Here is a 144179-nt window from a genome sequence, read left to right on the forward strand (position 1 = left end):
TGTGAAACCCCAAATATACCAAAGAGGACAATAAATAAAGAGTATGCAGAGAAAACGTTACTGTTATCTTCTGGTCACCATCCCAAAGATGATAAAAATTGGATGTCCGCAAATACTGATTTACTCCATCACAAAATAAAAGTTATATCTCTAGGAAGATTCAAATGAAAGGATATCAACTATCTATTCACCTTTCATTTGATTTCATCTGCATAGTGGCTAAATCATATTTGGTCAATAAGCTTGCATCCATCTGGAATCCATCTAAGCAGCCATAGTCCATTAATTTGTCTATCTATACTTCATCCCATCAATCAATATGTGCTGCTTTTGTATTGTCTACCTCTCGCTTTTTTGTGGAAGTATAAGTAGAAATGTATGTGTATGTGTGTGGCGTGCGCTAAGAGTGCCACAGTTTCTGGGTGTGTCTACCTTTTTTGTTGGTTGGTGTGTATCATTGCCGGTACTTGTGTGTGTGCTTGAGTGTCTGTAAATCTGGTGGCGTATCTGTGTCTTTTAATGCACGTACAATGGTGTGTGGGCAGGAGGGTGTTTGTGGGTCCCTGAATGTGTGTACGGCGGCCTGTGGGCAGGTGTGTTTATGGGTCTGAGGGGCGTCTACCTGTAATTTACTGATCTACGTTCGCCACGGTAGGTGTATTGTTCTTTGTATACATGGATGTCCATTTTATGTTGCTTTGCCTTCATTTGTGCTTGCCTGAGTCAAGTTGTGCATCTATTATGAAAAAGACCTATTGGCTTTGCTAGTTATTGTTTTCTGAGTTTCAACGTTCTTCCTGCTGATACAAAGCAAATTCTGTTTTTTTACTGGAAGCTTGTAAATATATCACCCTGCTACTATAAAGTTGCCGCAAACCGATACTGACACATAAGGGTGACCTACACGTGTGTTCGTTTTAAAATGACAAACGATTGCGAGAGATGTTTAGTTACAACTAAGATCCAAGAATACAAGATATCACTCCCTCTGGAGACGGTTAACTCCAGAAAGAGAGAATAATGTTCCTCTTACATGCAAACACATGAATGGTAGTTTCAAACATCCCTTTTGTATGTCACGTTAACATATTTATTCTGCTTTCACCCACCAGCCTCAGACTTTCACAACACTCGTTGCTGTTCTCAAAGAGGGATTGTGTTCCGTTTAATACTACAGAAACGCGAGCCACACTTTGCCTTGAGAAACAACCATTTGCTTCAAGAGTTCACTACCCCTTTTGTGTCTTCACTGGCAAGGACGACGCCTCGGTCACGTGCTAGATTTCGCTGGCATATCTGCACAAGATTGATGCAGCCCATTTCGGAAATCCACACAGTAAGAGAATGTTAAACAAAATACAAAAACGAGGTTTGCCTTACATTATTTCGATAGGGGCCTTTGCTGTACGGTGCGGCGTGCATAGAGTTTTGAAGTAGAAAAAAATCAGACATCACCTCATTTAAAACGTTTGCTTTCACCGCAGGGCAACTTCAAGCCGCTTTTGGAAAGGAAAACAGAAGGTGTGCCCTCAATAGTATCGTGTTTAGTGTACTGGAGAAGATTATTTTAATTACAGAAATACATTTCATTTGTTACACGCACCTCTGATCTCAAGATGACCCTCACTTCAGCTGCATTCTGGCTAGTGCAGCACTTTGGCAATTAATGGGGAATTTACATCTAGCAACCCTAATGACCTTTTGGAATTAAGACACAAGACATCAGTTCTTTTGTTAGGATTCTTTTAATTGGGAAATTGCTCGCAGTTCTCTCCAAAGCTCATTAATTATTTACACAGCTGAAATCTTGACACATAGCAGACAGACTGCTTCGCATTCTTTTGTTTGATTTACTTAAATGTAATTGTCTGAGCTAAAATAGAATTAATCGGATTAGATTTGCTATATAGATACTTGTGAATTTGCTGGAATGCAGTATATAATAAACGTTTAAATTAAAGACAGAGCATCTAACAATGAAGAAAACGCGATAGATGGACCACGAGCGAAAACATTTCATGAAATACTGGAGGCCAGTATAATTATAATTTGAATTCGCGTCGCCACAATGGTGGAAACTCCAATTCGCCAATTTCACACATATTCCACTTTATCCAGAAGAATTATATGGGTTTCGGAACACTTTTGAGGAAGATATAAATGGACTGAAAAATCAGGGCAGATTCTACTGGCTAACTAAGAACATCAGCGAAACCAATGACACAACCAGGCACCTTAACCAGTTCCAACGCGCAACAGGAATAAAGTCTGCTTTTGGATTCACCACAAAGCACGTCTAACTGGTAAAGTAGAATTTCCATGAAGGTATGATACACAAGGCAGGTTTAATAATCAGAAACCATTTAAAAAAGAAGTCCCACGTGTTCTTTTTATAATAAGGCGTGAGTAGAGTTGGGGATTACTATCCGATTTCAACAAACTTGGAATGGTTTTGGTGCCATACTTTTATTAAGATCAAACATCCGAGTACACAAATAAAATGTTGATTATATAAGTGTATCTAAATATAGTCGGCTCATCACAAATAATATAAATACGTGCTGAATAATATTATTACATTCTTTCACCATCAAGTGAGCTTTTACTGTTCTACATCCTTAACAGCTGAAACTGCATAGAAGAATATAGGCTTATGCCTTACATGATCAGAGTTCTTTCACAAAGCAGTCTCAAGTATCTCGTCAGGATAGAGAAGGTATCCTGTAAATATGCTGTCATCCTCACTGCTAACATACAACCCATTCCAGTCCCTGGCAACCTCCATCCAAACCTGGTCACCAGCGTTAAGTTTTAGAATTATCATGGACGAGGCCTGGTCTATCTCCTGACCATAGAGGGTTTCGCGGTTCTTAACTTGCTTTTTACTCTCTGCTACGATACTAATCCGGGCAGGTCTTCCTCGTACTGTCACATGAAAGGCGAAAACATAGACACCTGGGATGGTGCAGTTAAACTTTCCTGAAGATGGATTGTAGTCCTCCTGTTCATTGTATAAGATCTTATCAAATTTTACAGGGCTATTCGGTGGTGGGAAAGGTTTTGACAAACCTACGCTAAATGCAGACCTTGCTGACTTGGAACTGTCCCCCTTGGAGCCCTTTGCCCCCCTAGCACCTTTCTTTCCCAGTGCTCCTCGAATGCCCTTGGTGCCCATGCTCCCCTTTGGTCCTGGAGGCCCCATAAGGCCAACAGGTCCTATATCTCCCTTCTCACCTTTCATACCAGCATCACCCTTTTCTCCACGCTCTCCATCTACACCACTGAGCCCATTATCACCAGTGTCTCCTTTGAATCCTTTTTCTCCCCTTAGCCCAATTGGTCCTATGTCTCCTTGTTCCCCTTTCTCTCCTATTTCTCCAGCATTTCCCTTATCTCCAAAGTCTCCTTTCTCTCCTGTGTCTCCCTTTTCACCATCTAATCCAGTGAAACCTTGGTCCCCTTTGTCTCCTTTTTCACCTTTAGTGCCATTTTCACAGGTATCACCTTTTGCTCCCTTCTGTCCTTTTAATCCCAGAAGTCCAACGTTTCCTTTATCTCCTTTTGCACCAGGCTCCCCTGCAAAAATAGAGAAACTGTTAAGAGAAAGAATAAACATAAACATCATGAATAATAACACTGTTTGGACTGTATTACGTATGTATGGAGTAAACAGTCCTCCTTTGTCCTACATCTAACTTTTAGTAAAACTGATAACAGTGCTCTCCAGATCAATGACTTAGTCAGGAGTGAAAAGAATAATAACCCGATTTAGACCTTGAGGGACAGGTTACTCAGGGTCTGAATTAAAGTCTGGTGGGTGGCTTACTATGTCATAAACGTGCTGGATATCCCATCCGCTGTATTACGATTCAATTTGTTCCTATTGATATCATAATACGGGAAATGGGAAATCTGTCATGAGTAACTCGTCTGCCAAACACTAAATCAGGGCCTAAGTCACAAATGTGATGGATATACCCAGTGCCTTATTACAAGTGTGCTAAGATGAAGAGACGAGTAACCCATCCACTAAACTTTAAGTTAGGCCCTTTGCTTGTAAACAGTATCACATGGCTTTTAGAGCCTTGATGTGAAAAGTCAAATGCAGTATTGAAATGAATATGTGAACTTTAAAATGGAAACCACAACTCAGTAAATGGTAAACTTTTACAATTGGTGACATAAATAACAGGTTTTTGTTGAAACATTTCTATATGACCTTGTGGCTCAAGCCAGTCTTTACTTTGCAAAATAAATAAGTATGGTGCCCAACATTTTTATTAGGGGGTCGTTTTACAGTTCTAACACTATGGCCCTCATTCTGACCCTGGCGGTTTGAAACCGCCAGGGCAGAGGGCCGCGGAAGCACCGCCAGCAGGCTGGCGGTGTTTCATGGGCCATTCTGACCGCGGTGGTAAAGCCGTGGTCAGAAAAGGGCAACCGGCGGTTTCCCGCCAGTTTACCCCTGGCCCAGGGAATCCACCAGCGCCGCCATGGGGATTCCGACCCCCTTCCCGCCATCCTGTTCCTGGCGGTTTTTACCGCCAAGAACAGGATGGCGGGAACGGGTGTCGTGGGGCCCCTGGGGGCCCCTGCACTGCCCATGCCAAAGGCATGGGCAGTGCAGGGGCCCCCTAACAGGGCCCCATAAAGATTTTCAGTGTCTGCTTAACAGACACTGAAAATCGCGACGGGTGCCACTGCACCCGTCGCACCCCTACAACTCCGCCGGCTCCATTCGGAGCTGGCTTCATTGTTGAGGGGGGTTTCCCGCTGGGCCGGCGGGCGGCCTTCTGGCGGTCGCCCGCCGGCCCAGCGGGAAAGCCAGAATGGCCGCCGCGGTCTATTGACCGCAGTGCGGTCATTCGGCGGTTCCCTCCAGGTGGGCGGCTCCCGCCGCCCGCCGGGGTCAGAATGACCCCCTATATTAGGCTGTTAATATCCATATACTGTGACCAAAGAGGTACATTGTGTGCATGACTACAGGACACTTACTACAGTCAGCCAAAATCAAAGTACCATTTCGGTCACAATATAGGGATGTTCCTATGAATGTGAGAGAGTGTAGTTTAAATATTACATACATTAGATGTGAAACGCTTATATTTAACAATGCTGCAATAATAATCGTGAAATATTATTCGCTTGGAATGTATTCTAAACATACTTATAAGTGTGAAGTTGTTATTATACACATATATTAATGTTGTTTATAAGAAATAATTGCTTGCATTATGGTTAATTGAATATGTTAACACCTACGAAGATTTCACTTATATTAAAACTCATAAGCCTTAAGTTAGCGTGAGTCGAAGAATTAGCTGTGTAGCTCTCATATTAAAGCATATTTTTCTGTTTCTCCAGTGTGCTGACTCGCAAAAGGCCATGACCCAGCATGTGTTCTTTTCTTTGTTTTATGTTACAAGTGAGGATTCTTTCTCACTCGCATGCTATCTGTTTTAGTATAAGTTTTGTACGTTTTTGCAACAATACTCGAAACATTCAAGGACAATCGACCATGGAAAAGAGAACTATTGACCCGAAAAACGTGCCAGAAAATGAAGTAACCCTGGATGTGCCACCTATGAAAAAACTTCAATTATGAAGACCAATCAAAGTGTTATGAATTATCATGGGGTGACAAGTGCATTACTTAATGTATAATTTGATAGGTTAAAGATAGTGGGGTAAAGCAACTATCCAATAGAATTTTGGGGGAAGGTATTACGAAAAAGGGATAAAAACTCATGACACAGGAGACTCAGAAGAACTTGGTAGGGAATGATTTTAATTGCATCCAGAAACTCTGTCACTCTGTTTGGTGACTTGAGACTTAATAAAACCATCCTCACCCTTAGTTTGCCCCATTACACTTTTCCTCCTTATGAGGGAAGTGCCCCTGCCCTTAGACGAGATAGACTGATGGTGATCTAACTGATGTCCTGAAGACGAAGACTGATTCCTGTATGCTGACTCATTCCGAGGAGGGTAATTATGACAATTGCTATTGTAATTTGTCTATTTGCTTTTCCTTTCTAGGTACCAACTGCTGTATTTTTGGATAAAGACCCTAGTTAGATGTTTTCCAAATTAGTGTTCTAAATTGTTTTGCATGAACTCCAACATGCTGATGCTAATTAGTGGTTAGATTAGATATTCACCTTGACTGACAAACGGACATGACTGACGTTGTGCTATGCTGAACTGGGACTTATATGATGTTCTATGCATTCTGATCTGTGTATCTCCTATATTAGTGTTTTCATGTTTATGATCTTTGCATTGTTGAAATCTTATCACAGTTGTCATATCGTGACTATGCTCTTTTGCTTCTTGGTTTTGAGATTAATACATTTGCTATTAGATTGTAATCAATAGGGAATACAATTCACAAAACTTCAATAAAGGTGTGGTTATTCATAACTGAAAGGTCATGGTTGCGCCGACAGTTTAACCAATGTCTAAAGTGAAATATATTGTGGTGATATATGTTGATAATATCATTGATATATTGCTTGACATATTGATCAGTTACCTCGTCTTATGGTGTCTCACCACTGGGTCAAAAGATTCATCGGCCTAAAACAAGTCCTAATGTGTATAAATTGACATAGAGGGACGCGTTATCAAATGTTTTGTGTTTAATCCATTCTGTTTCATAGTATTTTTAGCTACTAAGCTGAAGATTTTTCTTCTGCCACAAGGAGGAGCAATGCTCTCATAATGGAATCAAATATATTCCAGTACTTAATTCTTATGAAACTTAAAAATCTGCACTGTTCCTTGTGGGACAAATATTAATTGTCCTAGTGCTGTAGCCTTCTGTCTGTGTATCTCAAATTAAGTACTGGCATGTACAAAACCAAATTATTTGTCTAAAAAAAGTAATACGCGTAAGTTAAAGGGCCTAATTATGCGTACAGCAGTTCTGGGACCACCGTACCCATGGTGGCGGTCCGACCGCCACTTACTTTTCAGTCTGACTATCAGACTATGAAGTTGTCAGTCAGACTGCCACAAGACTACCACAACTGCCAGGATCACAGATCCCACGGTTACGACGGTGCCGAAAGCCGTGGTTAATCACGGCAGTGCTGATGTCAGCACTGCCATGCAGTTCATGATTTTCCTTTCCACTGACATTTTCACGGTGGGGACACTGTCATGAAAAGGTTGTTAGAAAGGCATAGAAGGGGCAACAGGAGGGCCCTGCACTGCTTATGCCCATGCCTATGTCTTGGGCAGTGCAGTGGCCCTCCTGTCAGCACAGTCAGAATGCACACTGCCTGCCAAGAAAGCAGTGCATATTCTGACTGTGCTAGTGACGTGTACAGTGAGGTGGCATTGGTCTCAAGTGTCCCTTGGAGCTGAAGCCAATGCCACTGCAATGTCTGCACTGTCCAACTCAGCAGAAACATCATAATACAGCAGTCGGGAGGCCGTCACCTTTGCAGCGCACTCCCAACTGCCATATTGGTAGTCCGACAGTCGGACCGGCTAAATCATAATTGGCACCAAACACTATGGGTCAGATTCAAAAACTTCATTTTATATATATATGTTTTACACGAGTGCTGCTTACTTAATGCAATTCACAAACCTACAGGTGTAAATTTCCCACTTCACCGCTCCTGTTTATTTCTATTGGAGATCCTTGCATACATAAGGTTTCTACTTGGGGCCTCATTACAAGTTCACAGTCAAAGTTTGACCCCTGTGGAAGCCCATGTTTGCACAGGGATCAGAATCACGAGTTGTGTGATAATTATCACACCCTTGTAGTTTTTCTCCTCACAAATTCCAGTAGATCAAACCTGCCAAAATGTATCAGGCAAAAAATGGGCAGTATTGTGAGGAACGTGCAGAATTTTGGGCGGTAAGCACCAAAATCAACATGTCATTCCCTAAAAAATTTTAATCAGGTCATAATTACCGCACCCAATACTTTCCAACTCTGCAGGATCGATAAATATCACAGTATTCACAGCCCGCTTGTAAACAGGGCCTTACCAGTAATTGTGGCAGGGGCTGAGGGAATGGTGGTAAAATGAAGCATATTTTCTAATAAATAGGAGGAATTTAGGGATGGGTATGCAGGGCTTAGGGAGGGGTAAAGAGGCAATTAGATGGGAGCATGCTAGTCCAATCACTGCTCAATAAAGTGTAAGACCATCACTTTTCACAAACTGCACTCCTAAAATTACTACTGCCTTAATGTGTCAAAACAAAAGTAAATTTGCTTCAGCCCAGCATTGGAGTATTTCTAGTCCCACACAAACCAACTTACATAGAAAATAACTAAGACAGGGACATAATATAAAACTCCATAAAAACTAATGTTAAAATAATTAAATTACTTTCACTTTTATACTATGTGCAGATATAAGGTACGGATACCTTTAAACTGTGTTCCCACCATGCACAGTGTTTTCATCAATTATGTTATTTCAGATGTTGCAATGATGTTATCAATGATGTCATAGAACATGCCTTGAGTGATGTAATATATGAGATCAGTAGCAGTGCATGGCAAGGGTGTGAGCTATAGTTCTTCAGTTCGTGAGGTATAGTTATTTGAGATAACTATAACTGCTGAATTTTTATGGCTTTCTTAATGTAAAAGTGTATATTTAAACTGACATTTCACCTAACTATAATGTCCCTTTAACATTTGTTTTTACAATGAATTTATAAGATTATTTTGTATACCTAACTGTAACTATCACTTTAAGCGTTTGTTTTAAGTGAACTTATAGTATACCAAATTACTTTCAATGTATAAAAAGCAAGTCTATTGTTTTTATAATTAAACATTTAAATAAAGTGTATATAATAAAAACTAATTAAACATGGATCATGGATCTCTGCAAGCTGACCTTTCCATGGGGCCACACAGCCAACATCAGTACCTTTTGCTAAAAAAAAAAAGGAAATACTATAGTGTACAGGTGACCTTGTGGCACACCCACATCAATTTTTACATTTGGGGCTATACGTGGAGCCCCAGGGCCCCCAGGGCCTCGCCGGCTCACTGCAAATGGCTTCATTCTATGGGACAGTATAAGAGCAGGAAACTTTTTTTTTCTTTTTCTTTTGGGTGCCACAGTGCCCAACCAGGGCACCCCACAACATATCCAAAGTTGGTGACTGCTAGGAGAGCCCCGAGGCCCAATGTGGGTGCAGAGGGAGCTGGCATTACTCCCACCTGGCGGGAGCGGCTTTTCTTTCTGCTCCCGCAAGGTTGGAGCAATTCTGTGTTTCCCTGCACAAAACGTGGGCAGTGAGAAACTGTTGTAGTTGGAGCACAAGAAGACTTACCTACCCTCTTTGCCATGAAATGGATGGTGTCCCAGTGGATGGGGTCCCCAGGACAACTTCCCTGAGATAGCCCAGGGGATGGAGTAACCTGGGGCATATAATGGCTTGGGTAGAGATGCATGTCCTACTCCACATTATTAAAATACCGGCCTGAGGGTGGGGTGCCCGGGGCCTGAATTACACCTCATCAAGCAATGGGGGACAGGGTATCTCTACTCCTTCTGCTTTATTTTTTCTGTTTACTTTGATCTAGGACAGAGAACAGGTTCCCCAAATCCTGAATTGGCTGCCTTCACACCTTGGTTGTTGTGGTGGCAGCCAAACAGTTCTTAAGATCTACAGGCTTTGTAGATCCTCAGCAGTATAAAATACACAGCATTTTTCAGCCTTCTTTTCTTAAAAACTACTGGAGATATTTACACCAAATTGCAAAATCTAGTTTGATTCAGGAATGAATGGGAAAAATGTGCTTATTGGCTCCACTAGATGTATCACTCCAAAACTTTCCAGGAAGGAGCTGAGGTGGAGGAGACTTATCTATGGAAAGTTTCACGAAGGTTCATCAAACAGTATCAAAGTTATAAGCAAACAAAAAATGTTTTTCCTATGGAAATGTGGCCCTGTGTAGTGAGATGGTATCAATGACTTGTTTAGATGCATGCCTTGTCCATACTTGGAAAAGTAATAGGACAAGTATGTACTTTTTATGTCTAATTTACTAAATGTGAACCAGGCATGTTTAGATGTGATATACCATGTGAAGACTCAAGTCAGTTCTGCAAGGCCAGTAGAACTGAGGGGACTACAGAAGCCAGATATTACAGTAAGTTCACTAAACTGTCACATACATCTATTTTAGCCTTTGACTTTTAGGGAGCAGTGAGGTCAAACAGTCATGGACTATTCTTGGAGCCTGGTCAGAGGAGAAGCACTAAGAACCAACAAGCACTAGTATCATTTGCAGTAAATAAAATATCCACACAGTCTTTTTGTAAAATGCGTAAGACTTTTTAGACATTTAATTGCAATTATTATTACTTCTAGCAAGGTTCTGCAGAACCTCAATATCATGAACTTATGCTTATGGAAATCTATGCACATTGGTCATGGAGACACAAACTTGCAACAGGGCATTAAAAAAGTGCATCATCTAGTTTCAAAATGAATATAAGGCTGTTGTAGCGGTCATGGGATGACAGAGTCCATTTAAGCTGGGCTGTCTGCGTAGGGACCAGTTGTGCCTGGTGGTAATCTTTTATTTACTTTGCTCATGAACAGAAGAGACTGCATTGCAATGCTCAGTTTTGAGAGTCACAGGCACATTCACAGGCTCATGTGAGTGGGTTTGCAACAATCTCAGGAAGCAGGTGGGATGTCAGAACAGATAGATGTAAGGCAATACCACAGTAAACTGAACAGAAAGGTGTGGCATGCACAGGCTATATTGTGAACGTTGTGAACATCAAAGGGGTAATTGCTTGTGATGGCAGGCTACATTCCTTTGCTAGTAATTCACGTCATTATTTGATCTCCTCACAGAGCTGACACCTCACTCTCACTTTATGTCACAATGTTACGTGGCCTGGGTAGCAGTCTCAGACCCCTGCTCTTGATTGTCCCTGGCAAACAAATCTCCTCACTGCAGTGAATTCGATAGATCATGGGTCTCCAGTGGATAGCTCAGCAGCTGTCCGTGTCTCATCATCTAGGAATAGGTAGTTCTTGCACGTGGAACCCAGCCTAATGCATAATACAGTGGATTTGAAGCCTAGCCATTCTGCCTTCTGCACTGTGCAGGAGTCAGCACAGCTACGTTGTAATCCCAAAGACTCATGCTCACATACACTTACAGTATGATTTACACAACAAAGTCTGCAGTGTCGCTAATCATCATGTAGTAAAACCCATGCTGAAGCACTGTCAGTCACATTCTGTGTAAGCTCTGGACTGGGAAGGAAGAGCAGAGTACCTCTATTGTTCAAGATTTGAAGTTGAGGTGTACGAATTTAAAAATAATCTGATGACCATGTCTGAAATGGTAACTACTCTAATGATTATTATTATTAGCACAAGATGATTTCTTTTGATCAAAAGTATCTCTCATTATAGAAGAAGTTGGAGACCCCTCGGATAGATGAATCCAGCCTCTGAACTCAATAAAGCAAGTTCGCCATTTTTCAAGCAGTCTACTGCCTCTTTTGAGGTTTCAGCAGCAAAGTCTTTTTCTCAGTCCTAGATTCTGTTCCCCATTCCTTCAGGGGAGGCAAAATGCCAGTGCCTCTGGTATTGACCTTTCTCTGTACAGGTATAATGAGCACCTGTAAATGAAAATGCAAACTTTAAATGAGCTGGGGAGCTGCCTTAAATTCAGAAACTACTCTCTTTTGTCACTAACTAACCACTCAGATATGAAGTTCTCTCGAGACACTTGATGGGAACCGACTTCAGGCCAGGCTAGACAACTACAGTTCCCCTCATCATGTTATGGCTTAAAGGCATATGCACCAGGAGTATCAATCAAAGTCCAGTAACCGCTAGTTATATCAGTTGTATCATTGCCTGGTTATGCGGACAATAGTTACCCATTATAAATAGAGTGCCCCTTTGGGTGTACCCAGTGTTCTCTCATCCTCATGATATAGACCACTGGGGTACACCCAAAGAGCACCTGTCAGTGAACTTGTGGCCTGCAACAATATACTTATTTCCAAAGATTAAGAAAAAAAGAGCAGGATTGGGCATGGTTCCAGTGCCAGGAATATCTCACTAAAAATGTAGTATGCACACACTTACATTCTCCATGCTTATTTAGTATTGTACTTCATATATGGACTTCTATGTGTATTGTCCATCCTTAAAATACACACACCGACACACACATACAGACACAAATAGAAAGTCTTAACCTCATTGTTAGACCTTACAGCTTTAGTGTGGTCTTCCTCCAATGTTTGACCTGCCTCCCTCCATTTTTCTGTTCTTGTTTTTGCTGGTTTTAGGACTCTGCACACTTTACCACTGCTGATCAGTGCTAAAGTGCTTGTACTCCCCCCTAAACATCGTAACATTGGCGCCTCCCCAATTGGCATATTTAATTTACCTAGAAGTTCCTTGTAAAGTGCACTATATGTACCTAGGGCCTCTAAATTCAATGCTATTAGTGGGCCTGCCACCCTCATAAGTAGCCTCATACCCATGTCTCAGGCCTGCCACTGCAGGGCCTGTGTGCGGTTTCACTGCCACTTCAACTTGGCATTTAAACCTACATGCCAAGACACAACTTCCCCTTTTATTACACATAATGCACCCCTAATGTAGGCCCTAGGTTGACCATAGGGTAGGGTGCTATATACGTAAAAAAGCAGGACATGTACTTGTATGTTATCAATGTCCTGGTAGTGAAAAACTCCCAAATTAATTTTTCACTATTGTGAAGGCTATTCCTTTCTTAGGCCAGCATTGAAAATTCCCTTCTATACTTTTGAGTGGTAATTTCTGATCTGAAAGGAGTGGCATTGTAATGTTTTGTATGGTTGGAATGGGTGTGAGAAATCCTGCTTACTGGTGAAGTTGGATTTAACAATGCTATTCAGAAATGCCACTTTTAGAAAGTAGGTATTTCTTTGCCCTTAATGCTCTCTGCGCCTTATAGCCTATCTCCAATCCATGTCTGGTCTGTGCTGGTTGACAGCTCCCCTTGTGAATCACACTTAGACAGCCATATGCACACAACATTCAGCTGCATCTGCATTCATCTACATAATTATGGGTCTTCCTGGGATGGAAGGGTAGAGGGGCTCTCACTTACACTTCAAAGGCTAGTGACGTGGCCACACAAAAAGTACTGATAACTCCCCACAGATCTCCTGGCAGCCAGGACTGGGCTGAAAGGGGTACTGGTGCACTTCAAAACTACTTTTGGAAGTCTCCTCCACTTCAAAGGCACATTTGAGTAAATATACTGGGTCTGTGACCCCCTATGATCAGACACTTTTGGACCTACAACTGGACTCTGACAGAAGGACTGCAGTGCTGCCCAAAGGACTCAACTGGACTGCTTTTCTGGAAGGACTGCTCTTCTGTTTGTTGCCCTGCAGAATTCAATGTCATCCTTCCTTCGTAATGGGCATCTAGCCAAACCAGCCAAATCATGACAACGCCATAGACTTACCAATAAAAAAAACGAACGAGAGCGAGAGCTTTGGGTCCTGGCACAGGAAGTGGTGAGGTAGGCTATACTCTTCACATGGCCAAAATTAGTGGATCACATTTACTGACAAATTCAATGTGATCTCGTCCACTCCCAGAAATGTATAGAACTAGTAGAAAAGGTTTGATGATCTCAAGAAGCAAGTACCTCACCTTATGGCAAAACATGACTGCAAGTCACTTGCCAATAATGTTCAATTTGCCCCTGAAGTGCACCTGAGACCTGAGGGGAAGCATCATTATCAACCCCATTAATCTGGAGGGTCTTTTTGGTGGTCTGGAAGTAGTAGGGAAGAGTTACCCTGATAAGTAGCTCTCACCATTCAACAACTGTGTGATATTAGTACAGTGTGAAAATAGCTTTGACATATAATCGTTTGCCCACAGCAAATGAAAATAATTTACCATGTTTCCGTTATTGTCACAGGCTATGTCCATGTAATATGGAGTGCATACATTTTGGCATTGGGCAGAACCTCCATGACGAAAAAAGTAAACTGTACCTGTCACAAAATTACTGTGGCTCTTATTCAAGCCCAAGAAACAGGCACTTATCTTGTAGCGGGAAGGAGCTTATAAGAGGGGTGTCTGGTGCCAGACAGAGTGCAGGTTTTGAATTTTAGGATTAACTGTATTTATTCTAATTGTTAATACTCATACACCAGCCTACATCCCTAGGCCGATGGGGACCCCTGATTGTTATGGAGCGGCATTATAAACAGCATTGTGCAGAAATGAGTGCCCCATCACAATTGCTCAAGCTTATTAGATATGGTATGGTGATAAAACAGAACAAAGAAACATACCCAACCGCCACCCATTTCCCCTACCCTCCGCCATCATGCGCTCTATTAAATGACGCAAATCCACCCAATCCTATTGTTAGATCACTATACATGCCAGCCCTACACTCAACCATGAGAACTCCTATGTGTCACTGGTGTGATGATACCAAGACTCATAGATATTTGGGGCATGTAACCTCCATGAATTCTGTTGACAACGTGCTCAGGCAGGCGTGGGCGTTCCAAAGTGACTCAAAGCTGTTGCCTCTACCAGCCAGCCCCAAAGAGATCTTTTCCAACCCTAGCTTGTCTCAGGCTCGGTATAACCAGATTCTGCAAGAGGATATATTCCTCTTGCCTCAGAGACCCCGAATAGCTTGTTTAGCTGCACCGACCGGAAGAGAACTCTCAAGACATCTGTATGATTCCAGGAGATAGGTAAGTCGGTCTGCAGCCCCCAGGATAATGTATAGTGGGAATCTTAATAATAGGATCACGTACATTTTTAAAATTTCATCCACAACTTCTTTCCCATATCTCTGGCTTTGGGGCAGTGCCATAGTAAATGAAGAAGGGACCCAGAATTCAGCCTATGTGTCAATAGTCACACTCTTCAGAGTGTTTCCTCACTGATGCCCTAAAGACCGTTGGCCATTTCTCTCCATTTTTTCTTTGTATTCATCTTCCCAATTTCTGCCTCACACTTTAACTCACCCCTGCCCCCGTCCTGAAAGGTTCGGAATTCAGAGCTTTATACGTTTCAGAGATTAGTCATCTGTCTTCCATCTTAATGAAGATCCACCTTTCAAAGGGAGTCATGGGTCTAGAACCCAAGGTCTTGTGTCTCTATGCGTCATCCAATGCCACTCTTGCGAGAAGGGCTGTCATTCAGTTTCCTGGAAACAGTCATTCCATCGGACTTGATCAAACAATCTAATGCCTTGGAGGTCAAACAGATCACCCACTGACTTGCAGCTAGCCTTTTGACGCTCTGAAAACCGAATATAATGCAAGTCAAGTAAAGTCTGGATTCCCTTTGATAGGAGTGTCGGGAAATAGTTACAAGGAAAGTCCCTTCCTAAGCATAACCGTGTCCCACTAGGTTACATTTAGCGTTCTGCCCCTCGGATAAGTGGATATAACCTAAGCTTGGGGTAAAGAAAAAATTCCTTATGATAGTAGTGAGAGGGGATGGGTTCCATGAGTGGCCCTTCCAAAGTTTAACCGTCTCCCAAGAGATTAGTGCAGTGTAAGTGATAGGGGAAGAATAAAGTTCCCATGCGCCTAATCGTTCAGGCAACCAGGGGATGTTTAAATGTGATCACCAGTGATTATTTGCTCTACAAAACACAAGGCTTTCTCTGTGGCTGCCCTCCCCATTCTACTATATATTTGAGATCGACTACAAGTCGTAATGTGTTACATGTGAGACTACCAGGCCTCCCTCGGAAATAGGGTACATCCATTGTACTCTTGGGGATCCTAGCTCTTTTGCCTGCCCAGCTTTTAACTTTTATTTTGCACTGGAGGCCTTCCAAAGTATGGCACATGTTAATTCCAAAGTACATGATATATTTTTCAGGCCAGGCCATGGAGTGTTTGTCTGTGTCCTCTATATGTGCTTGGGTGAGAGAGATACTTTCAAAAGCTCTGCCTTTCAGAGATTACTTTTAAATCCAGCTGCCTGGCCAGATTTAGACAGTTTCTCTAAATGGGCAGAAACAAGATAACTGAATCAGGTAACATTAATAAAACATTGTCTGCATATAATCAGATTTTATGTTCCTGTTTGCCAAGGATTACCCCTTTGATTCCTTGTTTTGCCTTAATCACATTTATCAGTGGTTCCATATATAGAGCAAACAGATGAGGGGCGGGGTCAGATGGCAGCCCTCTCTTGTCCCCCTCCCGGTTCTGAAATGGGTCCAGGGCTCTCCCCCTGACCATTACTCTTACTGGATTTGATAAGTGCTGGCTAACCTTGCCATCTAACTGGTCCAAACACATATTCTTTGAGGACCTTCCATAAAAACGGCTAATGTACCCTGACAAACCTTTTTTCAGTGTCAACAGCCAAGAATAGTGCATAGGTGTGAAATATGCCTTCTTTGTCTATTAGATGTGGGGTCTGCTTATTTGTCGGATGTGATCCTGCCTGTAATGAATCCTGCTTCATCCCATGATATGTGGAAATAATTAGCCAGAATCCCAGAAAATACTGGGGTTAAAGTGAAGATTCCCTACAATAGGAGTTAGAGGGGTGGGTACAAAGAATGCATTTTCCTAAGCATGACCATGTCCCAAGAGGTTAGTGTGTGTGAGTGATAGGGGAAGATTTAAGTCCCCATGGGCGGAATCATTTAAGCAACCACAAGATATTTTAATGTGGTCATCCCTGATTATTTGATCTATAAAAAAACATTATTTCTCCGTGACTTCCTCCCCAATTCATTATATACCTGAAGAAGACTGCGTGGTACTAAAGTGTTATATGTGGGATTCCTTGCCCTCCCTCAGAAGTGGGATACATAAATTATACTGTTGTAAATCCGAGCTCTTTTGCACCCCAGCTAAAATTATTTATTATGCTCTGGAGGTCTATTAGTCCCCTGGCTGGTGGTTGCAATGGAAGAGGTTGTGCCTCGTAAGTTTGACACTTTTACTGCAGTGATGTTACCAAGCAACAACAGGCCTCTGTTATGCCACCTTTGGAGCTGAGCTCAATGAGTGTTCTGTATACCCATGTAATTTGAAAGGGCCATGTCTTCCAAGGAAGGTTAAACGTTAATTCTCAAGTATATAATAAATTCCTGAGCTCAGGCCAGGGGGTGTTGTTCCCATCTTCTCTCCATGTTCTTGGCAGGGAGGGATACATTCAAAAGGTGCAACTTCTAAAGAATAATTTTAAATCTTGCTGCCTGACTAAATTTAGTTAGCTTCTCTAAAAAGGACAGAAGAGAATGAACTGGATCATTTAATGTTAATAAATCTTTGTCTGCATATAGGCAGATTTTATGTTCCTCCTTGGCTATGATTACTCCTTTGATGTCTTTTTTGCCTTAATCGTGTTGTCCAACACTTCCATATAAAAAGCAAAGAGAAGGGTGGCAGAAGCTCTCCCGCTGACCATATCTCTTATTGGGTTTGGATAAATGCTGACTGTCCATGCTCTGTACATTGTCCAAACCAATATTCTTTGAGGATCTTCCATTAAAATGGAAAAATGGGCAATGCACCCTCCAAAAAAAAATTCAGCATTGACAGCCGACATGGGGTATCTGCCTACTTTGTCAATTAGATGTAGGGTGCACTTTAAGTTATCAGCTGTGGTCCTGTATGAGATGAAGTCTTCTAGTTTAGGGTTGATTAATCCCTGCATATGTGGAGCCAAACAATTTGCCAGAATCCCAGAAAAGATTTTTGCCTCAATATTCAGCATAGAGAAAGGCCAGAATGAGGAACACAAAGATGGGGATTTACCTGGTTTGGGAATGGTTACAATGGAGGCTAATCATATAGAATCTGTAATAGTGAAGACGTTCCAAACAAGTTATAGAGGCGCGTGAGTATCAGGGCCACTATGTTAAAGAATGTGTTGTAAAAAAGGTTCATAAAGCCGATAGAGCTTTTGCATTTTTATATTTGTAAATACCGAAATAAACTCTGCTGTGTCTAAAAATCGCTTTAAGACTTCACTTTGGGATTGTGGTATATGCTTAAATGTGGAGCCTGTAACATAGTCCAACATAGCAGCTCCACATCTACCCAACTCTGCTGCATAAAATGTTTTATGGAAATCACAGAACTTATTATTCATTTCAGAATCCTTGGTATATAGGATTGCTGCACTGCGTACTAACTCTTAATTTGGGAGCAAGGAGTTTCCTGGCCAGCGGCGTAGCCAAGATGACGACAGGAGCAGTTGCATAACCACAAGCTCTATTAGACGCCACATTTATCCTGCTTCAGGCAGCTGATTCTGCATCCCACTACCCTGCCAGTGGAGAAGCCTTTATCAGCAACCCACTGCGGTCAGCATGGGGGAGGCAATTCTGCCACAGCACAGTTGCTGCGATGCATGGGGCAGCCCCAGCAATGAGAGAGTGTGCTGCATTGGGCCACCCTGCAGAGAGGTGACCCAGTTGCTGGGGACCTTTGTGCCCAACAGTAAGCAGTTAAGGAGGGTGCAAACGTGCAAGACGTCACACTCCACCATCTGCTGGGACCCTGAGGCTTGCAATCTCTTTTTGAAAACGTGAGACATGGGGGAGCCCTTAGTAGGCGTAATGGAGCACCTGGCTGACTACCATGTATTGATGCTCGCTTCCTCTGGCCTGCAGTTAGGATCAACACGTGCTTCATAAGCTCTGCCCACCAGCACCACCGGAAAAATAACTCTGCAATATAATCCTGGGCATAAGATGGACTCCACACTCAGGTGCTGTCCTGCTTTCATTCCCTGCACAATTTATTATTGAGGAGCGAGGACTTCACCTTTACCCCCTTTTTGTCTGCACTTCCCTCCACAAACTGGGATGCAACTCACTGTAAGACACTTGCTTCTCTACCTAGTGCACCCCCCTCTTCTGATTCTTCCATGTTTTGAGCTGCCTACTGGTGGGATGTACCTCTGGAGTATTGGCTTGAAGGAAAGGCTGTTCCTGTGCACATTGTGTGGTGCTCATGGGTCTACCTCTTCCCACCCCTCCTGTATGATATCGCACAACAGAACAAAGTTGGTACATTCATATGCAGTGAACACAAAGTGGAGACAACTGGATTCTAGATCTCTCTCTGGTCATCGAGGAACTGAAAGGAAAGTAGCAAACATTTTGACTACCTGAGTGCTCCTGGCACTGTACTTGCCACAATGGTGTGCCCTAAGATCCCCAAACTGGGAGACACCCAGCAGTATCCTATTAGACCCGAGAAGGTGACACCCACGATAGAGCTGACTTCCAACTCAGAATTTGTGATACAAGATACCAATGCTAAATTTGCCAAACTGCTGGCAGCTGTACAACGCCTACAGGTGACATTGGAAACAAAATTGAATACTCTAATCATAGATGTGGGGCACATGCGTGAGGAGCACAACAAGCTAAAGGCCAAGTTTCAGCCCAGGAGATGACCCTAGCCAAGATGCAACCTGTGGTCACTGACACACAATCAATGTTGAAGGCATTGCAATAAGACGTGGACATCTTGAAACGGAGAGCCGAAGACGCAGAGGGGAGATCTCGGCAAAACAACATATGGGTAGTGGGGCTCCCCGAAAAAGATTGATGGCCCGAGTATGGACCTTTACCTGGAACAATGGTTGACACAAACAGTACTGGGGGGAAAGAAATCTACCTTTTTCTCCATTGAGCAAGCTCACTGAGTATCTTCCCAACCACTGAAACCTGGTGTGCCTCCTCACCCTTTTGTAGCATGACTCTTTAATTACTGGGGCAGTAATAATATACTCCAGATCGCTCATTTGAAAGGTCCCTGGTAGGTCGAGATCCAGTCAATTAAATTTTTTTCCAGACTACACCAGAGATGTGCAAAAGAGATTTGCCTCCTGCTACACAGTGAAATCTAGACTTTGGCAAATGGGCATCAAGTATGCATTGTTATTCCCTGCCAAGCTTCCAAGCTGGCTGGCGATTAAGCACATTTATTTCAAACTGCTGATGAAGCTTGGAGTTGGTTGAAGTCCAAAGAAGAACATCCTCCAGGAGACTGGTATGGCACAGAGAGAGACAGGATGCTAACGAGGACCCGACACAGACTGAATCACAAGACCTTCTCTCACTCCTCCAGAGATCAAGCTGCACAGGAACGAGCACAAGTGGTAGCTGCTGTGGCTTGGGGAGATCCAGAAATGGCTACAGACAAGAGGAGATAGGCTTGACCCTCTAAGACACTGGGACACATATCTATGCAAACTTGAAGTGGACGCACCTTATTAACCCCATTGAATGCATGTCATTTCTTCCCACTAATCTTTGTGTAATTGCACATTTTCCCTAAACCATCAACGTAGGTGCTCACTCTAATAGTTAGCTCAGGTACACTGGAAGGGGGATCTCTCTGAGGACATCAACTCATGGATACATTCCAATAAGTGCCACTAGAATCCCTTACCTTGGAGTTGCCCTGCCCTACTGACATGACAAAACTGGGAACTCCATCACAGCAACACACATACGGGGGTAGGAGGGGTTGTTTGTGAGTTTGATTGTTTTGGCATTTTCCTTCTGTGTCTTTTGATGTATTGCTTTCTTTATTGCTGATTCCAACTGCATTCTACTGGTGATACACATATTGAGCAGGCCTCCAAAGTATGTATAATTGGGGATGCATTTCTTAATGTAACTGTATCATGCATACCTGCTTATTGGATTATCACCAGACTAGTGAATCCGTATTTATCTGGTAGGAGAAGATGCAGAGTGGAGGAAAGATCCTTGCTTACAGTTATTGAGGGACCGCATACTTTCAGTTGATTGTGTGCAATGTGCTTTCCTTACCATACCAGGCTAAATACCCACTATAGATGACTGCCATTACTGTGTGAATTGTACTATGCTTTTTACAAAATGCAAGAAAGAGATATTACAAAATTCGGGATTTGCTGGCCTTATGTCCTCTGCAATATGCAGATTTTAATTTGGAAAGCTGTGTGCTCTCTCTCGTCACCCTGAGATCATGTTTCACAGTGTGAAGTACATGATATAGGTGACAGCTGTTATTGTAGCCCCCTCCAGCCTCCTCCCATCTTAATTTAAGGTGGCAGGAGGGGGGTAAAGTAAGAGCTCACTCCAGTGCTGGGTATTTTACACTGCTAATTATTCCTGAGGCAGGGAGAGGGAAAGGGATGTGGTCCAGGAAAACAAGTATGATGGGGAAATTGAGTGCAGAGCAACAGGTACTGTGGTGAACAGGAGAATGAGTGGCATAGTGGAAGGAGTTGCAGGAAAAGAATTGCCACAACAGCAATCAGAAAAAAAGCAGGTACTGGGAAACAGGCAGGAGGAAGAGTAACAGGGATAAGGGGACAGAAAAAACAGGTCCTCAGGTTGAGGAGCAAGATGATGACTGGCATTCCATGGAGGAGAAGGGAGTAGGAAACCAGGTGCCACTGGGAGTTGAAAAGTGATGCTATGTAGAAGGGTATAGGAGGGCAAATGGCACAGAGGAAGGGTAGTAGAAAAAGAGTTGACACATGAGATGGGTGTTAGAAATTGGGTTTTTGGTTGGCAGTCAGGTTACCCTCTGTCCAAGCAAGAACCCTCACTCTAGTCAGGGTAAGTCACACACAATCCAAATTATCCTGTGCCCACCCTCTGGTTGCTTGGCACGAGCAGTCAGGCTTAACTTAGAAAGCAATGTGTAAAGCGTTTGTGCAATAAATCATACAATAACACAATATAGCACCACAAAAATACACCTCACAGTGTTTAAAAAATATATAATATTTATCTGGGTATTTGCAGGTCAAAACGATCAAAGTTGCAATATGAATTTGTAAAGATATCACAAAAAAGTGATATGAAGGGGGTGATTCTAACTTCGGCGGGCGGTGGAGGCCGCCCGCCAAAGTTCCCCCACCAAAATACCGCTCCGTGGTCGAAAGACCGCTGAGGGTATTTTGGGATTTGCCCTGGGCTGGCGGGCGGCCGCCAAAAGGCCGCCCGCCAGCCCAGGGCAAATCAACCTTCCCACGAGGACGCCGGCTCAGAATTGAGCCGGCGTAGTGGGAAGGTGCGACGGGTGCAGTGGCACCCGTCGCGTATTTCAGTGTCTGCATAGCGGACACTGAAATACTTTGTGGGGCCCTCTTACGGGGGCCCCGCGGCACCCCCTACCGCCATCCTGTTCCTGGCGGGAGACCCGCCAGGAACAGGATGGCGGTAGGGGGTGTTAGAATCCCCATGGCGGTGGAGCGCGCTCCGCCGCCATGGAGAATTCTGCAGGGCAGCGGGAAACCGGCGGGAGACCGCCGGTTTCCCGCATCTGACCGCGGCCGAACCGCCGCGGTCAGAATGCCCTGCGGGGCACCGCCGGTCTGTCGGCGGTGCTCCCGCCGACCCTGGCCCAGGCGGTCTCTGACCGCCGGGGTCAGAATGACCCCCGAAGTGTCTTAAGTCTTTAAAAAGTAAACAAAGTCTCTTTCAAGCACAAAGTACCTGGTTTGGAGTGGAAAATCTCCGCAGAGGGCCGCAGAAGAGGAATCGCATGGAAAAATGGTGTGTGTGTTGGTTACGCCTCTTCACACACGGACTTGCGTCATTATTTTTCACGCAGGGGGATGTGTGTTGTTCTACGGGAGTAAAAATGGTGTGTGCGTCGGTTTCGCCACTTCACACATGGACTTGCGTCATTATTTTTCACACGGGGAAGACATTCGTAGTTTTCCGGCACGCGGACCGTCTCCTTCTATGGATCGTGGGATTACCAGATGTCCCAGGGTCTGTGTGTGGATTCCTCGGCTTGTTATCCGGCTGCACGTTGTACCGGGAGGCTGTGCGTGGAATTTTCTTTCTCACGGCAGGCGTCCCGTCGATTTCCTCTCTGGAAGTCGGGCGGCGTTGTCCATGCAAGGCCATGCGTCGAAGTTTCGGTCGCACTGCAGGCGTCGCGTCGAGCGGTGTCTTTCTGGATCAGCGTGTGGTGAATTTTTCACCGCGGAGTAAGCTGTGCGTCTAAATTTTCGGTGCACAAGGAGTCCAGTTGAAAAAGAGAAGTCTTTTTGGTCCTGAGACTTCAGGGAACAGGAGGCAAGCTCTGTCTAAGCCCTTGGAGAGCACTTTTGCAGCCAGACAAGAGTTCAGCAAGGCAGCAGGCCAACAGCAAGGCAACAGTCCTTTGTAGAAAGCAGTCAGGTGAGTCCTTTAGGCAGCCAGGCAGTTGTTCTCGGCAGGATGCAGGTTCTGGTTCTGGTTTCTTCTCCAGCAAGTGTCTGAGGTGGTAGGGCAGAGGCCCTGTTTTATACTAAATTGTGCCTCTGAAGTGGGGGTGACTTCAAAGAGTGGCTAAGAAGTGCACCAGGTCCCCTTTCAGTTCAATCCTGTCTGCCAGGGTCCCAGTAGGGAGTGTGGCAGTCCTTTGTGTGAGGGCAGGCCCTCCACCCTCCCAGCCCAGGAAGACCCATTCAAAATGCAGATGTATGCAAGTGAGGCTGAGTACCCTGTGTTTGGGGTGTGTCTGAGTGAATGCACAAGGAGCTGTCAACTAAACCTAGCCAGACGTGGATTGTAAGGCACAGAAAGATTTAAGTGCAAAGAAATGTTCTTTCTAAAAGTGGCATTTCTAGAATAGTAATATTAAATCCAACTTCACCAGTCAGCAGGATTTTGTATTACCATTCTGGCCATACTGAATATGACCTTCCTGCTCCTTTCAGATCAGCAGCTGCCACTTCAACAATGTATGAGGGCAGCCCCAATGTTAGCCTATAAAGGGAGCAGGCCTCACAGTAGTGTAAAAACGAATTTAGGAGTTTTACACTACCAGGACATTTAAACTACACAGGTACATGTCCTGCCTTTTACCCATGCTCTAGGGGTTACCTTGGGCACACATTAGGGGTGACTTATATGTAGAAAAAGGGGAGTTTTAGGCTTGGCAAGTACTTTTAAATGCCAAGTCGAAGTGGCAGTGAAACTGCACACACAGGCCTTGCAATGGCAGGTCTGAGACAAGGTGAAGAGGCTACTTAAGTGGGTGGCACAACCAGTGCTGCAGGCCCACTAGTAGCATTTAATCTACAGGCCCTAGGCACATATGGTGCACTCTACTAGGGTCTTACAAGTAAATCAAATAGCCAATCATGGATAAAGCAATCAACAGTACAGTTTACACAGAGAGCATATGCACTTTAGCACTGGTTAGCAGTGGTAAAGTGCCCAGAGTTCAAAAGCCAACAACAACAGGTCAGAAAAAATAGAAGGAAGGAGGCAAAAAGTTTGAGGATGACCCTGTCAAAAAGCCAGGTCCAACAAGGGGGCATAAGAATGGTTGCCATAGGAGGCTATGACGCTCACAGAATAGGTCTCCAGCAGTCTTATCCTCCTGCCGCTAACCATGCATTGAGCTTCCTAGAGATGTTCTCCACATCCCCAGGATGCATTATCACAGTGGAAGCAACAGAAAGAAAATACCTCTTTCCTGCACACCCATCTATTTTTGGCCCTGTGCCAGCACACTTCAATAAAAGAAGTGTCAAACCAGATAGTTTCTTGAGATTTTGCAAGGGATTTTGTAAAAATTATTGGATTTGTACAAAAGTTTTGATGTCACAATATTTTGCAAATCATGATATTGCAAAATCCTGGAGGGTTTGGAAGGTATCAAATGGCAGCAGGGGCAGTGTCAGTGTATTAATAGGTTTCATTACTTGGGTCCTTTGGGATGTGCATGAGGTCTGATGATTCTTCAGGGGTACAAGGTTAGTTGGGATCAGGGATGGACAGAGGTACTCCATCAATGAGTAGTGATAATGTTATTGCAGAGCTGTTAGGTTTTCTTCATTTGGTTTGGGGTGTTTTTTAATAAATTACTTTCAACGTACATTTAGTGTGCTGTACCAGCTATTATATTAGTGTCACAATGTGAATATGTGGCGTACTAATGTTTTATTAGTTCATAGTCATGCATTTGAGAGAGCGTAGCTTATATAATCTATATTAACATGAAATGTTTATGAACTAATGTATAATAATACCTCATAGAAATTGTATTAATATGTTTTGTTCAAACGTGCACTTGAATTGTGCCCACGGGGAGTGGCCGTCAATGTATACGGGGACTAATGAAAATGACTAATGTTGATGTAATATTATATTAAAGAATGGTTTTATACTAATTATTAATGATTATGTTATGAAAGTTTTGCTAATAAATCTTTTAGGCCTTAGTTAGCATGAGTCGAGGCCTAGCTGCCTGGCTCTCATATTAAATGTGTTTTTCCAACGTGCAGTGTGCTGACTCGCAAAAAGACATGAACTCCTGTTTTTTTCCTTCAATCTAGAAGCTCCATGTAACCATAGTAGATCCGTTCTCATGAAATTCATATTGCTTGTAGAAATGTACTAGCTAAATGCAACAGTGTAGACTAATGTTAAGTACAAGGTCGACCAAACCGGTACAGACAATGGAGCTACTGACCGAAGATGCGCAGAGAAATTACAGAAGGATGAAATCATACCGGACATTCTACCTCTAAAGGCGTCAATCATATGGACCAATAAACTGCTTGAGAACTAATGCGGGGTGAAAAATTTAATGTGTTTTCTAATTGGCCCGATATAGTGGGGTGCAACTTTTGTCCAACCACTATTTAGGGGACTGTACAACGAAAAGGGGATAAAAACCCCTGTCACCAGGAAGTAAATTAGAATTAGGGAGTAGGAGACTAGGAGAGGGGAGATGCTGATGCTATATTTTATGATCCAGAAACTTTGTCACTTTTATTAGTGACTGGCTGACTTATCTAGAACCATCCCTTAGATTGCACATTTACACTTTACCTCCATATGAGGGAAGTGCCCCTTTGCTTACCTGAGAGCTGAATTCCCTGACTGATGGCGAATCAACTGATGTCCTGAAGATGAAGACCGAATCTGGGTGCTGACCCAAACTTGGAGGGTCACTATGACAATGAAATTGTGATTTGTCTGTTTGCTTTTCCTTTCTACAGTAGGTACCAACTGCTTACCTTTTGACAGAGACCATAGCTAGATGTTTTCCAAATTGGTGTTACTAAATTGTTTTGCATGAAGCCCAACATGCCAATGCTAATTAGAGGTTAGTTCAGAGGGGTTCACTAAAACTGATGCAAATAGACAAACGACTGAATAAATCCTTTGTTGACGATACTCTGCTAATGATAGTTTATGTTCACGCCGTGCTATGTTCTAATGTTTGTGATTCTTGTGTTAATAAAATCTTACCAGAGTTGCCATATCGTGACTATGCTATTGTGTTTCTTGGTTTTGAGATTAATAAATCTGCTAGTAGTATTGTAACCAATAGGGGATAAAATTACTAAATTCATACTAAGCTGGTGTGGTTATTCATGACTGCAAGGTCATGGTGGTGTCTTGAGTTAATTGATGTCTTTGACTAAAGTGAAATGCATTGTTGTGATAAATATTGATGACATTATTGATGTATTGATTGACATGTTGATTAGCTATCTCGTCCTAAGGTGTCTCTCAACGGGGTCAAAAGATTCATTGGCCTAAAACGAGTCCTGATGTGTAATAAATTATCATAAAGGGACGCGTTAGCACATTCATATTGCAGGGAATGTGTGGTACATAAAAATAATTGTTGATTAATAAATTCCTAATGCTAGAAGCTTTGGCATCTATCTGATTATGTCTGATTACATCTTTGTCCACCTTATTCATTGTCCATCACTGGAGTCCATCAGTGTGCAATTCACTAAGCTTTTGCCATGTCCTCTGTGGATGAAATCTCTCCATGTTGTGGGGAAGTAGTCTGTATCTGACTATCATTGATACGTGGGTGAAACCAAGGAGAAAAGCACAGAAGTGGGCAGTGACCAGGATGGCATCCAGAACATTTGCAGATTTATCTTGTGTCACACTGTGACATTTTGTGCCCTGCTAGGCAAAAGTCAGCAGTTTTGAAGCATATGGCAGAGCAGTTAAAAAAAATATGGAACTGTTGCCCTGAAATTACAGAGAGGCAGTTTTAAAACTACTAAATATGTTTGTTACATAAATTAAAGTGTTAATAGTAGGAAATACACAAACAAGTACACCAGAAAAGAATATTGTCTCCAAACAATGATCAACAATAAAATAATATATAAAGCAACATGAATAAAAATAGAGATGCTAGGCTGTGTTGAGGAGGTGGCAGTGGTTTGATGTCCTTCAGTGAGTCAAGTGTGGTTGATTTCTGAATTTTTATGTGCTGAAAAAGTCCTTGACTACAGGAGGATTTGGTCTATGGAATGAATTGTGATGGTTGTTATAGATGTTGGTTTAAAGAAGCCCAATGCCCTTGGTATGCAGATCTGGCTTCCATCAGAAGGGAGATGCCGACCTCCCTACCCAGGGTTTATTTAGCATCTGGACAGGTGTGAAAATTAGTAGTCAGAGAGGCGTGTCCCCATCAGGTCAGTCCCACCCTTATAGTGAACTGCCTGATCTAGACACAACATTGAGGAATCTGCCATCTTGGTGATGGTAGAATTAGGAACTCTGGGACAGGGCTATGCCCATTTCCCACAGGAAGTGGCCATATATGGGGTGTTGTGAGCCCAAGGGTAACTAGCACATTGGCCAATTGGCTACTACCCTACACTCCCCTTAACACTACAGTATTTAGGGGAGTCCCTGGCATCAAGAAATTAGATCCTGCTGACCTGAAAAAGAAGAAGGATAAAGGCGAGAACTTAAGACTGGTGACTGACTGAGCGCCAACCCTGCAAGCCAGCCTGCTGACTTTGACAATCATGCAAACAAAAACCTTGTCGAGCAGCTGTCTGAGACTCAAAAGTCTGAGAGGACTGCCAGCCTCCAACCAAGAAACAGGAACTTCTGTGAAACAGCTGAACTGCTCCTCTGTATCTTGCAGGTAACCCAAAGAATCCTGTGACAACCCAGGACTGCCAGAACCAAACAGGGGACAGCACCAGGGCACCCAAGCTTCCAAGCACAAGCTGAAGTGGGTCAATAGTGTCAGCTTGGTTCCCAGGCCATCCAGAGATGAATCCCATCTTGAGTTCACCTACTGTGGACTTAGAGGTGACTCCGGCAGCCTCTTTCTGCAGGCCCCCCTCAACCACAACCACCTCCGGTGATGACAACCTGATAGTCCACTACACCTCTCCACCCAGACACCTCGGACCCAGGAGAAGAGAACCACTGGTGTCCTTACATCCCGAGACATGTGAGAACTGAGCCCGCTTGTTGGTTCAGTTGATTGGACCCCTAGTCCACGCCTACAGCCTTTTTCTGGAGGCCCTCCTCCACTGCGACCCCACCGGTGATGGAAGCCTAATAGTCCAAGAACTTTCTGCACCTGGATGCCCTGGACTGAGGAGAAGAGGACCACTGGTGTTCCTGCATCCCTGGGCATCACAAGAAATGAGCCTACTTAGTGGTTCACCATCAGTGGTCCCTCAGTCCTCACCTGCAGCATCTTTTTGCCCAGACTCATCCCCCTTGACTTAAATGGGGCACCCGATGCTCTAGGGCACCACTGCACCCAGCGGCCCTAGTGCTGCTCAAGGTAACCTGTTGGTGTGGCCTAGGACCCTACCCCATACTTATCTTAAATCAGGAAGATTGGTCCTGTAAGTTGTTGTAAATCTCTTTGCTGTATATGTTTTCTCTCTCAGAGAGTAACATTGCAGCTTTAGATAATTGCACTGTGTAGACTTTTCAAACCTGTGTTAAGTTGTAATGCAAAAAGTACATACGTGATCATCTTGATTTTGGTGCCTAAAGATATATAAAGATATTTGTTATTTTTTTTTGTAAATTGATGTGGATCTCCTTCTTGAGTTGTGGGTCTCATGTATTGACTGTGTGCCTATGGTAAATGTCTAACTCTCCTCTGTGATAAGTCTATGGGTGCTTGACCACACTACTCCTAAAAGAGCACCTTGGGATTGCTAGAGCAAGATCCTTTCCACTAGTAAGGGAATCTCTGGACTCTTTGCACAGTATGCCTCATTTTTGGTAAACAATATAAAGAGCCAGCTTTCCACACATGCTTCTACTCAGGGGGCATATTTAATAAAAACCATGTAGCAGGTCACCTTGCTGAGCTGTGTGATAGGTAAAGGGCAGGGATGAGCTATACTTAACATTGTACAGCACATTCCTGGCTTTACCTTGTACTGGATCACAATGTACCGCCTAGTGCCAACCCAGGCACCCTTGGACCATTGTACACAGGTGCCTGCATTGTAAGCAGGATTGTTTTGTGCAGAAAGGGACACCTACCTGCACATAAACAATCCTGAGCAGCATATTCCTCTTTCTATGTGTGCTGTGGAGTGCAGCACACATACAAAGAGGAAGTTATGAGGAGAAATGAATATATTTCTCCTCATTACACCTCACCTGGGGAGGCATATGATTTTGACACATTCCCAGGTCCTTCATTAATGGTTAATCTAGTAATGCACCAAAATCCATGGTTAGATGTGTGGGAACACACACGTTCCACCCATGGAACACCTTCTCATGGCAGAGTAGTGCAATTCAGCAAGATGGCCTTGCGTGGCTTGATAAATCTAACTTTAGAGTGTATTGCTCTTGCGCCCCAATGTCTGGAGCAAGAGCAGCACAACTGTTTGTTCTATATGATCCATGAATTTTGGTGCACTCCTGAATTTACTAAGAATAGTAAACCTAGGAGTGTGTCAAAAGGTGACACCATCCAAACAGAGGGGTAACTAAGAAAAATGCTTAGTTCTCCTTGTTATTTCTTCTTTCTTCATGAGTTGCATTCTGCAGTACACATGGAAAGAGGAAAATCCCCCTGAAGATTGATTTTTGTGCAGGAAGGAACACCTTCCTGCACAAAAACAATCCTGCCTGTAACACATGCACTTTTGCAAAATGGCACAAGGGTGTCTGCTTTTGTGCTAGGTAGCACTCAGTGCACCAGTACACCAGCAGAGAGAGAGAGAGAAGGGATGGGACATATCTTAGTACATATAGTGCATTCCTGCTTTCTCCATTTGTCTTGCCGTGTTGTGCCGAACATTAGTATGTCTGGGCACTCACATTGAATGTCTGAGGTCATTCTCATAGTGAAATTGTTGTAAATGTGTTTGAAAAATGTGGCGGTGTGCATCAAGAAAATGTGAGACGAAGAGTAGGTCTATTTTTGCAGTCTCCGTTTTAGGTTTGGTAAAGCTATGTACATTAAGGATTTCAGACTCTGATCACATTAAGTCATTTTTTTGATACAGACATTGTTTAGCAAGTTGCAGAGAAGATATTGACACCTACAATGTAGTGCCAGGACGGGTGTATGCTGGCACTTTCCAAGTAAGAGGGAGTCTGGGTAAGAGTTCTGACTTTCTGTGAATCTGATGTTGTTGCTAGGTGCCATAGTTTGATTGAGGCTGGACTGGTGTGGGTGGTCTGGTGTGTGGTTCTACATGAGGAGGGGGCCGAGGTGAGCAGTATAGACAAAATCTTGGATGTGTTCATGTGCAACTCTTTGGTTTAAAACACCAGCCTGGCTAGAATGACATCATCTCTGCAGTCTACTCACTATTGCACAGTTTGACAGTAGGAACAGTTGGAGATTGAAATATGTCAGTCTCAAGGAGAATAAGATTATGTTCATTGTGACCAACACAAATTCTTAAAGGTGTGTAGTTAGCGTAGTGGCATAACAGCGTGTAGAGTCAGAAAGGGGGGATCCCGAGGTAGCCACTTACACATCACCAAATTAGTCGACAGAGATTATGCTCATTGGGGCAGTTGCCATGATGCCTGGTGAGTAGTTGATGCAGGAGCGTAAGAGGATGCAATGCAAATGGGGAAGTTACAGCAATACCCAAAAAACATGCTCAATTCATGGTCAGTTTGCAGCCATATATCTATACGTTATTACTATATATTAAGTGTCAGATTTAAGATCCCCTAGCGCAACCTTAGTGCTACCATAGCATCATTTGTTTTATACAAAGGTGGCGTTAAAGTGGCATTTTCCCCGTGTCATATTTACAAAGTGGTGCACTGCATGCATTGTGCCACTTTGTAAACCCTTGCCCCACATTATGCCTGCGCCAGACATAATGTGTGGAGGGGGGTGTTCCCTCATTAGGGGGGCTGCAAAAATGGAAATCTAAGAGATTTCTTCACATAATCTTTTTGGCACTTATAACGCCTGCTCAGAGCAGATGTTGGAAGGGGGCTTACATTATTTATAATGGGCCTCTATGTACTCTGCAGGAGAAGCAACAAAAGTTTGGCGCTACTCCTATAGAGTACATCAACAGCATAAAACATAATGACGCTATGCCCCCTACCTTGCGCCATGGTGCACTGTATTTTAAATACCACACATGGTGGCGGTAGGGGGGCGCTAAGGGGTGTAAGGAAAAAGGTGCTGCACTAGGTGCAGCACCACTTTTCTTAAATCTGACTCAAAGAATATTAAGTTGACGGTGGGTAACTGAAGAGCAGATAGACGGTCATCCAAGGGTATTAACTGAATTAGAGATCAGGGAGGGGAACTCAATGAAGATGGCCAACCTTGACACCCTTCACCTTTTAGGATGACAGGCAATACTTCATTGGTTTATGAGCTGTTCCTTGGCACTTTCTAGTCTTCCTTGGTCATCACAAGTAAAGGCCTATGGTGCTCTCCTAATGCTTTATGAGCATTAAGGTACGCAGGGGATTGATTTGCTGAGCCTGAGGCTCTCTTTGATCATTTCCTATCTCGGAGGATTCCTTGGCCATTGGACTCACCCCCAGAATTCCTGATGTGATCTTGCAATCAAGATATTCCAGGGCTTAGCGGAGGTGTGGAAGTGCTGTGGGTGGGAGTGTTTGAAGATTGGTAGGTTGCGACTTAGCAGTGCCACAGGGTCAAGGGGACTGAAGAGCCCTGGGCCAGAGTTTGGGAGTCAAAGAAGGTGCCTGTGACTAGTTTTCATTCTAAAGTCCCCAAAGGCACATGCCGGGGATCTACAATTCCCAAAAAAACAATAATCTTTTTTTGAAGCAAATAATGAAATGATCTCTAAAAAATCATGAGGAAGGTGCAAAACACTTGTAGTACGATTAGCAAAAATATTGACTACAGGGCCTACGTGATGCTCTGGTATCGTACCTCTGTATTTTGACACCAATTGCTGTTTAGTTGTTTCACTTACCATAGAACATGTGAAATGTTTGCAGAGTTTCTATCTCAATTTGTTAGCTTTGCCGTCAATGTTTTGTGTGTATCCATAATGGTAGTTTCTCTAAAAAAAGCATGCTGTTCAGCATTCTTTTGTCGAGGCCCTGCTCTGTACTGCAAATGGCAACATAAAATACAAATGCCTGTGTGTCAAACGTTTTTGAGGCTGCAGTCAGCAAAACATCATTGTGCTTGAAAATTACATTTGAGCAAATTTCAATGGCAGTTCACTACTTGTGAGCCCAACCAAAAATACACTTAATAAATGGCTAAATGTAGATTGTACGTGCCTTGTTCTCCCGGCTTTCCTGGAAATCCTGGAATTCCATTTGTTCCTTGTTCACCATACTCTCCTTTCTCACCTGGGAATCAACAAATGTTTTGTGAATTAGTGTAAATGTCCAATATCTGGATCTTTTGCAAGAAGTTGTAAGTTATGACAAATGCAAACAGATGTATTTGTGCACACCTCTAAATCTTTACTACACAACAAATGCAATTCAAAAAACTCCAAGAAGAAAACAAAGTACAAGCTAACACGTACAAACAAAAGTGATAAATATTATTTTATCAACCAATAATTTACAAGTGTTACTCATAAAAGCAACTTCATCATTATGCAATAAACATCACAATGAAAGCGATCAACTAAGATTCTCTGATGTTTATTTAGCGATGTATAATAAAATTCGCAGCTCTACAAATATTAAAACAAGAGCAGATTTTATTTTATGATAAGTATATTTGCATATAGCTATAAACTTGAGGGAGCATAATCCGTTACAGAAGGTGCAATTCAGAAGACAACACTTAATTACTCCTGGCTTAGTAAATAAGATTTGTAGCAAACTTTTCAAATCACCCTGATGCATTCACAATGTTTGTTTATGTATCCTGAAGTAGTTTATTATTGTTTGTTCAAGTCGCCATATACTTGAAAATGTAATTTTGCTTGGAAACTGAATTTATTTATTAGATGAATTATGCTGCCGCCAGAGCAGTTACGTTGTTTCACGTTCGTATTACTGAAATACATCTTATATTTTTCTGGAAACGACTAAACATACTGTCAGATCCCCATTTGCAGGGCCCTGGGGCAAGCAGGAGTTTCTGAGTCCAACCTTAGTGGGGTTGAAGATTTTCACTCCTGATGGCCCAGGTCCTGACCAAATAGGGATCCTGAGCAACTGGGCAAAGAACCCCTTCAGCACTCGACTCGCAGTGATAGAGCAAGTAGAATAATCCAAGGCTTCTCAGTAGGGGGGTAGATACTGGGGGGGGGGGGGGTGAACACAGACTCACAATTCAAAATACTTTCACTCCTATTGATCACTACACAGCAGCATCAGCTCCTCCATTATGGTGGAGGAGTGTCGCCCCACTGCCGAGACCCAGCAGATGAAAAATAAAATTATAATACTTTCACTCCTATTGATCACTACACAGCAGCATCAGCTCCTCCATTATGGCAGAGGAGTGTCGCTCCACTGCGGAAAGCCAGCAGATGAAAAATAAAATTATAATTAAGCAATTTTTTTATCATTTTATTTTTCACTGACTGGAAGCTTGGCCCAGTAAGGGTGGGGTCATCCTCTATGAAGGAGTAGTGGGCACTGTAAGTGTGCATGTCGGTTTGGCTGTCTGACATGCGCACTTGGATTTCCCCAACTCGAGCTGTGTTGTACAGCTGAGTGGAGTGAGCAGCAAAACAGCCCATTTATATCATTCCTGTCACTTCTTCCATGATGGGTAGTCGCATTACCAGCAGGAGAGCAGTGTTTGGATTGGTGGGGAGCCTGTGCAATGTGGCCCATGGATTGCCAGGAGCAGAGGAGCAAGGAGGCGGTAAGCGGAAGAAGCAGCGGCAGGTAAGTATTTTTTTTTAATTATTTTCCCCTGCGCTGCCTTGCCCCACCACTTTGTATTGCCAGCAGACACTACTGCTACATGGCACGCTGCCACCACCTCGCTCAAACTGTTTAACTCCTGACAAAGGCAGGAGTCTCTAACCACTATAAGGGTAGCATGTTAGGTGCCCCTTCTGGCCTAAAAAGACCATCATCCATGAGATAGGCGTATTCATAGTGCACACATGTGATCCGTGTTCACCCATTACAACAAAAATCAGCATCAGGAATCCAGAAATCACTACAATTGGGGTGCTCTGGGCAGAGATACATGTTCATCACTATGCAAGGGCCATTTCGATCCCAAAACATACAATATATTTTCCTATCTGCATAGTTTCAATGGAGTTCAATACTCCATTTCCAAATGTATGCATTGCAAGTAAAGAAAGGGGGGCCTAATCACAAAGATAAACATAGAAATTAGTAAATTTACTTTGACACTTTTGAGTAACTTTACTACTTTTGGCTGTTTACCATATATGAATGTAAAGTTACTCAAAATGTATACTTACACATTGCCCAGAGGCATAGCTTGGTCAGTAAGATTGGGAGGGTGGGAGCTTTAGACTTTTGACTATCAGGCTGACATATAGGGCCATATTAATGCCCTGGTTTGCATCACTCTTGCACCACGCAACGTGGTGCAATAGCGATGCAAAACTTAAGAGAGATTCATGAAGGCACACAAGGCCACCTTGCGTGGCCCCGCGCGGCTTCACAAACTTTGAGTTATGTAATGCAGCTCAAATCACTGCATTACATTACACTGCACTAGGGATGCATTTCCATGGGTGTTGTATGGGTGTTCCCACACAACATCCATGGACTTGGATGCATTTCCAGATTTACTTTAATTTGTAAACTGTGAATGTGTCAAAAAGATACACCATCCCAGTAGAGGTGTAATGAGGAGAAATATGTTTATTTCACCTTGTTTTTCCTCTTTCTCTGTCTGCTGCAGAAGAAAACACTTCTCTTGATTGTTTTTGTGCAGAAAGGCCTACCAAATACAGTGCATACATGATGCTGTTAGGTGGAGGAGGGGTGATGCAAGAAAACTGGCGCATCAGCACTGATGCACCAGTTTCTTGTAAATATGCCCAATATATATATTTTTTTTATAACCAATATTTTTGAGGACAGAGGGAGAGAGTGTGTGTGCGTTTTTGTCTGTGTATGTAAAACATTCCAGGTAAAATCTGATTGACACAAAATACATTTATTGAAGGGTGTCACACCCCAAATTGTTGTAGTTTAGCAGCGATTAGAATAAGCATTAGCAGAAGACATCTTGTATTTAGTAACTATTGTGAACATTTCGCGGAATCCATTTTGTATTCATGGCAGCCATTGTCTCTGTCACATGCTGCCATGTGCTCACCATATGCTCTGTCCTACCTTTCTGTTAACTACTCTTGAAATCTGCCTAGTGGCAAGTTATATTTAGCATCTCCCACTTTCGCACATGCTCAGTAAGGTCTGCAGCTGTTAGTCCTTGAAAACTGTTAGCTCCTCCTACCTGTCGACTGTGCATTTTCCACATGACCTTACATGTATACAAGTCTTGCTTCTATAATTGTACCACCTCCTTTTAGCCCCTGCGTGGGTATAAAAGGACCATGCTCTCTCAGTTCAGTGTGGTACTTCAGACTTTACCTAAGGGTGCTGTTTGAACTGTAGTACCACCTCATAAGGTTAATAAACTTTGGGCCAGATGTAGGAAACGATTTGCGACTCGCAAACGGCAAAAATTGCCGTTTGCGAGTCGCAAATGTGAGTTTCCTATGCAGAAATGCATTTTGCGAGTCGGGACCGACTCGCAAAATGCATTTCTGACTCGCAAATAGGAAGGGGTGTTCCCTTCCTATTTGCGACTCGCAGTGGGATGCAATTCCATTTGCGACCGCGTACGCGGTCGCAAATGGAGTCGCAGTTACCATCCACTTCAAGTGGATGGTAACCCACTCGCAAATTGGAAGGGGTCCCCATGGGACCCCTTCCACTTTGTGAATGGACCCAAAAATATTTTTTCAGGGCAGGGAGTGGTCCGAGGGACCACTCCCTGCCCTGAAAAAATACCGAAACTAAAGGTTTCGTTTTTTTTTTAAGTGCAGCTCGTTTTCCTTTACGGAAAACGGGCTACACTTAAAAAAAAAAAAAAATGCTTTATTGAAAGCAGTCACGAACATGGAGGTCTGCTGACGACAGCAGGCCTCCATGTTTGCGAGTGCCTATACTCGCTATGGGGCCACAATTTGCGACCCACCTCATGAATATTCATGAGGTGGGTCATTGCGACCCCATAGCGAGTCGCAGTCGGTGTCTGAGACACCGTACTGCATTCCAAATTGCGAGTTGCAATTTGCGAGTCGCTGGGACTCGCAAATTGCAAGTCGCAATTTGGAAGTTTGCTACATCTGGCCCTTTGTCTTTTATTTCAGTTCCTGTGCCAACTTCTTCCTACATGGTCTGAGGACTTTGTGCAGAGAAAGGTGAACCCCTTGCACTAGTAGGCCTTGCTGAGGCTTACTTCAACAATATCCCCCATGAAGACAAGCCCCTGATGTTGCCATCCTTTGAATTCTGTGGGTGAAGCCCAATTTACAGGTGCAAAATTATTACTTGTAACTTTTCACACACAGGCAGAGATTTCTATCACCTAGGTGAAGAGCTCTCTATGGTAAAATATTGGGAAAAGTTTAAAAGTGTATTAAAGTTTTAAGAAAAAATATTTATTGTGTTAAATTTTAAGGTTAATTAAATGTATATTGTTTAAAGACATAGAATAATATCAAAACATTACCGGATTTTCAACTTAATTTTCAATTGAAAAATAATAATTTTGAATTAAACTAAAATGATGTTCAAAGATCGCCATTCTCCGGACAAACTGTGCATATATCCAAATATGTAGCCAAATTGACCTAGAAATCTACTAGAAAGAACAATTTGTGAAATTGAGAAAAAAAGAATAATTGAAATAGATGAAAATGTAAAAAAAGGGGCTTGATGAACAGAGGGCCAGATTTACTAAAAAGTGGCACAGTCCAGTGCTGCGTCAAAATTGGCAGCGCCACACTGTGTCACTTTGGGAATGCAGGAATGAGCTACATTTACTAAAATACAGCTCACGCCTGTGTTTCCCCCTGTGCTAAAATTAGCTGCCAGTGGCACTACAGGCATCCTTGCACCATTGTGCAAGGGTGTCTGCATTGAGGGGATTGATTGTTAATGTGCGTAAAGGTGTCTATCTACGATGGAGATTAGGCACCTCTATGTGTGCTGCAGAATGCATTTTCGGGGACTTGATTCCTGCTTGCCTAGATGCTATGGTAGAGCAGCTTGGCCCGCACAGCTTTTCAGCACTTGGGATTTTACTCTACGATATCTGACTTAAATTTGATACCAACCTGGACTTGGAGTCTGATTGGCCACTCGACCTAGGATTATCTTGACACCTTGCTAAGCGATAAGCATGTCACTACATTGTTGGTGTGCATGTTCTGTTAAGATTTCCTGTTCCTATAGATATTGTATCACCATCAGTAGAATTCCTTGGTCTCCACTTGGAATTACATCATCTAACATTTGAGTAAGAAGTTTTAATAGTGGTAGAAACATTATCAGTTCCTAAGGTACTCCACAAAAATGGCAAAAAATCACACAGTTTTTATAATTCTAGCTATCTGTACATCCGTGTTCTTCAAAAGACAGGTATATACTTTGAGTACATGAGTATATGCTCCCAGAGGATCCGATGTCCATCCTGATGAATGCCATGGACTCGGTTGAGCCTCTAGGCTGAAACATATTGTCAGTTTAGTGGGGCTGGGGTATTAGATCCCCTAATCCCTGCACCTAGTTTTTAATATCACGTGGTAGCCTATATACTAAAAAGCCAGACTTGGTCACCATATTGGTTTTCAGATGTAGAATTCATGGATCCTGAGTTATTACCAAGTGCCTCCCTGATTACAGGGTATAGGGCCACTTCATCAAACCAGGTGTGAGGACATCCTTTTATGTGTATCTAGGAGTAGGCTGGAAAGTATGAACATTTACAAAATGTAGTAAATTATACATTGATAATGTAATCAACTGGGTGGCTTTTTTATGTGAAACAACTACTTCATAAGAAGGTCAAATAAAAACGTAAGCATTTCTCTTTGATAATGACTATTGTACAATATGCTACTGACACCGCCCTTCCAAGATAGTGACTACCATGGTACCAGATTCTAGCCCCTGTTTCATGTTCATACTTATATGCAAGAGCCCTGACCTCTAGCAATGTTTCATTCAGTTCTTTGCATTCACAACACCAGTGGAACTAAATAATCTAAAGCATCTTCAGCTACAGCGGTTCATCAGGAGGATTCCCATTTGTCACTGCAGTAGTGTTCTGCCTGTGTGTTAAATTTTTGTTTATGTCTTCTTTTTACTTTCTTTGAGGTTCAGTAATTGTCCTTAACTGCATTTAAACTGTAGAAAAGATTAGCTCCTTCAGAGTCAGTTCTATAAAGAATTCAATGATTATTGTTAACATTTCTGATCAGCATTTTACAGTGCGTATTTAATAATGCTATGCAATCAAGAAACACCTAGTGATTCCTTAACCCAAATAATGAAAATGTTTTGATATTCAGAGAATCTTACTATATTTAATATCATAATTTCAGATTGGATTGGATTCAATTTACTGTGCACCACTGGTTACACCAAAGGCTGCTAGCAAAACACCTTATACACCTGAGTATCGGATATGCAATAAAGAAATCAATAACACAATTGTAGTGAGTAGTGTTCACAAATGGAAAGGTATTTTAGCCACTCTTTCATAGTAGTACATTTCTGAACAAACTGGAAATAGTGATTATATTTTCACAGAATCTAAATGTGATATTATTTGTAATCATGGTTAAAAAAATTGATTACTAACAGCATTTCGATCTCATATGCTAATTCTAGGGAGCTTCATCAGGACCATGCTCCTATGACAATTGTTTTATAGAAACTCTGAACAGTTATAGAGTGGTGCGGAATCACCTGGAGAAAGATATCTGGTGCTTACCTCTCCAAGGGAACTTGAAAGGAAGTGTGAGTGTATAAAGGAGGAAAAATGTATATCTATTAGGATGCATAGGTAGAAGAGGAGGTCAGAATAGGCTAAGAGCACCATCATATACACACAATTAATATGTATATCATCCTGTAAGTAAATACCTCTCTCCAGCAAAACAGTAATACATCTGTTTGCAGTAGGCTAGAACAAATCAGTCACACCTCTGCTAAAAGATTTTTAAAAATACCATCAATGTGATAGTTCTAATAGTAAAAGAGTGGAAACATCAATAATGTTGCAAGTGAAACACTTAGCAAAATGAGTCTTCCTTGTAAGGCTTGGCAGTGTCACAAAGGAGGCCAAGAGGCCAACTGGGCACCTAAAACAAACAAGTGGGAGTATGCTGAGGTATCATGGCAAGATGAAGGAATCCATCAAAACACATATGGGATAATAATGGCAATGCCTGTGCAAATTTTGGTGGATCATTATTGTTGCATCAAATTCTCATTGTCAGGGTCCCAGAAATAAATTACTAGAAACTTCAAGGTAAGATTTTGCATTAATGGTTAGAAAATAATTGTTGACACAGTAAGTGAATTAAATGAACAATTGGTAAGACTTTCTCAATTTTTGTCCTTGGGGAAAATGTAAAGAAAATCCAGTATGATATTACGTAAACATTTCGTGTAAAGCTAACAACATTGTAGGGCATGGATCATTGCTCAGAAATATGCACAGACATAATTAAAATGCAGATGAATACAAATAACTGAACTAGCTTTAAAAATGTTAAGTGTAATATGCAATACAAATAAATATGTAGGTTCATACAGAATTAGAGCATATAGGCATTAAACAAGACTTTCAAAACCACCAGTCATCTACCAGTGAGTATTCCAGAAGGCAAATACAAAAAAATGAATAAGTAGTAATATAGTTCCCTTAGATGCATTCAAGAATGGGAAAGTATACCAATTGTGTGAAACATCAACACTATCAACATCAGTGGTTATAACAGAAAGTCATGCAACCTTATGAATAAACCTCCTTCAGTACTGCTGATATTAGGATTCAAATGAAGCCAAGCACAGAGGAAATTATACAAAGGCAAACAGCTATATGAGGATTCTGACTCCATTTCTTCTTTGTGTGTAGATCCTAGTGCCACAGTTTAGCATATAGATTAAAAAAATACATATGGTTTAAAAATGGAGTTCTTGAACATCAAGCAAAGAGTTATGTTTACATAGTTGTAATAATCTTTGGTTTACAGTTAGTGTAAATCAGCCACCATCCAGATTAGATTGGGCAGATTAATAATCTCATCCAGAGAATGGAAGTACAATCCTTACTTCTAATGTGTAAAGGACACAAGACACAGACCAGAGGCGGTTAATCCATCTGTTCTCAAGTGTTTTGGTGTAATATCTCGAGCACATGCATTTGGGAGAACCATTTATGTGACCTACTGTTTGATTTCATTTTCTGTATGATCCAGGTCTTTGACTTGTTATTGCAATGTTGCGTTTGTGGTGCACCGGTGGAACCTTCTCTTGCATTGTATAATACTGTGATTCACCTTAGAAGCCTGCCCAATTCAAATCTTACTATATGAGCACCATAAGGCATAAACCACTTTCTTAGTGTTCTAATTAGCATGGTAGTCACATAGGGCAATCTTAGTCTTTTCATTTTAAAACATTTTGTGTCGTAAGTATGGGTCACACACTGACTTGTCAGCATTTCAAATGACCGGATATAGGAGATAACCCCACTGTGTTGTCAGAGTAGCTTGAGTCTCAGGGTCGTATTGTGCAGATACAAGCTTGTCTCTGGTATGTTTCCCTCTCATTGGTAATATATTCAAGGCAAATCACTGCACCATCCTCTGCAAGGTCTCCACATCATGTTGTAAACTAAACATTCCTCATCTAAACATGGATTCTAAGCCCTGTATTTACTGCCTCTTAATTTCCTTCTCCAATTCCTCTCTGTTGTTAACCTCTTTCCTTTTATAAACATGCTATAGGTTGCCTTCCCATTTCTTCTTGTCAACCTCCACCTACCACCCCCTCTTTTCTTCTACCACCCCTCAATTTAATGCCTCCACTTTCTTTTTTTTATTTATTTCTGTTCATAATCCATGTCTTGTGCAAGCATGTGCTCCAGTGGGGGTCGGCGAAGATGTGATGGCTGATTGTTCACTTGTAGCTCACACATCTATACCAGAGAAACCTTTCTAAGACACAGTGGTATATCCTCTTAAAATTGAGTGCCTAATATTGTTGTGCCAGAATATAATGGTCAGAATAACATTTTTAATCTGTGCACTGGGACACTGCTGTCCAAGCTGCAGGACATGTGCTCTGATCCCTAAAACATGGTTTAATTGGCTAACTTATAGTTGGCTTATTTAACTTTCTTATTAGGTCATAGTATGTGGTGCAGAAAATGCACATTTGGCATAGAAGGTTAAATGTAACCTGTAGATTGTAGCACTGGTGCTATCTACTTATGTGATAAGGAAAACATGGCTTCAGGCATAGCATTGTACCCTGACTGCTGCAGTTTAAACCTGCAGCCCGACCTGTCAAAGTATGTCTTTTGATAGGGTAAAATCCTCCCTTTTAAATATTAATGTCAACCCTATGTAAACCTTGTAGACCAGAAGGTAATGTGCATTGTGTTCAAAAATAGGACATGTAGAAATGTAATATCATTATGCCCCTGCAGTGACATGCCACCAAAAACTATTTTCACTGTGAAAAGCCCTGACTGTCCTGTGAGAGAACTAGAGTAGAGATGAAAATATTAATTCTATATCTTTAGTTTGAGACCAACAAGAAAAAAACTTCAGCTACTCTTTCTAATATTTATTAAAAACCTAAGCCACCCAATCAAAGTTGCTTTTTAAAAGAATACGTTGCATCTCTTTCTATTTTGTACTGACTGATATTTTGCACTGCCATTAACAATGCAATGTTTTTATGAACATATAAATGTGATATGTTTCAGAAATGCCAACTAATTATTTTATTATTGCCTACAGGACAAACACCTTCCCAAATGTATGGCTTCTCAAAAGACATCTTGCACTATTAAAAGCAGTTCCGCAAGTGGCAGTACACATAGGTAGGGGGCCACAAGTAATAGCCGTATCTCTCTGTTAGAAATTGGGTTTCTTGTTGGCAGAGGTATACACCCTGTCCAAGCAGGAACCACAATCCTATTAAGGGTGTCAGGCAAACCATAAATTAACTTGTGCTCGCTCTATGGCAGCTTGGCACAGAGCAGTCAGGCTTAACTTAGAGGCAAAGTGTGAAGCATTTGTGCAATAAAACAGTGAAAGAATCACACAAAAAGAGACCAAACCTTTAATAAAAAAAGCAAGAACAACATGACAGAAATCCTAAGTGGAACTTGAGTTACAAATTTTTTAAGAATAATAAACTGTAAAACTGCACTTAGAAACAAGAAGCCCCAACCAGGAAAACGTAAAAATTTCAGGCTGACCACGATGGACTCTGGGCCAGATTAGGAAGCCAGTGAGGCCTGATGAACAAAGGTACCTTAATCCTCGATGCATCGTCGCCGAAAATGCAGAGTGGAGCTGAAGCGATGCACCAGTGTTGATCCCCGTGGCAAAGGAGATGTGTTGATTTTCCCCATGCAAGTGAGGAAATTTATCAATTTTCTCCACGCAACAGTGGCGATGTGTTGGTTCTGAGATGATGCAGATCTGAAGAGGATGAGTCAGTTCTGTTCCTGCAACAGCAGCGATGCATCAGAGGCGATCCGGTTCTGATCCATGCAATGAGGCTGATGCGCAAGTTCTGATCCATACTTAAACCCAGTGGGACTTTGAAGTGGGAGAGACTTCTAAGAAAGGCATTTGAAGTGCGCAGAGGTCCTGTCCTTCCTGCCCTGGCTCCAGACTCATTACAGGGGTTTAAGCAGCCCTTTGTGTGGGGATAGTGCACAGCCTATTCAGGTGTTCCCATGGGGAACAGGGTCAAGACTGATTTGCATATGGCTGGGTCTAACCTGGAATCACACGGGCAGCAAAAAAACAATTGATTTATGCCCAGATCTCTGTACTGGGGGTGAATGTTTGACGTTGTTCAGCATTCTGTCCATCGCTCGTTCTTTTTGCATTTGTTGCTCTAAGTGGGAAGGATATGCCCAAATGTGGGTCCCATGTTCCCGATGCCACTGGATTTAAACTAGCCTGGCTAAGGAGGGGTGATATCCCAAAATTGGTCCCGGGATGCTTGTCTCCAGTCCAGGGAAGATCTGTCCTGGCAGTTTTGGCTGAACTGTTCCCATGGGGAACAGGGTCAAGACTAATTTGCGTATGGCTGTGTCCAAACTGGAATGGCATGGGCAGCAAAAAAACAATGGATTTAGGCCCAGATCTCTGTACTGGGGTTAAATGTTTGACATTGTTCAGCATTCCATCCATCACTTGTTCTTTTTGCATTTGTCGCCCTAAGTGGGAAGGGTATGCCTAGATCTGGGTCCCGTGCTCCCCATGCCCCTGGATTCAAACTAGCCTGGCTGAGAAGGGGTGATACCCTGAAACCAATCCCAGGATGCTTGTTTCCAGGCCAGGGAAGACCTGGCCTGCCAATTCTGGCTGGACTGTTCTCATGGGGAACAGGGTCAAGACTGATTTGCATACGGCTGTGTCCAAACTGGATTGGCATGGGCAGCAAAAAAACAATGGATTTAGGCCCAGATCTCTGTACTGTGGGTGACTGTTTGACATTATTCAACATTTTGTCCATCACTTCTTCTTTTTGCATTTGTCACCCTAAGTGGGAAGGGTATGCCCAGACGTGGGTTCCGTGCTCCCAATGCCACTGGATTCAAGCTAGCCTGGCTGAGGAGGGGGTGATACCCCAAAACCGCTTCCAGGATGCATCTTTCCAGTCCAGGGAAGACCTGACCTGGCGGTTCGGGCTGGACTGTTCCAATGGGGAACAGGGTCAAGACTGATTTGCATATGGCTGGGTCCAAACTGGAATAGCAGAGGTAGCAAAATAACGATGGATTTAGGCCCAGATCTCTGTACGGTTGTGAATGATTGCCATTGTTCAGCATTCCGTCCATCACTTGTTCTTTTAACTTTATAAAAGTGGCATTTGCAGAACTACAATAAGTTATGATTTTAAATTGTGATTCCAGAAACACCTAACTCGAAAGTTGTATCCATTCCAGACTGAGAATTACAGTTATACGATGTAATAAGGTAATTCCAATGTTTTCCTATGGGAGAGATAGGTCTTGCAATAGTGAAAAGTGAGTTTGGGAGCTTTTTCACAACCAGGACATGTAAAACTTAAAAGTCCATGTCCTGCTTTTTAAATACATAGCACGCTGCCCACTAGGCTGTCCAAAGCCTACCCTTTGTGTGGCTTACATATATTAAAAGTGAAGGTTTAGGCCTGGCAAAAGGTTTATTTTGCCAGTCGACATGTCAGTGCAAAACTGCACACGCAGGCTATGCAGTGGCAGGTCTGAGACATGATTAGAGGACTACTTAAGTGGGTGGCACAATCAGTGCTGCAGGCCCACAAGTAGTATTTAATTTACAGTATCTGGGCGCATGTAGCACACTTTTCTGAGGGCTTATATGTAAATTAAACATGCCATTTGTGGGTACACCAATGTTACCATGTTTAGGGGAGAGAGCACAATCACTTTAACACTGGTTAGAAGTGTTAAAATGCACAGAGAACTAAAGCCACCAAAACACAAAGTCGGAAAAATATAGGAGGAGGAAAGCAAAAGGTTGGGGGATGACCCTGAAGGAAGGGCCAGGTCCAACACTGTCCAGTAATGCTAATTCTCCGTTGGCTTCTCATTGAAGCCAGAGCGCCATACAATACTGCTTACACCCCCTCAAACTTCCGCCCTAGGATTTCTGGCTGCTAATCTTAAGATATGTGACGGGAGCAGGCCATAATATAATGCGGACGTTCTACTCCTTGAAACCCCCCAACCATTAAAGAGAAAAGATTTATGCCTCAATCATTTTTTGAAAATGCTATTAGTGTCCGGAACTCTATATGTCTGGTCGCACGGACTATTACCTCATTGACAATCTTCAAATGAGAACTGAGAACCTTCTATTTGAAAGACATTTCAATTCATCTTTCTTCTGCAAACCAACCCCTCTCATACTTACAGTTTGCAATTAGCCTTGCCATGAGGGTTAAGTCTCCACCTCCCTTTTATATTATACTACATTTTGCCTCACACTCGTTCAAGTCCTGTCACTAAATACTTGTAGTACTGACAACGCTGGTGTAATGCCCTGGTCCTATTGTGATATCTGTCTACATATCACTACTCAATATTTGTAACTTATGACTCTCTCGCTGTGATCCGCTTCTATTGTGAAGCGCTCCACCACCTTTTGGTTAATGTTTGTGCTATATAGACCTGCATACATGAGTAAATAAAGCATAATGAGAGAATACCTCACCCAGTACATAAAGCCAATCATTTTGCTCATCAAGGGCCATGTCATGATGTGCTCCACTGCTTCAATGTTTGTGCCTGCAGTGCATAAAGTCAATTTACTAAAACCAATATTTTCTGAGTTAGGGCTTCATTTTCAGAGAGGACAGGTCAGAAGCAATGAGCAAGGCTGGGCTCTTTCTGTTTCTGAGCTGTGCTACCTAAAATAATGCACTAACTTGAAGAAATATGGGGTTAAAGGAATTGACTTTACTTGCATGGCAGGAGGGGGGGTCGACTCCGCGCTAAGACATTCAAGCCCATCATGATGCTGAGACGGAGATCGGATGTGAGACTTTCAAAGGAAGCTTCATGACATCTTACTTCAATCAAAATTTATGACATCAACCTTGGGCGGAAACAAATGGAAGCAGAAAGGAATTTTAATGGAACCAGTGAAGCTCATCAGATGTTGAAGTCGAACATGAACATGGAAAATTATCCGCATGACAGTTACTAAATTGAACACACTTTTTTGTGGTCTTTATGAAAAGTCCGTTTCTTAGTATCGCAGGGTAAATGTATGTGAAATGTTGATGCTGAGTGTGTAACTGTGTATTCGATAAGCATATTCTGTATAGATAGAATAACTTACTTAGAAAATGAATTTGTTTCTACAAATTTACTGTACTGAACGCACAAACATTTCAGAAATGTTCTCTACAAACATGTGGTACCTTTATCTCCCTTGTAGCCCTTTGGGCCAAGTGGGCCAACAGCTCCTTGTGGACCTTGTAAGCCTGTCTCTCCAATTTCTCCTTTTTGACCTAGAAAATAGAAATTGTAGGTTGAATATGCAGCAAACACGTGTTCTGCACATGAATACAAATGTTACTTGTATGTTGGCTTTAATACTAAATGCAACACTTATAATCCAAATAGAGACACATTCCACGGATATTGTTCTTGGCAATTTCCTTTGTAGTTTATTTCACAAGGCCAAAGCCACCCGCTCCTGAAATCTCTAATTTTATGTGAATTTACGGTTCATTACATATTGCACTTTCAGTTATCTGTGCACATTTGTTGGTTTGATGAATCTGCTGATCATGGGCATTTCAGTGATAGAGTCCCACTTTACACAATGTATACCATAACCAATCGCTGTTCTGTTTTATATTTTGTTTAAAAATATAGTGAAAAAGTGGTCAGCACTGTCCATCATCTGTTCCTCCACCCACCCAGCCTCCATTGCTAGAATTCTTCTGTCAGGGCACTTGTCCTGCTTTGTTACATTATGCACATTCAGACTATGCATTGCTTCCTGCCTATTTGGTTGATAGAACTCTGCAGTGAAATTGATTTCATGATTAGAATTTAGAGGAAGAATTACAGTAGATACTGCCTGATACTGCCTGATAGCATTAATTTACTGCAGCGGACAGGATAGTGTTAAGATCTTAGAGCAAAGAGGCACTTTAGCAAGATTGCTTTAGATTTCTTGCTTTCATGAAGGATGGTGAGTCCAGGCAAAGAAAAATGTACTGTGTAACATACGGGGTCCTCCCAACATGACCAGTTTATGTTCTAGGTCACAGGTTGTTAAATGTTTGACTTTCATGGATCCCCACTTAATTATTATGGGATCTTTGGGACCTCCGTTCAATATGTATAAGAACCCGGGAACCGTCCAATGAGTGATTAATGACGGCTGGGGACCTTGCCAAGCATTATCAATGATTTGAGCCACAAAACAATTTACAGAACAATACAAAAACAAGCATTGACCAAACAAACACACAAATTATGTAATATTTAATTTATGTGGCAAACAAATTAAAACAAAATCAAAGTTTTAAGAGGACCACTGGAGCTTTGCTAATTCAACTGAAGGAACTCATCATCCAAAATATAGTCTGTTTGATGCATTTGCACTGCTCACACAAACCAATTTGAGTATGCTAGCTTAATATTTAGTCTCCAATTTCAATTTCCTTTACATTTGCAGAATGTTTGGAAAATGTACATTTTACATTTTGCTTTGTTGTTAAATGAACTTTATTCATATGCTAGCAATATTTAATTTTCTAAGCAGTCACAGACCCCATGAGTATGCTTCACAGACCCTCAGGGATCCCTGGACCACAAGTTAAGAATCACTGTTCTAGGTAGCTCGCTAACCCTCATTGTGTATCCTTGAGAACTATCCAGGCCAACATGAATAAACTTCTCACTTCTACAGAAAACATGTAGTGATCAGGTTTGGGATAAGTTGATCTGAAAGTGATGTTCTGAAGAATGTGCTACTGTTTTAAGTGGGCGTAATATATTCTGGGTATGCCAGTTAACAGGGAGACGCTGTGGTCTTTTCTTGAGAAGACTGCAATTGAACCACAGTTTTGAAGTCATCTACTGGGATGAGGGACTTCAATCCACTGAGAAGTCTGATTTCCTATCTTGCTGCTTTTGCAACTAAAGTGGTAAAGCTGCTGTGGAAATTCAGGATGTTTTTTAAAATGAATCCTGAACATTTATATTTTCCTCAATTGAAGGGTTGTAGGTTGCAGATTACTAGCATCTAATCAGGATGCACTGTAGTGGAGTAGTGGGGAGGCGCAAGAAGGAGGAAATATGTTTTCATTGAGCTCAGTTTAATATGGTGCAGAGACAGCCAGGACTGGCCGATCCTTCAAATATGTCATGGGATTTTAGCATCTGAATGTGAGGCTTTCAAGTACAAATGTGTGTTATGTGTACAGATGAAAAGAAATGTTAGTTTTCCACTAGAGGGAGTAGAAGAGCTCCAGATATGGAATGAAAAGTGTTGGGTAACGTTTAGACCCAAGTGAAACTTCCTGTAAGACTAATGTGTTAAAGAGAGAGTTTGTGGATTTATTTACTGAGACCAATTGACCAGAAATGTTTCACAGCAACTTAGGACTGTGATATTGAACTCAATCCGATTTTCCAAGATTCTTAAACTAAAGATCTGATTAACACATATGTCAGGTCTAGAAGAATGAGGAGGTATGATTCATCTTTGTATAAGCTGCACGACAAGAGCTGTTGTTGCCTCTCATCCGCTCTGTATCTTATTGAGTCTGCACATCTGCACTTTATGGATGAATAAACAAGTTTCTATTTTGCACACTTCTTTCTTGCTTTTGGAGCATGAAATAACTAGACTTCACAAGTAACTGGAGCTCACAATAACCCAGCAGCTCTAACAATTACCAATTGTCAGGCAATCAGGGACCACATCTTGTAACAAAGAGGTAGTGTTAGAAATGAGGTCTTTGGCTGGCAGTCAGGTTTCCCCCTGTCCAAGCAAGGACCCTCACTCTAGTTAGGGTAAAGGGTAATCACCATCAGTTAGTCCCTCTTACCCCCTTGGTAGCTTGGTACGAGCAGGCAGGCTTAACTTCAGAAGCAATGTGTAAAGTATGTGTACCAACACTCAGTAACCCAGTGAAAACACTCAAAATGACACAACAGAGGTTTAGAAAAATAGGAAATATTTATCTAAACAAAACAAGACCAAAACATAAAGATCCGGCATCCACAAGTCAAGATATGAATTTTTAAAAGAATAAGAGTCTTAATACTTAGAAAACAATGAGAACACTGTTATTGCACCAAAATTACCTGGGTAGCATAAAAATAAAACTGCGAATGTGCGTTGAAAAAGGCCAGTGATGCGTTGATTTCTCACCCGCAAGCGAGACCGTGCATTGTTCCTTCTCTGGTCGGGTTATCGTGCGTCATTTCTGCTCTCCCACAAGAAAGTGATTTGTCAATCCCGGTCGTGAACGTCGGGTCCGGGCAGGCTTTGGGTTGATATTCTGTACGCAGCAATGTTGCATTGAAATCCAGTGCGTGGGCACGTCCGTCATTAACAACAGTCGCTGCAGGTGTTGCACGTTGTTTCTCCAGCCGCGTTGCGTCAATCTCCGAGCCGCAATGTAGGTGAAGCGTCGATTTTAGCCGCACCTCAGTTTTTGCATGGATTTCTGTCCTTTTCCACCAGCTGCACCTTTCAAGGGCCCAGAGACAGGTTAGGGTACCACTTGGCAGGCAGGACTCTCCGCAGAAAGCCCAAGTGCTGGCAGAGAGAAGTCTTTGTTGTCCCTGAGACTTCAACAACAGGAGGCAAGCTCAGGTCAAGCCGATGGAGATTCTTCACTAGTGGGAAGTTACACAAAAGTCAGTCTTTATCCTCTCTCAGGCAGAAGTAGCTACTGCAGGCCAACCCAGCAAAGCACATTCTAAAGCAAAGGGGCAGTACTCCTCCTGAAGCTTTTCCAGCTCTTCCCCAGGGCACAGATTCCTCTTGGTTCCAGCAGTAATCTGATTTTCAGGGGTTTTGGGTTCTCTTCTTCTACCCCTTTCTGCCTTTGAAGTAGGCCTACTTAAAAGAGAAGTCTCTGTTGTTTTCAAGATCCTGCCTTGCCCAGGCCAGGCCCCAGACACACCAGGGGTTGGAAACTGCATTGTGTGAGGGTAGGTACTGCCCTTTCAGGTGTAAGTGACCACTCCTCCTCTCCTTCCAGCCCAGATGGCCCATCAGGAGATGCAGGCTACACCCTAGCCCCCTTTACGTCACTGCCTAGAGGAGAGATGCAAAAAGCCCAACTCTCAAGCTGACTCAGACAGGGAATCCACATACAGACAGTCATAGAATGGTTCAAGCAAGAAAATGCCTACTTTCTAAAAGTGGCCTTTTCAAACACACAATGTAAAAACCAACTTCACTAAAAGATGTTTTTATAAATTGTGAGTTCAGAGACCCTAAACTTCAAATTTCTATCAGCTCCCAAAGGGAATCTGAGCTTTAATGATATTTCAAGGCAGCCCCCATGTTAACCTATGAGAGAGATAGGTCTTGCATCAGTAAAAAAACAAATTTGGCAGTATTTCACTAGCAGGAAAAGTAAAACACATAAGTGCATGTCCCACCTTTACCATATTCTGCACCTTGCCCATGGGGCTACCTAGGCCCTGCCTTAGGGCTGCCACACATGTATAGAGAGGAAAGGTGTAGGCCTGGCAAGTGGATACACTTGCCAAGTCCAATTGGCAGGTCTGAGTCATTTTTACAGGGCTACTAATGTGGGTGGCACAACTAGTGCTGCAGGCGCACTAGTAGCATTTGATTCATAGGCCCTGAATACTTCTAGTGCACTTTAAATTAGGTATGCCAATCATGGATAAGCCAATGTACACATATAATTTTAACAGGGAACACTTACACTTTAGCACTAGTCAGCAGTGGTAAAGTGTTCAGAGCAAACAAAACAGCAAAAACAGAGTCCAGCACACAGAAGCAACCTGGGAAGTAGAGGCTAAAGGTTAGGGGAGACCATGCCAATGATGCCAAGCATAACAAGTACTGACAACATTTATCACTTAAAGGGGTAGGGTGTGCTCATGTCTTTCCCAACATTGGCAGGAAAAGAGTCAGTGAAATGAGAGGAAGTTCTAAGATATGCAATTGTGATGGTCAAGTCAAATAATGGCATTTCCTTAAAAAAAGTCCCAACCTCTGTGGTTTCCTGGAAGATACCTGATTGCTGAGAAGAAATTCTATCTTAGTTACATTTGCACTGTTGTTCTTGGTTTGTGTGAGCTCAGGCATGACAGAAGTCTTGGTGGATTTTTTTAAAAGACATTATCTGGTTGTTTTATCAACATGTTTACTTATGTTCTGTAGAAGGTATAATTCACTTCGAAGACATGTTGTTAAATGATTACATTTGTTGTGTTGAATTTCTAGGTTTGTTGTAGAGGGGGTTGGCGCCAGATTTATTCAGTGGCTTTCAGAAGTTTCACATATATCTCCATAATGCGGTTATTTCGCATGATACGCTCACCAGTTGGTGCAAGTACACGAGGGGAGACCGCTCTCCTCAATTTATTCTGGCCTCTGGCCTTGAATCTTTGCATTGTTTCCTCATATCTGTTTTGTACATATACATCATTTGAGTCGTTTCTGCGCATTCTTATCAACTCTCTGTATGGACTTCTGGTCAGCAGTACTTTTGGGTGCAAACTGTCCCTTTGCAACATGCTACTTGTGGTGGTTTCCTTCCAAAAGAGTGTTATCTCTTTCTGACCATTTTGTATGTAGACTGTGAGATTCAGGAAGTGTATTCTCTCATTGCTTGCTTTAAAAGTGTACTGTAATCCTAAATTATTGGAGTTAAGAATGGAAAAGTATGTCATGAACTCTTGTTTTGTACAATGCCATATTACAAAAAGGTCATCTATATATTTTACCCACACTACAATCTTTTCTAGGGAAGTATCATTTTCTTGATCCCAGGCTACTTCCTTCTCCCGCGGTTTGGCGTTCACGGAGGGTAGGTCCTCATTCTGGACCGACGATGGAACTATAATCGTCCGAGTCCTCGGAACGCACTTACCAAGGAGCCCGATCTCAACTTGGGGGTGGGCGACCTGACAACGACTAAGCTTGTATACTTCAATGTAAGTGACCGGCTGACACCTTTTTTGACATATTTTAGTTTTTTAGGAGAAGAGCTGATTCACCTTTTTGTATATTTTGGTCCTGATGAAGCGTCACTGGATCCGTAAGGACCGCATGACGCGAAACATGTTGACCTAGTTTAAGGGATTTCCAGAGTGATATCCTTTTGAGTTTACTGTTTTTGAAAGTAATTGAGCATTGACCCTCAATTGATTACTTTCCCTTGTTTTTAATCTTGGTTTCATCCCTGACTATTGAGTAAATTATGAAATATGTAGTGATGAATAACCAATTTTATGTCATTCTTTTGTTCTCTCCTTTGTGCGCTGGTGCCTGAATGCAGACACGCTCGCTTAAGATAGCTGAAACTCATCAGCCACGATCAAGAACAATACGGCTTGTTGCCCCCCTCTTGGGGAGCTCGTCAGGCACTGCACTGCCAGCCTGGCGTGGAGCACTACCCGATGATGATGCTAGTCATCCACTGTGATGCTTGAGGGTACTCGCTCCTGAATGTTCAGGTCTCCCTAGTTCTTCTTACGTGGAACAGTGTACTTTCGTTTTTGTACTTCCTTCTCCCGCCAAACCATTATCAAATTGGCATAATTTGGTGACAGAGAAATGCTCATAGCTGTGCCGCACAACTGATGATATATTTTATGATTGAAAATAAAGGTGTTATTTCTAAGGCAAAGTTCTATCATAGATAGCAGCATTTTAGAATGCTCCAATTCCCCAGTGGTGTGTTGTTTCAAAACATATTCCCATCTGCTAACCCTTCTTCATGGGTTATCAATGTATATAAAGACACTACTTCAAAGGTTGCCAGAAGGCACTCATTATACCAATTATTGTTTGCCAAGATTTTTAAGAAATCTCCTGAGTCTTTAATGTAGGAGCTTAATGTTTTAACAATTGGTGCCAGATAGTAGTCTACATAATCTGAAATTCTTTCAAAGTGCGACTCACAGGCTGAAACTATTGGCCTATCTGGAGGATTACTCATTGATTTATGTATCTTAGGCAAACAATATATTGTTGGAAATGTTGGATTTTCAATTTTCAAAAATGTGTACTCATCATCACTTAAAAGGAGCTCTTGATGCCAATTTTGCAACTTAGAGTTTACAGACAGAATCATTTGATCAATTGGGTTCTTTGGTAACTTTTTATAAATTTTACATCTTTTAGTTGCCTATAGATTTCTTTCATGTAGTCCTCTGTATTGATGACGACAATGTTTCCTCCTTTGTCCGCTGGTTTGATGATTATTTTGTCATTTTCTCCCAAGTTTTTTAATGTCTGAGGTTCATCTTTGGTCAAATTTTCTCTTTTTCCTTGATGCCTTCATTTTTTCACTTTTTCCATAACCACAAGCATAAGTTCCACAAAAATAAAAAATGTATTCCCCAGTGAAAGCACAGAGCAAAATTTTGATTTCTCTTTGAATTTACTATATTTGAGTTTGTTCGTATGAATTTCCAACTCTTCCAGAATTTCTGCTTCTGTTAGATCTTCATCTTGCAAATTGCAATATAAGTTAAACACTGTTTTGATGTCTGAAATTTGATCAATACACAAATTCTTAGATCCAGTTTGGTTCGAATTAACATTGCCGATAGCGGTATCATGAGAATGAATTGCATGAAATTTTGCCAATTTTAGCTCCCTTACAAAAGTGTATGTGTCTATATGTGTGTCCACATAATTGAAATGAGTTTCTGGACAAAAAGAAAGTCCTTTATTTAGTACTTCTTCTTCTGCTGGTGTGAGAATATGGTCAGTGAGTCTCACAACCAAATTGAAGTCTGTATTTTTTATTCAGACTCTTGAGAGGATATTGGTTTTTTTACATTTTGCTCCTCTTGTTCTTCTCTTGGTTCCAACAATCTGCTGCTGCCCCTCCCCTTCCTCTTGTTAATTTCTGATCCAGTTAGAGAAGCTTCATCTCCTCTAAAAAAACGTCACCTTAGTGGTGGACTCATGTCTGGATGATCTCTCTCCTTCACTGAGATCTACATCTGATTCACTGAAAGTATACAGGACACTGAGGCAGTTCTCGAACTGGGCGTGTTGTATTACCCTGAAAGTACTTTCAACAACAGTCAAACTAAAATTGATGTTTTCAAATTTGTTAGAAAACTAAACCTACTCAAATATCACCACAAACAAAATGAGCAACAAGAAAGACTACAATCAACCAACAAACAACAGAATGAAGGGTTAAAAGTGTCTGGCGTGCAGCCCTAAAAAAACCAAATAGAATTGGGAAATGAATGTTTGGGAATAGTTGCACCCAAAGTGGATCAAGCACTAATTGACAAAGAAGAGCTAGGAGTATGGGATGATTGGGAGTCCCCACATCATCTACGTTCACCCCGACAACCCCCATGACGCAACTGACATCTTCAATTTATCATTAATTCAAGGAATCAAACAGATATACTAAGCAACAAATCTAAAGTGATTAACTCCCAACAGACAACAAAGGAGATATCAAACTTTGGTTAGAATGCTGCAAAGACAAGATAACGTTGTAATAAGAAATTCAGACAAAGAGGTCAACATAGTTCTGTGGCCCATGGAACTATATAAACAACAGGTTAATAAGTCGTTAAATAACCAGGAATACTATGCACAGTGTAGCTGATCAGATCTGTTGAACATAAAATCACTAAAGATGATGTTGAGGGGGTCCTGAGATATGGGCCTTTTAAATCAGGATGAATACAGCTTCCAATGCAATGACCAGCAATGGGCGTCAATTAAGACCCTGTGGTACCACCGGGGAGACCTATAATAATGGCAATCTGCAGTTTATTTGAAAATGTTTCTAAGTACATTGACTATATTCTGCAGGATTTTGTCAAAAGTCTTCCTTCATATAACAAGGAAAACATGAGTAGAAATGATTTAAACTATCATTTCACATGCCAAATCATTAGGTCTAAGGTAATTTTTTAGATCTTGAAGTGTATTGTAATGACATTGAACTCACAACTAGACTGTATAAAAAAGAGACTGCTGGAAACACTAGTATTCATGCCTCTAGTTGTCACCCTAAATATCTAAAGCAAGCATCCCTTATGGGTAAAAGTTGCCCGCTAGGTAAAACTGCATCATTGAGATTTACATTATATTCTGTCAAGATTAGATGATCTATAGATTTAGACAGAGGGGTTACAGTTCTGGGCTGTTAAAGAAAATTCAAGAGGTCGTAAATAAAAAGAGCAGGCAAACTATTCCAGAAATGTGAAAACAAGGTCACCAATTAGGCTGGTTATGCTGTATAGTCCGCAGGATGGTGCTTTTAGTTCACTAAGACAAAAAAAATTGCATATTATAGGGTCTGATACTGTGATTGGTAATTTGGACTCAAGAAGCCCTCTCATAACATATCGTAGGGCTTACTTTATGAGTGATGCCCTAGTCACGAGCAGCCCTGAAGTGTCCATACCAAAAACCGGGCTAGCCTCAAAGAAAGGATTCTTTCCGCGTTCTAGATGTGAAGCATACTGGATTGGAGTAAATTGTTCAGAATATCAAAACTCCTTTTATGTGGAACCACACAAAATGAATGGTGTTTTTAACAGTAAAATGGATTATATAGTTTATGTCTTGACATGCAGATGTAATTTGCGGTATGTGGGAAGATCTGTATTACAAGTATATATGAACATACTTCAGCACAAGCAGGCTATAGCTAATGCAGATCCAGCATATCATGTGGCAAGACAGTGCACTGAATTCCATAGCAGTGATGTAAGCCATATCAGATATTTTGTAATATACTCAGTGCTACTAAACAGATGAGGGGGAGATTGAGTAACTGCCTTGAGGAGGTGACTTAGAGACAAAGGCTCTGGAAGGGATTCATGCTGATGTGGAGCTTCACATATACGTATAGGGGACAGCATGAATCTGTGTTTTTTTTTTTCCTGTTGTCTCTATAATGATGGATATTTATTTAGCACAATAAGTCAAATGGCAAAACAACCACTTTGTAAATAATATAATTCCCTCTACTAGGAGCATTGAATTATTAAGAATCAGAAATATGGTCAGATAAAATTTGATAGGAAAGAAGGGGTTGATGTCCTAAGTGCAAGATCCAAGAAAGCAAAGAGTGAAAGGTTTATCAATAAGAGTGAAAAGCATAATATTAGTAAAAAGCATTAGCAATACTTTGTGCCTAGAATTTCCACAGGAGTGTGAGCTGCTGGAAATTAAAAATATTCTAAAAATAGAAACAAAATATTCTACCAAAAGACACCATCTCTAACCATTATTATACGATTACATCAATAAATATTTGAAAGCCTTGCTAGGCATATAAAATAAAGTAATTCATTGCATAACTGTATTGATTGATAGTTATGAGTTGTCCAATGGCTAACAGATTACAGTATATGCTAATGAAAACCACCATGATTGAAACGGCAAGACTAGTAAGTTTAAGTGAGACATTTTTGTGTCTGAAGGCTAAAGAAGAGGGGGTTTCTTTCTGTTACAAATTTGTAATGGACCTATGATGAAATTATAAACATGATCAATATATTTTAATGACTTTTTAACAATTAGCTTGGACCTACTACCTTTTTACACACAGGCAAATAAATTACATTTTCATAGCACAGATATGGTTACTGGGTATACTGCCTCTCCCATATTTTCTTCTAGAAATTGCTGGGTGTCTTCTGAGATGATATTTATATCATCTTGTTTATAGATTTTCAATATTGTAATTCGAGTATGTGTTTTAACAATGAGGCTGACCACTACCCAGTACATTTTACTCTATTTCATTGCTATATTAAAAAGGCAGGGATAAGAGCTGGTCACTTCTATTTATTAGGGGGAAAATATGAAACACCTGTGTGATAAGCAAGAGGAGAATTGAGATAGAAAGATACAGATGTGGAGCAGAAAATATTGTTTCATCTTTGCACACAAAACGGATTCAGACTCATTTGAAATATTGCTTTATGTTAAAGGTAGATTTGGGGTGGCAGGAGAAGGTAGACTTTTTTGTTATGGATAAAACCACAAATCCCACAAATGGATGCTCCAGAACACACTATATAAATTAACGGTTGGTTGAAATATTAGAGACTCAAAGGTTCCGTAAGACAATTAACCTGTACCTAAATCACATAAAGTGAACGTGCAAATTGTTAACAGAGGCAACAGCTTCTGGAATATTTTGGCACCGATTGGTGACTTGAAGAGTCAGAACTCCAGAGACAGTATGTTACGCTATGTTTGGAAGTGATGAAGGAATCTTTGTCACACAAAGTGTTGAGAAAAATGGAATGCTATTGACAGAAAACATAAAAGAACAGTTGCAATGAAATATGAAAAACCTAAATTTAACAGACAAAGCACAACAAAACAACTACACAGAAAGCAACACTACAGTTTCATAACAACACAATGACAGGACAATTACAACACACCAAAACACAACACACATGACAAATTAACAAAAGTAAAAAATAATGATATCAAGGTCACACACCAAAAAGAAACACTATCTTAAAGCAACAGAACCCAAAAAGAACACAGTAAGACAGCACAAAGAAATTGCAGAGCATGATTAAACCAACAAAATATAATAATAGAACACATTAAGGCCACAACAAAAAAAGAAAACACCATAACACAAAAGTACAACACATATTCATTGTGGACTCGGTTTCTATTGAAGTGTGCTGTATTGTTGTTTTGTGTTGCTATATTAGTGTGTTGTTTTGTTGTGTTGTATATTGGTTGCTTTGTTTTATTGTTGTTTTGTTGTTGATGTGTTAATGAGCTGTATTTTGATTATTCAATATATTGTGTTAATGTGCCAGGTATTTTTAATTGTTGTGATGTGTAATGTGGTTGTGTTTCTGTACCTTAGATGCAGTCTATCTGCTTAAATATGCACATTCTTGTCACCTCTACAAGTCCACTTTCATGATATTGTGGAACAATACAGCACACTTTTTACAGATAAGGAATTGTAATAGTGAGTGCCAGAACACTCCTTGATCTGGCACAATAAGTCCAATCTTTCTCAACACTATGCTATTCATTGAAAATGAGCCAAAATTGAGGTTATAAGTTGGTGAGCCCTTGTAGCAGTGATAAAGACAGCAACAGTGGTTTAAAACGGGCGGGATCATACACAATTGTGCACAAGCAATTGGACTTCCTTGTTCAAACTGGAAAACCACTGTCTACTATACATGCTGTGCACAAATGGGAAGCGCGTTTGGAGGAAGGAGGAGGCGGCATACAGGGCAGGAGCCCTTTAAATCTGACTCGCGCTCCCGCCGTCGCGGGAAGCGCGTTTGGAGGAAGGAGGAGGCGGCATACAGGGCAGGAGCCCTTTAAATCTGACTCGCGCTCCCGCCGTCGCGGGAAGCGCGTTTGGAGGAAGGAGGAGGCGGCATACAGGGCAGGAGCCCTTTAAATCTGACTCGCGCTCCCGCCGTCGCGGGAAGCGCGTTTGGAGGAAGGAGGAGGCGGCATACAGGGCAGGAGCCCTTTAAATCTGATTCGCGCTCCCGCCGTCGTCCTTCGCCCGTCATCAACCGGAAGAGGCCGGGCTGGGCCCCCCCCCTAACGTCTACTCCCTCCACCTGTGGTAATTCCATCTGGGAGCCGTGTTAGATACTGAGTGAGTTTGTTATTAAATATGGGGAAAAGAAAGACTAATGTTCAGAAGGGGGAAGCCGGGTCCAGCTCCCTTCAGTCCTCCATTACTAGCTATTTATCTTCCGTGATGGGGGCCATCGAATCAGAACTTGAACATGTAGAAGAAAGGATTGGGGCTGTTCAAAGTACCGTTCAACACCCCCCTTTGGAACCTATCGTTCACATTTCCACCTTTCCAAGAACTGGTTCTTTATCACTGATTTCGCCTCTGAATACCAGTCAGTTGGGCGTTGATATACTCCCCACTACCGACCGAATCAATTCTTCTCCCCGTTTAGCCACTTCTCCTCTTGAAAGCTCATGCTCTCAGGCCGATTCTCCTCCACTGAAGAAGAGGAGAGCTGGGAAAAAACACAAAAACACAAAAAAGGCCCTGGGCTCCAAAAAGAAACTACCTACCTTCCCGGCCCAAAGTGACCAACCCCCAATTTCCCTGGTCTCCTTCCCTGAATTCCCTCAGAATAAGGATGCTCCTGAAGATTGTTCAAATTTTATTGACCAGACACTCAAATCCTTTTGCGCAACTCTAGAGGCAAAAATTACCACTCTGATCGCTAGGAAGCTTGATTGTTTTTGTAATGATTTGACCAGGTTCTTATCTAGTTTCTTAAAATCAGGTCCTCTATGTACGGGAATACATTATAGTCCCGAACCAGCCCACCAACCCACTCCTCCCTCTACTTTGGTACCCCAAGGTGTAAGCAATTCTTCGCTTGATCCACAAGCCGTCTCTGGCCAAGGAACTCATGATGACAACCCTGTATTAGGGTCGACAAGGGAAGTTTCTTCCTCTAGGACACACGACAAAGGTCCAAATAAACTTACTAACCATGCAGACTTTTTACATTTACCACCTGCCTGTAATCCGTACGTTTTGGTTCTCTCAAATGTTCCTCCCCTGGAGTGCTCCAAACAAGAAGATACCCACTCCCTAATCAGAAAAGCTGGTCACTGGCTGAACTCTAATTTCAAATCTAATTGTTTTTATAATGATAAGATTCTCATGGCCCGAAGAGTGAGAAGGGTAGGATATTCCAAGGTATTGGAGGAGGGAGACTATGTCGTTTTAAATTTTGCTAATCCTCGTTCAGTAGACCTTTTTTTGACCAGTTTGGGCCATTGTAATATGTCAAATAACAGGATTCAAATACATCCCTTGTGTCATTTTTATGACCCTGTGCTCCTACCAAGCCACACTGTCACTAATTCAAGTATTTACAGACCAGACCCAGAAAGGCTTCAATTACAGGTTACTGTACCCTCTAGCAACCGGTTCTCGACTCTTAGTCGTCTTGACGAGAACGATTGACTATCGGTGTTCCACCCCTGTTTTTTTAACAGGGAGAGACCGAAGGCTGGGAACGTCGACGTGGAATGTACCTGGGACACAGGAAACCCTGAATTGGATCTGAAAGTTCCTATAAATACTAAAGTTCTAATGTCATGCCCTGTGTCTAGACCATTAACTCTGCTTAGCTGGAATATAGCAGGGCTGCGATCCAAATCTGACAATTCGGACTGGAAGAGTTTTATTTCCTCCTACGATATAATCTGTCTACAGGAGACCTGGTCCAAAGATACGTTCCTTCTGAACGGTTTCACCTCTCTGTGTCAGCCAGCACTAACCTCCCAAATGGGGAGAGATAGTGGTGGCCTTTTAGTTCTTGTCTCCGTACATCTTCCGCTTTTAAATGTGTCTTTAATTTGGTCTCCTCTTTATTTTATGGTTGTCTTGGTCTCTATTAGTGGCCTAAAGGATATCCTAATTTTAAATTTTTACAATAATATCCCTCGGGGCCTCCTTATGGGTCATCTGGAAGAGGTATCGGACCTTATAGATTCCTCACATGTTTTGCAGAATAGTGATCTAATTATTATCTGGGTGGGCGATTTCAATACTCCTCTGTGCAGCAAAGAACACATGGATCTGTGTGCCTTTCCTGCCGAGGGCAGAGAGTCAGTAATTCATTTTAACCATACATCTGAAGGAGATGCCTTAAACCTTTTTACTTCTAAATTTGATCTGGTTCATGTCACCGAGAAATTGGCCCCTGACGCCTGTAATACACCAACCTTTACAGGGAATTTGAGGGGGAGCATTATCGACTTCATACTCATCAGCTCCTCTGAGTTATATGTAATTCAAGAATTTAAGATTACGCCCCATTGTGCAAGCGATCATAACCCCCTTAGCATCATATTGGACCTAAAAAAATTCCAGGCACCCAAGAATAAAAGCTTGAGCATTGCTACTGCTTATAATCCAAATTGTGGCATACGTCTAAAATGGGACAAAATAGATCCAAACATTTTTAACCAGGAAATTGTAAGAAGTAGGTCTGACTCGATTCATATGTGTCTGTCCCAGCAGTTAGATTCTGACCGCATAGTGCGTGAATTTGAATTCTTAAGCATTGATATCTCACGCGCCCTGGCGGCGGACAGGCCCACGAAGGGGCCGGTGGCCCACAGATGGTTCGATTCTGCGTGTTCATCCGCCCATAAAAAACTTAAAGTTGCACTTAAAGCAGTTCCTTTCTCCCGTCAATTAGTCAAAATAGCAAGAGCCGATTATAAGGCTGCCATTGACAAACGGAAATCAGAAATTAGGTCTAGGGCCTGGGGCGAACTTTTGGCTGCATCTGAACAGAAGGATACTTCTAAATTCTGGAGAGTGATAAATCACTCTTACTTTTCTGATAACCATTCCTTGGCAAATGAATGTCTTATAGCTGAGGACGTCTGGCTAACTCATTTCAGGAAAGTCTTCTGCTCAGAAACTTATGAGAATATGTATGTAAATTCCTCTGCACCTTTTATTTCAGACTCCAAAACTAAGGCCCCAAACATCATTTTTGATCTCTATGAGGTCAAAAATGCCATTGACAGATCAAGGCAGGGGAAAGCTCCTGGCCCCGATGGGGTTCCCGCTGATCTTTTTAAATCAGAAATTGATCTTTGGGGCCCGTTAGTTACCAATGTGTTGAATAGTGTGGTAAATAGTAACGTGCCCCTCTCATGGAAATCGGCTATTATTGTTCCTATCTTCAAAAAAGGAAATAGACAAGATCCTTCTTGTTACAGACCAATTTCTTTTATCGACGGCAAAGATTTTAGGTAGCGTGATCCTGTCCCGTTTGGAAGATTGGGTGTCCGAGGCCCAGATTTTGGGCCTGATTCTAACTTTGGAGGACGGTGTTAAACCGTCCCAAAAGTGGCGGATATACCACCTACCGTATTACGAGTTCCATAGGATATAATGGACTCGTAATACGGTAGGTGGTATATCCGCCACTTTTGGGACGGTTTAACACCGTCCTCCAAAGTTAGAATCAGGCCCTTTATCTCCTATTCAAATCGGTTTCAGACCTGGTGTAGGCACAGTTGAGCAAGTCTTAAACTTGCAGCTGATACTCAGCAAATACGTGACAGTCAAAAAAGAGTCGATTCACATGGCTTTCATCGATCTAACTAGTGCCTTCGATATGGTTAATAGGTCAAAGTTATGGCAAATTTTGGAAGCTTTAGGCTGCGATCCACCACTATTGGAACTTATTAAACGCCTACACACAGACCTAACGATTTCTGTCCAGGCCGGCTCACACGGGCAGAGAACCTCCCCCATCCCGTCAACTAGGGGTGTAAGGCAGGGATGTACCTTAGCCCCTTTTCTTTTTCTGATTTACATTAATGGGCTCTACGATTCACTGTTAAAACATGCAAAGGATATACCGAGGATGGGCCAGAGACAACTCCCAGTTTTATTATATGCAGACGATGCAGTTTTAATTGCTCGTACAGCAAACGGTTTACAGGGACTACTGGATGTATTTTATGATTTTATGTTGAACCTTGATCTGAAAGTAAATTACCCCAAGACTTTTGTTATGACTTGTGGCCCACGTAATACAAAGTCTAAACAATTTACTATGGGAGGGCACACCCTTACTAAGGTCAAAGAATTTTGTTATCTAGGCATGTACATGAGTTCCTCTTTGTCCTGGAAGACACACATTAATTTTAAGCTTCAACAGTTGATAAGGAACAACGAAGCAATTTTTCGCTTTTCAAATAAATTAGGTCACAGGCCCCCTGCACAGTTGAAAATTCTTTACAATTCCAAATGCACTGCATCAGTCCTTTACGGGGCAGGCGTCTGGGGCTATAATAAATGACCGTCTCTTCAGAGTGTTGAAAATAAATTCCAGCGCAGATTATTGTTGGTTCCAAAATGCACCGCAAATATCATCTGCCATGAAGAACTTGGTCAGTGCTTTTTGGAGGATAGGGTCTTTATGGCCCCCCTATTACTCTGGATCAGATGCTGGTCAAACCCTACGGCAAGTTTGGTTCAAGACTGTGGGCCTCATTATGACCCTGGCGGGCGGCCCTCCAAAACACCGCGCCGCGGTCAAAAGACCGCGGCGGGTATTACAAGTTTTCCCCTGGGCTGGCGGGCGGTTGCTGAAAAACCGCCCGCCAGCCCAGGGGAAAACGACCTTCCCACGAGGATGCCGGCTCGTAATCGAGCCGGCGGAGTGGGAAGGTGCGACGGGTGCAGTGGCACCCGTCGCGTATTTCAGTGTCTGCAAGGCAGACACTGAAATACTTTGCGGGGCCCTCTTACGGGGCCCCCTGCCGTGCCCATGCCATTAGCATGGGCACGGCAGGGGCCCCCAGGGGCCCCGCGACCCCCCCTACCGCCATCCTGTTCATGGCGGCTTTCCCGCCATGAACAGGATGGCGGTGGGGGGGTCAGAATCCTCATGGCTGCGGAGCGCGCTCCGCAGCCATGGAGGATTCACACGAGCAGCGGAAAGTCAGCGGGAGACCGCTGACTTTCCGCTTCTGACCGCGGCTGAACCGCCGCGGTCAGAATGCTCGTTGGAGCACCGCCAGCCTGTTGGCGGTGCTCCCGTGGTCGGTGGCCCTGGCGGCCACCGGCCGCCAGGGTCAGAATGACCCCCTGTATCTCTGACTGTCTACATTTGGAAAATTCAAATAGGATTTCTTGGCTTATGTTTTTGCAAAACTCCTTTGAGAACCTAGGCCTTAGATACATGTTTGATGACCCTCATTTGTTAACTATAAACTCTAGGTCTGACTTGAAGTCTACTTACTTCAAGCATATATCAGAGTTGAGATTTTATAATTCCCTGAAATTGAAATCCTTTGATTCCTACTCTCGGATCGTGACCGTTCCATGCCTTGAACCCTATTTGACTTGGTTTTCGAGTTTTAGAACAATTTCCTTTTTAACACTTTTTAGACTTAATCTAATTCATTTTAAGGTAGCTTTCCCCGAACCATGCTTCTGGAAAAAGGATTTACCACTTTGTCCCTGTGACTCCAAATCAACTCAGAGCACTTTGCACTTTTTTCTTTTTTGCCCTTTATACGCTACTCCTAGAGGGGCTTTTATTTTACCTACGCTACGTCTTCTTAGACCCATTCATTTTAAGGAAGCCCTACTATATTTTCAGAGATTGTCTGATATTCAAATTTGTCATCATGTATTAGACTTTGTCACAGCTTCCTTAAGTATTAGGAAAAGGCCTACTCCTTTTTAAAAAATGTATGCACGTATAGTATATCATTTTAAAGCCAATATTTGTACTTTTCTGACTTTGTGATTTTTAATTATGTCTTGTATATTTATCTATGTATGTTAAGGGGTTTTAGATTGGATGCTCATGTGGTGTTTTCAGCAATGGTATTAAGTTTTATTTTTTACTATTTATAGATCGGTAAATGTGTCTCGGTTTGTACTTTTATGGCAACTGCCGAATAAAGTTATTTTGACTGACTGACTGACTGATTGTGCACAGTGACAATATGCATCGGCCTCTTTTATGCACTAAATTGCACATGGTCTGAAATGTTGCTGTCATATTTTATTCTTCAGCTTCTTCGTAGAATATGGCTTGAACCAACGCCCAATTGCTTCACTTTGTAAATCACAAAAAGTGCACTCCAGCACACACTTCTTTTCATGCCAACGTGTGCGTTCCTTTAAATTTAAAAAGAAAACATGTATAGTTTCCTTTTAAATTTAAAGTAGTTCCAAACTATTAGTTTTTTCTTTATAAATGTAAAATTTATGAGTGTTAAAGTAATGAAAAGGGTCACATTGTATCATGAAAAAACATTGCTTTCTACCTTAAACCATAAAACGTCCACCACAAACATCCTCCAAGAAGGTGTATGAATGCAAAATATGCGGATGTTGGTTCTAATAGTTAACAGCAATTTATTTGAATCCACGATGTTGCTGAACCTACCTCTATGTGCAAACATTTACAATCAGCATGCACATGTGTAATAAGAGTGGTTAGAAAAATGGGTCTTCTGGTAATCGGTTAATTCAGATGCCTGCATGATCAACCCAGGTTTTTCACTGATCAGCTAGTTAAAGGAAAACCTGTTTGTATTTGAATTACATATTTGAATACCCTTATTCTTTTACTGAACATGTTTCACTGATTAGATGGGAAGATGAGGAAGACTGGTGTTGTTTGAAAAGATTGGTTACTGTGCAGTCCCTGAACTGCTTGGTGGCCTATTGACACAAACCTTCCTTTTATAACCAAGTGAACCAGGCTTGTTTAGATGAATACTCTTTTGCTGTTCCTATTGTTGAACTGGGTATAAAAAGTGATAGACAACTGTGTGACGTAGTTCTCTTGCTTGTTGCAGGGATTATGGAATACTAGGTCTGTAGGGGGGTCCCTACAGGTATAGGACTACCACCACCACCCAGAGAGCAGCAAGAGACAACAGCAAGCTTAGTCATTATGACCTCACAACAGAGTCCACACAACAAATACAGCACTCAAATTACCACTCACAGTGTTGGCTGAAATCCCCAACTAAATAGATTATATTGCATAAATTCAAATCATTGAGTACTGAAATAGCTTTCTCTCATGGAATACATATCCTAGGAGTGGTCCATCTCTGCCTTAGATCACATCACTTGTACAAATAATACATCTCATTGAATCATAAAGGTATATGCTTGAGAGGGCATCATGTTACACAAAAGCTTTCACCTTAGAGTTGAAAAACACAAGATAAATGGAGAGAGGAGGTGGCTAGCCTTTCAATGACCAAACACTGGCTCACAGTGGCCTTCACATTCATCTGTGCACCTCGAGTAGTGCAAGACGTCTTATTTAAAACAACAATCTATGACATCGTTGTCCGAAAGCAAACTTACTTCTTGCACATCTCTGCAGTACATAAGGTTTATGGCCACTTTCAACACATAGCCAAAACTATTCTGTGAGCTGGAAATGTTTGTTGAGGGCCCTCTAAAATTCTGTAACTGTGGCCTCATAACAGGTACTCTTTTCTAGTATGAGAAGAAAGGACAAATGGGGGGGGTTGGACCTGGCCCTTTTTGCAGGGTCAGCCACAGACTTTTAGCCTCCTTCCTCCTATTTTATCTTACCATTTTTGTTGGCTTCAGGACTCTGGGCACTTTACCACTGCTAACCAGTGCTAAAGTGCATATGCTCTCTGTCTAAACTGTATTGGTGATTGGTTTATCCATGATTGGCATATTTGATTTACTAGTAAGTCCCTAATAAAGTGCACTGGCGGTGCCCAGAGCCTGTAAATCAAATGCTACTAGTGGGCCTGCAGCACTGGTTGTGCCACCCACATGAGTAGCACTGTAAACATGGCTCAGACCTGCCACTGCAGTGTTTGTGGGTGCAATTTTTAAACTGGCGATACGACTTGGCCAGTATCCCCACTTGCCAAGTCTAAACCTTCCCTTTTTATACATGTAAAGCACCCCTAAGTTAGGCCCTAGTTAGCCCCATGGGCAGGGTGCAGTGTATGTTAAAGGTAGGACATGTAAATGAGTATTTTCACATGACCTAACAGTGAAATACTGCCAAATTCATTTTTCACTGTTACAAGGACTATCCATCATAGTTTAACATGGGGCCTGCCTTTACATATCCTCAGAGTGCAGTTTCCCTTTGAGAGCAGATAGAATTCTGGAGTTTAGGGTCTCTGAACTCACATTTTAAAATACATCTTTCTGTTAAGGTGGTTTTTAGATTGTTAGTTTGAAAATGCCACTTTTAAAAGTGGGCATTTTCTTACTTAAACCATTCTGTGACTCTGCCAGTCTATGTCTGAATCAGACTGACAGTTGGACTGTTTATGGATCTCCACTAGAGAGTGACACAAACATCGCTGGGGTGTAACCTGCATATCCTGATGGGTCATCTGGGCTAGAGTGGAGGGTGAGCTGACACTCACACCAGAATGGGCTGTGCCTTCCCTCACACAATGCAGTCTCCAACCCCCTGGTGTGAGTCTGGAGCCAGGCGTGGGCAAGGCAGGATCTAGTGAAAAATAGAGACTTTCCTTTGAAGTTTGCCTACTTCTAAGACAGAAAGGGGTATGAGTAGGGAACTCAAAACCCCGGACTTTAGATTACTTCAATAATTCAAGAGGAACATCTTCCAGGAGTAAAGGTGAAGAGCAGAGGAGAAGTGCTGCCCCTGCCTTTGACTGTGCTTTGTTGGGCTATCCTGCAGTTGCTGCTTCTGCCTGTAAAAGGGGACAAAGACTGGACTTTGTTATGCATTCCTGCTTGAGAGGTATCTTCAAGGGATTAGACTGAGCTTGCCTCCAGTTTCTGAAGCCTCAGGGACAGCAAAGACTTCACCAACCAGCCTCTGAGTCAGCATGCTGCGGACTCTAGCTTCCCAGAGGGTGCCATTCCAGTTCCTGGGCCCCTGAAAGTGAATGTCTGGTGAAATCCTGTGAAACTATGCCGAACGCCTCCGTGCAACTGTGCTAAGGAAGCCGCTGCATGAAACCCGCAACAAAGCCTACACCTGGATCCGGGGACCTCGCCAAGGCGTGATGACCCCACTGTCAACTTAGGCTCAATGTCGCCAAAGCCACACAAAATCATGAGTTGGAGTGTCGTACACCTGACATTAGTGACACCAAACTCCATTGCAGAGCCTGTGACCCTGTGACATGATCGCAAACTCATGAGGTCGCCCCGCAGCATCGTGACTTCGCCGGATTTTGACTTTGCCGGAGGTGCCAAGGGACCGACGTCGCTACACTTCCACCGCTCCACAGCAAGGACCCAACGCCTCTTTATGACACTTCCGCTCCTTCACCCGGCAGCACTGGAACCGATGATTCAGCAATGCCTCGCTCCACAACTCCATGCCCCAGCCTGTTTTCCACATGTCTTACTAAGGTACTGTACCTGAAGGTTATATGACTCCGTAAAGGATGCCAGTGGCGTCACATTGTGGGAAACGACTCCGTCACAACGCTGCTTTACTTTCAGATTGCTGCATTTGTGCCTCTAGGCACTATTTTTGTTTTTTAATTGCTTAAGTCATATTTTTAATTGTGCATTGTTGATTTTTACCGTATTTTGTCTTGTTGTATTAAAATAAATATTTACTATTTTTCTAAATCTGTGTGTTGTCCATTTTGTAGTGTTTCTCTGTATTACTGTATGTGTTGGTACAAATAATTTACACATTGCCTCTGGGTTAAGCCTTTCTGCTCGTTCCAAGCTACCGAGGGGGGCACTGGGGTTTAACCGGATGAGTTTCTGCTTTACCCTGACTAGAGAATAGGTCCTTGCTTCGACAGGGGCAGCCTGACTGCCAACCAAAGACCCCATTTCTAACAGAAAGGCTATGGAAACACATTGATACTGTTCTTAATGACGCAATAATCTGAGATAGCATATGGCAGGAAATTACAGAATAGCGACAGAGTAATGTCACCCGGGCGGTAGAAAGTTCAACAGTGTGGGATGTTGTTAACACAAATATCAGGGGACAATTTGTCACTGAAGTGGGGAGTATGAAATTTAAGATGAAAACTCTCGCTGCTAAGCTCAAAATGAAACTTGTGGAAGCAGAGAAGGAACACAAAAGATCATAACCACAAAAACTCTGAAGAAAGATAATAGCAGTACATAGTTCAGATAAGAATTTGTGAAATACATAGGGGCTATTTCATACAGATGAGACAAGATATGAAATACTACAAGGGAGGTAATAAAGCAGGAAATATGTTAATTGAAAAAAACGCAAGCCAGACAGGCTAGGAATTGAGTGATTAATGCCAAAGATAATCCAAGAAGGGGACCAAACTAGGAATACACTGAGATTACAACCAATACAACTGTGTAGCCCTCACTTGAAAGTTTCAAACGAAATGCCCCAAATCACAAGGATGTGTCATATGCAACATAATAGTGCATAATGTTTTGGAAATTATAAAAAATGTCATTCAAATTGTGCGACTTTCCATATTCCTAGCCTCATTGCATTGTGCCTATGGCCTGGGGGAAAGCAAGTGTTAACAATTTGAAGGTCAGTGAAAGTCAGACATACCAACCATTATATAAGTACACATTCACTGGCAAAAGCAAAGTTTAAACTGATATTATAATTATGTATAGTAATAAATTCTTAGCTTACGTTAAAAACCCGAGAAGTTCATTGAAAGAAACAAGGGTCAAACCGAAGTTATAGTTGTTAAAATGAGATAAGAACGACCTTATGAAATAAAAAAAGTGGAAAAACACTGAAATTCACCAGTTCTAGTTTATTGAACTAGCTATAACCTTTGCCCTGGCATGCACTATAGTTGACCACTGGTATCACATCACCCATGACATGTTAAATGGCATAATTGATAAAATCTATGATGGCCATTTGCAGTCGAATGGCAGTCCGTTTGGGGTTGAGCACAGGGCCTTGCCACAACCAAGTCATTTATATTTAATTTTCAACTGGGGCCAAACCCTTGGCAATGCCTAACAATTGGGATAGAGAATAATTTGTGGATATGTAGAGGTTACTGCTATCAGCATACCAATGCTAATGGAGACCACTTTTACAGATGAGGACAAGGCTGGTGATGCCACAGTCATTAAACAAACCTATGTGCTATTAAGTTCCCTACTGTACCCCTCAGGCGATGGGAATACCGGTAAAAGAAAAATTGTCCAGGACCTCAAAGTAGGATCTGTAGACAGGAAAAATCAAACCAAATCCATGGAGCGAACCATGACCCAAGCATCAACTAAAAACCTGATAAAAATGAAAAAGTCGAATTCGTTGAAGACTGCAAAGATCCCAAACTAAGATCCACAGTTTCCCAGTCTCGATAATGGCTAAACTATACCAGAGTGTCATGAGTGTTGCTTCCATTCATAAAGTTCTTCATAATTGTTGAGTTGTGGTGGGCCCTGTTGTGTCAATCCAAATACTCCTGCTGTGATGAAAAAATACTTTTTAGGAACAAGCACAAGCGCTTTGACCTGTTGTAAGTATTGTGGGCTTTTAAGCACACAAACTGCACTCCCATCACTTTCACTCGTTTGTGAGCTCGTCTTTCAAAAATCCTTTGTTATCGTTACTAAATGCTTTACGTTTTTCCCTCCTTGGGGCATTTTTGTTACCCCCTTGCAGACTGCCCCTGTTACATGGATAATTGCACGATTGCCAATAAGTTTGACTGCAAGTGAACGTCTTTTTTTTGTGTCTCTCCTTTGCGCTCAAGCTCATGACGACTACCACGGAGCTTTGAATCAGCTCACTTATGTCAACAGTTTTACTTTTCATTTTCAGTTTAAGTGGCAAGAAAAGTCCAGTTAGGAATTTACACTAATAGCTCTAACGCGAGCAAATGCGAGACCCATTGCATAGCAAATACTTGTTTGAAAATGTGGCCACTAAAAGCACAATGTTAAAGGGGTGAACGTTAGCTAGGAGCAGAGGAACCGTGCTTTCTTTCAGGAGTTTGACTACCCCTAATTAAAGGGGTCAAGGACTTGCCCATCAAACTGGGACCTCTTAAGAATGATCATAATGAAGAGACAGAAGATACGACCAATATGTTTAAATATTCACCAGGGATCCAAACTATACGGGGCTTATGCATATTTCATCGTCTTTTTAAGGAAAGAAGTTTCTTGCAAGTGGTTCACCTAAATATAAAGGACGGTAGGAAATCGACAGGGGCAAGGTTCGTTCATGTGAGCAGGGAATGAAGCGTATTATCAATTGACAAAATCTCAGTATTTGCATTGTCTTTCCTTTTCGCAACCAAAGTTTCAATGTTTTGTAATTGTGCTAAAGAATATTTATTGTAATCTTTCAAACTGACCTCTACCTTGGTTATTGGCAACAGATGTTGAATTGTGGCAGAAAACAACCTTGACATGAAAAACATGCTAGTTATATATCTTCCCAATTCACATTTGCTATCAAGTGTCATTTGTATTCCGACAGCAGTCAGTGCATTTGATCATGGGGGAGAGGACAGGTGGGGTCGGGCTTGATACAAAGCATCAAATTGAAGCTGGGCAGCTGTCAGTAACATCGCATTACCTTGTGCAAAATGTACTCTTTCTGTCTGTGTGATCTCACTTGAAACCCCTCGGTGAGAAACAACCTGGCATTTACCCATCTGTAATTTAATATATAGTAGACGGAAGGCTCTTTCTTAGTCTGTTTTGTCAGCAACCCAATCACTTTTCCCCACAACTAGTTACAGTTTTGTAGCTTTTTTCCCGATGGTTTGGATGGTTTCCATAAAACATGGAGCTGTGTGTGACTGACAACTAGTTAGCACAGCAGGGAATCCCTCATCAATAGCTACCCTAGAGCAACAAGTAAAGTAGCTCAGAAGAGAGCTGCAGGTCTCAGTAGGAACCAGACTGGTAGCAAAATGTATCCTTGCACATACCTGATCATAAATAACTCCACTTAGCAAAATATTTTCTTATTAGAAACTACATACCTGCAATGGGAACAAGGTTAGGCTACAACAGCTGGCTCAAGGTACACCATCATGTTCAATGAATTTGTCTTTCGAAGATTCTGTTAAGACAGTGTTTTGATGTTCCCTTCATTAAACCATGGTGCCGTCATCTGAGGTAAATCACGTTTATCACCCTTTCAAAATGCAAACTTGATTCGAAAAAAAACACACGTAGGATAAAGTTGAGCTGCATTCTCACTCACAAATAAAATGCATGTCCAGGGAGAATGCAGTGTGCATGTTTGTACCTATGTTTGAGTAGCTAGGGAGCAACAAAGTGCTCTTCGTTCACTTATTAGTGTTGCTTTCTCTTAGGTAACCCAGTTTTCTCAAGCTTCCAAAATGCAAACGCTACTGGAAAAAAGTAACAACTTACATTTGAGCTGCTTTTTCAAAGGCAAGAAGCTTTGTCAAAGCCAACAGGTCCTGCCACAGGTGGCATACGCCAGGAAAAAAAAATAAAAGATGCCATCAGCTAAATGTTGCTGATATATGCTTGATGTTAGACATTGGGTCTATAGTTGGCAGGGGCCTGCACCCTGTCCTAGCAGGGACCACAATCCTGATCAGGGTAAGTCGATTACACTCCCTAAATTAATCTGTGCTTGCTCCCTGATAGCTTGGCATAGAGCAGTCAGGCTTAAGAGGCAAGGTGCAAAGTAATTGTGCAACACTTAAGTATTGTAGCACAGAGAAAGACACCACAGAAAGACTCCACACCAGTTTAGAAAACTAGATAATACTTATCTGAGTAATACAAGTCCAAAATGACAAAAATCCAATTAGTAAATCCTGAGAAATGCAATTTTAAAGATTTAGGTGAAAATAACGCATAGAAGTACTAAACGCAAATGGTGGTTATCTGGCCACCCTGGACTGGTACAAAGGCATACGTTCAGGCCAAATGCGATGGAGCATGGGCCGACTACAGGGACCCACTTGTGCCCGATGAATACAGTACCTTAAATCTTGGTGCGTGGTCTGCAAGGCATTGCTTGGTGAGGTTTCACTTTGAACCTGGAGACCCTTGTGGTAAGGCTTTGTGGGTCTTGGTGTCACTTCACATTGATCCCGGGGAGTTGTGTGGTGATGTTTTGCAGGGCTTTCCATAGCTGTGCATTAGTTCTGATGCGCGGGCAGCTGCACTGCAGGCCTTTGTGCGAGTTTGGGTTGTCCAGCATCGATTCTGGTGAAGCTGGCAGCTGTGTGGTGAGGCTTTGATTTGCTTTGCTGCAGTTCTGATGAAAACCACAGAAGGCAGAGCACCTTAGGACCACTTCCAAGGGTTCAGGCCTGGGGGTGGCACCACTTGGCAGGGTAAACTCACTGATGGCACAGTCTAGGTGCTGTAGCAGGTGAGCTGCAAGAGTCTTTAGTATCCCTGAGATTGTAGAAGAATAGGGGGCATGCCAACAATTCCTTGGAGATTCTTGGGTTCAAGGATGTAGAGAGCTAGCCCAATCCCTCTCACTGTAGGACAGAAGAAGCAGGCAGCAGGCCAACACAGTTGCATCCCTCCTGGCAGCATAGCAGTCCTCGTCCTGGCAGAGTATCCTTCATTCCAGTCGAGAACTGATTTGATGGGGTTCGGTGTGCAGTGCTTTGTAGTAGCAGGTGCAAGTAGAGCAGATGTAGACATCTTGTTTAGTTTTATTGCACATAAACAAAAATATTAATCTTATTGTCAGGAAATTAGTTAGTTTTGGCATTGACTTGTTGTAACCTGAAGACATAATTTAACCGCAAAAGGAGGACTAAAATAAAACAAGCATTGGCAGCAGCAATAGGTCTGACTTTAAAGGAATGTTGTATGGTAATTGAAGCATTACAAGTGAATTATATGCAAATATATATGTATTTGCATGGAAACAAAGAACTGTATGATAATATTGGTGTAGGTTAAAAATTCAGATGGCAGTTAAATTGTCAAGCTAAACTTATAAACACAAGTAGGTTAATGACTGCCCTCTTCCCATTTGTGCTGCTGCCAGAGTACAACAACAAATATTATCTCAATATCTAAGACACTTTGATAGCATTTCAGTGTTGTGTGTGGCCCGAAATGTTCACACTTATAAAGCTGGATAAATAAACAAAATTATTACGGGTGTGTGAAGGGCAAGCACTTTTTTGTGGAAGCACACAACTTCTACCCAAACAAAACATGCACTCCTATCTCCCAACATGTGGGCAGAGCCAAAGCCCTTCTAGTGATGCTCACATGTTTGTCTGGTGACATCTGCCCTGTTAAGCAAACCATAAAATAGATTGACATGGAAGGAAAAAACATTGGTAAAGTTTTGTTCCGGTAGCTCTGGCACTGAAGTGCACCTTGTTTAGACAGATGTGCACAACTGATCAGGAGAATAAGAGAATCCATGGGTTAAAGGCACTGGCCCATTTCCCCATTCAATGATGGAGAGGAGGCAAAATGTGAATGGCATTGGAAAGGACCGACCCGAAGCTCTGTGTGTATGTACAAATTATGCATTCTTCAGTTTAGATATATTTTTAAATTATGAGGCTGGTGTCAGTAAACCATTCCTTCAGTAATACATGTCTAATTAGAGTGAAATGTGCATCAAAATGTCAACTCGGTTTTACTCACTACAGCCATAAGGATCTAAAGAGGCCGATGAAAAAACAATGGTCAATGTGCAATTTATATCCTGGGGCGAAATAAGAAACCTCCATATTGAATTCCCCTGTAGAAGGCTGTGTAAATTAACTTTGCAGATAATAATAATTTTGTGGGTCTCTTTTGCCCTTTTGAATATGTGCTGTATTATCTTTGTTTCCAACTTACAACCAAGATCAAAGAGGCCTGAATGAGCTCTGAATTAAATTTAGAATTATTTATTTCTGACAAACACTTTTCAATTTTGCCTGTAGCAGTATAAGATGTTTTTATCATTTTTAAAGAGCTTTTCTTTACTTCATGTAACCGTTTTCGAAATATGCCCTGCATATTTCCTATTAGACCACAAGTTTGACTTTTTTGTCACTTTCGATTATATTGATGCGCCATTGTTACATGTTCCACATTTGTATATGAGTAAATAGTTTGATAGGTATTATCTAGAAATGAAAATCATAATGCATTTTTCCAGAACAATCCTTAAACTCCACAGCAAGAATCAAGTGGCGAACTGTCAAGGGGTTCTTCCAGTGACTCAGTTTTATTGTGTCATATGAAAATATGAAAAAACCCATCTAGTTATGTGCATTAAAAGCCTGACAAAGGTGCATTCATGTACTGACATGTTTTTTGTACGTCTTGCATATACCAATGGGAACTGTCCCATGCTTTCGGTGATCACATTTCATTTACAGAAAGTGTTTTTCCCTGAGAATGTACGCGATCCAAGCGTGTTTTGAGAAAAATGTATTACACCAAGTGCATATAAATCAAGATCGAGTATTTCGCCGATTGTTATAAACAATGACATCCTAATACCAAGCTATTTGGAACAAATGTATTTGGTTATGTTACAAATAAGGTAAAACATATCTTCTATTTTTTCACTTTTCTTTGCCAACGTGTTGTTCTTAGAATTTGGAAATTATGGATTTTGCATACATCTGTGCAAGCCGGGATAAAATGTCTAATTGGGGAAACGCGTGTGCAGCACGCAGGTGGAATGGTTCTGAAATAGATCTTAAAATACATTTCCGAAGATTAGGAAGGACAGAAGGCAATTCAGCAAGTAAAGCAAAATAGAGTTTTGCCGCCTAGAGCTTCGTTAGGAGTCGCCTGATATTTGCTGAGCGGGTACAGAAGCCACCTGCTGGTATCCCCAACCCAACCCAGACAATATATTGATCCCAGAATGGAAAATAACTTGCGGGCCCATGAATACTGGGTTTTCTGTAAGTCATTTCTGATTATGGGCCGAAAAAAGGCCCCTTTACCGCTGTCATTTACAAACCTTCTTTGTGCATGTGGCAAAAGACAGAGTGGGCCATGCTGTGAGATGTGCAGACAACCCTGAGGGTGCCGAACAATACGCTCTCCAGTGGTGGCTGAGAGGAAGGGCAAGCATGGGCTGGGCAGCGTCTCTGCCTGCAGCTCCTGCCCAGAGTCATCCACAGTTACACCGGGTGCACTCTGCAGAACTGGGGCCGGTGTTTCCACCCCAGTGATTAATGAATCATTAAGCACTGGGCCTCTTGTAGCCACCTGGAGCGGTACCACACTGGAGGCACTGCTCTTGACAACTCGTAATCAGGTCCCCAGAGCACTCCTCCTTACCAGAAAAGGACAATTGGTTTCTATTCTTTATGCAGTAACATTCTGACAACAGTAGATGGCACTTTTAAATGTGTTCTTTACATTCTCTTCAAAGAGCTGCCCTGCAGGAAGCCAACAGAACAAGCACACAGAAGAAAGTTTTCTGATGTCTGCTGAATTTGCTGACAAGAACTTTTTTGATGTGGTGACATTTCTAAACTGTTACCATATTTTTCTGAGTTCGGACAACTTTTTAGTTAGGTCAAACATTTAATAAAAAGAGATGTTTTATACAGAAAGCCTTTATGAAATCTTTTTACAAAGCTGCTTACATTTTACCAATTCGATCATTTCGAGTATTGTGAAATTGCCCTTGGCAACCCTGGTTTCCTGCAAAGCAAGAAACTAGGCTCTTCTCAGTTCTGAGAATCTGCTAAACTCTAATAATAATGCGGTATTCAAATAGTCCACTGTTGCATTTCTGACCTATGCAACTAAAATGTTTTTGTTAACCAATTGAATGGTACTATACTGTCCGACCTAGAAATACCTTAGGGCTGAATTTGCCTTGCAGGCGTGCAGATTAATAGACTTCTAATCACATGTTTCTTATAGATCAAAACAGAACCTCACAAATAACAAATGGGAGGGTGTCACAGAGATTATTTCCGGTAATATTAGTAATATTCTCCTACGGTACAATATTGAAAAAGCACATCACTGTCCTTGAATATTAGATGTAAACACATAATGAATTTGGACAAGAACAGGGCCCCCCAAAATATGTTTTGGCCAGGGTCCCCAAAATCCTTAAGATGCCCCTGCATAGTTTCTCAAAGAAATGTTAAAATCTACACTAATAGCTTTGCACCTATATTTGATTGAAGATTTTATACATTCTGGGATTCATAAATATCTCCAAGAGTCCTCCAAGAAAGCAGTGACTTTTGCATATTGTCTTTAGTATTCCTGGGAATTTTTAAAGAAGCCTTTTCCTCATACATACTTGTTCACATTGTACAGCCATGCATGTGAAAATGGCTTTACATTTGTGCAATATGTAGATATATTCGTTTTTGCTCCCAGAGAAAATACTTTCCCACCATAACTAATCCGGGGAGAATTCCTTCCTGTCTCACACTAGAAACATGTTTATGTCTGCCATTCACAGGAATAAGTATGCAACGACTTAAATGGCAGGAGTGAGTAATGGAAAAGAATGGGCACACATGGCCACTTTCATATATGTTTATGTGTGAGTGTGTGAATGTGTTTGTGAATGTGGTTTTGTGCGTGTGTGTGAGTGTGCACGTTTTATTCAAGTGTATTCTATTTCAAATGCTCACCCCCTGCCTATAAAAGCAGTTTTACAACCTAGTGATTTAGGTTCAAATATGGTAATATTATGTGTATAAAAATTACCATTTTGTGAATTGCATACGTGAAATGCACTGACGAGTCAAGCAATTTGCACACATAAACTAAATTTAGGTGCATAAATGATTTTGTGAATCAGGCCCTAAAACACAAGAGAGATTTAGAATTTCTAAATCCCTCTTATTATAGTTTCCCAAAAAAATTGTCAGAGGCCACAAACGTCATACACTCGTCATGCACTATTCACAAGTACATATTTTAATAATAACTGATGCCTTGTCATACCCTGGGGTCCGGGATCTCCTGGGTCCCCCTTCAGTGCTGGTATTGATGCACAGCAATCACAACAATTGAAGAAATATTCACCCGTTTCCATGGTGAAGTTTTCAAAAGGAAAGAGAGTTGTGGCGGTTTTAAATGCCTGGTTTAGGTTTCCCAATTCAGCTGTGGTTTCACTTATCTCTAAGGCTTCTGTGAACATAGTGTCCCCTGTGGCTGGTACGACCGAAGTCTCCAAAGGATTCGTGATTTCAAAGTTTGGCGCTTTCTTGGTGAAGAAGAACCGGGGAGAAGGTGTTGTTTTTGTCTCCAAATAGGCGTCCACATGTAATGAAATGTAAATGCCAGCGAGCAAAGCCAAAAAGAGCATGTTTGCACCTATAAATGAAAGAAAAGAAAATGCAGTTATCTGCCAAAGTGCTCATCGAGGATCTAGATATGGCAAAAGTATTCAAAGCTTTAATAAAATTAGGAATCATCTTGTGCCAACGTTCCAAAATGTGACTAGCATGAATAAAGTAAACGTAAACATAGATGGAGAAGTAACAATTCATTAAATCCTCGATTCCAAGCTAATGCTGTAATCGTCACTTTGGAACCTGAATCAGGATTACAGCTGATGTGGTGAAACTGAACTCCTTCTGAGTTTTGCAGGTCAGCACAGGGTAAAAACATGTGGTATTACTGTGTTTGCCCCCATTCGAAGCTGCAGAACTTTAATAAGGAGGAAATACTATACCCAATAAACACTACACCCCGCAGTACCAGAAGTATTGATATTTAACATGTGCAGTATGATCTCCCCGAAAAATGTGCCAAGGGTAATGAGGACCCAAATGTATGTGAGAGTAGAACAATAACACCTACTGCCGTGAAAAAACACATAGCATAACACCACATGCTTACTTTCTACAATATTGGTGTTAAATGATCGAATAATTAACAGAGGTAGAAGTAATTTGAAAAAAAAATAGATGCTGGACATTGGTAGTTCACATCATCAGTCACTTCTTGACACATTGGAATTTTAGATTATGGTCAGTAGGGGAAACTTGCACAGATTTGTGTAGGTGCTGCCTGATTAGTTACTAATAAAGTTATTCTTTATGGAAGGCTCTGTCGTGGGTATCGATTCAGCCCCATGTTACTTCTCATTAGGAATCTATTCAGAAGTTATTACACCAGTTTAGGAAGCAACAGAAGGACGGGACCAAGTATCTCAGGTAAACTGATAGGTGAATTTGGATTCTGAATCTACAATAATGGGTTTTTTGAAGGCCTTCCTCTCTTACCTCTTCATACTAAGTATGGAAATGCGTTCTATATTCTGGTGATTCAGTTGTACTAAAACCACAGAATAGATATGACAGATGAAATAGTCTCAGACACTACCTTGTTTGAGCTATTTTTGTGTATCCAATTTTGTTTGTCACACATTTATTGTTAAGTCACACGGTTAATGTTCAAACTAAAGCTTTAGTACAGGAATTTAAACTCAACAGGAATACTCCTAAACCCTGACTCCCGTTCAGATTTATAAAGTAATCTGATAAATATAACATGGAGTGTTGAATGATTTTACAGTGTGACTACATAGCACATCGGAGGCTTACATTAAGGCACAAGGATCACCTTCTAACCTAAAACAGTCTCCATAGAAGAGACATCTCAGTTCTATCATGAAGCTTGTGATGTCAGTCGTTTCTCAGATATCTTTAGGCAGGGGATTGATGGTGACAAGACCTCTCACAGGATCTCATTACATTCACATACACGGCTGCATTCTCAACATGCTGTAATATTCACCCCCAAAAGATATAATACGATTGACCGAGAATATGCTGTATAGAAAATAAAAAACATGGCACAAAACTGCAATTTCTGCTGGAATCATGCACAATACCAGCGTCCCACTTAGCTCTGCTGATTTAAAAGAAGCTCTTTTTTGAGATTTGCTCCATCTTTATCTTATTTGGGCCCAATGAACGGCAACTCTGCAGTCATTAGCTATCTACACAGGTAACTGACTTAATCTTATTGTGACCAGTGCAAGGAGTGTAAAATGCACAATTGTACACCACGTCAGTGGGATTTCTGAAATGTTGTGTAATATTCGATAGTTCCAATTGTTGTGGGGGTATTTTCACAATCATAACATCGCTACGAGTTTGCATTCAATATAATGTGGACGATTCTGCATAGCGAGCTTTGGAAGTGAGCACTCATTTAGATTACTAAAAAATGGCAACAATGCAGGGTCCTAGAGACATCAGCATGGCAGCACTGTGCGTGTTGATTTTCTCCACCTGTTTTCTAAGGAACAATGCCATATAATGAGACTGCACTCAACAACACGTCCTTGGAGGCAAATCCTTCCACATGATTGCCATGGTTGATCGTGCCTTACTGCAGAGTGGTTGATCATTATAGGGGGCATCTCCTTTTGGACTTAGCAGCTTGAAGCAATCATTCTTAGAGACATTTCCAACTAGCTCCTATGACAATTAGCACTATTGACACACTGTATGCCCACAGACTATGTGAGCATGTGAAGACTCACTGCAACACTTAAACAGAGTTAAAATCCCCCAACTCATGAGGTACTTGATTTCCCGCAATGCGGCTGTAGCTCCGTAATAACACATATAATGTCAGACAACATGGTACGACCTCCAGTAAAGTAACAAAATTTAAAATAATATAAAATAAGAAATCAACTCCTCCTTTATCAATTAAGCGTAGTCCATCCTAGAGAAGTACTGAAAGATGGAATGGCAAATCTTAACTTTTTCCCCAATCTCCATGTACAATAGTTGCCCCATGCACAACAGCTTTTGACTCCTTACACAAACTAAATTCATACATTGCCAACTACCTGCAAACCGCCCTCTTCCTTGCAAATACAAAATCAAAAGTAGATGGTAATTCAATTATTTATTTCTGCTGATTTGCATCTACATAAATTTTTCCTATTAATACTAACGTTTTTATTAAGTAGAAGCATGCTTTAGCTTTCTGACTCACGAATTTGCTAGGTTTTAAGTCTCCAGGTGAATAATTTGAACTTTGTAGTTCAAAATATATTTAGTGCGAACCATTTAGACCTAGATTTACTAAGGCACTGCACCAGCACAAAGTGACAGAAAGTGATGCAAAGTGGCACATGATCTTTATGTAGTAACACAAAACACATCATGCACTGCAAAGCTGCCAGTTTCTCGGCTCAACAAGCACTTTGTGCTCCTTTGCATTGCTGTGCATCAAGGGGCTGTTACCCAGGTGTTACTTGGGCAAACCAGCACAAACACATAGGTTTGTGTACAAAGCCTGATTCAGTAAGATAGCCACACCAAGCTTTACCTCAAAAACTAACACATCTTTGAAGCGGAAGCTGACAAGAAAAAATGTTTTCCTTTTGCAAAAAAAATGATGCTTTTGTGTGTGCTGAAGTGTGGCGCACACCGCCAGCATTTGGGATCTGTCTGTTGTTGGTCTAGATGTAGAAATTTGTACTGGAATGGAATGCTTCTAGTGCAAACCCTATCCCATCAAAGACAGCACACACTTACCTGTGTGAGGCTGTGTGTCACATAAGGCAAGCTATTGCAATGTCAATTTAGGTGATAATAGCAGTGGCAGGACACTCTTACCAGATATTGGTCTGTGATGTGTTTTCTCTGCTGTGCACCACCACACACAGCAAATTTGGCTATTGTTCTTTGTTGAGTAAAAAACTATTAAAATCTTTGCCTTTTTAAATAATATTCACTTTGATATTATTAATGTCTATGTATTTTGCGTGTATGTTAAAAACAGTTCGAAAGTGTTTTTCTAAATGTAAAAATTGCTAAAGTATAGAACTTATCACACAATGCAATAATGGGATATGTGTTAATGCTTATCATTTTAGACCAAATATGTTTAGTGCAAAAAAGACAGCAGGTTAAGTACATTATGTCTGATGTCCTTTTTTTGCATTTGCAGACTCTGCCATTCGCAAAATCAAAGCGTTTTGAGTCGAACATACCTCTTTTACAATTTGAACCTATCTTTAAGTTTTGTAAATGGTGGTTTCTGACCCATTACAAATTGTAAATAGGAGGGGGCATGAAGGGGTTGCTGCTTCCTTTGTGGGAGTCACAAAGGAATGTATCAATGCTTTACAACTACAATTGTTGTCACAAACCATTCATTGGATACATACATCTCAAAGTGGGTGGTGTCTGATTTCCAAAGGGGAAGCTGTGGGGAAGCATGTGGAGCCATGTCATGGGGATCAAGCTGTGGTACAGGGGACGATTGCTCACTTCCTGTGATGTATTTGCAAGTGTGAATTTACTTTAAAAAGCAGCACCTGACAAAGTTTGCTTTAAAACAAATGTTTCACATTTGGGAAAATAAATGCAAGGGCGGTGATTAGCTGTCTGTGGCAGGCCGGAGGGCGTCACAAATTGCAACCCTTCAAATTAATGTCATCAAACAGGTTGTTTTGTGACAACCTCGGAATGTACAATTTGAGACACAATTTAATAATATACAGGTCGCATCACAAAATGCATACTCATTCACAAAGCATGCAACGATGCAAATTGCAAATTCTGGTTTTGAATGACTGCTTTTACATTGAGCTCTTAGTCATGCATGTGATGTTAAGTCATATGTACATTCTTAGAAACACACTGAACACAATTTCAAGCGTGTTCTTTCTGTAGTCTTTTCATACGGTTCTCTATTTTTGTATCACTAAATTAATATTGTAACGTGTTAAAATCAATCTGAGTACATTGCTATATGGAAAACACTCTAGTGGAAACAATACCATTCAAAACACTAAAAGGCAGATTTAAGAGCCCGAGCGCTTCCTTGCGCCACATTAGCATCATTTTGTATGCTAATGTGTGCACAACGAGGCCAAAATCGCTGGGGCAAATTTACAAAGTGGCGCTATCCATGCATTGCACCACTCTGTACCCCTTTGTGCTACAGCATGCCTCCGCCAGGCCTAATGTATGCCCTGGTGTACCCCGTTGGGGGGTGCGGGGAAGGGAAATGGCACAAAGAAATCAAAGAGATTTCCTTGCGTCATTGTTTCTGGCACTTTTAACGCCTGCTCAGAGCAGGCATTAAACGGAGGCACACCACTGTTTACAATAGGCCTCAATAGGCTTTGCAGTATTAGCGTCAACATTTTTTACTCTAATCCTGCAAAGCTCTGAACTAGCGTAAAAATTCTGATGCTAGTTCCCTAACTACGGCCATGGTGCGCCATATATTAAATATGGCACACACATGTTGGCGTTAGGGAGGGCGCAAGAAAAGTGGCTCTGCACTAGGTGCAGTGCCACTTTTCAATAATCTGCCCCTTAGATTAAAGTTAACTTATTTTATATTGTAGAAACATCAATTGAATGCAAATTGCAAACCATTAGTCATTTTATTTTATGTTTCTACTTCTTGGTCCGTATCTGGAATGATGAAAGTATAGGAAATTTAAAATGAATGCCTTGTGTATATAAAGTGCTTATAACCAACAATGTTCCCATTTTTTTAGTGTGCATATAGCATGGCACAGAATGTGTCCATAGTCATGCTTAGAATATTTCATGCCATATAAATGTTGTTTTTCCAGCTTTTGCTTTAGGTTGGGTAAAATTTTGGAAAATGATTGTGCGACCTGCAATCAGGTTTCCACCTAGCTGGCAGCAGGGGAACAGATATACCACAAATGAGAGAAAGAGTTGTCTCAAAGTTGATAATGGAGGTATCAGACTGGTGTTGGATCTGAGTGTGGCATTATAGGTCAATGTTTTATAACATTGATTAAAATATGCATGAGGATCCTTGGATGTATCAATCAATTCTATCTACTAACAGATAGGCAAAAGTATGCATTTTCCCAGTGAAACAGAACTACAGTGCTCCACAGGAGTCTTCTCTCCACATTTGATCCCTCCCCCTTAGCACTAATGTTACCCCAAGACACACTCAATACTGTGGGGAGCTAATCCTAACCAATTCCGAGCAAATGTAATGCTAATTCTAACACTAGCAAAACTAGACAAAGAGCCTGATTTAGGTTTCGGCGGAAAGGTTACTTCATCACAAGGGTGATGGATATCCCATATGCCGAAATGTAAATTCCATAGGAAATAATAGGATTTATATTTCGGCGGATAGGATATGCGTCACCGTTGTGATGGAGTAACCCATCTGCCAAAATCTATATCAGCTCCAAAATCTGGAATCAATATCACTGTCTATTTTACTTCCACATATGTCACATCTTGCTACCCACTGTGCTCAGTAATCTTTTTACCTCAACCATTTCAACCTCTTCCTGACCCCCCTTAACAGATTTTATCAGCTTATTCAAAATGGCATCTTACGAACGGGGCATTTAGCATGCAGACTATTATAAAAATGGAAACCCATCACAGGTAAGCTTATCTAGACAAGTGTTTCAGTTTTAGTGATGCCTGGATAATGATGAACGATCTCAATTCCTCCAAAACTAAGAACATAACTTGTGGAAATCGGAACAACTGGCACACTCGAACTATATGGACCATAGAACTAGAGATCCTATAACTGTATTAAGTCACCGGAAGTGCATACTACATATTGCAGACTCTACAGTGCATTTTTCATCACCTCAGACATCCACAGAAATTGCAGGCCACTCTCAACCTTGTTATGTTCTGGGTAGATGCATGTACCTAGTTGCTTACAGTATCTTACTGTATGAAGGATCAAAAACACCACAGCAAGGCTGTTACTAAACTCCCATGCAAGGGAACACACAACACCAGTGCCTCATGCAGTGCCCTGGCTAACCATAGCCAGAAAGAGTGTATTTGAGGCACTGTGCATCATCCACAGAGCCATCCATGAAAAAGTCCACATTTCATACAAGCTAAATTTAATTTCACTGATATTCCCAGAACAAACACTCTGCAGATGACTTTCACCTTGTCTAATCATTTACACCTGAAAGAGAAAAAAACGTCTGTAAAGCATCTTTCTCGGTATAAGCAGCAATGCTTCGGATCTGGCAGAAAAAATATTTGTGCTGAATCTTTCTGTTTATTCCTATTTATGTATTTAGAAGTTTTGTTGCAGATCACATAGAACATTTCAGAGGAATGGACAAAGAGAAAAAAGCAAGACTTTATGAGGTTGAACATCCAAGAGAGCTGGAGTCCAGCCAGGTGGGCAGAATGAAGCTAAATCTGGCCCTTCAATCACTCCTGTGTTGATGAAGAACTTTGTTAAAAGTCTGTTTAAAAACTTTGATTTTTCAGGAGCATCACAAACTGAGGGTAACAAGGTCCCGAAGGAGCTGAGTGCTGCGGCTGTCCATAACTTTTAATTCAAGGACCCTGGAACTTTCCATCATGCTTTAGCCTGATAAATGGCTATAGCTGGACTAGGTAAGCTAAGGAACAGAGATTTCTGGTGGGCTTGTGGGGAACTGTGGTATTGAGGATATCTAGGACCTTTACCCCATAAAGTCTGTACACATTTTAAAATTACATGTTTGAGATTGTAGATATTTCACAGATAACTTTATCTTTATAAACCTAAGAGGAAGAAAAACTGAAATTTACAGTTTTAAATTATTTTATGTTCAGTGCGGGCAAGGCGACTCAGGTAGTTTAGGTCTTGCTAGTGATATCTGGTGCAACATGCAGGTTTAAATCCCGGTGAGGCTTAAGCTCCTTGTGAAAAATTTCTGGTAAATAACATGAAACCATTAGATTTAGTTACCACCTAATATTTACAGCAGTTATAAACAACAAATACTCTAGCATTAGGTGCCGTATAAAAGCAGTAACCGTAATGTTCATTCTGAATATATTTTGTTGTTGTCCACTACAATCTTTACAAAACAGCTACAGAGCCTGGACAAATTAAATCACACGCCGCAAATTATGATTTTGATTTTGCGCTCTAACATGGTAGGCCTTGTTTGCTGCTGAGGATGTGGTGGTACACACATGAAGCAGTCTTATTACACACTTCCCATCAAGGGAAGAAGGGCCTGGTGGACATCAGAGAGTAATAGCAGCCATATGCTTAATTGTGACATATGCTACAAGCGTGCCAGAGAGTTTAAAGCAAGACCAGCCGTTGCAACTCCATGTCGGAGAGAATTGACAATAATTTAATTCGGCCTAAACTCTTCAACAGAAACAAAACTGAGGCAAAGACTCCAACAGTCAAGCCGCCATTTCACCAAATCTTCTCGTTGTCTGGTCAACGTGGTTTGAAAAATTAAAAGTGCATGTCCCTCTAGCAGAGTACTTACTTGCTTCTGGGAGGTACCAGACATCTCAAATTAAAATTACTATGCTTTTACTGAAAAATGCAGGTACTCTCCTTCTCAAAATAAAGAAGTTCAGGTACTCAGTACTTGACAGTTTCAGCGTTTAGTTTTCATGAACCCTAGGAATCTTTTACATGGCCACCACTGTTGACTGGTTAGTGTTCCCTAGAATGAACACCTTTCCACTCTGTGACTACTCATTAGTGGTTCTAGTGGTTCATACAAACAATGTTATAGGAACTCTAGACCCTGATAGATAGATAGATAGATAGATAGATAGATAGATAGATAGATAGATAGATAGATAGATAGATAGATAGATAGATAGATAGATTATGAACTGTGGTTTTTATAACATTGCTTCCATCATTCACTTATTGGTAGTCGTATGTCAGTGTTATGGGGACCGTTTTGATTACTGTGTGTATATATCTTACTCCTTTTATAAAGTGTTCAAAAAATGTAATTTAGTTACAAGACAGTTCCAGCTGTATGTCAAAACATCTCAAATAACATTTATAAAAACATGCATCAGGCAGGACAGTGAGAGCAGTAATAGGTGGATGTGTTGAGAATATGACTGGATGAAGAGCATGGAGTGTATTTTCTCTTTTCGTCCTTGTATTCTTTAGGTTGCCCCTTACATCAACAATACATGTTTGTAGTGTTAAAAAAGTTGGAAAAAATAGAAACAGGGCAGTGAGACGGACTGGTAATTTGATTTCAGAGCCGCAGGCTGGAACAAATAAAGAAATGGCTGTGAGCTTATGTGAATGTTCAGAGGGATCTTGTTAACCAATAATGCCACAATGAATGAGCATGGGGTTTCAGTGGAGGCCCTGTAACTCGAGCTGCCCCTAATGCGCCGTGTGTCCCTCCAAAGCACCTGCATGGTGGCCCCTCACAGTACAGATGTACACACAGTCAGGCACGATAATAGCCTTTCTGTTTCAGACCTAAAACAGGTACTCAAAATTATTCCTACACATTATGTGAAAGTGGTGTTTCTCTAACCCACAACCCCATTGTCTTGAGAACCCAAAAACGTAACTGAATTTTGAAAGCTTCAGAAAGCATCCTTTTTTATCTAGTGAGTTTTTCTCACTAGATGCATTCCGCCGTCATAAAAGTCTGGTTTGTTTAATTAAAAACCGTGCTTTTTTAACACGAGGAAAAAGACACGCAAAGGGGCTGTACTAAGTTCCTTCAGTATTGTCTAGATCAACAACTTAATGCAGATATATTTCAAGTTAGTTTTTATTACAATTGTAATAGAATATTTACAGTAGCCCTCTCCTCTGCCCTTTTGACACCAGACCCTGCTTGATAAAAGCATTATTAGCTTAAAGGTGCCATGTTGACACCAGCACTAATTGGTATTATAGCATAATAACATATTAGACACAATAGATGTACAGTAGACTGCATCATTGACATATTGGAGTGAAAAAAAATGTGGTACCTACTAAAGGAACAGATGTTAAAGTCCCAGAACAGTATCAGCACAGCAAGTTGTTAACCTTTGTAAAAATTGTTGTTTTGAGAAAAATTTATACTTATAAATACATTTGTATTTTTTCACAACTGCCATAATTCCAATGCATAATGCCATAAGGGTGAACGTACAGAAAAATATCCCAAATGCCATTAGCTATTTTATGCCCTCACAAGACAAAAAAATCCGAAAAGTGCAAAGTTATTTAACAACAAAGTAACAATCACGACATCATTTGTAGTCATGTCTATCTCAATTTAATTTAAATCCTAATATGGAGGATTAGGTAAAGGCGATCAATATTTAAGCAGCATCTCCTACCTGCCAAATGTTCTCTTTATGAAAAAATACAGCCCCTGTTTCGCACATTGGAAAAGTCACTCTGCTCTCCGTTGGGCAAAAATCTATTTTATTGCTTTGATTCGTTTTGCATTAGCCAATAAAAAAAGAACACTGCACTGGGGAATCTCGGGATTGGGTGAACCGAAAAAGAATTCTTCTGCTGAAATGTGAGGAAATGCAAATGTTTTTGATTGAATCTGGGGTCTTCTTGTTCTACTGTTGGCTCTGTTCCAGTAAAGGAAAATTACTGAGGCTTAGAATGCAGGTGTAGTGGTTCTGAATGTCCTGTAACAAGGGTGTAGGATGCAGGACAAAAGGCCAGGCACTTCTGGCGCGCCTCCTGTTACGTTCCAGAACTGTTTCTAATGGCATCTATGGGTAAAAACAAACACTGGCATTAATACGTGTACTACTTAAGGTATCCATATTCGAAGAGGGAAACCTATAATCGACCTAGGAGCTCTGTGTTTGATCGCATGTCAAAATATCATCTATAGAAATATCGATTTATACAAATAATGTCCTAAACATCGTTTATAAAAATATCGACCAATGGGAGGCATATTTTCCATTACAAGCTTCAATGCAGTGGCGTAACAAAACTTGAGGGGGCCTCCTGCAAATGTAGTTGGAGGTACCCCCACCCACCACGTTACAGATCCCAAACCCAGTTGGTGTACTGTGCTGAGGGGGACCTCCTGGAGGTTGCCCCCACCCCGCCCCCCGCATCACAGAGGTGTGGGGGTTACTGTTACGGCACTGCTTCAATGGAGCAATGTGTGTGAAGAGACATTTAACACACAATATTTTTGTCAACGGTATCCTGCCAACAATATTCTAGTACCACACCCTGTGATGAGCATGGATTTCCACAGGGGATTAATCCTCTGAAACATCATAGTGGGACACTATGCTAAGTATAACACTGAAAAAAGTTTTGACATTCACATTTATAGATTACATCAATGGTTGTATTCACCAAAAGATGGACAAGGCAGGGAAAATTCAGGCAACGCGTGCATCTGGAATCATGGCAGGTTTCCATATTTTACATGTTTCAAATTCATGAGTAATTTTACATTTGCAGCACAGAAATTGTGCCACATCCGTGGATGCCCAAAGTCCTAAATGTAAATCCATAGTGAAGGAAAGGGGGTTTACAGAAAAAAATATGAGTTAACTCAGTTAGTGGAATATAACACGCCATATGGAGTGGCCAATCATTATCAAGGTATCATTTTGCAGTATGAGTAATTCATTTCAAAAGTAGAATGGTAATGTGTTAGTAAATGAAAATGATTGACTAATGAGTCTCTCTTTTGGTTTCTTGGAACCTTGAAAAGTCATCAAAATGGCAAGCGAGACAGAGCTTTTATTCAACCAGGCATTTCACCGAGGTTGACGCCCTTGGAGGTCGGTTTTTAAAGCCCAGGGCCACTCCTGGTGCATCTGGTACTTTCCCCAGCACCCTGGGGTCAATTACAGGAGGCGCAGTAAGGTTTTGAGTGTGAGAGGGGGAGAAGCAGGTAGCAGGAAACAGATCAGAGAGGAAGAAGAGAGTAATGATAAAAGGAGAAAGAGAGAGAATGGATGGGTGGAAAGAGAGAAAGTTTGCTAGGAGACAAAGGGAGGAGACTGGCTTGAACATTTTTGCTTCCCCAGTATGGACCTGCAAAGAGAGCTGAATATGCATTTTCTTTAAATTGTTTCTCAGTAGTTCATCAAAAGGGTGTGTTACTCAGAGGCGGTAGGAGAACTTTGCACTTCATTCATCTTTTAAAATAAATTTACTGAAAAACCACAGGATTTTAAGTCAGTTCTGAATTTCACTCACGGCCTGCCTAAACACCTCAAGGTGTGCTAACAAACCTGGCTATTTGTAAAGTTGTTGGAAAGCACTCGTTTAGAATAGCTTGTCAACGTGGCGATTAAATGGTGTATTTGGCTAAACAATTTCTGCTGAAACTGGTTAAAAAGCAAATTACTTTACAAACAGTTCATATAATGTATGCGTGCAATTTGACATGGCCATCATTTTCAGAAATGAATAAACATCTTCCTTCATTTCACCTTTCACTCATTCAGCGCTCTATTCTGATTCTTTTGATTTTTCTTAGGCTAAGAAAAAAATCCAAACAGTTTCCTGCTCATTGCTTGAGTACAGAACTGGCTGTTTATGAGCCAAATGCTGTTTAGATATAACCAGAGAAGAGAAAAAAAATCCTAACAGTGTTTGGATCCTTGCTGGGACACAAACCAGTCTCTCTCACACTCTCTCGCTCTCTCTCTTTCTCTCTTTTTACTCACACACACTTCTCTCTTGCTGTCTCTCTTTTGGTCTCTCACACACACTTCTACTCATATACAGGTTCATTCAGACACGCACACCCTCATACATTCATTCAGGCAATAGCTTTTCTCACCCTTGCCTTTCTCGTCACTCATTTGATAACAGGGCAGTGATCCTGGTCCTTCCTCTTTGTCATGGTTTAAGGTGAAAGCTGAATGGCCAATAAGCAACCTGGTTTCTCCATGGTTTAGAAGATGTAGAGCTGCAGCCACTGTTCGGGGGCTTCTGGGGTCATGGGAGACTGGGCGTTGTTTGATCAAAAAGGAGCCACAGGTAGGCAGTGGTGAGAGCAGGAAGACACGCAGATAGCAACAATGTTTGGCAATCCGACCCAGCCCAGTGTTTAATTTGTGCTTTTTGTTTCCGGTGCTGAGCACCAGCGCTTATTTTGAGGGCCGGCGCTTATTCTTCGCCCCAAAGCATTTGCTGCAAGCAAAATAAACATATGGGAAAGACGGAGGAAGGGAAAAACGAAAAAGCGTCACAAAGGGAGAAAGCAGAAAGCTGCAAAAGTGAGCTGAAGGGTCAGGGAGTGGCTTTATATGGATTGAAGAGGCCCGAGATGGCTTCAGGATTACCCTACCTCAATATTCTGTGCTCCCACATTTAATTGCAGCAGCCGTGTGTTTAAGAGGAGAGCTTTGAGCACCAGCACTTTGTTATTTACAAATAAAGCACTGACCCAGCCCTCCTCCCTCCTCTCATTGCATAGCATTTGAAGATACTGACAGAGCAGAAAGTGGGGACCTGGAGATTACGCTCAGTCCTGTTAGGTTTTAGTTTTGGCTACCCGCCCTCACATCTGCATTACCCAGACACACTTAACATGAAAGTCACATTTACTTTCTTTACAACCTCTCTTTCCCAAGCAAAAGACACCAGAATTGACCTGGCAAAATCATCACGGGGAAGAATCTCTGGAGTGTGCATATTTTGCAAAGCAAGGATGGCCAAAATTACCTGATTCAGTATTACAGCCCAACACAGTAGTGGGAGAGTACTCACCTTTCTTATAATTGCCTTTTCCTCCCTTAACCGCTTCCGCTCCTCCTCCAAGTACACAGGGCCTTTGTGGATGCGCTGCTTTTGGTATTAACAAAACGATCAAAATTAAAGTGCATCTGAAAATTGTTAATCAATAACACATAACATGGATATACTACCCTAGCTAACTTAATAGCATTGATCATCGATTTAATTTCAAGCGCATACTTACAAAGTGTTAGAGAACGAATATGAGCACAATAACAAAAGTGAATGCAAAGCGAATACAGAAAGAAGAAAAGCAAGTCCGTTATGGCACAGAAACGAGAAGTGCAATTGCTCGCATTCAAAGGAGATTCTTCCTTTTCATAAAAAAAATTCAGAATGTCATGGAAACCTCAAAGGTAAACCCAAGAGAAAGCAATGCAATTGAAAGGACTACCTCATAAATGTGAAAATTAGGAGGAGTGCCTATTCAAAACATGCTTTAAGCAGGCATTAAAAATGAAGCTAGATTTGGAGCACTGGAATCTTGTAGATTCCATTGCTCCATTTTTAGCAACTCTCTAACTAGGGTTTCCCGAAGATGCATACATCATGCATATATTATCCATTATGTGATGCAAAGGCTTTACAAGGTGGTGCAAACCTAGTTTGCGCCACATTTTAAATATGGCGCTATGGTAGTGGCCCGTTAGCGTCACATTTGTGCAAAGATTTTGCCGCAAATGTGGTGCTAATGGGCACAAGGTCCTTGTTAATTTGGCCCTAAATATGCGAGCACAGAATACTGAGGCAGCGTACTCCTGAAGCCATCTTGTGTCTCTTTAATCCATTTACAGCCACTCCCTGCCCCTTCAGCTCACTCTTGCAGCTTTCTGCTTTCTCCCTTTGTGAAGCTTTTTCGTTTTTCTCTTCCTCCGTTTTTTACATATGTGTCTATTGCTTGCAGTAAAAGCTTGAGGCAGAAAAATAAGTGCTGGCCCTCAAAAACAAGTTCCGGTGCACGCACCTTAAGCCACTGGTTCAAATTAAGCACTGCCTGCCTCTAGTATCCTTGCTTTTGGCCTTTTAATCGCCCTCCCCGAGCATTGAAACTGGGCATCTAGGTAAAGGGCAGAAAGGTTAATCGTGTCGACTTTATTTGGACCTATTCAGGCATATATTTGCAGTGTCAATTTCCTTACTGTAAAATGAGTATGTTTATTCTAGCAGACCCACAACGTGCGACCACTATTTTGTAAATCTAACCCCGAAAGTGAACAGAGTTTCTCAAGGTGCTGGTCTTACTGTTGTTTTTGTGCATCCTAGCACTGGTAGTTTCAATAAGTGAGTCACACAGCAATTTATCAGATAGAAGTTTTGAGGATCAACCATGTACGAGTTGAAACGGTTATTCCCCCTGCCCGACAGCATAGACATGTAGTGCCCTCTCCATAAATATAGACAAGATGTAAGAACACCCTCTGTTCAGAAGAGTGTTATAATATACACCAGTCAGTAGCATTATTGTGCTAAAAGAAATTCTGCTGTAAGCATAAGCCGACAGCCAAATACGATTCTGAGCAAAGTGGGGTGTACAGCACTCCTAGTTTCTTCCTCAGGTTGATTTCACCAGGTAGATCCTGTGTGGTGTAAAGCGCAGAGTATGTAGGTTGAACATATGCAAAGCGGTGCAAAATGACTGCTGCAGTTATTCCCCATTCCAGAGGTTAAATCTCAAAATGGGCTGGCAGCCTTTTGTCATACAATTACTGTAGTCTACAGTGTTGGTATTTCTGCATCCCTCCACCCCACCAATAACAAGGGGCTGTTGTGGTATCTTTGCTTGAGTAGCTTTTTAACTCTTCTGTCTCCATAGTTCCTTCAACATTTTAATGCAGATTCCAGTCATCCGAATATACTAGAATTGAATACCTGGCAATTGATACTCATTATTAGAAAGGGAGACCACAGTCTGAATCAAGATTTTGGGTTAGCAGCTTCAGAGTAGAAAACACTCAGAAAACAAGATTGAAGAGAGCAGTGAAGGAGATAAATAGTAGACCAGAAGAATTTTTTAACCATGAGCTAGTATGAAGTCTAATGAACAGGCGAGAGCAATCGATAGATCATAGTCAATGGACGTAAAACGTTTTTAAATGACACCGGTGTCTTCATTAACTGCGCAGCAGACGGAAGCAAACCATAATATTGAATAGTAGCATATCTTTGATCAGGACAGCAAATCTGCACAATTACCCAAAAGAGTTACTCTAGCCAGAACCACTTGGCTATCAACCTAAACCAATGGCTGGAATAACTGTAGTGAATATAGGGCAGGAATGAGAAATACGGCTTGAATGCAGTTTAAAACTATATAAACAAAAAAGTATTGGAATCGCATTCAAATATTCAATCCATTTGGAAGATTTCAGATGGTTAAACTTTTTTAAAACTTAATTGAAGCAGTTTGATTAAAAAAGAGTACTTGTTGGCTTGAGCCGTGGAGAATTCTAGCCTAAAATCAAAACGTTGTAATAAAAAGGTGAATCTTCCTTCCCCACTAGCCCAGCAGGGAAAGGAGTTGAGGGAAGGAGGGAAATGCATCACTAGCTCCTTGGTTCCTTTTTCTCCCCTTAACTTGGTCATTCTCTACCCTTCCCTGCCGCCACTCATTTTTCCTCTTTCTGCCCTCTCCATCTTCCACTCCCCAATTTCACTTCCACTTCTTTCTTCCACCCCCAAAGCCTCTCCAGCTCTGCCCTCCACTTTTAAGTTGTCTCCCGCTCACTATCCCACCACGTCCATCTGAAATGTACCCATCACTCCCCATAGAAAATGGAACAAATATGAAAGGTCAGACTTACATTGAGTCAGCAGCTGCGCCATAGTATCTCTCACCAGTGTTGCTGACCATCAGTTACACAGGCCAGTTTCTTCATTGTTTTGCCTATTACCCAGCTTTATTCGTCTTAGAAGTATCTGCACACTGTTGTGAAGAAGATTGTCTTGATGCTCCCAAATCTCAAATTAGCATCCTTACACTCAACAACCTAATAGGCGAGAGGAAAGCTGGCAGCTACCAGTGACAGACCCTATTGGACAAACCTGAGATCTGTCTCTGTCTGATGACATGAGCATGAGGTTGAGCTAGCCTGTCTGTCAAATTTAGCAAAACAAACATGCATTTACTTGTATAAAAAACTTAAAAACAGAAAAAAATGAATTCTTCAAAAATGACAACGTCCACTTTGAGAAATTCAGCAGGACTTAGGGACCAAATGAGGATATATAAAAATCACAAAGTCACAAATATACAAAGTCAGATTTGAGATTAGAACAAGGAGTTGTGCCAGTCAAAGATTTGATCATTTAATGTAAAATATGTTTGGAAAAAGTATCTGTCTAGGGAGACTATTTAAAAGGGTTGTAGTTGACAAGATAACATCCAATATCTGATGTATAAAGCTTGGTGAACTAGCCTAGTCATATGGAAAAAAACTCCAGATTGGTGGAAGTACCTTTCTATGGTTATTGAGTTTTTACTAGTTCATTAGACATTGCTGATGTACTATATTTTGCCTTGAGCTCTTCTGATCGCACTGCAGTTCCCGAAGCCCCCGCTGGACAGGCTTTTCTGGAGAGCCACAAGTTTGAATCCTCCAAAAGTCAAGTATGACTTTCATCCTTTAAAAGTCGATAAATTGAGCACCATGAAATTGGCAATACCAATATGATTTGTTGTATTTCCACATGATGTATAGCTACAAGGGCAACTGACTATATGTGACACAAGTGCATGCACCAACTACCGTCAGCAAAAGCTTCAGTGAGCAAAGGATTTTTTTGTTTGGAAATTCCGTACTGCTTTTCCAGCAGAACTTACTTAAAAAAAGGGAGTATAGCCCGGTAGGTGTCACCGCTCCCAGTTAAAGCTTATCATAAATAAATTAGCCTAGTATCGCTTAAGAGCCTGTCTTTCCATAGAAAGATTACAAAAAATGGAGTGGGGGGTAGTAATCCACACAGAAGCCATCCTTCCCGCATATTACTCATGTAAAAAGAGGAGAGAAAGGTGTTCTTCAGTGGTTATCATTTATAGGCCAAACCTTTGGCAGGTGAAATGATGGGCTTCCATAAGCCATCATATATGTTGCACAGCTGTATTAGCAGAGCTGAACTGCCTATGGCACATAGTGGACACGAACCCTGAACAACATCCCCTAATACATACCCCGCATACCATGGGGAACAGTCGTAGGCTAATTACATGGCCTAATAAAGCACTGGGCTACACCACGCAGGACCTCTTCTCCCAATAAAACAGCATTGGGAACAAGACTTTGGCCACAACATATCACTCAAAGAATGGGACAGAGTTCTTTGCTATTGCCATAATGTACCCCACAACACCAAGTTCTAATGCACAATATACTACTTAGAACATACTTCATCCCAGCCAGCTTACACAAAGTCTTTGGATCTGTATCCTTCTACCCTAGGTGCCAGATGACACCTGCAGGTGTGATACACATGGTCTGGAGTTGCCCAGTATTAGAAACATTCTGGAGGAACATAACTATTGCAGTGCAAACAGCAACAGAACAAGAGGGTTAGTTCATTGCAGAGGGGGCGCTATTAGGTCTGTTCAAATGCAAGAAAACCCAAAGGGAAACTAACAGATTTATAGATCGAGTGTTTCCCATTGCCTGCCGTCTCATTGCTTTGCACTGGGAGGCGACTATGCTGCAGAGCCTAAAGCATTGGGATGGTGCAACACTTAACTTAAGTGGGGCAAAGCTGAGGCGACGGCGCTTTGCAGAGAGGAGGTACCCAGACTCCAGGAGCTCCCAATAGCAACCCTATTTGAAATGTTTTTTTCTACAGGGTCAGCCCCAAAGTTTTGCCTTTCCACTCCTAATTTTTGCTGGAACATTGTTTGTTGGCCTTAGGACTCTTACCACTTCTAGCCAGTGCTAAAGTGCTCATGCTCACTCCCTTAACCCCTCAGGTGCCCAGGACAAGGTGGTTACGTCCGCTGCCTTGGTGCACAGGCGCCAGGAATGTTACCACCTCGTCCTGACATGGGCCCTCCTCCCCTGAGCAGTGGATGGAAGGGGAATCACTTCCCCTTCCACCTCCACCTCCGCCTCCCCCCTGACCCCAACGCCCCGTAGCGTTTGATGAGGTCAGTGCGAGATCGCACGCTGACCTCATCAGAGGCTGCCCCCTCCGCGCTGGAAGCTCAGCTTCCAGCGTGGATCGGAAGAGAAATGCTTCAGCATTTCTCCTCCGATCACATGGAGGGGGCGAGAGAGGCATGAAAGGAAAGGAAAGGCATTTCCTTTCCTTTGAAGTCTCTCTCAGCATTTCTGCCGCGATCGGGCAGCAGAAATGTCAACTAGACACCAGGGAGTTTTTTTTTGTTTGTTTACAATAAAAGGGAGCGATCCCTTGGGCAAGGGTCGCTCCCCTGGGAGGCAAATTATTTCAAGGCCATTTCTGGGGGCAAAATTAACTTTAGGCCATTTTTGCACTCATTGGGGGCAGATCGGTCTACTTTTATTATGGGCAATCTGTCCCAGGGGGGGTAGAAACCACTAGACACCAGGTATTTTTATTTTTTTTGCGACAATTTCACGCAAGGGGAGTGACCCCTTAGGCAAGGGTCGTTCCCCTGGGGGGCACATTTATTTTTGGATATTTCTGCCCCCCTTGGGGGCAGATCAGCCTATTTTTATTTGGCCGATCTGCCCCCAATGGCAACAGAAACCACTAGGCCACTAGGCACCAGGGATTTATTTTGTTTTGCGCCAATTTCACGCAAGGGGAGCGACCCCTTATGTAAGGGTCGCTCCCCTGGAGGGGCAAATTTATTTGAGGCCATTTCTGCTCCCTTTGGAGGCGGATCGTCCTATTTCTATTAGACCGATCTGCCCCCAGAGGGGGCAGAAAACTCTTAGGCACCAGGGATTGGTGTGGATGTATGTGTGTGTTTTGTTTGGGGTGGGTGCCCATTGGGCAAGTGCTGCTCCCCCCTTGGGGCACAATTACTGTTGGCCATATCTGCCCCCTTTGGGGGCATATAGGCCTATTTTTAGAAGACCCATCTGCCCTCAATGGGGGCAGAAAACTCACCAGAGACCAGGGAAGAATTCTTTTTTAAAAAAAGAGTGTAGGGTATGGCCATACCCCCATCCCAAATAAATGGGGCCAAGTTTGTTCTGCCCACCGGTGGGCAGATGCGGGAATTACCCCCGATCCACTCCCTGGGGGGGGGCAGAAAGCCTACTAGATGCCATGGAAGTAAAAAAAAAAAATTGTGAGGTGGTGGCTACCAACCAGTATGGGCATGGTTATACCCCTACCCCAACTGAAGGGGGTGACAGTCTTTCAGCTCTCTCCTGCATACTAAAACATGTTATCCCACGGCAAGCGAGAGGACATTTGCTTATTTTGAGATTGGTTTTACATTTGGGCGGCCCTTGACCCAAGGGTAGGTCGCTCCCCCTTCCGCTGCAGCTCCTCCAAGTTCCCGAGTTCCTGTGTTCCTGAGACCCACCTAACTGTAAGTACCCCCCTCCTCCCAGCCCCTCGCCTGCCCCGCGCCACTCACCTTCTCTCCTGCTCCTGCTTCTTTTCCTCCTCTCTGTCTCTTCCTCCTCGCTCCCCCTCTGCAATCTTCTTCTGTGTTCTTCTGTTCTTCTCTTCTGTTCTTCTGTTCTTCCCTTCTGTTCTTCTGTGTTCTTCCGGTCTTCTGTGTTCTTCTTCTCTGTTCTTCTCTGTTCTTCTCTGTTCTTCTCGGTTCTTCTGTGTTCTTCTGTGTTCTTCTGTTCTTCTCTTCTGTTCTTCTGTTCTTCCCTTCTGTTCTTCTGTGTTCTTCCGGTCTTCTGTGTTCTTCTTCTCGGTTCTTCTGTGTTCTTCTGTGTTCTTCTCTGTTCTTCTCTGTTCTTCTCTGTTCTTCTGTGTTCTTCTGCTCTTCCGATCTTCTGTTCTTCTGTCTTCCTGTCTTCGGCTCTTCTACCTCCTCCGTCTTCTTCCCCCGAGCCTGCCCTCCTGCTCCTTCCTCATCCCCCTCCCTCACTCGCCTCCCCCTCTCTCACCCCTAGCTAACCCGTTCGCTATCTACCTCCCTCACTCCTCCTATCTTCCTATCTCTCTAGCTCCCTATCTCACTATCTAACTCCCCCACTCTCCACCTCCTCCTACCTACCTATCTGTCTATCTATCTATTTCCCTATCTATCGACTTCTCTATCTATTTTCTCTATCTATTTCTCTATCTCTCCCCCTCCCGCCACCCCCTCTACTACCTATCTCCCTATCCTCTCACTCTACCTCTCTCCCTCACCCACCTCTACAACCCCCCCTCCCCTATCTTCACAACCCTACTCCTATCTCTCTCCCTAATCTCCAAACCTCCTAACACTCACCCTCCTCCACCCTAAACCCCCTCCCCAGCTCCTCTCACTCTACCTGTCCCCCCCCCTCCCTCGCGCTTTCCCGCCGCGACCTCCTGCACGCCCCCGCCCCCCAGCTCCCATTCGCCCCCAGCTGACCCCTCCCCCCCCCTCCTACCTCTTATGGCGGCCGCTGCGCGACAGTGGTAGCGACCCTTGACCCAAGGGTAGGTCGCTCCCCCTGCCGCTGCAGCTCCTCCAAGTTCCCGAGTTCCTGTGTTCCTGAGACCCACCTAACTGTAAGTACCCCCCTCCTCCCAGCCCCTCGCCTGCCCCGCGCCACTCACCTTCTCTCCTGCTCCTGCTTCTTTTCCTCCTCTCTGTCTCTTCCTCCTCGCTCCCCCTCTGCAATCTTCTTCTGTGTTCTTCTGTTCTTCTCTTCTGTTCTTCTGTTCTTCCCTTCTGTTCTTCTGTGTTCTTCCGGTCTTCTGTGTTCTTCTTCTCTGTTCTTCTCTGTTCTTCTCTGTTCTTCTCTGTTCTTCTCGGTTCTTCTGTGTTCTTCTGTGTTCTTCTGTGTTCTTCTGTTCTTCTCTTCTGTTCTTCTGTTCTTCCCTTCTGTTCTTCTGTGTTCTTCCGGTCTTCTCTGTTCTTCTCTGTTCTTCTCTGTTCTTCTCTGTTCTTCTGTGTTCTTCTCTGTTCTTCTGTGTTCTTCTCTGTTCTTCTGCTCTTCCGATCTTCTGTTCTTCTGTCTTCTGTTCTCCTGTCTTCGGCTCTTCTACCTCCTCCGTCTTCTTCCCCCGAGCCTGCCCTCCTGCTCCTTCCTCATCCCCCTCCCTCACTCGCCTCCCCCTCTCTCACCCCTAGCTAACCCGTTCGCTATCTACCTCCCTCACTCCTCCTATCTTCCTATCTCTCTAGCTCCCTATCTCACTATCTAACTCCCCCACTCTCCACCTCCTCCTACCTACCTATCTGTCTATCTATCTATTTCCCTATCTATCGACTTCTCTATCTATTTTCTCTATCTATTTCTCTATCTCTCCCCCCCTCCCGCCACCCCCTCTACTACCTATCTCCCTATCCTCTCACTCTACCTCTCTCCCTCACCCACCTCTACAACCCCCCCTCCCCTATCTTCACAACCCTACTCCTATCTCTCTCCCTAATCTCCAAACCTCCTAACACTCACCCTCCTCCACCCTAAACCCCCTCCCCCAGCTCCTCTCACTCTACCTGTCCCCCCCCCTCCCTCGCGCTTTCCCGCCGCGACCTCCTGCACGCCCCCGCCCCCCAGCTCCCATTCGCCCCCAGCTGACCCCTCCCCCCCCTCCTACCTCTTATGGCGGCCGCTGCGCGACAGTGGTAGCGACCCTTGACCCAAGGGTAGGTCGCTCCCCCTGCCGCTGCAGCTCCTCCAAGTTCCCGAGTTCCTGTGTTCCTGAGACCCACCTAACTGTAAGTACCCCCCTCCTCCCAGCCCCTCGCCCTGCCCCGCGCCACTCACCTTCTCTCCTGCTCCTGCTTCTTTTCCTCCTCTCTGTCTCTTCCTCCTCGCTCCCCCTCTGCAATCTTCTTCTGTGTTCTTCTGTTCTTCCCTTCTGTTCTTCTGTTCTTCCCTTCTGTTCTTCTGTGTTCTTCCGGTCTTCTGTGTTCTTCTTCTCTGTTCTTCTCTGTGCTTCTGTGTTCTTCTTCTCGGTTCTTCTGTGTTCTTGTGTGTTCTTCTGTGTTCTTCTGTGTTCTTCTGTGTTCTTCTCTGTTCTTCTGCTCTTCCGATCTTCTGTTCTTCTGTCTTCTGCTCTTCCGGTCTTCTGCTCTTCCGGTCTTCTGTTCTTCTGTCTTCTGTTCTTCTGTCTTCTGTTCTCCTGTCTTCTGTTCTCCTGTCTTCGGCTCTTCTACCTCCTCCGTCTTCTTCCCCCGAGCCTGCCCTCCTGCTCCTTCCTCATCCCCCTCCCTCACTCGCCTCCCCCTCTCTCACCCCTAGCTAACCCGTTCGCTATCTACCTCCCTCACTCCTCCTATCTTCCTATCTCTCTAGCTCCCTATCTCACTATCTAACTCCCCCACTCTCCACCTCCTCCTACCTACCTATCTGTCTATCTATCTATTTCCCTATCTATCGACTTCTCTATCTATTTTCTCTATCTATTTCTCTATCTCTCCCCCCCTCCCGCCACCCCCTCTACTACCTATCTCCCTATCCTCTCACTCTACCTCTCTCCCTCACCCACCTCTACAACCCCCCCTCCCCTATCTTCACAACCCTACTCCTATCTCTCTCCCTAATCTCCAAACCTCCTAACACTCACCCTCCTCCACCCTAAACCCCCTCCCCCAGCTCCTCTCACTCTACCTGTCCCCCCCCTCCCTCGCGCTTTCCCGCCGCGACCTCCTGCACGCCCCCGCCCCCCAGCTCCCATTCGCCCCCAGCTGACCCCTCCCCCCCCTCCTACCTCTTATGGCGGCCGCTGCGCGACAGTGGTAGCGACCCTTGACCCAAGGGTAGGTCGCTCCCCCTGCCGCTGCAGCTCCTCCAAGTTCCCGAGTTCCTGTGTTCCTGAGACCCACCTAACTGTAAGTACCCCCCTCCTCCCAGCCCCTCGCCTGCCCCGCGCCACTCACCTTCTCTCCTGCTCCTGCTTCTTTTCCTCCTCTCTGTCTCTTCCTCCTCGCTCCCCCTCTGCAATCTTCTTCTGTGTTCTTCTGTTCTTCTGTTCTTCCCTTCTGTTCTTCTGTGTTCTTCCGGTCTTCTGTGTTCTTCTTCTCTGTTCTTCTCTGTTCTTCTCTGTTCTTCTCGGTTCTTCTGTGTTCTTCTGTGTTCTTCTGTGTTCTTCTGTTCTTCTCTTCTGTTCTTCTGTTCTTCTGTGTTCTTCCGGTCTTCTGTGTTCTTCTCGGTTCTTCTCTGTTCTTCTCTGTTCTTCTCTGTTCTTCTCTGTTCTTCTGTGTTCTTCTCTGTTCTTCTGTGTTCTTCTGCTCTTCCGATCTTCTGTTCTTCTGTCTTCTGTTCTCCTGTCTTCGGCTCTTCTACCTCCTCCGTCTTCTTCCCCCGAGCCTGCCCTCCTGCTCCTTCCTCATCCCCCTCCCTCACTCGCCTCCCCCTCTCTCACCCCTAGCTAACCCGTTCGCTATCTACCTCCCTCACTCCTCCTATCTTCCTATCTCTCTAGCTCCCTATCTCACTATCTAACTCCCCCACTCTCCACCTCCTCCTACCTACCTATCTGTCTATCTATCTATTTCCCTATCTATCGACTTCTCTATCTATTTTCTCTATCTATTTCTCTATCTCTCCCCCCCTCCCGCCACCCCCTCTACTACCTATCTCCCTATCCTCTCACTCTACCTCTCTCCCTCACCCACCTCTACAACCCCCCCTCCCCTATCTTCACAACCCTACTCCTATCTCTCTCCCTAATCTCCAAACCTCCTAACACTCACCCTCCTCCACCATAAACCCCCTCCCACAGCTCCTCTCACTCTACCTGTCCCCCCCCTCCCTCGCGCTTTCCCGCCGCGACCTCCTGCACGCCCCCGCCCCCCAGCTCCCATTCGCCCCCAGCTGACCCCTCCCCCCCCTCCTACCTCTTATGGCGGCTGCTGCGCGACAGTGGTAGCGACCCTTGACCCAAGGGTAGGTCGCTCCCCCTGCCGCTGCAGCTCCTCCAAGTTCCCGAGTTCCTGTGTTCCTGAGACCCACCTAACGGTAAGTACCCCCCTCCTCCCAGCCCCTCGCCTGCCCCGCGCCACTCACCTTCTCTCCTGCTCCTGCTTCTTTTCCTCCTCTCTGTCTCTTCCTCCTCGCTCCCCCTCTGCAATCTTCTTCTGTGTTCTTCTGTTCTCTTCTGTTCTTCTGTTCTTCCCTTCTGTTCTTCTGTGTTCTTCCGGTCTTCTGTGTTCTTCTTCTCTGTTCTTCTCTGTTCTTCTCTGTTCTTCTCTGTTCTTCTCGGTTCTTCTCGGTTCTTCTGTGTTCTTCTGTGTTCTTCTGTTCTTCTCTTCTGTTCTTCTGTTCTTCCCTTCTGTTCTTCTGTGTTCTTCCGGTCTTCTCTGTTCTTCTCTGTTCTTCTCTGTTCTTCTCTGTTCTTCTGTGTTCTTCTCTGTTCTTCTGCTCTTCCGATCTTCTGTTCTTCTGTCTTCTGTTCTCCTGTCTTCGGCTCTTCTACCTCCTCCGTCTTCTTCCCCCGAGCCTGCCCTCCTGCTCCTTCCTCATCCCCCTCCCTCACTCGCCTCCCCCTCTCTCACCCCTAGCTAACCCGTTCGCTATCTACCTCCCTCACTCCTCCTATCTTCCTATCTCTCTAGCTCCCTATCTCACTATCTAACTCCCCCACTCTCCACCTCCTCCTACCTACCTATCTGTCTATCTATCTATTTCCCTATCTATCGACTTCTCTATCTATTTTCTCTATCTATTTCTCTATCTCTCCCCCCCTCCCGCCACCCCCTCTACTACCTATCTCCCTATCCTCTCACTCTACCTCTCTCCCTCACCCACCTCTACAACCCCCCCTCCCCTATCTTCACAACCCTACTCCTATCTCTCTCCCTAATCTCCAAACCTCCTAACACTCACCCTCCTCCACCCTAAACCCCCTCCCCCAGCTCCTCTCACTCTACCTGTCCCCCCCCTCCCTCGCGCTTTCCCGCCGCGACCTCCTGCACGCCCCCGCCCCCCAGCTCCCATTCGCCCCCAGCTGACCCCTCCCCCCCCCTCCTACCTCTTATGGCGGCCGCTGCGCGACAGTGGTAGCGACCCTTGACCCAAGGGTAGGTCGCTCCCCCTGCCGCTGCAGCTCCTCCAAGTTCCCGAGTTCCTGTGTTCCTGAGACCCACCTAACTGTAAGTACCCCCCTCCTCCCAGCCCCTCGCCAGCCCCGCGCCACTCACCTTCTCTCCTGCTCCTGCTTCTTTTCCTCCTCTCTGTCTCTTCCTCCTCGCTCCCCCTCTGCAATCTTCTTCTGTGTTCTTCTGTTCTTCCCTTCTGTTCTTCTGTTCTTCCCTTCTGTTCTTCTGTGTTCTTCCGGGCTTCTGTGTTCTTCTTCTCTGTTCTTCTCTGTGCTTCTGTGTTCTTCTTCTCGGTTCTTCTGTGTTCTTCTGTGTTCTTCTGTGTTCTTCTGTGTTCTTCTCTGTTCTTCTGCTCTTCCGATCTTCTGTTCTTCTGTCTTCTGCTCTTCCGGTCTTCTGCTCTTCCGGTCTTCTGTTCTTCTGTCTTCTGTTCTTCTGTCTTCTGTTCTCCTGTCTTCTGTTCTCCTGTCTTCGGCTCTTCTACCTCCTCTGTCTTCTTCCCCCGAGCCTGCCCTCCTGCTCCTTCCTCATCCCCCTCCCTCACTCGCCTCCCCCTCTCTCACCCCTAGCTAACCCGTTCGCTATCTACCTCCCTCACTCCTCCTATCTTCCTATCTCTCTAGCTCCCTATCTCACTATCTAACTCCCCCACTCTCCACCTCCTCCTACCTACCTATCTGTCTATCTATCTATTTCCCTATCTATCGACTTCTCTATCTATTTTCTCTATCTATTTCTCTATCTCTCCCCCCCTCCCGCCACCCCCTCTACTACCTATCTCCCTATCCTCTCACTCTACCTCTCTCCCTCACCCACCTCTACAACCCCCCCTCCCCTATCTTCACAACCCTACTCCTATCTCTCTCCCTAATCTCCAAACCTCCTAACACTCACCCTCCTCCACCCTAAACCCCCTCCCCCAGCTCCTCTCACTCTACCTGTCCCCCCCCCTCCCTCGCGCTTTCCCGCCGCGACCTCCTGCACGCCCCCGCCCCCCAGCTCCCATTCGCCCCCAGCTGACCCCTCCCCCCCCCTCCTACCTCTTATGGCGGCCGCTGCGCGACAGTGGTAGCGACCCTTGACCCAAGGGTAGGTCGCTCCCCCTGCCGCTGCAGCTCCTCCAAGTTCCCGAGTTCCTGTGTTCCTGAGACCCACCTAACTGTAAGTACCCCCCTCCTCCCAGCCCCTCGCCTGCCCCGCGCCACTCACCTTCTCTTCTGCTCCTGCTTCTTTTCCTCCTCTCTGTCTCTTCCTCCTCGCTCCCCCTCTGCAATCTTCTTCTGTGTTCTTCTGTTCTTCTCTTCTGTTCTTCTGTTCTTCCCTTCTGTTCTTCTGTGTTCTTCCGGTCTTCTGTGTTCTTCTTCTCTGTTCTTCTCTGTTCTTCTGTGTTCTTCTCGGTTCTTCTGTGTTCTTCTGTGTTCTTCTGTTCTTCTCTTCTTCTGTTCTTCCCTTCTGTTCTTCTGTGTTCTTCCGGTCTTCTGTGTTCTTCTCGGTTCTTCTGTGTTCTTCTCTGTTCTTCTCTGTTCTTCTCTGTTCTTCTGTGTTCTTCTCTGTTCTTCTGCTCTTCCGATCTTCTGTTCTTCTGTCTTCTGTTCTCCTGTCTTCGGCTCTTCTACCTCCTCCGTCTTCTTCCCCCGAGCCTGCCTCCTGCTCCTTCCTCATCCCCCTCCCTCACTCGCCTCCCCCTCTCTCACCCCTAGCTAACCCGTTCGCTATCTACCTCCCTCACTCCTCCTATCTTCCTATCTCTCTAGCTCCCTATCTCACTATCTAACTCCCCCACTCTCCACCTCCTCCTACCTACCTATCTGTCTATCTATCTATTTCCCTATCTATCGACTTCTCTATCTATTTTCTCTATCTATTTCTCTATCTCTCCCCCCCTCCCGCCACCCCCTCTACTACCTATCTCCCTATCCTCTCACTCTACCTCTCTCCCTCACCCACCTCTACAACCCCCCCTCCCCTATCTTCACAACCCTACTCCTATCTCTCTCCCTAATCTCCAAACCTCCTAACACTCACCCTCCTCCACCCTAAACCCCCTCCCCCAGCTCCTCTCACTCTACCTGTCCCCCCCCCTCCCTCGCGCTTTCCCGCCGCGACCTCCTGCACGCCCCCGCCCCCCAGCTCCCATTCGCCCCCAGCTGACCCCTCCCCCCCCCTCCTACCTCTTATGGCGGCCGCTGCGCGACAGTGGTAGCGACCCTTGACCCAAGGGTAGGTCGCTCCCCCTGCCGCTGCAGCTCCTCCAAGTTCCCGAGTTCCTGTGTTCCTGAGACCCACCTAACTGTAAGTACCCCCCTCCTCCCAGCCCCTCGCCTGCCCCGCGCCACTCACCTTCTCTCCTGCTCCTGCTTCTTTTCCTCCTCTCTGTCTCTTCCTCCTCGCTCCCCCTCTGCAATCTTCTTCTGTGTTCTTCTGTTCTTCCCTTCTGTTCTTCTGTTCTTCCCTTCTGTTCTTCTGTGTTCTTCCGGTCTTCTGTGTTCTTCTTCTCTGTTCTTCTCTGTGCTTCTGTGTTCTTCTTCTCGGTTCTTCTGTGTTCTTCTGTGTTCTTCTCTGTTCTTCTGCTCTTCCGATCTTCTGTTCTTCTGTCTTCTGCTCTTCCGGTCTTCTGCTCTTCCGGTCTTCTGTTCTTCTGTCTTCTGTTCTTCTGTCTTCTGTTCTCCTGTCTTCTGTTCTCCTGTCTTCGGCTCTTCTACCTCCTCCGTCTTCTTCCCCCGAGCCTGCCCTCCTGCTCCTTCCTCATCCCCCTCCCTCACTCGCCTCCCCCTCTCTCACCCCTAGCTAACCAGTTCGCTATCTACCTCCCTCACTCCTCCTATCTTCCTATCTCTCTAGCTCCCTATCTCACTATCTAACTCCCCCACTCTCCACCTCCTCCTACCTACCTATCTGTCTATCTATCTATTTCCCTATCTATCGACTTCTCTATCTATTTTCTCTATCTATTTCTCTATCTCTCCCCCCCTCCCGCCACCCCCTCTACTACCTATCTCCCTATCCTCTCACTCTACCTCTCTCCCTCACCCACCTCTACAACCCCCCCTCCCCTATCTTCACAACCCTACTCCTATCTCTCTCCCTAATCTCCAAACCTCCTAACACTCACCCTCCTCCACCCTAAACCCCCTCCCCCAGCTCCTCTCACTCTACCTGTCCCCCCCCCTCCCTCGCGCTTTCCCGCCGCGACCTCCTGCACGCCCCCGCCCCCCAGCTCCCATTCGCCCCCAGCTGACCCCTCCCCCCCCTCCTACCTCTTATGGCGGCCGCTGCGCGACTGCGCAGCGGGCGCGCGCAGCGGGCACGCCGCTGGCGCGCCGGAGGCGCACCAGAGGCAAGCCCGTCTGCGCCCGTCCGCGCCTGGCCCGCGCCCAGCGCCACGACCCCTGGTCCCCAGCTCCCCCAAGCCCCGCTGATCCGCTACGACCCCACCACCCTCCACGCCCTCAACCCAGGGCGCTCCAAAACCTGCTTCCTAGCTCACCCCAAACGCACCCATGGACCCTTCGCCTGCAACTCCTGCAAACGCATCTTCCACCACGCAACTACCACGACCACAAGCCCACGCGCCATCAACCACCTCAAGTGCATCCTGATCAACGCTCGTTCCGTCCACAAGCACGCCGTTGAACTTTGGGACCTCCTGGACTCCACAGCCCCGGACGTCGCCTTCATCACGGAGACATGGATGAACGCCTCCTCTGCTCCAGACATCGCTACCCGCCATCCCCGAAGGCTACAAGATCTCCAGAAAAGACCGCACCAACCAAGTAGGAGGAGGTGTCGCCATCATCTTCAAAGACTCCATCAGCGTCACCACCTCCACCGAAGACCCCCCCCTCGCCGCTGAACACCTGCATTTTCAGATTCGCACCGACCCAAGGACCACCCTCAGAGGATCCCTCGTCTACCGTCCTCCCGGACCTCGCGCCTCTTTCAGCGACGCCATCGCCGACTTCATCTCCCCGCACGCCCTCGCCTCACCGGACTACATCCTCCTAGGCGACATCAACTTCCATCTGGAACAAAACAACGACCCCAACACCACCACCCTGCTCGACAACCTCGCCAACCTCGGCCTCAAACAACTGGTGAACACCGCCACCCACATCGCCGGACACACGCTCGACCCTATCTTCTCCGCCAGCAAACACGTCTTCTTCAGCCACACCTCTGTCCTACACTGGACCGACCACAGCTGCGTCCACTTCACATTCCGACGCGAGACCTCCCACCTCCGCACTCAACCCATCCCTCGTCGACAGTGGAACAAGATCCCTGAAGAGCAACTCTTCTCCGCTCTCGCCGCCAACCAACCCACCCTCACCACCGACCCCAACGACGCAGCTCTCAACCTCACAAACTGGATCTCCAACTGCGCTGACAACCTTGCTCCCCTCAAACGCACGCATCGACAGACCAACACCAAAAAACCTCTCTGGTTCTCTGACACCCTCAAAGAATCAAAGAAAACTTGTCGTGCCCTTGAGAAGGCCTGGCGCAAGGACCACACCGCTGACAACATGACCGCCCTCAAGAACGCTACACGCGAACACCACCACCTGATCCGCACTGCCAAAAGGAACTTTTTCACCGACAGACTAGACAAAAACAGCCACAACAGCAGAGAACTCTTCAGCATCGTCAAAGAGTTCTCCAACCCCAGCGCCAGCGCCAACGCCGTCACGCCCTCACAGGATTTGTGCGAATCCCTCGCCACTTTCTTCCATCGCAAGATCAGCGACCTCCACGACAGCTTCAGACACCAGACCCAACCATACACCACTGAACCCGCTTCCCCGGACATCACCCTCAACAACTGGACCCACATCAACACGGAAGAAACCAAATCCATCATGAACTCTATCCACTCCGGCGCCCCTTCGGACCCCTGCCCGCACTTCATCTTTAACAAAGCCGACGACATCATCGCCCCGCACCTCCAGACCGTCATCAACTCTTCTTTTTCTTCTGCTACCTTCCCCGAATGCTGGAAGCACGCTGAAGTCAACGCCCTACTAAAGAAACCTACGGCTGACCCAAGCGACCTGAAAAACTTCCGCCCCATCTCTCTTCTACCTTTCCCAGCCAAGGTAATAGAAAAGACCGTCAACAAACAGCTGACCACCTTCCTGGAAGACAACAACCTGCTCGACCCTTCACAAACCGGATTCCGAACCAACCACAGCACGGAAACCGCCCTCATCTCAGTCACAGACGACATCAGAACCCTGATGGACAACGGTGAAACAGTCGCCCTCATTCTCCTCGACCTCTCGGCTGCCTTTGACACCGTCTGTCACCGCACCCTAATCACCCGCCTACGCTCCACCGGGATCCAAGGCCAGGCCCTGGACTGGATCGCCTCCTTCCTCGCTAACTGCTCCCAAAGAGTTTACCTCCCTCCGTTTCGCTCAGAACCCACCAAGATCATCTGCGGCGTACCTCAAGGCTCATCGCTCAGCCCGACACTCTTCAATGTCTACATGAGCCCCCTCGCCAACATCGTACGCAAGCACGACATCATCATCACCTCCTACGCCGACGACACCCAACTTGTACTCTCCCTCACCAAGGACCCCGCCAGCGCCAAGACCAACCTACAAGAGGGTATGAAGGACGTCGCAGATTGGATGAGGCTCAGCCGCCTAAAGCTGAACTCTGAAAAAACGGAAGTCCTCATCCTCGGCAACACCCCGTCCGCCTGGGACGACTCCTGGTGGCCCACGGCCCTCGGCACCGCACCGACCCCCGCAGACCACGCCCGCAACCTCGGCTTCATCTTGGACCCTCTTCTCACCATGACCAAGCAAGTCAACGCCGTGTCCTCCGCCTGCTTCCTCACTCTCCGCATGCTCCGCAAGATCTTCCGCTGGATCCCCGCCGACACCAGAAAAACCGTGACCCACGCCCTTGTCACAAGTCGCCTGGACTACGGCAATACCCTCTACGCCGGGACCACCGCCAAACTCCAAAACCGCCTGCAACGCATCCAAAACGCCTCGGCCCGCCTCATCCTCGACGTACCCCGCATCAGCCACATCTCCGCACACCTGAGACACCTGCATTGGCTCCCAGTCAGCAAAAGGATCACCTTCCGTCTTCTCACCCACGCACACAAAGCCCTCCACAACAAGGGACCGGAATACCTCAACAGACGCCTCAGCTTCTACGTCCCCACCCGCCCCCTCCGCTCCGCTGGCCTCGCACTTGCTGCCGTCCCTCGCACCCGCCGCTCCACGGCGGGTGGGAGATCTTTCTCCTTCCTGGCGGCCAAGACCTGGAACTCCCTCCCCACCAGCCTCAGGACCACCCAGGACCACTCCGCTTTCCGGAGACTCCTAAAGACTTGGCTGTTCGAGCAGCGATAACCCCCCCTTTCCCCCCTAGCGCCTTGAGACCCGCACGGGTGAGTAGCGCGCTTTATAAATGTTAATGATTTGATTTGATTTGGGCCATGAGAGCTTGTCTAACTCTCAAAATCATCCCACTTGGAATGGAAGGGCAGCACTTTTTGGACTTTGGGCCGCTGCCATGTAAAAAAATCCACAAGACCTAGACACATCTGAAAACGAAACATCTGGGTGAGTCCAGGGTGGTAGAGGGGCGAGAGAGCACCCTGCACCATTTTTGTACCCACAATGCTCTGCAAACCTCCAATTTTGATGGAAATCACACATTTTTTACCACATTTTTGTGATGGAACCTTCCGGAATCTGCAGGGATCCACAAAATTCCTACCACCCAGCAGTATCGCATTTATACCAATAAAAAGTCTGCCCCACTTGTCATCCTACATTTTTTTTTTTCTAACTGCCCTTTTGGACCCGCTTTGGTTCCCCCTCAATTTTGACATGTTTTTGGCTCTTCCCTGTCACAGGCACTTGGCCCACCTACACAAGAGAGGAATCAATTTTACTGGGAGACTGAGGGGAACGTTGGGTTGTAGGAACTTTGTCCCGGTGTGGTGATCTCACACAGAAATGTGGGAAAAATTTGATATTTTTTAGCTAAATTTGAGGTTTGCTGAGGATTCTGGGTAAGAAAGCACTTGGGGATTAACACCAGTCACACCTCCCTGGACTCCCTCGGGTGTCTAGTTTTAAAAAATGATTGAGTTTAGTAGGTATCCATATATGGCTGCTGAGCCCAGGACCAAAAACGCAGGTGCCTCCCCCGCAAAAACAGGTAGTTTTGTATTTGATAATTTTGATGTGTCCAGATATTGCTTTGGGGCATTTCCTGTTGCGGGCACTAGGCCTACTCACACAAGTGAGGTACCATTTTTCTTGGGAGACTTGGGAGAACACAGAATAGCAGAACAAGTGTTATTGCCCCTTGTCTTTCTCTACATTTTTTCCTTCTAAATGTAAGACAGTGTCTGAAAAAGACATCTATTTGAGAAATGCCCTGTCATTCAAATGCTACTATGGGCACCCCTTCTGGGTGCTTCTCAGCTCCTTATCCTGTGCTCATTTTGGAAATACAAAGGTTTCCTTCATACTTATTTTTCACTCTTAATATTTCACCAAATTAATTGCTGTATACCAGATATACAAGGAAAACCAATTGCAAGGTGCAGCTCCTTTATTGGCTCTGGGAACCTAGGTTTCTTGATGAACCTATAAGCCACAACCAGAAGAGTCCAGCAGATGTAACGGTGTATTACTTTTGAAAATCTGACAAGGAAGGAAAAATTTACAGAGTAATACGTGGAGAAAGATAGCTTTTTTCACCTCAACTTCAACATTTTTTTGTTTAAGCTGTTATTTTCTGTAGGAAATCCTTGTAGAATCTACACAAATGACCCCTTGGTGAATTCAGAATTTTGTCTAATGTTCAGAAATGTTTAGCTTTCCGGGATCCAGCATTGGTTTCATACCCATTTCTGTCACTAACTGGAAGGAGGCTAAAAGCACACAAAAATAGTAAAAATGGGGTATGTCCTAGTAAAATGCCAAAATTGTGTTGAAAAATGTTTTTATTTTATTTAAGTCTGCCTGTTCCTGAACGATGGGAAGATGGTGATTTTAGCACCAAAACCCTTTGTTGATGCCATTTTCAGGGGAAATGCCACAAGCCTTCTTCTGCAGCCCTTTTTTCGCACTTTGCAGTATTTTGGCTAATTTCGTGGTCTCTTCCAGGGGAACCCACAAACTCTGGGTATCTCTAGAATCCCTAGGATGTTGGATGTTGTAAAAAAGGATGCTAATTTGGCATGGGTAGCTTATGTGGACAAAATGTTATGAGGGCCTAAGTGCGAACTGCCACAAATAGCCAAAAAAGGGAGGGAGAAAAGGGGTTAAACATGGCTTAATTGGCATATACCTGATTAGCATATTTAATTTACATGTAAGTCCCTTGTTAAATGGTATACCATATACTCATGCCTGTAAATTAAATGCTACTAGTGGACTTCCAGCACTTATTGTGCCACCCACTTAAGTAGCACATCAAAACTTGTCAGAGACACAGTGAGCACGGGACCCACATATGGGCACACCCTTCCCACTGAGGATGACTTTAGCAACGCAATTTGTAAATCAGTCTTGGCCCTGTCCCTATGGGAACAGCCCAGCCTGAACTGCCAGGCTAGGTCCTCCCTGGACCGGAAGCAAGCACCCTGGGACCATTTTCAGGGTATCACCCTTCGTCATCCATGCTAGCTTGAATCCACTGGAACAGTGAGCACGGGACCTACATCTGGGCATACCCACCCCCCCCCCCAGTGTGACTTAAGCAACACAAAAGGATGATGGACGGAGTGCTGAAAACTATACGAACACTCACCCCCAGTCACAAATCTGGGTTTAATCCATTGTTCTTTTGTTCACCATGCCACCCCAGTTTGAAACCTGCCATATGCAAATCAGTCTTGACCCTGTTCTCCAAAGGAACAGTCCAGCCTGAACCGCCAGGCCAGGTCATCCCTGGACAGGAAACAAGTATCCTGGGACCAGTTTCAAGGTATCACTCTTCATCAGCCAGGCTAACTTGAATCCAGTAGCACAGTGTGCATGGGACCGACGACTGTGGAACAAATCAAACATTCCCCCCCAGTCACAGATCTGGGTTTAATCCATCAATTTTTTGCTCACCACGCCACCCCAGTTTGGACCGAGCCAGTCAATAAAATTGGTTTAAAAAAAAAAAGAAATATGTTGCACAGAATTGACACATCATACGTTTTCCCAACCGTTGCTCAGCGGGCTTTGAATGTGCATTACAGTAATACTTGCTGAAATACATTTCCACATACATTGTGAACACATTTACAGTAGCACTAGAAAATGTGAGATCAAATCGGGCATAATGAAATCCTTAGTCATACTCTACGTAGAGAATCATAGATCCAATTTAAAGTTCAAATATGTTTTTCAACCCCCTCATGGTGTAAAGGCCTGGGGCTTTCTCACACACATAAAGGATTACTTGCTGTCACAGCTTCCTAGTGTGGTTGATGAAATCATGTGCCCGGGTAGGAATGCCCAATGTGATTGTCAAAACGTGACCTCTACATTTTCCTGATCTCATCGATGGTGCATAGTTAGTTTTTTTCTGTTGCCTTGAGAAAGGGTGACTAAGGCTATCAATACTCACGATTTGATCTCCCAAAAGTCACAAAATTGTTTGTTAGATGGTTTGTTTTTCATGGGCTGTTTAGGTGGAAAGCTAAAAGAAGCATATCTAAGGATGTTTTTGTTGCTAAGGATAAGCCATTAATATCCAATTGAAATACATTGTAGTGAATGCTTGGTTTGAGGGTCAATACAAGTAACAAATATAAAGAGTGATAACAGATTTTAGTGACATTTGTTGGTGGTATCGTAATAGGTTTAGGAATAGTGTTGAGTTCTAGGGTGATTTTACTCTCTTACATATGGTGATCAAAATGTGGATCCTTCTCTGATCTTCTGCTGGCATGTGATAAACCATGAAGAAATGCATTTTTTTTATTTTGATGCAACTTTATCATATTTCTACTTGATGTTTGGTGCGTGACATACATGGAAAACATTATCATGGCTTGACTCATGCAGGATTCTTAGAGCAAAGCCAGACCCTTGCCTGGGCTCTGGTTCGACTGTCCTTTTTTAAAAACTTTTTTTTATTTTTGCATTTAAAGCTGGTGGATAGAACACGTTAGTACACAGAAAGTTCTTCACAACAGAGAAAAAAAAAAGAAAAAAGGAAAAACATACATAAAGGTTGTACAAAGGGACTAATACTTTCATAGATTTAAAGCATCCGTTCACAGTCTCTTAAATATGAACTTCCTTCTACCTAGCACCTTAAAGAATGTCTAATCTATCCCTAGGTCTCCTTCCCATATGTTCCTAAATCATGGAAGATTCTCCACATGTAAGGCATAGAGCCTTTCCCTTGCTTTTACCTTCTGAATTTTAAGTAGCCAGCGCTCAAAGATCGCAGTTTCTACTGTTTTCCATTTTAGGAGGATCAAAGAATTGGCTACTAAAGATGCTATACAAAATATTGTTTTTGACATCTAGATAGATTTGGTCAACTGCAAACCCCAAAAAGTGCACCCATGAGATCTAGTATTATTGGAACCTGCAACTTATTCTCATGCCTCTGAAAAAAACACACTCCAAAAACTATGCAGAACAGGGCAAGTGAAGCATGTATAGAGCCAATCTAAAGCATCAATCTGATGCAGAAGGGAACATTTTGTGGAGTTGAGATGGTGTGTAATAAAGCATCCATTTAGAGAAAAAGGCCATTCTTTTGTACTTGGCTCCTCTAATAGCTTTATAGGCTCACTGATTGTACTGACTCCAAGTAGTTACGTCAAACCTACAAACTATAGAGTGCTCGATTATGTCTAGGGTGACCGGTACCCATTTCAAACTAAGTTGTTGTATCAATATTTCGTGCCATTTGCGACTACCACCAATACTGTACACAAGTAGGCTTGACTGAAAGAGGAAGCCAGAAGATTGCATGGGGACAAAACTTTTTGGAGAAAGTTTTCAAACTGCACATATGAAAAACGTGCATCTGATATTGCCAGATTGCCCATTTTAATCTGGCTCCAGGGCTTCACAGAACCTGCCATAAGCAAGTCCTTGAACCGAGATATCCCAATTCTCCCTAGTCACGAATGCCCTCCTTTTTTACTTGAACACCTAATAGCTTGCTATGCTTTAGTAGAACATTCGGATGAAACTGGGGACAATTAAACTCCTGTTTTTATTGAGTATATCTATAGGGAAATTTGTATTTGACACCTTTCGGACGTTTAGGGATTTTAAGGAACAAGAAAAGCTTCATTCCTATTTCAGTAAGCATTTGTTTAAGATAGAAATTATTAGACCGGTTCTGTAGGGATGCTGTTCTAACACCCCAATCTATAAAGCGGCCTGATAATACTTTTTTAAGTTGTGGAAGTGCTAGTCCTTCATCCTCTGTATTTAAGCTTAGGGGTTCCAACTTGCTCCAGTGCTTTTTCCTGAGCCAAATAAAATGTTGCAGCATCTGCTCGAGGTCCGAAAAGATCCCCTGGGGTACTTTAATCATTGCTTTTGAAAAAACAAAGAAAAAGAGTGGCAGGATTATCATTTTGACCATAGCGGCGGGACGAATGATAGTAAGAAGATACGGCTGTAATTGTCGTAGAAGATTCCTAGCTTCAGATAGGGATGGAAAGTAGTTCAGTTGATACATGTCTGAAAAGTTATGAGATACAAAAATGCCTAGATACCTAATAAGACTTGAAGCTTGTACTTGGGGCCACCTCTCGATTGGGAGTATTAGGTCCGAAGAGTTGAATAATAAAACTTCAAATTTTGCATGGTTACTTCTGTAGCCCTCTAAATCCGAGAAGACTTTGATCTTGGCAAAAGTTTTAGATACCTTTTGCTCATCAGCTTCCAGATATAAAATCCAATAGTCGGCAAAAAGCTTCAATTCAGGTTCCTTCTGGAGAGGTGCTTTAATTAGAAGGTCTTGTCAGAGAGCTGAGCCCAAAGGCTCAATGAATAGTGCAAACATCATGAGAGACATTGGGCAGCCCTGCAAGTCCCTCGACTAATTGAAAGCATTCCTGCCATACATGCACTGACCATAACTTTGGTTTGAGCCCTAGGGTGGAGATTGTCCAACAACTGCATTATCTTTGAGGGAATGCAGAACCGAGTCAGAATTCCAAAAAAGAAGCTCCCATTGTACTAAATCAAAGGTATTCTCAGTGTCCATTATGATGATAGCAGCTTTGGTCTTATTATTTGAAAAGAAGTCAAAGGCTTGCACCAGAAAGTTGATATTAGACATAATAGTTCCCCAGGTAGGAACCCAGATTGGTCTGCGTGAATCACTCCGTGAGCTAGCGGTGATATTCTTGCAGCAATAATCTTAGAAAAGAGTTAATTGTCATTATTTAACAAACTGGTATGGACCCGGCTGATTGGCTGGTTTCCCCTTTTTTTGCAAGCTATTACAGGCTCAGTAAACGTCTGTGGCACTTCACACCCCTCTAATCTCTCAATCAACAGTTTGACCAAGAACAGCACAATCTGGGCCTTAAATACTTAGTTAATCTTTGCTGTGAAGCCATCGTTCCCACAGGCCTTCCCATTTGGGGAGGTTTGAAAAGCTTCTTGAACCTCCAGAAGCTCAATGGGAGAAGTAGCTCCAACTTGCTGCTCTCCACTCGCTTTTGGAAGATCAATGGACTCTAAAAATTGACTAACAGCTTCTAAAGAGGTAGGAGGTGCTGATGTATAAAGATCAGTGCAGTGATCTCAAAAGACCTGTTCTATCTTGTTGAGGAGGTCTACCAACCGACCTCTGGTCTTGTCATAAATTGACTTTAAAATTGCCTTATTGCATATTTTTTTGACTGATGAGGAAAGAATTTTCATGGCAAATTCACTTTCCTCACACTGCAGCTGGGAACTATAGTTCTTGCTAAGTTTAGTCTGAGAGGCATAGCGATCCTTCAGCGCCTTTCGAACTTTCCTCAAATTGGAGCCTGAAATCAGCGAATATTCTGCCATATGAATCTGATTAGCATCATCCAGTTCTAAGTCCAAAGCTTGGGATTTCTTCTTCCTTCCTCTAGAGATTTGCACTTTATAGGCAATTACTTTCCCCCTAATATAAGCCATATATGCTTCCCAGACAGCAAAACATAATGTCGAACCCATATATCTCTCAACGAATTTCACCACTTTGGATTTCACAACTGCAAGCCATCCAGCTTGACGGTTGCAAGGACATTGCCGGCTAGTCAACGCCAAGACCTCTGGGCCAAAAGTAGGTCCCCTTGGAAAGCTGATTTCAGAAGGTAAAGGCAGGTTTGTTACAGCCAATGGGGAAGACAGTACTTCAGCTTCAGTTGGTATGTCTGAACAAGGCATCAAATTGACACTTAATGAACCATGAGCTTTGCTGATCTTGGGATTTTTCTTGATGGTGCGAGTTTTTATTGACAAGTCTCTTGAAATATGCTTCATTGATGCTTTAAATTGGGTTACATGTAACATGGAGGAAAAAAAAGAGATGCTGGTGTAGTGTGGTCAGTTTTATGTGTCCTTTGCGCGTTAGCTTCAGTCTTTAGGCCTTTGTGCACTTTGCCCTGGATGTATTTTATTCCTTTGCTCGCAGCTTAGAGCCTCTGTGCACTTTGCTCTAAATGCTTTTTATTTGGCTTGGTACTGTTATTTTTCAAATAACCAGTTCTACGGTCTTGTTTTATTTGTTATATCACACTGTTTAGCCTACTTCAGCACTGGAGTTCTCAATAACACATTCTTGTTCACTCTGTGCTTCAGTCAAGGATACAGTCTGGTACATTGCCGATAGACGTGGTAGGAGTTTAGTCTTTGGCATACTTGCGTAGGGACATTTTGTGATCACACTGACATGTTAGTTATAAAAACACTTCCTTGTCCGAATACACGCGAGAGGGACCAGGGAACCACAACTAGACGCTGACTGCCTCGTTGCAGATGCTGAACCAGATCACAGGCCTTTGCTCAGGTATGAGGGTTGATGGCTTCCCAGGGAATCTGAAAGGCAAGTTAAAAGTTTAACATGCTGTGCTCGAAATAGAACTAGCTGAGAGAGAGTAGAAATTGTTAACACCATGATAGCGTTATTCTTATGTTTCACTCTTCTCGTGACTATTTCAATCCTACTGTGTTGTATGGTTCTGGTTATTGCAGGTCACGCCTTAATATCTAAAATGCAGTCGTTTTATTAAAACAATATATAAAACTTAAACTGCCTTTGTCATTTGTATATGAGATCATACTGTAAATGAGAGAGCTGGTTTGGATCTGAGTGACCACGACTTCCCTGAGAAGTTCCAAAGATGTCATGCGCTCGGCTGCCCAATCATCCCTTTCCCTTGGGAGAGATGAGGCACTGCTAGTTAGCCAGAGCAAAACCGGATTTAGGGTGATAGAGGTCCTTCCAAGTGGGTCAGACTCAGTCCCCCACACCGTGAACGATCCTGCTACCTCGAAATCCAGTAGTCTCATTTAGGAAAATGAGAGCCAACGCGACACCAATGGTGTGGCACCCTATACTGAGAATGGGCAACCCTTAGTGATAGTGAATAGGTCTCCAGATAGCAAAAGCTGTCTAGGGCTAACTGAGGCAAGCAGCTGAAGCTCACAAGTCACATCTGTGCTTCACAATCAGCTTCCACAACATGGAAGTTACTGTCCCTCTGGGGAGGAACCTAAAGTTCCTCCCCAAGTTGCATCGACCCTTAGCCCTCCCCTCCCGGCAATTCTGAACCCGTCAGTTGTGCCCTTCATGGAGGGTTACACCTTATATTTCAACCTTTTCATTCTCCACTTCCTTTTCGATCCTCCTTATGGAGTAGATTCTAGAAAGAATTTTAGCTCTTAAGAGAAAGAAGTAAACATTAAAAATACCCAAGTATGGCGAGACCTAACACATGGGGCCTCTATATTTTGGACAGATAGAGACAGGATATACTTAATCAGTAGGCCTGTGGAACTAGACACTCAAAGTGCACAGTTTGCTGTATCTAGGCTCTTGACAGACTTGCTAGTGCGGCTGCTTTGTTGCTAACTTCCTGCACTTCACCACATAAAAGAACAACAACAAAACACTTGAGCCTGGCAGAATTTCAGTTCAGGTGATGACCTTCGCCACTGAACGCCCACACCTTCCCAGCAGTTGGGATTTGCATACACTTATAGCTCTTATGCAAATAATTAGCAAGTCACTGTAGGAGGCTGGCTAAGCTTATGGTGTACACCTATGGTGTGGCACCCTATACTGACAATGGGCAACCCTTAGTGATAGTGAATAGGTGTCCAGATAGCAAAAGCTCTCTAGGGGTAGCTGAGGCAAGCAGCTGAAGCTCATCAAGGAGGAATGTAAAGCACTTGCAATACCACAGTAGTCAGACCGTAAGTCAATCACAAGAAAGAACCACACAAGTGTTGCAAAAATAAAGGATTCTTTATTACAGCACTAACTACTATACTAGCATTGGTATGTCTCATTTTGGAGGCATACCATATACACAAAATAACCAGCAGAAATAGCAAATAATACATAGGGACCTATGGTGGGGGCAAACCATATACTCAGTGTTGGACTTTTTTGCCTATGCAGGGTCATCCCCAATCTTTTTGCCTCCTGCCTCTTATTTCTCTGACCTGGTGCTGTTGGCTTTTTAACTCTGAGCACTTTACCACTGCTAACCAGTGCAAACGTGCATATGCTCTCTGTGTAAATTGTATGTAATAGGTTTATCCATGATTAGCATATTTGATTTACTAGTAAGTCCCTAGTAAAGTTCACTAGAGGTGCCAGGGCCTGTAAATCAAATGCTACTAGTGGGCCTGTAGCACTGGTTGTGCCACCCACATAAGTAGCTCTGTAATCATGTCTAAGACCTGCCACTGCAGTGTCTGTGTGTGCAGTTTTAACTGTAAATTCGACTTGGCAAGTGTACCCATTTGCCAGGCCTAAACCTTCCCTTTTCTTATATGTCAGACACCCCTAAGGTAGGCCCTAGATAGCCCCAAGGGCAGGGTGCAGTGAATGGTTAAGGTAGGGCATATAGTAATGTGGTTTATATGTCCTGACAGTGAACTATTGTTAAATTCATTTTTCACTGTTGCAAGGCCTGTCCCTCTCATAGGTTAACATGGGGGCTACCTTTAAATCTAATTAAAGTGTAGATTCCCTTTGGGAGCGGATGGACATGTGGAGTTTGGGGTCTCTGAGCTCACAATTTAAAAATACATCTTTTAGTAAAGTTGATTTTAAGATTGTGTGTTTGAAAATGGCACTTTTAGAAAGTGAGCATTTTCTTGCTTATACCATTTCTGTGACTCTGCCTGTTTGTGAATTCCGTGTCTGGGTCTGTTTGACAGTTGGGCTGGTTGCAGCTCACACTAGACAGTGACACAAAAGGAGCTGGTGTGTAGTCTGCACTTCCTGATGAGCCATCTGTGCTAGGAGGGAGGGGAGGAGTGGTCACTTACACCTGAAAGGGCTGTGCCTGTCCTCACACAATGCAGTCTCCGACCCCCTGGTGAGTGTCTGCGGCCTGGCCTGGGCAAGGCAGGATTTTGCATTCACTAGAGACTTTGCTTTGAAGTAGGCCTACTTCAAAGGAGAAAGTGGATATAAGAAGGGCACCCAAAACCACAGACTTTAGAACACTTCTGGAAACAAGAGGAACCTCTGCCTGGAGAAGAGCAGAAGAGCTGAGGAGAAGTGCTGCCCTGCCTGTGAATGTGTTTTGTGGAGCTATCCTGCAGTTGCTGCTTCTGCCAGAGTAAGAGGGCAAAGACTGGACTTTGTGTGCCTTCAATCTTGTGAAGAAATCTCCAAGGGCTTGATTTAGAGCTTGCCTCCTGTTGTTTGAAGTCTCAGGGACAGAAAATACTTCTCTCTGTCAGCACCTGGAGTCTCTGGAGAGACTCCTGCTCTGAAAAGTGGTGCCCTATCCAGTTCCTGGGCCCCTGGAAGGAAAGCTGGTGTAAATACAAGAAAATCGACTTCGGATGACTTCAGACCGACGCCGCTGCCGAATCCGGTGACACTGCCTGCAACCGACTCCGTGATCTTCGCTGGAACGCGACGATCTTCGCAGGCCCTATTCCGCTGCAGCCCCGCTGAAGTCCGCGTCTCCGTGGAAGTCGCCGCACCACGTTGTGACCGACACCGCTCAAAGTGCGCAGAATCAACGTTTCGCACCGACGCGGTGATCCCTGACTTCGTGCATTGACTCGTTTTCACTCTTCACCAAAGGTACTGTACTTGGGGGTCTACGCGACTCCGTGTCCGGCACCGCTGGTATCGGCTTGTTGGGAACGACTCCGTCACGATGCAGTATTAACACATCATAGAAGCATTTTGTGTTTCTAAGTGCTATTTTTGAGTTTAATCTTTAAAAATTCATATCTTGACTTGTGTATGTCGGAGTTTTGTCGTTTTGGTCTTGTTTTGTTTAGATAAATATTTCCTATATTTCTAAACTGGTGCTGTGTCCTTTTGTAGTGTTTTCATTAAGTTACTGTGTGTGTTGGTACAAATACTTTACACCTAGCACTCTAAAGTTAAGCCTACTGCTCTGCCAAGCTACCAATGGGGTAAGCAGGGGTTAGCTGAGGGTGATTCTCTTTTCCCCTAACTAGAGTGGGAGTCCTTGCTTGAACAGGGGGTAACCTGACTGTCAACCAAAGACCCCATTTCTAACACTCAGAAAGTGGAATGCAAAATAGTAAACCCAACCATGTAAGTGTGGTTGATAGCTAGGGGTAGATGAAAATGCCAGAGGCTAAGTAAGGTAAGTGTCCTTAGTGACCGGGTTGCAAGGTAGTTACTTACCCAGTCGTCCCATAGACTAACACGGAGAGTAGTGGTTGGATTTTATGTGATTCAGAACCCTTCCCAGTGGACCCTGAGGACACCAACAGACAAGAGGAAGGATGGAGTGACCAACCACCCAAGGACTCCCAGAAAACAGGAGTACCTACACTAGGGGACTAAGGATGCAGAGGGGGGACAGGACTCTCTCTGAAATCATTGGAAGCCTTGGATTGTCCAGCTGCCATCACAGCCCGTGGACCAGGCCGGTGGAACCCAGGGATGGATTCTAAATGTGAAGGACCTGAAAAGGAAGAGGAGAGAGTCCAGCACCCTTACAGGTGCCTAGGTGGTGCAGGTGGTAATGCCCAAAATCCTAGAGGTAAATTTCCTGCAAGTCGGTGGAGCAAGAAGTCCAGCTGCAGGGTACAGGAGCTGTCAGGGGGGTCAGTGACCAGGCAGGTCACCAACAAGCATTGCAATGCAAGCAAAAGCTGAAAAGATATTTGCAGAGTTCTGGGGACCAGCAGGGTCCAGGAGACTCTTCTCTGAAGGGAGAGTCGGGGCTGGCATTCAGCACACAGGAAGGCCGGAAGAAGTCATTGGAAACCCCACCAGTGAACCACAGGTGATGGACACAGAGAGTCACAAGAAGGCCTCAGCAGTACAACAAAACAGTATTCCCATGTCGCAGGAGTTGCAGGACAGGAGCCAATCTTTGAGCTGAAGAATGCTGGTAACCAAGTGCAAATCAGTGCCTGAAGACCTCCTGGAGGAAGCATCAACAAGCCTTTTCTCAAGAACAACAGTCATGGTGCACAGGAGTTCCAGTACAGTGGCAAGAGCAGGGACCACAGTCTCCTAAGTAGGTCAGAAGACAAGCAGGACCCAGAGGAATTCACAGATCCACAACCTGTGATTAGAGCCTTTCAACGTCTGTGGAACAGCAGATTCCACCAGCTGGTCGGCGTTGTCTTGAGTTGCCTGCGGATGCAGGGAGTGACTCCCCCTTCCAGGTGCAAACTGAGTCCTTGTGACCCTGGAAAATACATAGCCTTGGATGTTGCAGAACTCTTGCAGGATCCAGAGAAACAATGTTGCAAAGGGAGCCTTCCCAACAGAAGCAGACAAGTTTTGGTTTCAAAGCAGGCCAGCAGTGGTTCCAGAGGTGAGTAGCAGAAGATGTCTTGCAGAGAGTTCCTTATAGAGTCTTGCTCGACGAATCTGAGGACCCACCCAGGGAGGAGCCCTTGAGTAACCCTAGAAGGGGTTGGTCACTCTCCGAAGTGACCTACCTATCAGAAGGACGACATCTACCTGGCATAACCAGTCAGATGCTTCCAGGGGCCTCTTCCCATCTTGTTTCAAGATGGCAGAATCAATTGGCCACCTGGAAGAGCTCTGTACACCTCCCTAGGGGATGAGCTGGTAACTCCCCTGTCCTTTGTGCAGTTTCGCACCAGAGCAGGAACCCGGGCTTTCTGGACTGGTGCAAACCAGATTATGCAAGAAGGGCACCAATTATGCCCTTCAAAGCAGTCTGGTGGTGGTCAGATGACACCCCACCCCAGCTCTTGGACACCTAATACACAGGGGTAGGTCTTCACACCACAACAGTGTCTGGGATCGGCAGCAGTGTGGCTGGCAGCTAGACCCCGTAAGGCTGAACAGGAAGAACTGGGGGATTCTCTAAGTCTCTAAAGAACCTCCAGAGTACATGGTATCATGCAACTATCACTGGAATTGGTGTAGTTGCAAGATTGCAACGTTTGTTACCAAACATGCCTAGCTTCAGAAAAGCCATTATGTAGTTGGACTACTCATGTTGACCAGTGTCCTCTACATAACTTAAGATGGCTTTCCCATGCTTACAGAGTCCAGGAAATGGAGTCTGGGGTCAATAGGGGCATCCTGCTCATGCAGGGGTACCATAACAATTAGGGACATGCACCCTGCCCGTAGGCTGAAGGGCCTATCAGAGGGGAGAGTTACTGTGTCTAAGCGTAGTGACCAGGATGTAAGGCAAGCCTTATATGTGTGGTTAAAGGATGCACCATTGCAATAGCAGGCCTGCAGACACAGTTTTCATTGGTGGCACAATACATGCTGCAGCCCATCTGGAACCCCTGGTGTACCAATGTCCTGGGTACCTAACTACCATAAACTAGCAACTTATATTGGTGCACCAGTATGCCAATTGTGGGTGTAGAAAATGTTTCAGCAACCAAATTTATAGGAGAGAGCACAGACACTGGGGACTTGTTTGGCAGGTTCCCAGTGAGCTACAGTATAAATACATTGACATCAGACAAAAAAGTGGGGGTAACTATGCTAGAAATATGGCACTTTCCTACATAACTCCCTCCCAGACAAATGCTAATGACACTAACCTTGCCCAGTTGAGTCTTCATTATCAAAGTGGAAATATCTGGAGGATCCATCTGTGTTGGCAAGGTTACTCCCAAGTCTATATTCCACTGAAAAGTCAATCCCCTGTAGAGAAATGGAGCACCTCAAACGTTTGGGGTTCTCACCTTTCATCTGTTTAGGCCAGACCAGGGGCTTCTGGTCTGATTGAACAATGGAGAACAATGAAGTTAGTGCCAAACCGGTATGGCATCCATTTCTTCAAGGTGCAGATCACAGCAAGGGTTTCCCTCTCAAAGGCTGACCAGTGCTTTTTTCTGAGGGGTCAATCTTCTGTTGATAAAAGCCACAGGTTGGCCCTGGCCCACTTTATTAAGTTGGGATAGCACTGCTCTTATTCCTATTTTATAAGTATCTGCCTGAACAATTAATTGTTTGCAAAAATCTGGGCTTTTGCGACTTGGAGATATGCACATGGCCTTTTTCAGGGCATCAAAGACCTCTTGACAGCTACCTGTCCACTGTACCTTTAAAGGCATCTTTTTCAAAGTGAGATTGTAGGAAAGTACCATCCTTCTTGGCATGTTACCCCCAATTTCTACCTGTTTGTCAGTGTGTTTTTACTGTCTCACTGGGATCCTGCTAGTCAGGACACCAGTGCTCATAGTTTGTTGTCTACATGTTAGTATGTTTTACTGTCTCGTCATTATGCTTGACTGTGCCACCGGACTCCTGCTAACCAGAACTCCAGTGCTTATGCTCTCTCTGTTTTCCAAATTTGTCACTATAGTCTAGTGACCCCATGTTCCCCTCTGGATTGGTACACTGGACCCCCCTTATAAGTCCCTAGTATATGGTTCCTAGGTACCCAGAGCATTGGGGTTCCAGGACATCCTTATGGGCTACAGCATTTCTTTTGCCACCCATAAGGAGCTCACACAAACACTCCTTCAGGACTGTCATTGCAGCCTGGGTGACAGAGTGCAAGCACTATTTCACATCCATTTTCACTGCACCAGGTAACTTATAAGTCACCTATATGTCTGACAGTCAGTTCCTGAAGGCTAGGTGCAAAGGTACTGTGTGTGGGGGCAGCCCTGCACTAGCAGAGGTGCTCCTATGTTGGCCAGGACCAATTTCCCAGACTCCGTGAGTGTGGGGACACCATTATAAGTGTGCACTACATATATGTCAATACATATATGTAACTTCACAAAGGTAACTCCGAATATGGCCATGTGAGGTGTCTAAGATTGAGAAATTGTACCACCAATCCAATTCTGGTATTGGGGGCCAATTCCATGCACCCTGGGGGCTCCACCATGGACCCCCAGTAATGCCAAACCAAGTCTCTGAAGTTTCCACTGCAGCCCCAGCTGCTACCACCTCACAGGCAGGTTTCTGCCCCCCTGGGGATTGATCAGCCCAATCCCAGGAAGACAGAACAATGTATTTCCTTTAGGAGAGGTGTGTTACACCCTCTCCTATTGGAAATAGGTGTCACAGGCATCGGAGGGGTATCCTCCCAGAGCCTCTGGAAATGCTTCGAAGGGCACAAACAGTGCCCTCCTTGCATAATCCAGTATACACCAGTTCAGGGACCTGCAGTCCCTACTCTGGTGTGAAATTGGACAGAGGAAAGGGGAATGACCACTCCCCTGTCCAAAACCACCCCAGCGGTGGTGCCCAGAGCTCCTCCAGAGTGTCACCTGGTTCTGCCATCTTGTTTTCCGGATGGTCAGGGAATTCTGGGAGCACCTGAGTGGCCAGTGCCAGCAGGTGACGTCAGAGACCCTTCCTGATAGGTGCTTACCTGGTTCGGTGACCAATCCCCCTCTCAGGGCTAACTAGGGTCTCTCCTCTGGGTGTTTCCTCAGATTCGGTTTTGCAAGATTCCAGCAGGACTCCTCTGCAACCTTTGCTTCACCTTCTACTGTCGGATCAACCGCAGAACTGCTCCAGGAACTCTACAACTGCAACAAAGTATCCAAGAAGGATACTGCAACTCTGTGACTCCAGCTCCTGCCAGCAACAGCAACTGTTTCCAGGTTGTGTATGCTCTGAGGACTGCCTGTCTTCATCCTGCATCAGAAGGACCGAAGGAATCTCCCGTGGAGTGACGGAGTCACTTCCCTGCTTCAGCAGGCACCTCTCTGCAGCGACGACTGGTACTCTGCGACTTCTCTCCTGTCAACAAGCGTGATTCCTGGAATACAAGTGGTGGACCGAACTGATCCTGACTGTCCAAAGGTCCAAGTGTCCAAATTTGGTGGAGGTAAGGGCTTGCCTACCCAAGCCAGGCAGTACCCATATGCACCACGTGTTCTGCAGCTCCTAGGGCTTCTGTGCCCTTCTTCCAGAAATCCCTCATGCACAGTGTAGCCCAGGTCCCCAGCACTCTATCCTGTGGCACTCAGCTCCCTGAATTGTTCTCCGATGGCGTGGGATCCCTTTGTGTAGTGCTTCAATGACCGCAATTTGCAACTCCCTTGTTGCCGTGTCATGGGACTCCTGTGGGTGCTGTCTGGTCTTCTGAGGGCTCTCTAAAGTGCTGAGAGCCCCCTCTGTCTTCTCAGTCCAAGTTGAGACCCCCAAGTCCCTCCTGGGCCCAGGTAGCGCCTTTTCCCATCAACCGCAACATTTGTGTGAGCCAAGGCTTGTTGGCGGAATCCAATGACCAAAACCAGCCTGCATCCAACAACAGGTCTTCAGGTTCAGGAATCCATTGTTGGTGTCCTGTAGTCTTGCTTGGTTTTTGCATAATCCTTCACCGCTACTCCTAGTGTGTTCTGAGGAAACTTGCTTTACTTTACTCCTGTTTTCCTGGGCTCTGGGGTGGGGTACTTTACTTACATTTGGTGTTTTCTTACACTCCCAGGACCCCTCTACATACTACTCTTGCCTGAGGGGAAAATTACTTTCACATGGTTTGTGTTGCCCCTAGGCCCATTCTAGCCTATGGTGATTTTCACTATTTGCACTATTTTGTGACTGTGTACTTTCCTGATTTTGGTTACTAGTGTATATTTTATTTGTTTTACTTACCTCCTAAGGGAATATTGTCTCTAAGATATTTTTGGCAATGTGTCACTAAAATAAAGTACCTTTATTTTTTTAACACTGAGTATTGTCGTTCTTGTGTGTAAGTACTGTGTGACTGGAGTGGTATTGCAAGAGCTTTGCATGTCTCCTAGTTCAGTGTTGGCTGCTCTGCCTACAGCTCCCTCTAGACAGCCTAGCTTCTAGACACTGACTAAATTTCACTAATAATGGATAACTGGACCTGGTATAAGGTGTGAGTACCTGTGGTACCCACTACAAACCAGGCCAGCCTCCTACAGAGATCATTCCAGGGGGCTTCAATTGAGCCATACCCTTTTATAAATTTCATGTAGTACTCAGGCAGGCCCAGAAAAGCTCTGACCTGGGTCTGGGTGGTTGGAGCAACCCAATCCATGATAGTTTTGGATTTTGCTCTGAAGGGGTTGAACTTGGTCTCCACCTAACAGGTGGCCCAAGTAAATAACTTTACTCTACCCAATCTGGCATTTTGCAACCTTGATAGTGAGCCTACCTCTTTCAAGGGCTCAATAACACTTCTGTGGTGGACAAGGTGATAATGCCAAGTGGAGCTAAAGGCAGCAGTACCTTCTAGATATGCTGCACTAAAGTCCTGGAACAACTTGATCCACCAACCTCTGGAACGTGTCAGGTGCATTTTTCAGACCAAAGGGCATCACTGTTAAGTGATAATGCCCACCAGGAGTGGAAAATGCTGTTTTATACTTAGGAGCATCAGTTAGCTTGATCTGCCAATAGCCTGCTCTCAGGTCAAAATTGCTGAGGTACATGGCTGAAGCCAGAGTATCAATCAGCTCATCTGCCCTAGGAATTGGATGGGCATCAGTGTTAGTGACTGCATTGAGACCTCTTTAGTTTGTACAAAACCTCATTTTTCTCTTTCCACCCTGCAGGGGAGGTTTTGGCACAAGTTGTACTGGGCTAGCCCAAGGGCTATATCAATGCTCAATGATACCAAAAAAACAAATCCAGGATCTTTTGCACTTCTGCCCTGATGCAATCTCTGACATGGTGAGGCTGCCTGTAGATTTTACTCTTCACTGACAGACTATCACCTGTGTCCACATCACAGGCACACCAGGTGGCCTGACTGGGGGTCAGGGAAAAGAGTTCAGAATACTGACTGACAACATGTCTGCAGTCAGCTTGTTGTTGTACAGAAAGGCAATCTGCAAAGACTACCCCATCCACTGAACCATCAACAGGGTTGTGGGAGAGAAGGTCAGGGAGAGGGTCATTCTCTGGTTCCTGCCCTTCGTCAGTGGCCCTGAGCAAGCTCAGGTGGCAGCATAAGACAGACCAGGGTCAGGGAAGACACCTTTGATTCTAGGAATCCAAGCAGGATAGTCCTTACAAGTCTGGGGATGACATTGATAAGTGAATCACTGCTTTGGAGAGGGCCTGTAAAGTACAGAAGGTCTCTCAGAGACAGTTGGTAACCAATGTGTAGCTCTCATTTGCAGACAAAGGTACAGACAAACTTTTGACTGTTAGGGAGGAAGATGCAGATAACTACCAGGTCAATAAAAGAGGCTCTGATTGATTGGTTAAGGAGTATAGTATTAAGTTTAGGGAATGTCAGAAGGAGTCCTCTCAAGAATGGTTAGCCTTTGTGGACTTTTCAGTTAAGGCTCTAGAAGGCTGGTTATATGTTAGAAATGTGCAGGAATATGCCTCAACCCTAAATAATACGGCTTAAGGCGGTTCACATGAAGCACCCTGTGGGGGCTTTTAGTAGTGCCCACGTCAACCAAATAGGTGACGTTACCTTTCTGATCTACTATTGCATGGGGGGCACTCCACTTGTCTTGGATTGTTCTTGGGGTCACAGGTTGTAACACCCACACTTTCTGTCCTGACTGGTAAATGGTCAGTACAGCCTTTTGGTCATGCCATTGCGTTTGAAGCTCTTGGGTGGCCTCAAGGCTTTTGGAAGCCTTCATCATGTACCCCACCATTTGAGAGGGTAGGCCTAGTATATAGTCAACTATATTCTGTTTAGGGGGCTTGAGAGGATGTTCCCACCCCTACTTCACAAGAGAAAGTGGACCCCTAACTGGATGCCCACACAGGAGTTCAAATGGACTGTAACCCACTCCCTCTGGGGAAGCTTTCTGGTGAGGTAATAGGACATGCCATCTTCTCCTCAGTTTGTCTGAGAGTCCAATAATCATCCCTTTTAGAGTGTTGGTGAATCTCTCAACTAACCCATTTCCTTGTGGATGATGAGGGGTGGTGGATTTGTAGGTTACACCACATTCCTTCCACATTGCTTTGAGGTATCCAGACTTGAAGTTTGCATCTCTGTCGGATACAATCGCCTTAGGAAAGCCTACCCTGGAGAAGATTCCCAGGAGGGCCTTGGCCACTGCAAGAGCTGTAGTGGACCTAAAGAGAATGGCCTCTGGGTACCTGGTGGCATGGTCCACCACCACTAGAATAAGGGGGTCATTACGACCTCGGCGGTCTTTTCAAAAGACCGCTGAGGCCGCGGCAGACAGAATATCGGCATTGCCGGTGGTATTTCTGTCTCCCTATTATGACATTTCCGCTGGACCAGTGGATGGTAACAGTGTTACCGTCCGCTGGCCCAGCGGAAATGTCACATCAACATTGCTGCCGGCTCGTAATAGAGCCCGCGGCAATGCTGATGTGCAGCGGGTGCAGTAGCACCCGTCGCGCATTTCACTGCCCGAAATTCGGGCAGTGAAATGCGTGACGGGGCTATGCCTGGGGGCCCCTGCACTGCCCATGCCAAGTGCATGGGAAGTGCAGGGGCCCCCAGGGGCACCCCAAGTCCCCTTACCGCCAGCCTTTCCATGGCGGTGTGTACCGCCATGGACAGGCCGGCGGTCGGGGACTCATAATCCCCAGGGCAGCGGTGCTTGCACCGCTGCCCTGGGGATTATGACCGCCAGGCGGAATCCTGGCGGGAAAGTGGAGGGGCCGGCGGTATGGCCGTGGCAATTCTGCCACGGTCATAATTGCTGGCGGAACACCGCCAGCCTGTTGGCGGTGTTACCACCAACATATCACCGGCCGCCAGGGTCGTAATGACCCCCTAAATCTGTTCCCAGATACTGTAGGAGAGTTAAGGAGACCAAAAATGTCAATCTCTACCCTCTCAAAATGTACTCCAACCACTGGAAGTAGAATTAAGTGGGGCTTTGTACTGTCACCTGTCTTGCCACTGGCTTGGCAGGTGACACAGGAGCAACAAAACTCATTGGTGTCTTCAGACATATGGGGCCAGTGAAAGTGTGGGACAAGTCTGTCCAAAGCCTTGCTTTGCCCAAGATGTTCTGCAAGGGGAATGTCATGGGCTAAGGTCAATAAGAACTCTCTAAACCTCTGAGATATGACCAACCTCCTGGTGGCACCAGGCTTGGGGTCTCTAGCCTCAGAGTACAGAAGGCCGTTTTCCCAATAGACCTGTGGGGTCCACTGACATTCCCTGCCTCCTCTGCAGCAGCTTGCTGCCTGAGGCCTTCAAGAGAGGGGCAGGATTTCTGCTCCAAGCTCAGTTCTTCCATGGAGGTCCCCCTGCACCCAAGAGCTCTCTTGGGTCAGCTCCCAGCTCCTCTGGTACAGGTTCCTCATAAGGAGTAAGATCATCTCCCAAGAAGACTGATCTTCCCATGAGTCCTGGCGGGAGGTTCCCTGACTCTGGACTCTCTTCTGCTGCCACCATGGGGTTCTAACCCCAGATTCGTTCTTTCACTTTCATCTCTAGGGCCTTTCTCTCTAGAGTCAGCTGCTGCTTTTTCAACTTAAATTTGGCCTTGTCAAGTTTCAGCATGCTGAACCCCTTATCTAGGGATCCCTCACCTGAGCTAGAGTGGATGGTGCCAATAGTAGATGCTAAGGCAAGGGAAGATGAGTATGAGGAGGATATACTCCTCCTGGATACCCTTTTGACCAACACAGGGGGAGAAAAAGTGGGCCTACTACTACGACCCCATCTCGTGCTACCAGCACAGCTCCCTGCAGGTCCAAGACTCTCCCCAGAATCCTCATGGTTGTGCCCAGTGAGGCCATATATACAGTACCTGGTACCTCCTTTTCTAACACTGGTTGTTCACCCTACTCATCTAATTCTCTTACCCTAACAGGATTCTGAAGGTCATCCTGAGTAAGTAAATCTTGGAGAATAGCTTTGGTAGGGTTACTACCTGTCTTAACGTTTATAGCTGAAAACATGGAGCTAAGCTCTTTATACCTGAGCCCCCCATACCTAGACTTCTGAGTCTGGTCAGTGTTCTCCACTGAAGACATGGTGTTAGAGTGGTGTATGTGATGCACCTACCTACACGTTTAAAAGGCTTGGGGAAAGGAAAGGGCTATTGTAGACCTCTGACTACCCAGGCAAACGTTTAGAAGTTCCTGAAATTACTAGTTTAGTATGTAACCAATAGTTAGTAGTGATCTTTCTTATGGAAAGTCACTCCTGACCAAGTGGTAAAGCAATGCATGTGTCTTATTCTACTGCTACACCACCAATGTAGGAGGCTGGCACACTTTATGGTGTACATCTATGGTGTAGCAACCTATACTGAGTCCAGACAACCCTATGTGATTGTGAATAGGTGTCCAGATACCAAAAGCTCTCTAGTGGTAGCTGAGGGGAGCAGCTGAAGCTTATCCAGGAGGAATGTAAAGCGCTTGCAATACCACAATAGTCAGACTGTAACTCACTCAGAAGAATGAACCACACAAGTGTTGCCAAAATAAAGTAATCTTTATTATAGCACTAACAACTAGACGGGCATAGGTATGTCTCTCTTTGGAGACATCTACACACAATACATACTCAAAATATCAGTAGAATTAGCATAAAATACACAGTGCCCTATTTGGGGGGGAGCAAACCATATACTAAAAAAGTGGAATTCAAAATAGTGAACCCAACCAAGGTAAGTGTGGTTGTTAGCTAGGCGCTACAGGTAGATGAAAACACCAGAGGTAAGTATGATAGGTGTTCCCAGCAACCAGGTGCAAAGTGGTTACCTACCCAGTTGTCCAATAGACCAACACAGGGAGTAGTGGTTGGAGTTTGTGTGATTTGGGATCCTTCCCAGTGGACCCCAAGGAAACCAAAAGAAAAGAGGTAGGCTGGAGGATGCCCCACCTGAAGATACCGAGAAGTCAGGAGTATCTACACCAGGGGACCCAGATGCAGAGGAGAGAAGAGACTCTCTCTGAAGTCAGTGGAAGCCTTGGATTTTCCAGCTGCCGTCACAACCCGTGGATCAGGCCGGTGGAACCCAGGAACGAATTCCAGATGTGGAGGACCTGAAAAGGAAGGGGACAGAGTCTAGCATCCTTGGAGATGCCGAGGTGGTGCAGTTGGCAATGCCCACCCTCTTAGAGGTGAGATTCCTGCAAGTCAATGGAGGAAGAAGTTTAGCTGAGGGGTCCAGAAGCTGCAGAAGATCCCAGGAGTTGCCTTTGAGATGCCCCTTGATGGTTGTCGGATTGCAGGAGGGTCAGTGACCTGGTAGGTCACCAATAAGCACTGGCAAATGCAAGCAAGATATGAAGTGGTATTTTCAGAGTTTTGGGGTCCAGCAAGGTACAGGAGACACTAATCTAGAAGGGAAGTCAGAGCTGGCCCTCAGAACACAAGAAGGCTTGCTGAGGTCATTGGAGTCCCCACGAGTGACCTACAGATGACAGACACAGGAAGTCATAAGGAGGCCTCAGCAGTACAACAAAACAGAAGACCCACGTCGGAGGAGTTGCAGGACAAGGGCTCATCTTTGAGTTACAGAGTGCTAGAGGCCGGGTATTCTTTGTGACTGAAGATCTCTTGGAGGAAGAATCAACAAGTTTTGGCAAGTCCAATAGTCACTGTGCATAGGGGTTCCAGTTGAGTGGCAGGAGCAGGTGCCCACAGTCAACCAGGTTGGTCAGAAGACAATTAGGACCAATAGGAAGCCACCGACCCACCACCTGTGAAGCAGAGCCTTTTGATGTCCAAGGGCAGCAGCCTCCACCAGCGAGTCAACATTGTTTTGAGGTGCCTGCGGATGCAGGGGAGTGATATTCCTTTGTGCATCCAGGTGCAATCAGAGTCCTTGTGACTCTGGAGGATGCACAGCCTTGGATATTGCAGAATTATTTGTGGATCCAGAGAAACACTGTCGCATTGGGAGTCTTCCCACCAGAAGCAGACGTGCTACGGTTCCAAAGCAGACCAGTAGCAGTACCAGAGGCCAGGGGTAAAAGATGTATTGTAGAGGGTTCCTTGTAGAGTTTTGCTCGATGACTACGAGGACCAACCCATGGGGGAGCCCTTAAGTAATCCTAAAAAGGGGGTTGGTCACTCTCTGAAGTGACCCACCTATCAGAGGGGGTCAGTGATGTCATTTACCTGGCCTAACCAGTCAAATGCTCCCCGGGGCCTCTGCCCATCTTGTTTTCAAGATGGCAGAGCTCTGTGCACCTCCATAGGGGAGGAGCTGGACAGGGGGGTGGTCACTCTCCTGTCCTTTGTACAGTTTCATGTCAGAGTTGGAACCGGGGGTTCCTGAACTGGTGCAAACCGGATTATGCAACAAGGGTACCAAGTGTGCCCTTCAAAGCAGTCTGGTGGCACTCAGAGGCCACCCCACCCCAATCCGTAGACACCTAATACACAGGGGAGGTGGTCACACCTCTCCCTTGCAGGAAATCCTTTGTTCTGCCTCTCCAGCCTGATCTAGACTCGCCAGCCGGAGAGCAGAACAGTGTCTGAGGTCAGCAGCAGCATGGGCTGGAAGCTGGATCCCATAAGGCTGCACAGGCAGATCTGGGGGATTCTCTAAGTCTCTAAGGAACCCCCAGAGTACATGGTATCATGCAACTAGCACTGGAATTGGTGTCTCAGGGCCATCAAAGACTTGCTCTGCCAGCACCTGGACTCTCTGCTGAGACTCCTGCCCTGCCATATGGTGCTTAATCCAGTCCCTGGGCCATTGAAAGGAGAAACTGCTGGGAAAAAACAAGAAAAAACATGGAAACCAACTTAGGACAACTCCTGACTGACACCGCTGCCGAATCCCATGATGCCACCTGCAACCCGAAGCCGTGATCCTCACTGTTGTGACACCTCTGCAGGCCCGATGCTGCTGCAGCCATGCAGAAGTCTGTGACTCCAGGGAGGTCAATGCACCACGTCGTGACCGCCGGATATCGACTCTGCCAGAAGTGCGTGGATCCAATGCTTCACACCGACACCGCTTCACCTCCACCGCCCTACAGCAAGGACCCGATGCCTCTTCGTGATGCCTCCGCTCCTTTGCTCTGCAGCACCAGAAACAATGTTGCCCCGGATTCAGCAACGCCGCGATCCCTGACTCCGTGCACTGGTTTGTTTCCTCATTTTTACAAGGTACTGTACTTGGGGTACTGTGACTCCGTGACCAGTACCAATGGCGTCGGATTGTTGGGAATGTGTCCGTCACATCGCCGTGATATCACCAATTGGAGGCATTTGTGTTTCAAATCGCTATATTGAAGTTTCATCTTTAAAAATTCATAACTTTGCCTGCGTGTTTTGGATTTTTGCAGTTTTGGTCGTGTTTTGCTCAAATAAATATTAGCTATTTTTCCAAGCTGGTGTTGAGTCATTTTGTAGTCTTTTTACTGTATTACTGTATGTGTTAGTACAAATACTTTACACATTGTCTCTGGGTTAAGCCTTTCTGCTCCTGCTAAGCTACGAAGGCGGTGAGCAGGGGTTAACCAGGTGTGTTTCTCCTTTGCCCTGACTAGAGTGAGGGTCCGTGCAATAGGGGGCAACCTGACTGCCAACCAAAGACCCCATTTATAACACAAACTAACGTATGTATTAATAGGTCAGTTCTCAAAATAAGGAGTCACAGGGGTGGCAGAACAAATTGCCTAATAAATATTCCTGAGGCAGGTCCCAATATGTGATTCCCTTAATTTGGCTACAACCTTGAAATGGAGGCCTGCAGGGGAATTGTGATTCTATTCCAAAGCAAAATGCTTCATTTTTATCGAAGCAGCCCGAGTTTCTTGAAGGAATTACCATCATAAACCCTTGATACATGCATACTGACTTCTAATTTAGTAGGAAATCCCCTCACAACCCCACTTACAGGTTACAATTTGCTATTGGTCTGTAACCCTGTTTTGCAATTTTGAAAAACGTCTCCCAATTGCAAAAAGAGGTTAGTACTTTAGAAAAAGGGATTTTGTGATCTTCTGAATCACAGGGTTCACAACCTCAAAGATCAATAGTACATCTGACCCTCACTCATTTGAGCCATAATAAATTATTTAAAGTGCTAAAAATAGATAAAACAGAGAGTCCTGGGTCCAATATCCATTTCCACACGTTTAATCAGGCTACCCATATTCTCTGTCACTTAAGGCCTCCCTCATTTTAAATTGGTGATATATTGTTTGACATCAAAGGTTTTTTTAAATATTCCATTAAAATGTATATGAATATATTTTTTTAGAGATGTAGGCGGCATATACAGAGAGATCGCATATTTAAAATTAATAGAATTACTCCAATGGGTAATGAGACCCTCTGAAGGACTTGGGTTTTTGGACACTTAGGTCCTCATTACAACCCTGGCTGTCGATGTTAAAGCGGCGGTAATACCGCCAACAGGCCAGCAGTAACAAAAATGGAATCATGACCACGGCGGAAACCGCCAACAGAGACAGCCACTTTAACGCTCCGACTGCCACGGCAGTAGCAAAAAACACTGCGGCGAAAACCGCCAACAGCCAGGCGGAAGACAATGTACCGCCCACCCCATTACAACCCGCCCATCCACCAGCTTTTCCAGGGTGGTACCAATGCCATCAAAAGCACAGCAGAAACAGTACTTTGAAGGGAAACCACTCATGTCTCGACACTCAATGAAGAACCAGGACGGCTTGGAGCCCGAGCTGCAGGCCCTCCCAATGCTGGTGTATCTGCTCATATACCAGGAGTACCAACGGCGGCGACGAAGACCACGGTTGGTTCTGCATCTAGCACATAGAGGAGGGGTGGAGGAAAAAGAGAGTGACACACACACGCAACACACAACACCCCCACCCCCAACCTCACCCCCAACACCATACACACAAACACATGCAATAACATTACCTATACACCCCGTAATCCTCTGGAAAAACCGCAAGGACAAAAGGAATGGCGTCAAATTAGTGTAATATTAGAAATTTAGAGAAATACGTTCATAAATAAATAAACAGTATGTACAATATATATTCAATATTTACAAAATGAGGGACAATGTCCACACAAAAATAGTCCGTGGCCCACTGGGCCATAACACATAGGCCAAGCCCACACTTGACTCCTGCCTCAAAACGGAGAGAACACAGCAGGGGCATCAGGTCGAAAACACACAGGCACCTCAGGGGGACAGGGAAGGGGGGACACCTCGGCCAGAAGATGGTACTACGCCACTGCTTCTGGAGGGGGCTCCATGCCCACTGCTTGGTCCTGGGGAGTGCAAAGCCACAGTCTCTCAAGTGGGTGGTTTGCCCACTGCTTGGTCCTGGGGAGTGCAAAGCCACAGTCTCTCAAATGGGTGGTTTGCCCACTGCTTGGTCCTGGGGAGTGCAAGGCCACAGTCTCTCAAATGGGTGACTTCTTTCACTGGTTCTGGAGGGGGCTTTGTGCCCAGTGTGCTTCATCCTGCCAAGGATAGGGTGAGTGGATGCCTTCTTCCACTGGTTCTGGAGGGGGCTGTTTGCCCAGTGTGTTTCATCCTGCCAAGGATAGGGTGAGTGGATGCCTTCATCCACTGGTTCTGGGGTGGCTTTATGCCCAGTGTGCTTCATCCTGCCAAGGATAGGGTGAGTGGATGCCTTCCTCCACTGGTTCTGGAGGGGGCTTTGTGCCCAGTGTGCTTCATCCTGCCAAGGACAGGGTGAGTGGATGCCTTCTTCCACTGGTTCTGGAGGGGGCCTTGTGCCCAGTGATGCAGCACTTGGGGTGTGCAGATCACAGTCCCTCACCTAGGTGTCAGAGCCATGAGATGTGCAGTGGTCAGGATGCATGATAGTCCATGGAGGCAGGGCTACCGTCCATCCGCCGGCGGCTATGGCTGCACGGTGGTGGTAGTGCCGGTGCCGATGGGGGTGCTGCCAGTGGTCGGGGGAGGCCCCAGCCCTTCTCCTGCAGCCTCGGATGGCTGCCCACTGAGGATGCTGCTGCTGGCAGTGGTGCTACTGTCAGCAGTGCAGGTGGCAGTGCTTGTGGCAGGGCTTGGGGAAGTGCAGGTGGCGGTACTGCCCGTGGTGCAGGGTCCGATGCTGCCAGTGGTGGGGGAGGCTCCAGCCCTTCTCCTGCAGCCCCGGACGGCTGCCCACTGGGGCTGCTGCTGACAGTAGTGGTGCTTGCTGCAGTACAGGTGGCAGTGCAGGTGGGAGTGCTTGCAGCAGTGCAGGTGGCAGTGCTGGCGGTTGTGCTGGTAGCCACGAGGCCCTCACCTGCAGGCTCAGACGGCTGAAGTGCCTTGGCTGGTGTTTTGTGCCCCCTTCCTACCCTTGGCAGATGATGGTGTCACCTTGGGTTTGGCAGCTGGAGTCTTTGACGTGGCCTTGCTGGGTGGTTGTGGCTCCTTCTCCTTACTGGATGCTGTCCCCTTCTTGACCTTGCCAGGTGGCGGAATCTTCTTGGCCTTGGTAAGGGTTGGTGGCACACTGGCTGGGCTGATGGGTGCCCCCATAGAGCCTCTGACAGTTGCAGAAACCACAGCGGACGTGGACTTGGTGGCTGAGGTACTGGGCTGGGTTCTGGCCACCCTGGCCCGAGGTGAAGGACGGGGGGAGGGGTAGGGAAGAGGTCAATGTTGGCTAGGAAAAACTTCTTAGGGACATTGGGGCGGGAAGAGGGTGAAGGTTTGGGAGTGGAGGAAGAGGGAGTGCTTGTAGGAGGTGTAAGTCTGATGGGTTTGGGTGTAGGTGCATGAGCTAGGTGCTGTTGTGAGGTGGATGACTGTTGGGAGGGTGTGTTCTTGCGTTTGTGTACTTTGTGAGGAGGGGTCACAGACACAGTGGGAGAAGACACAGGGGACGTGTGCATGGATGTGGGGTGGTGACTGCCAGTGAGGGGTGAGTAGTGATGGACGTGCTGGTGATGGAGGTAGTGGATGAGGATGTGGAGCATGCAGGTGTGAGGGAGACGCTACTGGGAGGGAGTGGATGTTGGTGTGTCTGAATGGGTATGGTGCGTGTGTGAGTGCCTGTGAGATGAAGTGTGGTGCTTGTGTTTGCCTGAGCCACTTCTGTGTGTTGATTTGGGTGAATGCTGGTCTGAAGGTGCGCTTGGGATAGGCTGGGGTTGAGAGGATTGGGTCTGGGTAGAGGAAGTTGGACAATGGCTGCCATCAGTGCGGAGGCCAGAGTCTGAAATGCTCTCTGTTGGGCCGCCACGCCAGAGTGAATGCCCTCCAGGTATGCAATTGTTTGTTGCAAATGCCTCTCGACACCCTGGATGGCCTTCAGAATGGGTGACTGCCCAACAGTGAGGGATCTCAGGATGTCAATAGCCTCCTCACTGAGGGCAGCAGGGCTGACTGGGGCTGGGCCTGAGGTGTCTGGGGCAAAGGAGATGCCCACCCTCCTGGGTGAGTGGGCATGGGAAACACGCTGAGGGGCAGCTGGGGGTGGCGGCTATACCTGTTGTTGGGGTGGGCACAGAGGTGTCCGCCACCGCCAGGAAGCTTCCATCGGAGGAGGAGTCGCTGTCTGTAGTGTTCCCTCCTGTCTCCTTCGTGGTACTCCCCTCGCCCTCCGTCCCACTGGTGCCCTCACCATCGTTGTATTTGGCCTCCAGGCCCATGTGGGATGCAGCTCCCTCCTTTGCCAGTGCCTCTGCTCCTCCGCCAGATGATGCTAATGCACACAAGGATGAGGGTGACAAAACAAAAAGGGGGGAGAGACAGAGGATACACTTGGTCAATGCCAGGAACAACACTACCGTTGGCATACACAACACAGAGGGAGCAAACCTATTCACTAGGCCATGCACTACCAGTTACAAAGATAGTCACCAGCCCATGGGGTACATAGCATAACGCATCAGCTGCACACCTGAAACAAACAGGGCCATGACCTGTAGATGCCCACTAATACCATTGGGGTTGCAGTGCTTCAGAGCCTGCCCAATTAGGGACCTACCCTGCCATTTTCGCCCTGGCCTAGGGGCACCCACAGTCCACATCCCCACCCAGGTAAAACCTTAACGGGTGCAAAGTCGTGATTCTGAATCTGTACTCACCCCCTTGTGGCTGCTGTGATGCCCTCAAGCACCCGTCCAACTCCGGATAGGCCACCGCCAGGATGCGGAACATCAGGGGGGTCAGGGTACGACGGGCACCCCTTCCTCATTGGGAGTCCAGCCCCAGCTGGACCTCCACCGTCTTCCTTTCCCAGCGGTGTAGGTCCTCCAACCGTTTGCGGCAGTGGGTGCTCCGCCTGTCAAAGGCCCCCAGGGTCCACACCTCCTTGGCGATGGCACGCCAAATACCCTTTTTCTGATTGGTGCTGCCCTGCAGAAAAAATACAGCAGAAAAGGGATTAGTCATACCATCCGGACTGTCATACTCATGGCCCGCCATATCCCTCCCATCCCCTCACGCACATACATCAACCACCATACATGCAGCACTCTGCCCAGGACCCCTCAGCCCCCTCCATACACAGCACTCGATACATTCATGGCACATGCATCTTGCTCACAGTGTACTCACCAGTTTGTCTGGAGGACCACAGAGTAAAGTGTACTGGGGTAGGACCCCATCCACCAGTCTCTCCAACTCCTCCGAAGTGAAGGCAGGGGCCCTTTCCCCAGACACTTGAGCCATTGTCGCTTCCAGACACAGGTCACAGCAGCACTTGTAATGCAGGTCTTCTCCTGTTGAACGTCAGGTAGCAAGTGAGTGAACAGATAGAGAATGGAGGTCACGTCCGAGGTGGTGCCTACTGTCACTGCCGGCGTACATCGCCATTGGCTCCTGGAACCATTAGGGCTCAATGTTAACCAATGCAAAGTTGCGCAGCAGTCGTCGACCGCCGACTGATACGGCGCACAATGCCAGCGGAATTACCTCATTTCCACTTGTCTATCCACAGAGGTCAGGCAGCTGCTATTTCAGGGGGCACAGGGCATGACACCTAAATGCATCACAGCAGACATTGGCACATCAACTGACTCTCGGATTCACATACTGTTTCTGTAAAGGAAGAAATGCATCATTATTCAAATAGATGTGTAAATATGACCCTCTGCTCACCGTTTTTTCCCTAGACTTCAACCGCTGAGGATGCATATAAGATGGAGACAGCCTCCCGTGTACAGACCCCTGGTGGACATGGCGACAATGGAGGACAGACACATTATCCTAACCTACAGGCTTGATAGAGCCACAATCAAAAAACTGTGTGCCCAATGGGAGCCAGACCTAATGTCAGCTATCCGCCAGCCCACAGGTATCGCCCCCTCTAGTGCAGGTCCTGTCAGTGCTCCATCTCCTTGAGATGCCAGGTGCCTTTTCTGCAGGAAGATGAGCCTGGATATGGTCTTGTGGCAGCAGTGCAGCCTGTGGACAGTGAGGAAGAGGAGGCAGAGGAAGAAGATGTGGACAACAGAAGATCACTCATGCAACAGTACTTCCAGTGACACACAGGTAAGACACTGTAACTTCACTTTCCGTTGCAGTTTTTTGTTGGACATTGTACATGGCAGCCTGATATTCCATATTGTATGGCCACTTACTGTACCCTTTGGCATCTCTATTTTCAGATCTATGTGCCCCACTCTGGCTCCTGGTGTGTTCCCTGCTGCCCACTAAAGGTCATACCTATGTATACATGACTGTACAGTTGAATTGCAATGTTTACAGCTTGTTAAACAAATGCATATTTGAATCAATTGACAGACTCCATACTTGTATTAGTTTCAAGGGTGTTTATTTATGTGCAAATAAGTGGAGGGGGGTATTGCAATGGTCTGGGTTGATGATGGAGGAAAGTCCAGGGTAGAGCCCAGTCTATTGGTATCACTGGTGCATTGTCCAATGGGGCATAGGAAGGTGAGCAATAGCAGTTCAAGGTGGACAGGGTAACAGAGTGGGACAGAAGGGTGACAATCAGGAGAGTCTTATTTCCTGATAGGGTCTTGGCAATGTTCTCTGGCTTCTGCCTGGATCGCAGGGACTGTTTGCGGGGTGGTTCTCCTTCTGCTGGGGGTGGGGTGCTGGTGGCCTGTTGGTCCTGTGGTGGGGCCTCCTGTCCACTAGCGCCGGTGGAGGGCTGTTCATCGGTGTGGCTAGTGTCAGGGGCCCGTTGGTGTGCCACTGCCTCCCTCATGGTGTTGGCCATGTCAGTCAGCACCCCTGCAATGGTGACCAGGATGATGTGGATGTGTTTGAGGTCCTCCCTGATCCCCAGGTACTGTCCCTCCTCCATCTGCTGGGTCTCCTGCTACCTGTACAGCATCTGACCCAAGGTCTCTTTGGAATGGTGGTATGCTTCCAGGATCCCTGCAAGTGCCTCGTGGAGAGTGGGTTCCCTGGGCCTGTCCTCCCCCTGTCGCACAGCAGTCCTCCCAGCTTCCCTGTTGTCCTGTGCATCAGTCTCCTAAACCGTGTTCCCACTGCCACTGACCCCAGGTTCCTGATCGTCCTGTGTTTGTGGGGTTGCCTGGGGTCTCTGTAGTGGTGGACACACTGCTGATTGACGTGTCCTGGGGACAGAGGGATGGGCCCGCTGGGTGGGTGCTGTGCTGGTGTTTCCTGAGGAGGGAGGCTCTATGCTGGTATGGGACTGTGGCAGGGTTACCGACTGTCCAGAGGTCCCTGATTGGCCAGGTTGGTCATCGTAATCCAGGTGTGCAGAGCTGCTGTCATCACTGTGGGCCTCTTCTGTGGGGGGACTGGATGTTGGTGGCACCTCCTCTCCGGTGACATTGAGTGGGGCTCCTGTGGGGATGTAAATGCAGAGTTATTGTATTTGCATGTGCCATCTTGTGCATGGGTGTGTTTCCCTGCATGGTTGTGATTGCCCTGTCAGCTTTGCCTTGTGTGAGTGGTGATTTTGTTGTCTAGGTGATTCTCTCAAGTGTGCATGCTTTAGTGATGGGTGTCCATGCAGGTCTGTGAAGGGTGTCCATGCATTGGTGTGGCATACAGGCCTTGGTTTTGGGATGGGTGGGTTGTGATAGTGGGGTATATGTGAGGTGTGGAGTGATGGGGGTGGGGGTAGGGGTAGGAGTTTGTGATGGCATGCAGGTAGAGAATGGGGGATATAATAGTAAAGATTTAACTTACCAGAGTCCGGTTCTCCTGCTACTCCTGCGAGGCCCTCAGGATGCATGATCGCCAAGACTTGCTCCTCCCATGTTGTTAGTTGTGGGGGAGGAGGTGGGGGTCCACCGCCAGTCCTCTGTACGGCTCCCTGGTGTCTTGCAACCAAAGAACACACCTTCCCCCGTAGGTCATTCCACCTCTTCCTGATGTCATCCCTTGTTCAGGGGTGCTGTCCCACGGCGTTGACCCTTTCCACAACTTTCCGCCATAGCTCCATCTTCCTTGCAGGGGATGTCTGCTGCACCTGTGATTCGAATAGCTGTGGCTCTACCTGGATGATTTCTTCCACCATGACCCTTAGCTCCTCCTCTGAAAACCTGGGGTGTCTTTGGGGTGCCATGGATGTGGGGTGAGTGGTATGTGTAAGGGCGTGAGGAGTGATATGTTGTGTTATGTGCTGTGAGGTGCGTGGAAAGTGTATGAATGATGGTGTTCAGTGCCTCAGATTGAGTGGGTGCTCCTGGCTTGTCTCTCTCTCAGTTAGCAATCTTTTTTTTCGTTGAAAGGGTTGTGGATGTGTGTTTTATAGTGGTCGGAGTGTGTGGGTGTGGTGTGTGTATGTATGTCAGGTGTGTGTAGTTTTAATTGTCCAATGTGGTGTAGTTTTGTTAGTGTGTGTGTATTATGAGCGCGGCGATGCATACCGCCAATGGGTTACTGCGGTTGAAAGACTGCTGTGGGGATTCGTGGGCATATTTCTGTTGGCGTAACGGTGTGGGTTTTGGTACCGCCAGTTTATCACTGAACTTTGGTCTGGAGGACTTGTGTGGGTGTCTGTATAGTGGCGGATTTCTCTGTGTGATTCATAATACCCGTAGCGATATACCCCAGGGGCACGATATGTTGGCGGACGTCAGCACGACGGTAGGCGGCAATTACCGCCAAGGCTGTAATGAGGGCCTTAATTTGTTCTTTTGACTTTTTCCCACTTCCTCTTGTCATTAGTTCAACCTCCCCACATATTTGTGCACTGGTCACAAAATATTTGTTATTGTGAGTTAAATAGAAGGAAATGATCAACCACATTTGAAAAAAACATGTTTTTTCTTTGGAAATGTAGCTTTGCAAACCTTGTGAACTACTGCTTTAATTATTTAAACATGTTTTAAAGTACCTTGCAAATCAGCATTAAATTGACTATATTTTGAAACAGTGAAAACTGTAATGGACTTCGGAATTTTCAAACTCAGAACAATTCAAGTATCCATTGCAAACAAATGAAAAGCATTTTTTGGTGGCCTCATTTCACAAACGTAAAACAGCAGAGGTAAGAAACATTTCCATAAATATATTCATACTTCTACCGAGGAAAGCGAATGATTCTACAGCTGTGTTCTCCCAGTGCAGCCACATTCTATGAACTGGGTAAACATTCTAGTTCTTTATTATAATTCTGTGATCTCCACGTGCAGCTGTGATGGGAAGAGGGTGTAGTGAATGTATTTTGATACAGTAATGAGGCTTATCTCAGTTACTTGCTATGGATCTCCTGGGTAGACATTGATCGGCTAGAAGCCAATAAAAACACTCCATTGTTAGTAGTGCGTAGCTCTTTGATGTACAGTTTTAATTCTGCCACCATGCACCATTCTATTCAATGAAACAATGTGTTAAAAGATATGCGTTTTAGGTTTAGGCCAATGTGAAGTTGCCCTGATGCCACCCTGAAGGCATAACAGTCAGCTAGTCAATCAATCAATCAAAACATCACTCAAACGATGAATCAACAAAACGGCAAAATTGTTCATTTGTTTCCAGTGCTTAATTTGCACAGGTGTCGGGCACCGGCTCTAAGGGCCAGATGTAGCAAATTCCCAAATTGCGACTTGCAATTTGCGAGTCCCTGCGACTCGCAAATTGCAAGTCGCAATTTGGGATGCAGAAAGGTGTCTCAGATTAATATTAATGAGGTGGGTCGCATTTGCGACCCCTTAGCAATACAGGGCACTCACGGGGATGGAGGCCTGCTGTAGTCAGCAGACCTCCATGTCCGTGACTGCTTTTAAATAAAGCAGTTTTTTTTTTTCAAAGTGCAACCCGTTTTCTTTAAAGGAAAACGAGCTGCACTTTGAAAAATAAACCAAAACCTTTTGCTTCGGTATTTTTCAGGGCAGGTAGTGGTCCATTGGACCACTGCCTGCTCTGAAAAATTATTTTTTGGTCCAGACACAAAGGGGAAGGGAACCGCAAATGAAATTGCATACCAGTGCGACTCGCAAATAGGAAGGGAGCACCCCTTCCTATTTGCGACTCGGAAATGCATTTTGCGAGTCGGTTCCGACTCGCAAAATGCATTTCACATAGCAAAGTGTCTTTAGCGACTCGCAAA

The 144179-nt window shown here is 44.4% G+C and overlaps 1 protein-coding gene across 1 annotated transcript; it reads right to left on the bottom strand.

The window, feature by feature from the left end:
- Positions 1-2603: 2603 nt before the first annotated feature.
- LOC138265071 (otolin-1-like) lies at positions 2604-116356 on the bottom strand. Its single transcript, XM_069212619.1, has 5 exons — positions 116035-116356; positions 77576-77947; positions 46394-46483; positions 32507-32578; positions 2604-3576 (listed from the first exon to the last, which is right to left on the bottom strand). Exons 1-5 carry the CDS (start codon positions 116354-116356, stop codon positions 2678-2680), a joined length of 1755 nt encoding a protein of 584 aa, XP_069068720.1. The 3' UTR covers positions 2604-2677.
- Between the last annotated feature and the right edge of the window lie 27823 nt (positions 116357-144179).

The sequence above is a fragment of the Pleurodeles waltl genome, chromosome 11 (genome assembly GCF_031143425.1).
Source record: "Pleurodeles waltl isolate 20211129_DDA chromosome 11, aPleWal1.hap1.20221129, whole genome shotgun sequence".
Taxonomy (NCBI): domain Eukaryota; kingdom Metazoa; phylum Chordata; class Amphibia; order Caudata; family Salamandridae; genus Pleurodeles; species Pleurodeles waltl.

Coding starts and splice junctions, on each gene's coding strand:
- LOC138265071 (XM_069212619.1), bottom strand. CDS start 116,356: ATGGCTTATATTAGGGGGAAAGTAATTGCCTATAAAGTGCAAATCTCT. Junction 77,948..116,034: donor AATTTATGACAAGACCAGAG/GTCGGTTGGTAG, acceptor TTTCATTTATAG/GTGCAAACATGCTCTTTTTG. Junction 32,579..46,393: donor GGGCTACAAGGGAGATAAAG/GTACCACATGTT, acceptor GTTGATTCCCAG/GTGAGAAAGGAGAGTATGGT.